Here is a 140,176-nt window from a genome sequence, read left to right as displayed (position 1 = left end):
ACAATAAACCCACATATTCTAGAACATCTCAGGGATATTGCAGAGCACCTTGTCCCTGTAAGTCAGGGATAATCTCACAGTTCCCCACGCAGGGCCTGGCCGTACCGATGGGGTCCCCGCAGGCCTGGCAGGGCTCGGCAAAGAGGCTCTCGAAGCAGCCCCGGCAGCAGGGCCGCCCGCTCCTCATCACGTAGCGCTGTCCCCGCAGGGGCTCGTCGCACTCCAGGCAGCAGAAATGCTCCAGGTGCCAGCGCCGGCCCTCGGCCTCGATGCACTCCTCCATGAAGATCAGCTGCAATGGGGAGGACAGGTGTTGGAATCCTGGAAATTCAGATTTTAGTGGGTAGCAATACATGGGAGTCAAGATGGAGAACTTTGAGCGTTGCCCAAGTCCTTCTTCTTCACCTTCTTCTTCATGGGTTTGGGTGGTTTTCTGTAACTGGGTGAAAAAGGGGCCCTGGGTGGTCATTATTGGGTCAGAAATATAAATAATAGAGGTGTTTCTGGAAATTCGAAATAGTGGGTAGCAATACGTGTGGGTCAAGATGGGTGTTGTCCAAGTCCTACTTCTTCACCTTCTTCTTCATGGGTTTGGGTGGTTCTCTGTAATTGGGTGGAAAAGCGGCCTTGGGTGGTCAATATTGGGTCAGAAATATAAATAACGTAAGTGTTATGACCTCGTTATTGGGTAATTAGCACTTAAATAACCTTGGAAAGAGTCAGAGGTGCTCCATTTCACCTCATTTCTCTACCTTGCTAGTTAGAGCTCATGGCTTGTGACTCTGTAAATAGATAAGAAATAATAAACATCCAAGTCCAAACTCAAAAACTTCAACTCCTTTGAATTAATCCCAATCCTGGCAAGGAAAAAGAAACCAGAACCATCACAAATAACCCCCATCCCCACTGGAAAACCCACAGTGAGGAGTGAGGAGGAGCCCCCAGCCCATGGGGGTCTCTGCAGGGCTCAGGAAGGAACATTCCTCCAGCCCATGGGGGTCTCTGCAAGGCTCAGGAACATTCCTCCAGCCCTTGGGGGTCTCTGCAAGGCTCAGGAACATTCCTCCAGCCCATGGGGGTCTCTGCAGGGCTCAGGAACATTCCTCCAGCCCATGGGGGTCTCTGCAAGGCTCAGGAACATTCCTCCAGCTCATGGGGGTCTCTGCAAGGCTCAGGAACATTCCTCCAGCTCATGGGGGTCTCTGCAAGGCTCAGGAACATTCCTCCAGCTCATGGGGGTCTCTGCAAGGCTCAGGAACATTCCTCCAGCCCATGGGGGTCTCTGCAAGGCTCAGGAACATTCCTCCAGCCCATGGGGGTCTCTGCAAGGCTCAGGAACATTCCTCCAGCCCATGGGGGTCTCTGCAAGGCTCAGGAAGAACATTCCTCCAGCCCATGGGGGTCTCTGCAAGGCTCAGGATTCCTCCAGCCCATGGGGGTCTCTGCAAGGCTCAGGAAGAACATTCCTCCAGCCCATGGGGGTCTCTGCAAGGCTCAGGATTCCTCCAGCCCATGGGGGTCTCTGCAAGGCTCAGGAAGAACATTCCTCCAGCCCATGGGGGTCTCTGCAAGGCTCAGGAAGAACATTCCTCCAGCTCATGGGGGTCTCTGCAGGGCTCAGGAAGGAACATTCCTCCATCCCATGGGTGGCTCTGATGGATTTGGAGCCCCCAGCCGAGCTCAGGACCATTTAACAGCCAAAGGGAGGTCAAAGCCCGGCACCCACCTGGTCACAGGAGGCACAGCGGGGTCGGAAGAGCTCAGCGTGGTGCCGCCCGCAGTAGATCCTCCCATCCTGCTGGAAGTAGATGAGATCCACCAGCTGCTGGTGGCAGAAGTGGCAGGAGAAGCAGGACGGGTGCCAGAACTGGTCCCCAAGGCGAGATGCTGAAACGCCCGGGTCCCCTTTGTTCAGCCTGCGGCCACACTGTGAGACAGAGGGACACAAGGTTTGGGGTCAGGCTGGTTTTTGGGGACAAATCCCTGTCAGGGAATTGGGTGCTGGAGGGACAGCTCACCTTCCTGCAGGGACAGCCATGGCAGGGACCTGGCACAGGACACGCCAGGCCCTGTCCCAGCGCCTCCTGCCGCCGCCGGGCGCTGAAGGCTCGGAGCTGGTGCCGCTCCTCCTCGGCCAGGTCCGGGCAGAACCGCTCCTGTGGGCAGGGGGTCAGTGCCTTAGGGATGCTTTAGGATTTTGGCTTTTCTATTTATCGTACATTTATAATCCTGCAATTCTTTGGTGCATAACTCTAAAAATCGACATGCTTTAGGATTTTGGCTTTTCTATTGTTTGTACATCTAAAATCCTGAAATTCTTTGGTGTATAACTCTAAAAATCTACATGCTTTAGGATTTTGGCTTTTCTGTTGTTCATACATCTAAAAATCCTGCAATTCTTTGGTACATAACTCTAAATATACACAGTGTGAGCTGCTGCTTTCCCATGTAGAGAATTCCTCTCCAGGCCTGGGGGTCAAGGACACCTCACTGCCTCAGGCCCTCAGAGATGTGAACAAAAGTGACTTGGGGGGAACAAACTGGGGGTAAATTACTTCATCACCTAAAGCTGTATATTAATAATTATTATTACTAATAATATAACAATATTTTCAATTTTTAATTGAAAAATTAACCCCCAATATGCAAATGGACCAAACTTTTAAAAGTGTGACAACTCACGACCTGCCATCCATTTTTTGAGATGTAAACAAAAGTGAGCTGAGAGGAAGCAAACTGGAGGTAAATTACTTCATTACCTGAAGCTGTATATTAATAATAATTATTATTATTAATAATAATAATAGAAAAACTAACCTCCAATATGCAAATTGACCAAACTTATAAAAGTGTGAAAACCCATGACCTGCCATTCATTTTTTGAGATGTAAACAAAAGTGAGCTGAGGGGGAGCAAACTGGGGGTAAATTACTTCATTCATTACCTGAAGCTGTATATTAATAATAATTATTATTAATAATATAATAGTAGTAGTAATAATAATAATAGTAATAGAAGAAAAATTAACCTCCAATATGCAAATGGACCAAACTTATAAGAAGTGTGAAAACCCATGATCTGCCACCCATTTTTTGAGCCCTTGGGGGGCTTTGTCTGCCCAAAATGTACCTGGAGACCCTCTAACAAATATAACAACTTTTTATTCTCCTAATTTTGTCTGGCCTCTGTTTTTAGGTAATCCCAAAAAGGCACCAGGGGAGCCTGGGGAGGGGGACAGCACCCAAAAAAGAGGGTTCTTACATCGCAGTCCTGGGGAGGCAGCTGCTGCAGGAGGGCTCGGGCACGGAGACGGGTCCTGTCAGAGGGGGAGCCGGGCTGGGGCACAGAGCACGGCCCGGAGCAGGGCAGGACCTGGGGAGAAACAGAGTTCCAGAGGGGGATTACACTGTGCTCAGCACTTAACTGTGCTTAAAATGTGTGTTTAACCCCGGGGTGCTGTGGTGTGGGGAAGAGCAGGGTGCTGCCCACCTTGGGGGGTGCAGAGCACGGCCCAAAGCATGGCAGGACTTTGGGAGAACCAGAATTTCAGAGGGGGATTAAATTTGGCTTAGCACTTAAATGTGCTTAAAAAGTGTGTTTAAATCCCAGAAACAGGGTGCTCTGGTGTGGGGAACCCCCAGGGCTGGGGGAGAGCAGGGTGCTGCCCACCTCGGGGGGCATGGAGCATGGCCCAAAGCACAGCAGGACCTTGGGAGAAACAGGCAGGATTTCAGAGGGGGATAAAACTCTGTTTAGCATTTAACTGTGCTTAAAATGCATGTTTAACCCCGGGGTGCTGTGGTGTAGGGGAGAGCAGGGTGCTGCCCACCTCGGAGGGCACAGAGCATGGCCCAAAGCATGGCAGGATTTTGGGAGAACCAGAATTTCAGAGGGGGATTAAATTTGGCTTAGCACTTAAATGTGCTTAAAATGTGTGTTTAAATCCCAGAAACGGGGTGCTCTGGTGTGGGGAACCCCCAGGGCTAGGGGAGAGCAGGGTGCTGCCCACCTTGGGAGAAACAGAGTTCCAGAGGGGGATTAAACTGTGCTCAGCACTTAACTGTGCTTAAAATGTGTGTTTAACCCCGGGGTGCTGTGGTGTGGGGAGAGCAGGGTGCAGGTTGCCCACCTCGGGGGCTGCAGGCTCCGTGGAGGGCTCCAGGTACTCCTCCAGGGCACAGCCCGAGTCGCTGTCGGACGAGGCTGGGGGGAGGCTGGTGGTGCCACACGGGGAGGGCTCGTCCTGCTGGGGCCATGCAGGGCTCGGCAGGGACATCACCTGGGGACAGGGAGACACAGGAGGTCAGACACGGGGCAGGGATCCATCCCTGGACACAAATCCTGTACCTTGTCCCAGCGAGGGACCCTGGGCTGGGGTGATGCTCCAAACCACCCCGACCTCGAGACCTCTGGTTGAACCACTGCAGGAGTCCAAGGGGGTTTTTTGGGGGGGGGCTTCTTTCTCTTTGGAGGTTACAGCAAACCCACAGCAACGATACAGGCACTGGACAGGGCTGGGGCTTTGGCTGTTGGGATGGGATGGGAAGGGATGGGGAATGGGAAGGGAAGGGGAAGGCAATGGGAAGACAATGGGATGGAAAGGGAATGGGATGGGATGGGAAGGAGATGGGAAGGGGATGGGGATGGGAATGGGGATGGGAATGGGGATGAGGCCAGGCAGGGTAGACCCCAAATACCAAAGCTCAAGCTGGAACAGGTTTTGGAAAACAGCAACACCCACAGCAGGAGCTTTCCCACCAGCCCTTTGCTGGCACAGCTAATCCCAGGTCTAGTGGGAACAGACCGAGGTTGAGCCCAATTCAGTGGAAAATAATTCCTTGTCCTGGGGCTGCCATTGTTCTGCCCAGGGCTGTTCCTGTCCCAGCCCACAGCACACGCCTGGCTCGGGGTCAGGCACTGGAAACCCATCCGGTGCCGTCCCCTCCTCCCCACACTTTCCACCACGCTTCCTTCCTGCCCTGGCCTCCCAAAACAAAGGCGAGATGCTGATGTGGTGGTGGCTCCTGGGGTTCCCTGGATGCCAGCCCAGAGCTCGAGCTTCCTGCCCTGCCATGGGCAGCCAGGCTGGGATGGGCCCAAACTGCTGCTGCCCCAGGGAGGAAATCACGGGGCTGTGACCAAACACCCACAGGGATTCACCCCTGCAACGCCCACCATGGATGGATCAACTCCTCTGGAAAATATTTTCAGCATCAAACAGTCTCAGGGATGAGGGGTGATATTGCTATAATGCTCAGCCTTCTGATGATAGTTTACATGCCTTCCTACAAAGTCTCTCAAAACAATCTATATTGTTTTCATTCCTCTCGGGATGGACTTTTGAATTGACCACTGGGGTCAGAGAGGTGTTCCTCTCAATGAGCAATCCTCGACCAAATCCCCAATACTATATAAACCCTAAATCATAATAAACTGTCCTTCTTTTCCTTGCTTCTACCTGATGGGTGAGTGCGGTTCTTTTTGTGTCCTAAACTGTGACAGGGTGAGAGCACCCAGACCACAAAATTTTGGTCCTCTTACACCTCTGCCACCACAAGGACTCATTCCCTGCTCCACACTGGGATGTGCTGGTGTGTCCCCCCTGCCAAGGACATCCCAGTGTCCCCATTGCTGCCACCAAACACCTCAACACCTCCAGCTCAGCCCCTGCTCCCCGTGTGCCCCTTCCTGGGCAGCACCTTGGGGTGCTGGCACCCAAAGGAGCAGCTCTGGGAGCAGGCGGGATCAGCCAGGGCAGCTCGGGTTTCCCCCTGCCCTGCTGCCGGGTCAATGATTAACACTGCAGAGAGATAAAATAAAAGGGCTGCTGGCTTTTTCCTGGCCAGGTTTGGGGGTCTGGAAGCCTGGGGCAGCCCAGGGGGGATGCAGGGCTGGTTGTAGGGTGTTGTTCAAAGCTGTGCTTTGGGACAGGGATGAAATAACCCACCTTGCCAGCCCAAAATGAGCCCTGGCCTTGCTGCCTGGTGAAGGACCACAACTGGGCCAGGAAACAGCTTTGGCTCCACAGGAGGAGCAGCTTTGTGTGAGACCCTGGGGATGCTCAGTGGGGCCCCTGGTCCCCAGCCCCAATCCTGCTGCCAGCTTTGGGAGAGGTGTCCCCGTTTCTCCCTCCCCTCGGGCTGTGGGTGGCATTCCCGGCCTGCGCTTGCCTCATTAAACCTCCAAGCTGCATTTGTGTAATCTCTTAGAACTCTGCTGTTAATTAGACCCCTCCACGCTCTGGGATTGGGGACAACCTGGCCCCCACCCTGCAAGGCACAGGGACCCCATCAAGGGCCACCAGCACAGTGAGGTGACACTGGGGGACAGTGGCTTGGGCAGGGGTCCCCGGGCTCTGTGAACACAGGGGTGTTGTAATTCTCTAGGGAAATGGTTTCTCCCTCCTGACCCCCAGGACTCCCTGACCACTTGGAGTGACCCTTCCTTCCTTCTCTGACCCCCCTGGCTGTGCTCCAGCTGTCTCTCCTCTGAGCTGGGAGGATATAAATTTATAAATTGTCTCCCCCTCCTTTGCTCCCTCTCTTTCCCCCCTGGAAATTCGAGGAATAAATGTCTGGGACAAATGTCCTGGGGAAAGGGCCTCTCCTGAGATATCTCACCTCATCCTTGATATAATTCTCTCCAAATCCTCCTAATAACTGAGCTGGCTAAAGCCCCCAGGAGGAGGGCAGGAGAGGGGAAAATCTCACACGGGGATGTGCTGAGCGCCCGGCCCAGCCCGGTTTGATGTGATTACAGCGCCTGGCAGCCGTCTGGGCTGGGAACAATCCCTGTAATTAGCCCCAGACGGTGACACAGGTACGCGCCTCCCATGCTAAAGAGCAGGGCAGCCCCAACAGGTCCGGCTCCTCTGCTCCCTGGGCCTGTCCCCTCTTCCTCCTGCCCTCCCCAGGCGTTCCTGCTGCTGCCCTGCCCTGCTGCCCTGCCCAGGGATACAGGGATGCTCCCCAAGCCGGGGATGGCACTTTGGGGGAGCGTCGTCCTTGCATTTCTTGGTTTCAAGTGTTTGAGTCTTTGCAGCAGCTTCTCACGCTGCTTCATGTAAACAATATCGTATTCTTAGAATTTATCTGTATGTTTTGGATAGTTGTTCTCTGAGAGAGAATTTGACTGATGGTCACAGTGACCAATGGAGTCGGGAGGTTGTGACCTCCTTGGGCCAATCTGGGCCCTCTGTACAAAGTGTCTATAAGTTATTGGAGTCAGATAATAAAAGAGCATTCCATGTTTGACCTGCTGCTGCCTGCTGTCCTCTGGGAGGGTCCACACCACATCACAGCTTGTGACCCCTCTAAGGGCAAAAGTGACAGGGGAGCTGCTCCTCCCTTCCAGCACTCCCCGAGAAGGGACCTGTGCCAGACCAGTCGGGCAGGCTGGGGTGGCCCTCACTGCCTGTCATTTACCTCCCCTGGAAATCCCTCTGGGGAGCTCCTCCCGCAGGATGCCTTTGCTCAAAGCTCCTTTTTTACTCTCCAAAAGGCTCGGAAGCTGTCGCGGCTCCCTGGGTGCACAAGGCTGAAATTCCTGGGAGCCCTAATCTGATTTGGCTCCCCGGCAGCAGCCCCTGCTCCAGCTGGAGCCTGTGTGAGCTCTGCTGCCAAGGTCACACATTAACCTGGAGCTCAGCCACCCCAGCCCGCTCAGAAATTCAGCACAAGCTCCTTGTTCCCAGCACGGAGCTGCCTCAAATCCTCAGGAAAACACCTCCAAAAACAGCCCCTCAAAGCAGCCAGAGCAGCCCTGGCCTCACCCACGGGATAACCTGTTTTTGCTTGAGCTCCCCATCAACACAGCTGTGCTGGAGGAGCGGGGAATAAAGATGCAGAGGAGCAATAAAAGATGCAGAGGAGCAATAAAAGATGCAGAGCAGTAAAAAGATGCATCTTTTGGGGAGAGATAAGCCGAGGTCTGGCAAGGAGAGCCGGAGCAGCAAGTCCTGCCCGACCTGGAGCTGGTTCTCACCCAGGAGACCCCACGGTGCCTGTTGGACCTGGGTGGTGGCACCAGGTGGGGCAGCCCTTGGTGGCACTGCTGGGCACAAAGAGAGTGGCCCTCGCTTTCAAAAAGTCCTTTACAGCCCCCAAAAATGATGGGGAAGGGTCTCAGCAAAGTCCTTTACAGCCCCCAAAAATGATGGGGAAGGGTCTCAGCAAAGTCCTTCACAGCCCCCAAATGATGGGGAAGGGTCTCAGTATCTGCTGTGCCACAGATGTGTCACCGGGGGGGACAGTGGCCTGCTGGCTCTCCAGGGGATGTGCCTGTGCTGCAAAGGCTTTTCCTGCTGTGTTTTCCCTGCATGGCGCGGTGACCCATGGACCCACCCTGGCTCAGCCATTCGGATAGAGACCCCCGGCCCTTCTCTCCCTGCGGCCACCGGGGTGAAGACCCCTCCCTGCACCCCTCCCTGTGGCCACAGGGGTACCAGGGATGCCAGGATGGGATGAAGATTCTCGACCCCTCCTTTCCCTGGAGCCCCCCCCACCCCTCCCTGAGCCCCCCCACCCCTCCCTGAGTCCCCCCACCCCTCCCTGAGCCCCCCCACCCCTCCCTGAGTCCCCCCACTCCTCCCTGAGCCCCCCCACCCCTCCCTGAGCCCCCCCACCCCTCCCTGAGTCCCCCCACCCCTCCCTGAGCCCCCCCACCCCTCCCTGAGTCCCCCCACTCCTCCCTGAGTCCCCCCACCCCTCCCTGAGCCCCCCCACCCCTCCCTGAGCCCCCCACCCCTCCCTGTGCCCCCCATCCCTCCCTGAGCCCCCCCACCCCTCCCTGTGTCCCCCCACTCCTCTCTGTGTCCCCCCCACCCCTCCCTGAGCCCCCCAGCTTTCATCCCCGCAGGTCTGAAGGGGCCCAGCTCCATCCCCGGTCCCGACACATCCCATTCCCAGCCCCATTCCCAGGTGGGTCAGGGATGGTGGGACTGTCCCCCCCCTTTTCCCGGAGCCGCCCAGTCCCGGGCTGGCCGAGCCCGGCACGGCGGAACCGGCGTCACCTCCCGCTCCCAGGGGACATTTTTCCCCAAAACAAAGACCAAAAAAAAAAAAAAACATTATCTCCCCCCGCCAAAAAAAAAAAAAAAAAAAAAAAAAAAAAAAAAATCCAAACAGCCAAATCCCCCTGTTCTGCCTCATTCCCCTCCTCCCTTGTCCCCCACCTCCATCTCCGCAGGGAGCTCCCAGAGCCGCCCCAGCCGCAGTACCTGGCGTTTCCCGGCGCTCCGGGCCCCGCTCTCCGCCGCTCCGGGCGCTCCGGGCTCCGCCGCCCGCTCCAGCCGCCGTCCCGCCCCGCTGCGGGGGAATGGAGCCCGGCCTGGGAGAACTCCGCAAAGCGAAAGGAAAACATCCAACCTCGGGCAGGGAAACGCGCTTTTTTTTTTTTTTTTTTTTTTTTTTTTTTTTAAGTTATTTTCCCTCCCTCTCTCTCTCTTTTTTTTTTTTTTTTTTAAGTTTTTTTTCCTCCCTCTCTCTCTCTTTTTCTTTTTTTTTTTTCCTCTCTCTCTTTCTCTATTTTTTCTTTCCTCTCTCTCTATTATTTTTCCTCTCTCTCTCTATTTTTCTTTCCTCTCTATTTTTTTTCTTTCCTCTCCCTCTCTCTATTTTTTTCTTTTCTTTCCTCTCTCTCTTTCTCTATTTTTTTTTCTTTCCTCTCTCTCTCTCTCTATTTTTTTCTTCTTTTTTTTTTCCCTCTCTCTCTCTCTATTTTTTTCTTCTTTTTTTTTTTTTCCTCTCTTTCTCTATTTTTTTCTTTCTTTTCTCTATTTTTTTTCTTTCCTCTCTCTCTCCGTCTATTTTTTTTTCTTTTCTTTCCTCTCTCTCTCTCTTTCTCTATTTTTTTTTCTTTCCTCTCTCTCTCTGTCTATTTTTTTCTCCCCTGCCTGCCCAGGCACTGGCTGCTCGGCACCCGGGGTCCTAATTAGAGGCTTTTTAGCCTAACCCTGGCGAGGCAGCCAATGGCTGGAATCCCGGGGCAGGCAGGGAGGAGGGGAGGGCGGGGGGGACATTCATTAACCCTACAGGGGAAAGATGCCAATGACATCCCGCCTCTCTCATTTCCCTGCCCTCCCTCCCTCTGCGCCTCGGTTCACCCCAGGTTGCCGTTTGATGCCTTTTTATGATTTATTTCCCCCTGCCGAGATCAGAAAGAGAGTTGAAGCTTCATGAAAGAAGGGGGAAGTGTCATTACACCCCAATTTAGAGGTGGAGAAACTTTGGCTGGGCTCTCACAAAGGAGTTAGCCAGCGGCAAGTCAGGGTGTCCCAGTTTCCACAAGCCCTGCACACCTGACGAGGCTCCTCCAAAGCCATTCCAGACCGGCTCCGGCTGCAGCAATTTCCACTCAGGGGAAAAAATTTACAGCGTCCTGCTTGTGTTTCTGATTTCTCACCGCGCTGTAAGATTTTCCTGCCCGCTGATGGGATTTTTGGGGGATGAGAAGTGACACAGCATCCTAAAAAAAAAAAATAAACCACCACATCTGCAGCTCCCAGGCTGGATCTGTGCCACCTGTGTGGTCCTGGGGGATGAGAAGGGACACAGCATCCCCTAAAAATAAAAAAAAAATCCACCACATCTGCAGCTCCCAGGTTGGATCTGTGCCACCTGTGTGGTCCTGGGGGATGAGATGGGACACAGCATCCCCAAAAAAACCAAAAAAACAAAACAAAAAAACCCCCCACCACATCTGCAGCTCCCAGGTTGGATCTGTGCCACCTGCGTGGTCCTGGGGGATGAGATGGGACACAGCATCTCCCTCCCAAAAAAAAAAAAATCCACCACATCTGCAGCTTCCAGGCTGGATCTGTGCCACCTGTGTGGTCCTGGGGGATGAGAAGGGACACAGCATCCCCAAAAAAAAAACCAAACCCACCACATCTGCAGCTCCCAGGCTGGATCGGTGCCACCTGTGTGGTCCTGGGGCTGGTTTTGGGAGCCCCGAGGGGTGCAGATGGTTCATTGTGGGTTCTGGGGACTGCAGCCAAAATGCACAGGGGTGGGAATTTGGCACAGGGGTGGGAATTTGGCACAGAGGAGGTGACAAGCCCTTGGAACTGCTGGGTGAGGCATTGTTGGGGCACACGTTATTGTTCTGCCTTGTGGAAGTGGTTGCCCCATCCCTGGAAGTGTCCAAGGCCAGGCTGGATGGGGGTTGTGATGCCTCAGGATTTCAGCTTTTCTATTTTTTCATATGCATTTTTATTATACATTTATAATCCTGCAGTTCTTCAGTGTGTAACTCTAAACACACACACCGGGAGCTGCTGCCTTCCCATTTTGCCCAGATACAACAATTCCTCTCCAGGCCTGGGGATCAAGGTCACCTCACTGTCCCAGGCCCTGGGAAATATAAACAAAACTGAGTTCAGGGGGAGAAAACTTGGGGTAAATGACTTCATTACCTGCAGCTGTATTGAAAAATTAATCCTCAATATGCAAATAGACCAAAGTTATAAAACCTATGAGCCTTCATCCATTTTTTTTGGGTGTAGCCCCTGGGGGGGGCTTTGTCTGCCTGAAATGTACCTGGAGACTCTTCAATAAATACAACAGCTTTTTATTCTCTTAATTTTGTGTGGCCTCCGTTTGTAAGGCATCACTTGGAGCAATCTGGGATAGTGGGAGCTCTCCCTGTCCACGGCAGAAATGGGATTTTTAAACTCCCTTCCAACCCAAACCGTTTGAGGATCCCCTGAGCAGGGGGAGAAGCAGGAGGAGGGGTGAGCACCTCCACACTTTGCTGCTCTCCCCCCCTGCACAGGGGTCCCACCGGGGCTGTCCAGGGTCCCTCTGAGCTCCCCAATGTCCCCTCGCTGTCATTCCACTCTCTGGCTTTGCTGAGCTCGCTCCCTGCAGCTTTATCTCGGCCTGGTGGCTGCTCTGGACTTTGTCCCCGCGGGTGGTGACAGGGCCCCCCCTCGTCCCCAGCCCCCCCATCCCTCCCCAGGCAGGAAGGATTCATGGGCAAAGTCCTCCTCGGGGACAGAGGGGTCACCCGGGGCTTTCCCGGGGTGGCATCAGCCACATCTCCATGGCAACGGCGCGGTGGCACCGGTGTCCCCAGGGAGGGCACAGGGCAGGACACAGCTCGGTGTGTCTGGGATGAGGGTTAGGGTTAGGGGTAGGGTTAGGGTCAGGGTTGGGGTTAGGGTTAGGGTTAGGGTTAGGGGTAGGGTTAGGGTCAGGGTTAGGGTTAGGGGTAGGGTTAGGGTCAGGGGTAGGGTTAGGGGTAGGGGTAGGGGTAGGGGTAGGGTTAGGGTTAGGGGTAGGGGTAGGGGTAGGGTTAGGGGTAGGGGTAGGGGTAGGGTTAGGGGTAGGGGTAGGGGTAGGGTTAGGGTTAGGGGTAGGGGTAGGGGTAGGGGTAGGGTTAGGGGTAGGGTTAGGGGTAGGGTTAGGGTTAGGGTTAGGGGTAGGGGTAGGGGTAGGGGTAGGGGTAGGGGTAGGGTTAGGGGTAGGGGTAGGGGTAGGGTTAGGGGTAGGGGTAGGGTTAGGGGTAGGGGTAGGGTTAGGGTTAGGGGTAGGGGTAGGGGTAGGGTTAGGGGTAGGGGTAGGGGTAGGGTTAGGGGTAGGGGTAGGGTTAGGGGTAGGGGTAGGGTTAGGGTTAGGGGTAGGGGTAGGGGTAGGGTTAGGGGTAGGGGTAGGGGTAGGGGTAGGGGTAGGGGTAGGGGTAGGGTTAGGGGTAGGGGTAGGGTTAGGGTTAGGGTTAGGGTTAGGGGCAGGGTTAGGGTCAGGGTTAGGGGTTATGGTTAGGGTTAGGGGTAGGGGTAGGGGTAGGGTTAGGGTCAGGGTTAGGGGTTATGGTTAGGGTTAGGGGTTATGGTTAGGGTTAGGGTTAGGGGTAGGGTTAGGGTTAGGGTTAGGGGTAGGGTTAGGGTCAGGGTTAGGGGTAGGGTTAGGGTCAGGGTTAGGGTCAGGGTCAGGGTTAGGGTCCCCAGCAGGTCCCAGGGCTGGTGTCCAGCAGCTCCAGCCCAGAGCCCCAGGTGGGATTGGGATTGTAAAAGCTGGAATGGAAATTGGAAATTGTAAGATGTGCAGCTCGGATGAACTCTTCTCTCTGTGGGGTTTGTGTGTGTGTGCCCTGGGCCCTGTCCCGGGTCAAACGGGACATTCTGGGCTCAGTCAGGATCCGGCACAGCCTGAGCCATCAGGAGCCCCCCGAGGTGCTGTGGGGGTGCAGTGGGACCCCAGAGCCACCCCAGCATTGTCTGCACTGGTTTAGTGCTCTGGGACTGGGCCGTGCATGGGGACTGTGCTGTGACTGCTGCAGCCCCCCGAGCCCCCTCCACTGACCCCCGAGGGCATCCTTCCATCCCCGACTCTCCAAAATCCCCCTCCACTGACCCTTCCTTCAGCAACCCGCCAGCCCAGATCCCCCAAATCCCCCTGCACCGACCCCCAGCCCCTCTCCTGCCCCAGACCCTTCCCCAAGTCCCTTCTGCTGATCTCCCTCAAGCATCCCCTGAACACAGACTCCCCAAATCTCCCTGCACCGACCCCCCAGCCCCTCTCCTGCCCCAGTCTCCTGCCCAATTCCCCTCCACTGATCCTCCTGGAGCATCCCCCGAACCCAGACCCCCAAATCCCTCTGCGCTGACCCCTCCCAGCGTCCTGTCCTGGCTCAGACCCCCAAACCTGACCCTGAGCCCCCAAAATCCCTCCCGCCCACCCCCTTTACCCGGCCACGCCCGCCTAAGCCACGCCCACCCCAAAGCCACGCCCACAAGGCCCCGCCCCCTCGCCGCGCCGCGCCCCCCTGGCGCCCCCTAGCGGCTCCCGGCGCTGCGGTGTCGCTGCTCGGGCGGGCCCGGCCCGGCCCCGATCGCTCCGGGCCCGACCGGGGACCCCCGGACCCGCCGGGCCGGGCAGGGCCAGGGCCGGGCCGGGGGCCCCGACACGCTCCGGGCCCCGGGAAAGGCCGGGCCGGGGGCCCCGACACGCTCCGGGCTCCGGGGCCGCAGCTCCCGGACGGCGGGGCCGGAGCGCCTCAGGTACCGAACGCGCCCGGAGCGATCGGGGCCGCGGCATCGCCCCCTGCCCTGCCCTCCCCCCGTGCCCTCCCCGGGCCCCCCCGGCCGCCCCTCGCAGCCCAATCCCCGGGATTCGCCCCTTCCCCAGGCCCCTCGTTCCCTGCCCGGCTCTGCAGGCCCGTCCTCCTCCCTCCATCCCCTTCCTCATCCCTTCGTCCCCTTCCTCCTCCCTCCATCCCCTTCCCTGTCCCTGCACCCCGACTTCCCCGTCCCTGCAGCCCCTTCCGCCTTTCTGCATCCTTTTTCCCATCCCTACATCCTTTTTCCCATCTCTACATCCCCTTCCTCATCCCTGCATCCCCTTCCCCATCCTTGCATCTCCTTCCCCTCTCCTGCTTCCCCATCCCTACATCCTCTTCCTCATCCCTGCAGCCCCTTCCTCTCTCCTGCATCCCCTTCCCCATCCCTGCATCCCCTTCCTCCTCTCTCCATCCCCTTCTCCCTCCCTGCCGCCCCCTCCTCAATCCCCCATCCCTTTCCTCTTTCCTCCGGCCCCTTCTCCTCGCCCCTCCTGCCCCCAGCACTGTCCCCCTGCTCCCTCCCTTTCCTGGGAGGGTGTGTTGGGTCAGTCCCTGCGTGTCCTGGAGGGCTGGATGTGGGACCAGGGGCTTTTCCAGTGAGGTGTCCGTGTGTCCCTGTGCAGGGGTGTCGGGGTGCCCTGATCCTTTGGGATTAGGGGATCCCCTTCTCCAGCTCTGGGTTGAAGAGAAGGGCTGGGGAGGAAGGCATGAGGGGCTTCTGCAGGCTGGGGGTTTGGGAGGATGGGAACAACCTGGCTGGGAATTTGGGAGAGCCTTCCATTGGGATCCTCTTCCCATTGGGAACCTCTTCCCATTGGGATCCTCTTTCCATTTGGATCCTCTTCCCATTGGGATCCTCTTCCCATTGGGATCCTCTTCCCATTGGAAACCTCTTCCAGTTGGGAACCTCTTCCCATTGGAAACCTCTTTCCACTGGAAAGCTTTTTCCATTGGGAAATTCTTCCCATTGGAAGCCTCTTCCCATTGGGAGCCTCTCCCTCTGCCATGGCAGACTCTGCCTCCCCTCTCCCCCAGATGAACCCAGGGATGTGGGTTAATTAACCCCCCAAGCAGGGCTGAGGAGGATTTAGGTTGGGATCCTGGGAGTCTGGCTGGGGCTGGGGGCTTTAGGAGAGACTCAGCCCTGATGGGTTTTTGGGGTGTTTTTAGTGACTGGCTGAGCTCTGAACTGCAGGAATGTGAGTTGGAAGTGCAGAGCAGGAGCTGGAGGCTCGGGAATCTCAGTGTCTGTGTGAAAGGGGATGCTGCTGAAATATTCACCAGTGAGGAGCAGTGAGTATTCAGGGAGCTCGTGGTGTTTTTTTAGTTCATTTGCTCAGTTCTCACTCAGTAAAAACTGTCTTTGATAAGCCCCAGCAGCACTTCAGGCTGACCCCTCGCAGATGGGGGTGGAGGGGGAGGAATAAAGAAAGAGGGGACAAAGGCAGAATGTTTTCTCCCAGCTGTTATTCCTGAGGGAATTGCTGAGGTGGGAGTGGGAGAGCACAGCCAGAGAAGACACAGCCCCCAGTGCCCAGATCAGATGGAGCAGGATCTGTGCTAAACCCTTGTCCAAAGCCTTTGAGGGGAATAAACCCATGCTGAGCCTAGGAAAACAAGCAGGCTGGCAGGGGCAGGGCGTGGGGGCACAGGGAAGGTGTGGTGCTGCTCTAGGGCTGGCAGGTGTGTGCAGGAGGGCAGCTGGCACCGCCTTTGTTTGTTCTCAGCTCGCACAGAAGGAAACTTTTCCTCTTCTGGGCACCTGGCAGGGCTGGGGCACGGAGGGGAATTCTCCAGGGGCCAAAGTGAAGGCCCAGAGGTGCAGTGGGAGGTGATTCATGAGCTGCTTTGATGTGAAAATGGAATGGGACCCTTGGGCAGCTCAAATGGGGCTCTTCCCCCTCCCTCCACACTGGAAGGGGGCCCGGGGCAGCTCTGCCACTGCACAGTCCCTGGGTTGATTTGGGGGAGAGGGGAGGCAGAGTCTGCCATGGCAGAGGGAGAGGCTCCCAGTGGGAAGAGGTTTCCAATGGGAAGAAGTTCCCAATGGAAAAAGTTTCCAGTGGAAAGAGGTTTCTAATGGCAAGAGGATCCCAATGGGAAGACGTTTTCAATGGAAAGAGGTTCCCAACTGGAAGAGGCTCCCAATGGAAAAAGGTGTCCAAAGGAAAGAGGTTTCCAATGGGAAAAGGCTTCCAGTGGAAAAAGGTTTCCAGTGGAGAGAGGTTTTCAATGGTAAGGGGTTCCCAACTGGAAGAGATTCCCAATGGGAAGAGGTTCCCAATGGAAAGAGGTTTCCAAAGAAAAGAGGCTCCCAATGGAAAAAGGTTTCCAGTGGGAAGAGGCTCCCAATGGGAAGAGGTTCCCAAATTGCCATTTCCTGCCCTGGTGCCGGGCTGGGGTCCTGGTGGGTCAGGGGAGACACTGATCATCTCTCAGGGCACACCTGGCGTGTTTCCTGCCTGTTACGTGCCCAAGTTTCCATCAGGGACAGCAGGATTTCACATTTCTCACAACAATTTAAATAAAAACAACCAGGAGTATTTCTCACTACGAGTGCAAACCCAGGAGAATTTCTCACTCCTCCTGCGTGCAACTCCTGCCTGCCTGATCCTCACCCTGGCTGGGTCAGATATGAGAATTTTTGTGTTTTCTGGGTCAGCTATCAGAGATTTTGTGTTTTCTGGCCTTTTTTTTTTTTTTTTTTTTTTTTTTGCTTCTCCTACTCCAAAGCAGAGCAACTGACCCTGAAGGACCTTTCCTGCAGTGAAGGCACCTTCACATTCCTCAGCAGCAGCTGCCTCACCACCCCTGGCTGCTCAGTTTTATTTTCTTCACCCTGCTAAACCCCACTCCTCCACGGGATCCCAAAGCCAGGAAATAAAATATCTCTTCTTTAATTTTTTAAAAATTAATTTTAGCTGTGTATTTTTCATTGTCCTGCAGAGTTTTCTGTACTGATATAAATGTAATTAATTAAACACAAAATGCACCCTCTTTCCCTGGGATGTTTGAAGGGAAGTTCAGTCACTCTCCCACCCCCTGCTTTTTAATTTTCCCTGCTTTTATCATTGTTTAATTGTGTTCTCCTTGCCAGGTGGAAGATGGGAGTGCTCCCCTCATGTTTTAGGTGAAACCTGCCTGCCATGAAGTCCTGAGGGAGGTAGAGGGACTGCAGTGGGAATTCCTTCTCACTCCTCCACAACAAACCCAACAACTGCCTGATGGTAAGAAACCTGTTGCTTTTAATTAGTGCTACACTCACAGCTCTCATTAATCAAGGAGCAAAGAATTGGAGCTCCAAAGCCACTGGGATTGGGGAGATGCTGGGAGAGGGTTGGGCTGGGAATCTGATTGTGCCCCAATTTGTGTCCTGTCCCCAGGGATTGCCTCTCTGCCTGGAGTCATGGGGAGCTGCTGCAGCTGTCTGTGCACAGACAGCATCCCAGACAACCACCCCACCAAATTCAAGGTAAATTGTTGCCCTTCCAACCCCACCAGAGGGTTTGGGACAGCTCTGAGTGCACAAGGGGAGAGAAAACTTCTGTTCCTGCACACAGATATCGCTCCAGAGGGTTTGCAAATTCATCACTTCTGGTTTGGGGTTTGTTTTTTTTTTTCCCCTGCCTTTCCTTCAGAAACTCCTGCTGTAAATGTATTTGTTTGCTGCTAAATTGCCTCTGCTTGGGAGATGCAAGGAAATGGGGGACTGGAGAGAAAAAAAAACCCTTTTATTGCTCAGGGCTGTGTTCCAGAGCCTGGGCTCAGCCACAGCAGCTGAGCTGCCAAGCTCGTGGGCTCCAGGGCTGGCAGCTCCTGCCAGCCACGAATCCTTGCACTCAGCTGGGGAAAAAAGGCAGCAGGAAATGGAGGGGAATCCATGGAATTGCAGGGCTTGGTGGGTGGGCTGGGCTGGGGGCTGCTCTGGGACACCTGGGGGATCCTGCCCAGCTCTGGGCCCTCACACGGGAGACATTGAGGGGCTGGAGTGTGTCCAGGGAAGGGAATGGAGCTGGAGCAGCTGGGGAAGGGTCTGGAGAGTCTTGAGGGAGCTGGGGAAGGGTCTGGAGGGTCCTGAGGGAGCTGGGGAAGGGTCTAGAGAGTCCTGAGGGAGCTGGGGAAGGGTCTAGAGAGTCCTGAGGGAGCTGGGGAAGGGTCTGGAGGGTCCTGAGGGAGCTGGGGAAGGGTCTGGAGAGTCCTGAGGGAGCTGGGGAAGGGTCTGGAGAGTCCTGAGGGAGCTGGGGAAGGGTCTGGAGGGTCCTGAGGGAGCTGGGGAAGGGGCTCAGCCTGGAGAAAAGGAGCTCAGGGGGATCTTGTGGCTCTGCACAACTCCCTGACAGGAGGGGACAGCCGGGGTGAGGAATCAGCCTCAAGCTGCACCAGGCCAGGTTTAGGCTGGAAATCAGGAGGAATTTCAGAATCAGAATTATTAGGTTGGAGGAGACCTCCAGGATTATCAAGTCCAACCCTAACACCTCAACTAAACCGTGGCACCAGTGCCACATCCAGGCTTTTCTTAAACACATCCAGGGATGGTGACTCCACCTCCTCCCCAGGCAGACAATTCCAGTATTTTATCACCCTTTCTGTAAAAAACTTTGTCCTGATATCCAGCCTGTATTTCCCTTGGCTCAGCCTGAGGCTGTGTCCTCTCCTTCTGTCAGTGCTGCCTGGAGAAAGAGACCAACCCTGTAGCCCTGGTTCTGTGCCTGAGGTGTTTCGGTTTTCTGAAATTCTTTTCCCAGGGAATTTTCTGTAAACAAGAGAAATGTTTTTGTAGCTGTAATTTTGTTATTCATTCCTTTCCCCAGGAGGGACTTCTCCTTGCTGTCCCTCTGCTCTGACCAATGTGATTGAAGAGGTTTTGCCTTTGTGTCACCAATCACATTGGTCTGTGTGAAATGGGATAAAAGGGAGACACATCCCAGAAATAAAGGAGTCATTTTCAGCCTTCTGAATCTCAGAGTCTGTGTCATTGTGGTGTAAAACAGCATCACAACCCCACCTGAGCACAGCCACCCTTCAGGAATCTGCGGAGAGTGATCAGGTCACCTCTGAGTCTCCTTTTCTCCAGGCTAAACAACCCCAGCTCTCTCAGTCCCTTTTCCATGGTCAGGCCTTGGAACTGCCCCAGGAGTTCCCCACCCCTCGGTGTCCAGGCAACAACCAAAGCTGGAATTTGAACTCACTGATCCTGCAGCTCTTTTCCACCCTCACCCAATCCATGGCACTGATTGTCCTGCCGTGTCCCCTGCAGGTGACCAACGTGGACCACAGTCACCTTTCAGGAATCTGCAGAGAGTGATCAGGTCACCTCTGAGTCTCCTTTTCTCCAGGCTAAACAACCCCAGCTCCCTCAGTCCCTTTTCCGTGATCAGGCCTTGGAACTGGGAGTTCCTCACCTCTCAGTGTCCAGCCGACAACCAAAGCTGGAATTTGAACTCACTGATCCTGCAGCTCTTTTCCACCCTCACCCAATCCATGGCACTGATTGTCCTGCCGTGTCCCCTGCAGGTGACCAACGTGGACGACGAGGGGCACGAGCTGGGCTCGGGGGTGATGGAGCTGACGCAGCGGGAGCTGATCCTGCACACGCACAAGCGCGACGCCGTCAGGTGGCCCTACCTGTGCCTGCGCCGCTACGGCTTCGACTCCAACCTCTTCTCCTTCGAGAGCGGCCGCCGCTGCCACACCGGGCAGGGTCAGTGCCTGGGGGGCTCCCTGGGGGCTCCCTGGGGGCAGAATTGCTGAGGTTTCTCTCCCCAAAGGCAGCTGATGCTCGTGTCTCCTCTGTAAGAACATCTGTGGATGGCAGGGAGAGGGAACTCTGCAGATCTGAGATACTTTTGGGAGAAATTTTGATGGTTTTATTGCAAGGGTTGTGGGTAAAAAGGGCTTTGCCTTCAGCCACCAGCCTGGGCTGGAGGGAGACCCCAAAGAGAGAGAGAGAGAGAGGGTAAGAGGTGAAAGAGAGAAGTGAAGTGGCAGGGGAAGGGAGGTGAGGTAAGAGAAGTGGGCCAGGTAAGAGAAGTAAGATAAGAGCACGATGGACCTTGTTCCAATCCATTATATCTCTTTTTGTGTTGAATATTCTAATTTACAGTGACCAACCAGCGTGAGATACAAAACCTACAAACTTTGCAAACAACCTATGAGAACTACCATATCACCATATCATCCTGTATTCTAAACTCAAAAGACTACTTTTTAAATCTACTTTTTCCCTGATACCTTGGCTGGGCTACTCCCTTAAGTCCTTTTGTTTTCTATCCCTCAACCCATCTCCAGCTCATCACTGTCTTCTCGCCTGCCATGATCACATCTCAAAGCTCAGCTTTCATTTCTATTTCACTCACAGGTTTTATATTTTCAGTATTTCTTGCCAGGCAATCATATTTGTAACCTTTTCCTGTCCCATCTTTCCCAACACTCTCTGAATTCCTGGTGCTTGGCATCTCCATGGCTGCACCCCCTTGTCTTTGTAGGACAGGAAAGAAAGATGAGAGACTCCAAATATTTCAGGAGGCAAAGAGCATAGAAAAAAAGCTTTTATTGTCTAAATTCTTACTGCCTTTTTGTCACTAGAGGACACAAAATGAGGGACACGCACGCAGTCAGTGGTCAGAGCAGAAAAGAGTTTATTTTTTGACCTCCATTTCTATAGATTTTGGACAATGACCAGGGATTGGAGGATGAGGTTGCCACCTCTCCAACCACACTGGTCAAACTAGAAGTGCATCAATTGTTCTTTCTCCAGAGAGGTATGAAAAATAATCACTTTGTTTACATGATAATCTGTGAGAAACTCCACTACAAAAATTCAAACATCAGAAGGCTGAAAAAGATCAGGGCAACACCTTTTATAAGGTGTTCCCATACAGACTTAACATGATTGGTGAATAAGAGTGATCCTCTCTAATTCCCATCGGTTAAATGAGAGAAACAGCAAAACACCACCTGGAGAAAGATTGTTTTGAGAAAGGAGAGTTGTTGGCCAAGATTGTTTTGGGAAGAAGCTTTCTGGAGAATTTTTTTCCTTGGGAAAAAACAGCTGCTAACAGGCTAAAAATCTCTCAGACCCAGAAATATCAGGCCCACACTCCCCCAGGGTGCTGTGGGTTAAAAGTGTTCAGTTGGGCATCAATCTGATGGCCTGGCCTTGCTGGTGCTCGTGGGGACACTGGTGAAGCATTTTTGGGTTGTTACTCCGTGCTTTGGTGCCCCAGCTGGGGCAGGAGGAGTTGCTGGGCCTTCCCCAGGAGCTTAAAAGCATTTGCAAGACTTTGTTAAGCATCTTTTAACTCAGGATAAAGCAGCACCTGCACCTTTTCCCAGGTCTCCTTTAGGATTATTTGTTCCACAGAGCAGTTTTTGTTTGAGTTTTGATTTGAGTTTTGTTTTCCTCTGTGCTTTTTCCCCTGAGTTGGTCAGGGCTGGTTCTACTCAGAGACTCAGAGCTCTGATTTTGGGTCTTTGTGACAGAGGAAAAGGAATCCCACGATGTTGTGAGCAGGGAGAGGGAAGTGACTAACCCAGGAGCTGATGCCAAGTCACCAGCAGCAGTGGGAATAGTCTGGGGATTGAGGAATGACAGTTTTACAATGGTGCCTCTTGGTTCCTTCTCCAGTCTGTCTCTGTTGCTTTTAAAAAGAGCTGAACATTTCCTTGGCATCTGCATCCCCTGGGAGGGAAAAAAAAAAAAAAAAAAAAAAAAAAAAAAAAAAAAAAAAAAAAAAAAAAAAGTTGTTTCCTCATTCTGTTAATGTGTTTGTAAACTCCAAAAGGACTCCTGTGAGTGCTCAGGGTCTGTGTGAATCTGCAGTGGCATCTGCTGCTCTTAATTGCTTATTTCAGTGGGGTTTTTCTATCAGGGAATTTCTCCTTTGCCTTTTGCAGGGTGAGGATCAGTGGGGAAAATTTAATCCAGGGATAAAAATTCTGCCCTCTGCCTGGTTTGGTTCTGCTCAGGTCCAGGCAGAGGGGATGAAGCAGAGCTCTCACATCCTGCAGGATTCTTATCAGGCACTCCTCAAGCAGAAATGAGAGGGATGATCTGTTTGGTTGAGTTCTCTCCCTTTCCTTGTAGGATTTTATCCTGCTTATTCATTTCACCTGGAGCCCTCCTTGCTGATGCTGCTCCCCACCTGATGCAAGGCAGATCCAGCTATTTTTTATTATTTTTTATTTGGGCCAGAAGGTGGAAAATGTAGATGTTTGGGAGCAGCCCTTGTTGCCAGGCTGTTCCTGTTGCCATGGCTTTGGTGTGTGCGTGTGCCAGCCTGGGATTGGCTCCTGGGCTGGGCTGCTCCTTTTTGGGGGGAGAGAGACTCTTCAAAATCCCAGAGATTTTTAATAACGTGACCTTCCCATCCCTCCCTGCCGTGCACAGGGCCCAGCCCAGCTCTGAGCAGTCACTGCCTGGATTTTCCCCTGGAAAAGGATGGAGTGGGGCCAGGGGAGTTCAGACAGGAGAGGTGAGCAGTTCACCTGTGTGGGGTGAGACCCCACAGCCCCGAGGGGATTAAAGCCAGGCTGGATGGAGCTCTGGGCTTGTGGCAGGTTGGGTGTGGAACTGGATGATCTTTAAGGGTCTCTTCCAACCCAAACCATTCCATGATTTCTGCTGTTATTTCCTGAACAATCCACCGGGTTGTTGCTTGTTTTCCCGTGGCTTGAAGAAATCAGAATTCACTTCCAAGTGGCAATAACACAATTTTTTAAAGCAGGATCACTCCTTTGCTGTTCTGACCCCTCCTCTCTATCCCTGGCAGGGATTTTTGCCTTCAAGTGCTCCCGAGCAGAGGAGATCTTCAACCTGCTGCAGGACCTGATGCAGTGCAACAGCATCAACGTGGTGGAGGAGCCCCTGGTGGGCACCAGGAACAGCCACCCCTCGGATCGGGAGCTGGCCCGCAGCCCCCAGGGCCCCACCAGTAAGAGCCCATCAATCACTGTGTGTGTGTGTGGGGACAGCCCAGGGGACACAGGGGGTGACATCTGCACTGCTGCCATCAAACTGCTCCTGGCTCTGTCCCCTGGGTGCTCCTGCTTGGAGGTTTCCGTGGGGAATTTGGTTTCTGAGGAAACAAAAAAGCCACTGGAGCAGCCAGAGCTGTCACCCCTCAGCTGGGCCACCACTGGCCCTCCTGAGCAGCTCTTGTGAGGGTCAGGAAGCCACATCTGGAATGGCTCAATCCCTGTCTCCAGGAGGAATTCTGTAGAGTTCTCATCTTCTTTTCTTCTGTTAGAGCCAGGGTTAAATACTCGAATGATGGTTCGTGTTTGGACTCAGATGTTTATTGGTTCTTGTCTCATGTCACAGTGTCACAGGTTGTGAGTTCTGGCTAACAAAGTAGAAAATGGCTTTGTCTTTATCTCTCTACAAAGCTTTTTAGAAAAAAAACCCATCCAATTATGAAATTACATCTAAATTATTTTTACTTTTAACCCAATAACCAACCACCCGTGACCCGCAATGTGGATTTTTCTATTCAGTTACAAAATCCCACCCAAAGCCATGAAGAAGAGGGTGAAAAAGGACTCACCCTGTGCCCTAAAACCTCCATCTTGCTTTATATATATATATATATATTACTATATTCTAAACTCTTAAACTCTTAAGTTTTCCACCCTGTTATCACACACTTCTATCCAAACCCCACACCCACAATCCCAGTGCTCTCACTGAATTTTGGGAGCCTTTTCCACAACCTCAGGTCAATGCAGTGTTTGCCTGGGGGTCAGTGCCTGTCAGCACAGAAAGTCTAAAATCCTCAGTGCCCAGAATTCCATCAGAATTCTTTTGATTTTTGGCCCTTGTGTGTTTGCTCCAGCACTGGGGTGACCCCTGGACAAGCTGGTTTTATCTTCCAGCGTGTCCAGAAGAGCTCAGCTCACTCTGAAAGTGTAATAATTCCATTTGGTACCAATTTAATGCTCCTCTGCCTTGATTCCCTCACAGGTCTGGGCTACACTGGACTTCCCAATGGATTTCACAGCTTCCCTGGAGAATCCCTGTCCTACTCTGCAGCCCGACACCCCTCAGTGAGCAGCCTGAGACATTCCTCTGTTGGAGAAGACTCTACCCACCCCCTCCTGGGGCCTGAGGAGCAGGTAAAGCCACCCTCAACTCTGCTGGGTGCAGTTCTGGGCTTTTCTCACTCAGAGCTCAGGGGATCCTCACACCTTTGTCACTCTTTTTATTCTCTTGCATTTTGCTCCTCTTTGACACTTCACTAGAACTGATGTTCTGTCAAAAAAAAATCTGCATTCTGTCCTCAACCCACTGATATTTGGGTGGGAGTTGCCTGCCAGCTGTCACACAACCCCTAAATTCAGACCCTTTTTTATTTCTGTTCTTGAGGTTCAGCTCTTTGCTCACAGTTGTAGAATTTTTAGATTTTTTTTTCCTACAAAGCCCAGCTGGTCTGAGCCACCCCCAGGGAGGCCTGGGCAGGTCTGGGGGTTGTGGGATCACCTGTGAGCCACTCGAGGAGACAGTTTGTGAGATGTGCATGGAGCATGACACAGAACCCCAGAACCACTGAGGGTGGAAAAGATCAAATCCAAACTGTGTCTGATCTCCACCCAGAGCACTCAGTGCCACCTCCAGGTGACATTTCCAGGGGTGAGGACTCCAAACCTTCCTGGGCTGCCCCTCCCAAAGCCTGACCACCCTTTCCATGAGGAAATTCCTGCAGATGCCCATCCATGTGGACACACAGTGTGTGTCTGCAGCTGGACTCTCTCTCTCCCAGCCTGGAAAACCCAAACCAATTTTTACACTTTGCCTCCCTAAACCTTCCCAACTTCCAAAATCCTTTTTTTTTTTTTCTCATCAACCACCAACCAATTCCCTTCTCCTGGTGGTTTTCTCAGCTGCTTTGCTCTGCTTTCTCTGCTGTCTCCTCCTTTCACTGTCCCTCTGCTTCTTCTCTCCTTGCAGTCCCACACCTACGTCAACACCGGGGAGCCGGAGCCGAGGGGCCGGCACTGTATGCACTCCTTGCCTGAAGCCCACCCTCCTTTCCCCCCTAGGAACCACAGCTGCTCCCTGGAAGACCGAAACCCCCAGGTCTTCCTGCAGCCAGGGGAGGTGAAATTCGTGCTGGCTCCCACTCCCACCACCTCCGGCTACCGCCGGCTGTGCCGGCAGCCCCGCGAGTGCCGCGCTCACCTCTGTCCCCCCAACAACAACAACAACCAGTGTCAGGAGGGGTGTTCATCCCCTCAATGCGTCTATGAGAACCTCAACGGGCTGGTGGCCCCCAGCTCCTCGTCCCTGTGCCGGGCTGGGCGCTCCAAAGCATCCCGGGAGGATGGAGGGAGCTGCTCCCATCGGCGCTCGGCGCTGCTGCACTACGAGAACCTGCCGGCTCTGCCGCCGGTGTGGGAGCTGCAGCCAGGCCGGCACAGGGATGAGGAGGCCAGCACGGCTCCCACTCCATCCCCAAATGGTTTCTCAGAGGCTGGAGAGGAGGAACCGCTGCAGAATTCCATGGGATCCGAGAGTGCTGTGCCACAGCCCCGCCGAAGTTTCCTACCCAGAGCCCGGCGCAGCCGCCTGCCCAACGTGTTCAGCTTCGACTTCCCCCGGCCCTGCCCGGAGCCTCCACGGCAGCTCAACTACATCCAGGTGGAGCTGGAGCCTGAGCCCTGCAAGGGACAGCAGGAGCAGCAGCGGGTGACAACAGCAGCAGCATCCTCGGGCAGCCCGGCTGGCGGCCGCCGCACCGACTCGTACGCCGTGATTGACCTCAAAAAGACAGCGGCCATGTCCAGCCTGCAGCGGGCCCTGCCCAGGGACGATGGCACCTCGAGGAAAACGCGCCACAACAGCACCGACCTGCCCCTCTGAGGGCCCCAAGTGCCAGCCCCAAGTCGTGGCTTCTTCGGGTCCCCCTGCCCCTCGTTGTGTCCTGTCCCCTTGTGTCGCCCAATTCTCTCTTTGCCCATTCCCTGGGAGCCCAGCGTGGCTCCTGCAGCTGCTGCTGTTCAGGCTCGTCTGTCTGTCTGTCTGTCTGTCTGTCCGTCCTCCCCTCTCTGTGTTGCTCGTTTTTCAAGCCTTGTGAGATGTTTGGTGGTGATTCGGGTTGGATTTCCCGGCGGTGAGGTGGCACAGCCTGGGGTGGGGCAGGGCAGAGCCAGAGCTGGGCAGTGCCCAGGGGAGGGTTCCCAAAACTGAGCTGCTTTAGGAGCTCCGTGCAAATACAGCCTGTTCCCTGTGGATTTCACATCTCTGGGAGAGCTCTGCTACTCCAGAGCTGGGATTTCACGTTTCCAGGATAACTCTGCCACTCCAGAGTGGGATTTCACTTCTCCAGGATAGCCCTGCCACTCCAGAGTGGGATTTCACTTCTCCAGGATAACTCTGCCACTCCAGAGTGGGATTTCACTTCTCCAGGATAGCCCTGCCACTCCAGAGCTGGGATTTCACATCTCCAGGAGAGCTCTGCACTGAGCTGGGATTTCACATCTCCAGGAGAGCCCTGCCACTCCAGAGCTGGGATTTCACATCTCCAGGAGAGCTCTGCACTGAGCTGGGATTTGCCTTGTGGGTCCAGTTTTTCCTGGAGAGAGGAGGGAGCTCACGCCGTGGCCTTTCCCCCCTCAGCTCACTGTTTGTTCCTGAAGCTTTTTTATCCTTCTGTCCCTGTCTCAGATTCAATTTCAATTGGGCAGCTGCAATTACACGAGGAGGACACAGAGCCATGGGCACACACTGTGATCACAGAAACCTGATTGCCTAAATCCTTAAAATTCCCTTCCCTGCTTTAGAAGAGGAGGGAAAGGCCACAACCATGAGGAAGATTGGAAGTTTGGTCTAGAAAAACTTCACTTGTGCCATACCCTGCTTTGATTTTTAATTTTTAATGAGGGTTCTTTTTGGCAGCTGCTGAGAAGTGCTATGGGTTTATTTATTTGTTTACTTATTTATTTATGAACTGCTCCTTTGCATCCCAGTTCTTTGCCAAACTGGTGCCAGTCTGGGGCTCGCAGGTCCCAAAATTGCTCAGTGGCTTTGCTGAGCCACCAACTGGGGAGGGAAAAAAACACTGTGGAAAAGAGCAGCTGGGAATGAAGAATTAATGAACTCGGGGCTGAATGTCACAGGGTGGGTGGGAAATGGAATGGGAGACGTGGGAGTGGGAGCAGAGCCACGGGGCAGCCGAGCCTGGAGTGGCATCAAAGTCGCTGCCTCCACCCCCGTGCCTGGCTGGGCTGGGAGCTGCCTCTGTTCCTCGTCAGGACTAATGTGCAGTTTGTTCCCTTAACTACAGACCTGGAAGGGCTAAAATTCCGGGTAAATTCGTGGCCTTTTGCTGTGGATTTTATTTATTTTGTCTCGACGCCGTCCCCAGGATGTCCCCTGGCCCCTCCCCAGGGCCTCTCCCTGGATTTCTCTGTGCCTGTTGCCATGGAGAGCAGTGCTCTGGGATGCTCTGGGATGCTCTGGGATGCTCCTGGATGCTCTGGGATGCTCTGGGATGCTCTGGAGCCCCATCCCTGCTGCCTGTGCCTCGTGTCCCCCTTGTCTTTTGGTGTTTTCCCGCTGTTGACGTCCATGGAAGAGGAAAAAAAGTCCCCGTCCCCAGCTCCAAGGGCCAGGAGCTTGAGTTTTTGGAAGTTCAGCCTTTTTTTTATTTTTTATGGTTTTTGGTGCTGTCATGTCCTGTTGAGCCGTGACCCTCGTTGGGAGCAAGGCCGCTGTCCCCAAGTCTGAGTGGTGCCATGTTTGTGTCGCAGAACGTGGAGTTCTTGGCTTGCTGTTGCACTATAAATTCCAAGTGTGCCACACGCTTCAAATCCACTGGTTTTTCTTTTGGTTTTGGAAGTCCTTGTGCTTGTCTTCCATTCCTTTGTCCGCCCCGTCCCGTGTGTCACCTGTAACTGAAAGGAAACCCAAGTAATATATTTTTATATGTACAACAAATGACTTTATTTCAAGGAAAAAAAACCCACAAAACAAACAACTCCCACCCCAAGTAATGTATCCCCCCTAAATCCAGCTTTCATTTAGGGAAGTGAGAGAATAAATTGTTTATATCTATCTATATCTATATATATATATATATATAAAAGTTAACTGCGATAAGCTTTAAATAAAGTATTTAAATAAAGAGTTTCTAAGCTGTCAGTGTCACCCTCTGGGGCAGCACAACTCCTGGAGCCTCTGGAGCTGAGAAATAGAATAGAAAATCTCTTTTTCCCTAGAAAGGGAAAAGAGGATGAAATGTTTTCCTTTTCCATGGAGGAGGAGGAGGAGGTGAGGGCTCTTTCCAGGTGGGTTAAATTCCAGGGAAGGTGCTGGGGTGGGCTCTTTGTGCCTTGGGTGGCAGCAGCTCGGGCTGGGGCTGTCCTTGGGTGCTGCCAGGTGTCCCTGAGGGTGGGGTGGAAGGGTCTGTGAGCTCCTGGGAGCAGGAAATTCATCCTGGAGCTCCATAAAAAAATCTCCGATACCATTTCGGTGGCTCCATGTGTTGGGAGATCTGGCTGGGATCTCTCACACTGCTGCTCTGTGTTTGGGAATCTGGCTGGGATCTCTCAAACTCCTGCACTCTGGAAATCTGGCTGGGATCTCTCACTGTGCTGGGAAATCTGGCTGGGATCTCTCACACTGCTGCTCTATGTTTGAGAATCTGGCTGGGATCTCTCACACTGCTTTTTTGTGTTTGGAAATGTCTGGGATCTCTCAAACTGCTGCTTTGTGTTTGGGAAATCGGGCTGGGATCTCTCACACTGCTGTTCTGTGTTTGAGAATCTGGCTGGGATCTCAAACTGCTGCTCTGTGTTTGGAAATCTGGCTGGGATCTCTCAAACTGTTGCTCTGTGTTTGGGAATCTGGCTGGGATCTCTCAAACTGCTGCTCTGTGTTTGGGAATCTGGCTGGGATCTCTCAAACTGCTGCTCTGTGTTTGGGAATCTGGCTGGGATCTCTCACACTCCTGCACTCTGGAAATCTGGCTGGGATCTCTGACACTGTTGTTTTGTGTTTGGAAATCTGGCTGGGATCTCTCAAACTGTGCTGAGAAATCTGGCTGGGATCTCTCACACTCCTGCTCTGTGCTGGGAAATCTGGCTGGGATCTCTCAAACTGTGCTGGGAAATCTGGCTGGGATCTCTCACACTGCTGCTCTGTGTTTGGGAATCTGGCTGGGATCTCTCATACTCCTGCACTCTGGAAATCTGGCTGGGATCTCTCACACTCCTGCTCTGTGTTTGGGAATCTGGCTGGGATCTCTCATACTCCTGCACTCTGGAAATCTGGCTGGGATCTCTCACACTGCTGCTCTGTGTTTGAGAATCTGGCTGGGATCTCTCACACTGCTGCTCTGTGCTGGGAAATCTGGCTGGGATCTCTCACACTGCTGTTTTGTGTTTGGAAATCTGGCTGGGATCTTTCAAACTGCTGCTTTTTCCCTCCTCCAGGTGATCTGGGCTGTCCCACCCTTCCCTCCTCGGGGAGTCTGTGCTCCCCCAGGGCTCTGGAAGCAGCAGTGGCAGGGCTGTGAATGATGCTGGATTCCTTCTCTGGCGTGGGGAAAAAACACTTTTCTCCAGTGTGGGAAATCCAGGCACAGAAAAATCCTCAAAACCTTGTGCGTGCAGGCCCAAACACAAAAATAAATACAGGGTTCCACCTGAGACCTTGGGAAAGGCTTCCAGGTCTAGAGGCCATAAGCAAAAATGAGTTTTTGTAGTTTAAAAAGAGACATATCAAGCCAGGTAGTGGAAAGTTCTAAAAGTTTAAATTTAGAAGTAGTTACAGAAATAGTAAAAAGTTTTAAAGTGTGGCAAGTAGGTTTTTTTTTTGTGTCACTGTAGGATTGGGTAAGAAAACCTGCACTGCTGCAAGAGGTAATAGAGTTTAATAGAGTAATAGAGTTTAATCAGCTGTTGGTGTGAAGTCGTTATAAATCCATATTATATTGATGGCTTTTCATAAGTATTAAGATAAATTCTATATGTATAATGTAAAAATAATTTGGCTGTATAAATACAGTTTTTATTTCTATTATTTCTATTTTTTCTGGGGTTTTTTTTTCTTTCTTTTTTTTTTTTTTTTTTTTTTTTCTATTTTTTTCTGGTATTTTTTCTATTTTTTTTTTCTATTTTTCTATTTTTTTCTATTTATTTCTAATTTTTTTTTCTGATTTTTTCTATTTATTTCTATTAACAAAAATTAAACATAGTAATAATAGTTGATATAATATGCTTAAACTATCTCCTTAACTGAAATAACATCCAGTGAACACATGATGAGGACCCTGTTGCTGACAGCACCAACTCTCAACCACTACCACCATCTGTAAAAAGTACAGACCAAAACCCAAACTGAAGATAATAATAAAAATTAAAATTAAATTAAAATTAAAAATTAATTAAAATTAAAACCACAGCCAAGAAACACTCACGCTCTAAAAAGGCAGACCCAAGGAGTGACCATGCAAAACAGTTCCTGGAATGTGGAAACTGGTTTGTGAAAAAAATTATAAATACGCATAATAGTTTATGAATATGCAACAGGGTGATAGAATGAAAAAAAAAAATTTAAAGAATGTTCACCAAAGCAGGAGGTGGACTTAGGTGAATGCCAAGTCACCTGGTCATACTTTGCTTTTTTATCTCCTAATTATCTTAATTTTTTATTATATCTATTTCTTAAAATTTACCAAAAAAGTGAACCTCGTTTTTCACAGGCTGACTGGGCCTTGTTTGGGGTGACCCGGGTCATGTTTGGGGCTCTGGAACTTCAATTCCACATTTGGGATTCTCCCAGCTCAGTGTCGCAGCTTCCTCTAGTGGCCGTGGGGGAAAAGATGCCAAAGGATCCATGTTTGGATTGGGAAGTGAAGAATGAATTGGAGCCAGTGTTTTCCTCCTTTCCTTTCTGTGATTTGGGATTTTTTCTGGGTTTTTTTTCCCCCCGTGGCTGTTTTATTTGTGTTGGGAACGTTTCCCTGATCTGTTGCATCCTCATGGAACCTGGGAAAGGTGGATTTTATGGATTTTCCTTTGCGTGTGACACTTTTTGCTGGACTTTCCCTGTGGATGCTGCTGCCTTGGATTGAGGTACCCGGTGATCCCTCCAGCCATGGAATATCCCCCCGATATTCCCACAGCACAACCCTCACCCTTGCTGGATTCATCCATCAATCTGCGTTTGTGTTCCAGGGATCCATCCCGGGCTCTGGGCGTCCAGCTGGGCCAGAAAAACCATCCCAAAGCTGCTCTGGGGTTTGTCCTGGAGCTGAGGGGACTCTCTGACCTCTCCTCCCCTCTGCCCCAAGCTCAGAGGGTTCACCTTGGTGTTTTGGGAACTGGAAAACTGAGGAAGGAGCTGCTCCAGAGAAATGTTTGCTGAGATTTTGCCTCTCAGAAAGGGTTTAGGCAGCAAAATGAGGTGGGTTTGGGTGGTGGGAGCTGGCCTGGAGGTTCCAGTGCTTGGCTGGGGACTGACCTGTCCCCCCTGGGCTCCTTCCCCCACTTGGAATTTTAATTTTGGGATTTCTCCTGAGCAGCCCTGGGCTGAGCAGAGGGAACATCCCTGCCCTGACCTTTTGAAGTGGTTCTTGTTTGAGCCTGAGTTAATCCATCAGATTTCTTCCCCTGGTGTTTCCTCCCTGCTGAATGCACAAATAATTCTTCCAATTTCCCTTTCCCAAGAACTCTGTTGATAGGAACAGAGCTTTTCCCAGCTCTCCATTGTCTTATGTGGGATGGGGTGGGTTTTTTTTTCTCTTTTAACCCATTTCAGGTGCCTGCTTTTCCCTCAGGGAGGGAGGTTGGAATCCCTGTGAGCTCTGCCTGCCCTACAGGGAGGGGAAAGGGCAGGTGGGGAAGGTTAAAGGATCAATATTTCTGCAGAGACACTCAAATGTGTTTGTTATTTCTGAGGAATTCTTGGTTTTTTATTCTTATTTTTATTCTCATTATTTATTTCTTGGGGGTTTTTTTGGGGTTTTTGTTTGTTTGTTTTGTGTGTGTTTTTTTGTTTTTGTTTTTGGTTTTGGTTTTTGGGTTTTTTTTGTGTGTGTGGTTTTTTTTTTTTTTTTTAATTGTTATTATTATTCTTGTTTCTTACCTTGGCTGTGCTGTTCACTGGGAGAAATAACCCAAACCAGGGGTGGCACTTGCAGCTCCCTGTTTTCTCCTCCTCTCTCTGTGTGGTGCTGCTCAACCCTCTCAGGAGGATCATTAGTAAACGATTGTTAATGAACCCATTCCCTAATTCCAGCCTCTGGGAGGGCTGCCCTCAGCCTTTCTGGGAATTCTGTCTTTTCCCCAAACTGGGCTGGTCTGGAAATGCTGCTCACAGGCGGCAGAACAGGTTTGGGTTCCTGTTGCTGGAGGTGAATTAATTTAATTCATCAGGGCAGCTTTGAAGTTGGCAATTACAGACCAGGAGATGGAAAAGGCTCACAGTAAAGATGGGATCTAATTTGTTTTCCTTCCCTAAGTGAACGGGATTTTTCCAGCTGAGAGGCCCAGGTGCTTCAGTGTCACCTGGAGCTCCTCCTGTGTCACTCCTGTCCTTGTCACCTCTGCTGGTGCCTCGGACACTGAACATTTCTGGCAAAGGTGCTCTGTGCACTGGTTCCTTTGGGTTATTCCCATGGAAATCCTCTCTGCAGAACAGCTCTGTGGCCTCAGGATTGTTCCCGGCTTGCCTCGAAGTGTGGAGCTGAACAGGACAAATGGAATGAGATGGTTGTCCTGGCTGGGAGATCTACACAAGAAAATTCCTGGTGCTGCTTCCCCTCTGAAGCCATTTCCTTGGTCCTGTCTCTCCATCCCTGCACGACACGAAAGAACCACACTCACGGCAGGTTGAGAGGTGAGCAAAGAAAGAGGGAGTTTATTATGATTTGGGGTTTAAATAGGATTTAGGATTTAATTAAGGATTGAAGGACAAAAAGAACAGCTCTCTGACCCCAGTGGTCAAAACCCAGCAGTCCATCACAGAAAGGAATAAAAACAATCTACTTTTGTTTATGTTACATGTGTGAGAAACTCCAGGAGAAAATACGTAAACAAGAATCAGAAGGCTGAAAATCAAAGCGACACATCCCCTTGTCCAAAATCCCTCTCCATCTCCCTCAGAGCCCCTTTAGGTTTTGATCATCAAAAAGAGTCTGATCCTCACCTGGTCTGGGGATTTAAAAGCCTGACCTGGAGCCCAACCATTTATTTACAGTTTATTTACCCGTTTTTTTGCTCACAGGAAGAAGAGGAATCTTTATTTTGGTGTGATGGAAGCTGTTCCTGTGGACTGTGACCTCTGTTTTGGAAATAAAACACTAAAAGGACTTGAGGGCGTGTGTGGGTTCGTAAACACAGCTGCTCTGGGGGCAGAGAGCTGTGGAATCCAGACTGGTTTGGGTTGAAAAGAACTTAAAAATCATCTTATTCCACCCCTGCCATGGGCAGGGACACCTCCCACTGTCCCAGGCTGCTCCAAGCCTCCTCCAGCCTGGCCTGGGACACTTCCAGGGGTGGGGCAGCCACAGCTTCTCTGGGAATTCCATCCCAGCCCCTCTGCACCCTCACTGGGAAAAATTCCCTCCTAATATCAAACCTAAATTTCCTCTCTTCCAGCCTGAACCCATTTCCCCTTGTCCCTCACTCCAGTTCCTGATGAACAGGTCCAGCTCCTGACCCTCCAGGTCCTGGAAGGGGCGTTGGGATCTCCACAGAACTTTCCCTGCTCCGGGTTCCACGGGCTCTCCTTGAGTGCTGGGCTCACCCACTGCAGAATCCCGGGAAAGGCGGTGGAGAGATGGAATTCCCTGAGCTGGAGCTGGGCCACAAACCAACACAGGAGATAAACTGAAAGCAAAGGAGAGGGAATGGCCAAAGCCTGGTCCGGAGGGAAATCCTGGGTGTGCAATCCCCGCTCTGTGTGGGATCACCAGATCCCTGCTGTGGGGAACTCTAAATCCCTAATTCCTGCAACTCTAAATCCCTAATTCCTGCTGCAGCAATTCCCTCAGTGCTGCCCCACTAAGTGGCAAAAAATGAAATGAGTGATGCAGAGGGCACTTACCCCTGTGCCCCTGTGCCAGGAGCAGGTGCTCTGTTGATGTTCTAATAGAATTCCTGATGCTGGTTTTTTTTTTTACACCACAATGACACAGACTCTGAGATTCAGAAGGCTGAAAATGACTCCTTTATTTCTGGGATGTGTCTCCCTTTTATACTATTTCACACAGACCAATGTGATTGGTGACACAAAGGCAAACCTCTTCACTCCCATTGGTCAGAGCAGAGGGACAGCAAGGAGAAGTCTCTCCTGGAGAAAGGAATGAAAAACAAAGTTACAGTTACAAAAATATTTCTCCTGTTTACAGAAAATTCCTGGGAAAAGAATTTCAGAAAACCAAAACATCTCAAGCATGAAACCAGGGCTACAAATTCCTGCCAGAATCCACTTTTTTATCAAGATTGAATCAGATTGATCAGATAGGTTTATCCAATCTTTATGCCCATGCTGCTGGCAAACGAAAAAGTGGAATAAATTCTGCAGAGGGCACCTCATCCCTGTGCCCCTGTGTGGGGCTAAGCCAGGAGCGGGCGCTCCATTGACATTCCGATAGAATTCCCACCAGAATCTGCTTTTTATCCAATCTCAAGATTGAATCAGATTGATTAGATAGATTGATCCAATCTTTATGCCCATGCTGCTGGCAAACCAAAAAGTGGAATAAATTCTGCAGAGGGCACATTATCTCTGTGCCCCTGTGCAGGGCTGTGCTGGGAGCAGGTACTCCATTGATGTTCCGATAGAATTCCCACCAAAATCCGCTTTTTTATCCAATCTCAAGACTGAATCAGACTGATCAGATAGATTTATCCAATCTTTATGTCCGTGCTGCTGGCCAAACAAAAAATGGAATAAATTCTGCAGAGGACACATTATCCCTGTGCCTCTGTTCCAGGAGTGGGCGCTCTGTTGACCTTCCAATAGAATTCCCAGCAGAATCCACTTTTTTATCCAATCTCAAGACTGAATCAGACTGATCAGACAGATTTATCCAAACTTTCTATCCATTCTGCTGGCAAATATGAAAATTTCTGTGATAGCCAGCCAAGGACACACACACGGTGCTCCCGAGGGAACAGAATCCATGCGGAGCCTGGCAAGGGATGAGCAGCGATAGCGGTGCCGGGTGATGGAAAAGGTGTTTTTCCAAGAGTTGTCTTGCTTGGATTTGGGATGCAAGCAGGCCTGGAGGAGCTCTGGAAAATATCTGGATAACGGCCAGAAAATATTTTGGTTATGACCAAAAAAAGCTTTGGTTTGTTTGCTGGAAAATATTTAGATACTAAAATTAGATATTTAGATATCATATTTAGAGACCGTATTTAGATACCATATTAGATACCAAATTTAGATATTTAGAGACCATATTTAGATACCTTATTAGATACCAAATTTAGCAAATTTAGATATTCAGATATCATATTTAGATACCATATTAGATACAAAATTTAGATAGCAAATTTAAATATTTAGATACCATATTCAGATACCATATTCAGATACCAAATTTAGCTACCAAATATAGATACCAAATTTAGATATTCAGATATCATATTTAGATACCATATTAGATACAAAATTTAGATATTTAGATATCATATTTAGATACTATATTAGATAGCAAATTTAGATACCAAATTTAGATATTCAGATATCCTATTTAGATATCAAATTTAGATATTTAGATATAATATTTAGATATCATATTAGATACCAAATTTAGATATTTAGAGATCATATTTAGATACCATATTAGACACCATATTAGATACCAAGTTTAGATATTTAGATATATTTAGATACCAAATTTAGATATTCAGATATCATATTTAGGTACCTTATTAAATACCAAATTTTAGATATTTAGATATATTTAGATACCATGTAAGATACCAAATTTAGATATTTAGAAAACTTTGGTCCATTTTCTAGAGAATATTTGGGTTGTATCTCAGAATGTTTGGGTTGGTTTGGGTGCTTGTTGGAAATTTGAGAAGTGTGTGTTTGTGGGTTTTGTTTTCACAGGAAAAAAAAGAACAAAAAAGGAATTTTCTGACTTCCTGTGCTGGTGGGAGGATGTGGAGTGTGGGTTGAACCCCCAGGGTGGGTTGTACCTTCCTGGGGGTTACAGCACCTGCCTTTGGGTATGAGATGGGGCAGGAATTGTGTGCTCCACAAAATAAACAAATGAATGGGAAAAATGGGTGATTTCTGCACAAACAGGGAAAGCGGGAGCAGGCAGGACGTGGAAACGATGAGCTCATGCCCTGGAGAGAATACCTGGGGTGCTGAGGAAGAGGAGAAGGCAGGACAGCACTGGGGAACACCTCAGAGCAAACCAGAGAGGGAACATGGGGATCACTCTGGAGGGAGTGAGAGAAGGAATGTGGGGACCACCTTGGACAGAGTGAGAGAAGGAACCTGGGGACCATCCTGGAAAAACTAAGAGAAGGAACCTGGGAACCACCTTGGAGGAAAAGAAAGAAGAAAGTTGGGGACCAACCTGGAGGAAATGAAAGAAGGAAAGTGGGGATCACCCCTGGAGGAAAAGAGAGGGAACCTGGGGACCACCTTGGAAAAGCAAGAGAAGGAATCTGGGAACCACCTTGGAGTAAAAGAGAGAAGGAAACTGGGAACCACCTTGGAAAAAACAAGAGAAGGAAGCTGGGGTGACCCTGGAGGAAATGCAGGAAGGAACCTGAGATGACCCTGGAGGGAAAGAGAGAAGGAACCTGGGGATCATCCTGGAAAAACTGAGAGGGAACTTGGGCATTGCCCTGGAGGAAAATAGAGAAGGAATGTGGGGACCATCCTGGAAAAAACAAGGGAAGGAATTGAGGACCGCCTTGGAAAACTCAAGAGAAGGAACCTGGGGACCACCCTGGAGGAAATCAGAGAACAACCTGGGGACCACCTTGGAGGAAATGAGAGAAGGAACATGGGGACCATCCTCGAAAACCCAAGGGAAGGAACCCGCTGTGCTCCATCCCCTGGCCCCTGGCCCGGCACAGCCTGTCCTCCATCCCCGCTCTGCCCGGGGCGGAAGGAGGGCAGACAAAAGCCTTTCCCTCCCGCGCCAGGAGCCGCAGTCCCTTTGTCCCGGGGCGAGCTTGGCGAGGCTTTTGGCGAGCTCAGCCGCTGCCCAGCGCGGTGACGTCGGGCACCCCGTCCCCGATAAGCGCTGCCCCTTTTATCGCCTCCTTCCCCTTTGATCTCGCCCCCGAGAATGCTGGTGGCCAGCGGCACAAAGCGGCCCTTGAGGCCGGGGCTGCCCCAGGTGCCAATGGAAAGCGGAGGTTGCGAGATAAGAGCCGGCGCTGCTTTTCCCGGGATAAAAGCGGGAGCCCGGGCGGCTCTGCCTCCTCCCCAGGGGTGACCCTGCACTGCTCGGCACCATGAAGTGGCTCCCGGTGGTCCTGGCCTGCCTGCAGCTGGCCCAGGGGGCCGTGAGGTGGGTGACAGGGCGGGGATGCTGAGACTGGGGATGCTGAGACTGGGGATGCTGAGCCCGGGGATGTTGAGCCTGGGATGGAGCCCAGGGATGATGAGCCCGGGATGATGAGCCTGGGGATGATGAGCTCGGGGTGATGAGCCTGGGGATGGAGCCTGGGGATGGAGCCTGGGGATGGAGCCCGGGGATGGAGCCCGGGGATGGAGCCTGGGATGATGAGCCTGGGGATGGAGCCTGGGGATGGAGCCCGGGGATGGAGCCCGGGGATGGAGCCTGGGATGATGAGCCTGGGGATGGAGCCCGGGGATGGAGCCCGGGGATGGAGCCTGGGATGATGAGCCTGGGGATGGAGCCCGGGGATGGAGCCCGGGGATGGAGCCTGGGATGATGAGCCTGGGGATGGAGCCCGGGGATGGAGCCCGGGGATGGAGCCTGGGATGATGAGCCTGGGGATGGAGCCTGGGGATGGAGCCCAGGGATGGAGCCTGGGGATGGAGCCTGGGGATGGAGCCTGGGGATGGAGCCTGGGGATGGAGCCCAAGGATGGAGCCCGGGGATGCTGAAGCCGGGATGATGAGCCCAGGGATGGAACCCGGGGATGGAGCCCAGGGATGGAGCCCGGGGATGATGAGCCTGGGATGATGAGCCCAGGGATGGAACCCGGGGATGCTGAACCCGGGATGATGAGCCCAGGGATGGAACCCGGGGATGGAGCCCAGGGATGGAGCCCGGGGTGATGAGCCCGGAGATGATGAGCCCAGGGATAATGAGCCCAGGGATGATGAGCCCCGGGATGATGAGCCCCGGGATGATGAGCCCGGGGATGGAGCCCGGGGATGGAGCCTGGGATGCTGAGCTCGCTGCCATTGGGGCGCCTGCAGCTCCACCTGGGGTCACGGCCCGGGACAGCTGCTGGGACATGGGGAGGTCCTGGGGCGTGGAGAGCAGCTCCCAGGGGATGGAAAGCAGATCCTGGAGACTTGGAGAGCTCCTGGAGACTTGGAGAGCAGCTCCTGGGGGATGGAAATATCCTGGGGCAATGATACCAGCTGCTGGGACATGGAGAGCAGCTCCTGGGCACATGGAGAGCAGCTCCTCGGGTGTGGAGAGCTCCTGGGGCACACAGGGAGCAGCTCCTGGGCACACAGGGAGCTCCTGGGGACATGGGGAGCAGCTCCTGGGACATGGAGAACTCCTGGGACACGTAGAACAGCTCTTGGGATGTGGAGAGCAGCTCCTGGGGGATGAAAAGATCCTGGGGCAATGAGAGCAGCTCCTGGGCATGGAGAGCAGCTCCTGGGGTGTGGAGAACTCATGGGGCACACAGGGAGCTCCTGGGGACATGGGGAGCAGCTTCTGAGGACATGGAGAACTCCTGGGACATGTAGAGCAGCTCCTGGGATGTGGAGAGCAGCTCCTGGGGGATGGAGAGTAGCAGGTCCTGGGGCATGGAGAGCTCCTGGGGTGTGGAGAGCAGCTCCTGTGACTTGAGGAGCAGATCCTGGGGCATGGAGAGCTCCTGAGGCTGGGAAAGCAGCTCCTGGGACATGTAGGGCAGCTTCTAGGATGTGGAAAGCAGCTCCTGGGCCATGGGGAGCTCCTGGGGACATGGGGAGCAGCTGTTGGGATCTGGAGAGCTCCTGGAGACATGGAGAGTTCCTGGAACCTGGACAGCAGTGGCTGGAGACTTGGAGAGCTCCTGGGGCATGGAGAGCAACTTCTGGGGCACAGAGAGCATCTCCTGGAGCATGGAGAGCTCCTGGGGCACTGAGAGCATCTCCTGGGCACTGAGAGCATCTCCTGGGCACAGAGAGCACCTCCTGGGGACATGGAGAGCTCCTGTTGTCACTCAAATGAGCCCAGAAAACTGAGCCTTTGAAAACGCCCAAATCATCTTATTTTCTGTTGTGTTTCACCTCTCCCTGTGCAGGATCAGCCTGAGGAAAGGCCTGTCCATCCGGGACAAGATGAGGGCAGCTGGAGTGCTGGATGATTTCCTAAAACACATTAAATATGACCCAGTGAAGAAATACCAGCCCAGCCAGGGCTCGGTGGTGAGGGTGCCTGTCACCAACCACCTGGATGTGAGTGCCCCACACTCCTCCTCCTCCCGCCTGTCCTTCTCCTTCCCAGCTGCCACAGCAACCTGGACACCCCTCAGCTTCCAGGAGGGAGAAATTGCTTTTTTTCTCACTCTCAAATTGCCTTTCCCCCAACTCTTAAATTGCTTTTTCCTCACTCTTAAGTTGCCTTTCCCCTCACTCTTGAATTGCTTTATTCTGCATTCCTAATTTGCTTTTCCCCCCCACTCTTAAGTTGCCTTTTCTCCCATTCTTAAACTGCTTTTTTCCCCACTTTTAAATTGCTTTTCTCCTCACTCTTAAGTTCCTTTCCCCCCACTCTTAAACTGCTTTTTCTCCACTCTTAAATTTCTTCTCTCCCCACTCTTAAATAGATTTTTCCCCCCACTCTTGAACTGCTTTTCCCCCCCACTCTTAAATTGCTTTCCCCCCATTCTTAAATTGCCTTTTTCTCCACTTTTAAGTTGCCTTTCCCCCCACTCTTAAATTCCTTTTTTCTGCACTCTTAATTTGCTTTCCCCCCCCACTCTTAAATTGCTTGTTCCCTACTCTTAAGTTGTCTTTTTCCCCACTCTTAAATTACTTTCTTCCACACTCTTAAGTTGCTTTTTCCCCTTTCCCCCCCACTCTCAAATTGCTTTTATCCCCCACTCTTTTAAGTTTCTGTTTCAAACCTCAAGGAAGTTCACCCCCAGCCACAAAGAGCGAGGCTTTTCTACATGAAACAAACCCCCAATAATTATGGAATATTTCATTTTTTGGGGGGCCTGGCTGGGTGTGAGATGAGCAATGCCAGGGGGGATCCTGCTCTGTCCCTGAGCCCGTGGCCAAGGGAAATTCCCTGTTTTTTCCAGTCCTCCTACTTTGGGGAGATCAGCATTGGGGAGCCCCCCCAGAAGTTTTTGGTGCTGTTTGACACCGGCTCCTCCAACCTGTGGGTGCCCTCCTCGGACTGCAAGAGTCCTGCTTGCTGTGAGTACCCCCAGGGTGCTGGGAGTGGGGTTATTAGTGCTCCTAGGAGTAATTAGTACTCGCTAATTAGTACCAAGGATCCCGGCACTGCAGGGCTCCAGGCTCAATGTGTCTCAGAGCATCCCAGGCTGACAATGCCCAGATGGGTTTGGGTGTCAGTGAGTGCCCAAAGACACATCCTGGTGCCTGTCATGTTGGGGTTAGGGTTAGGGTATAGGGTTAGGGTTTAGGTTTGGGTGCCAGTGGGTGCCCAAAGCCATGTCCTGGTCCCTGTTCTTCTATGTCTGTCCCCTGTCATGTTAGAGTTAGGATCTGGGTTAAGGTTAGGGTTTGAGTTAGGGTTAGGGTTTAGGTTTGGGTGCCAATGGGTGCCCAAAGCCATGTCCTGGTCCCTGTCATGCTGGGGTTAGGGTATACGGTATAGAGTATAGAGTTTAGAGTTTAAGTTTAGGTTTAGGTTTAGGTGCCAATGGGTGCCCAAAGACACATCCTGGTCCCTCTCATGTTGGGGTTGGGGTTCGGGTTAGTGTCTATGGTTATGGTATAGGGTTAGGGTTTGGGTTTAGGTTTAGATTGAGGTTTAGGTGCCCCTGGGTGCTGAAAGCCCCATCCTGGTCCCTGTTCTTCTACATCCTTGCCCTGTTATGTTGGGGTTAGGGTTAGGCTTAGGGTTAGGGTCTACAGTTAGAGTTAAGGTTTGGGGTAAGGTTAGAGTTTGAGTTAGGGTTAGGTGCCAGTGGGTGCCCAAAGCTACATCCTGGTCCCTGTTCTTCCATGTCCTTCCCCTGTCATGTTGAGGTTAGGGTTGGAGTGTAGGGTTAGGGTTAGGGTTAGGGTCTGGGTTAGGGTTTGGGTTGGTGTCTAGGGTTGGGGTTTAGATTTAGGTGCCCCTGGGTGCCGAAAGCCCCGTTCTGGTCCCTGTTCTTCCATGTCCTTCCCCTGTCCTGTTTGGGTTAGGGTTAGGCATAAGGTTAGTGTCTACAGTTACAGTTAGGGTTTGGTTTAGGGTTTAGATTTGGGTTAGTGTTAGGATTAGGTTTAGAGTTTGGGTTATGGTCAAGTTTAGTGTCTAGGATTAGGATTAGGGTTTGGGTTAGGGTCAGGTATAGGGTTAGGGTTAGTGTCTATGGTTACCATTAGGGTTAGGATTAGGGTTTAGGTTTTGGTTTAGGTTTAGGGCCCTGAGTTTTCCCAAAGCCGCATCCTGGTCTTTGCCCCTCCTCATCCTTCCCCTGTCATGTTGGGGATATCACCGTGCCAGACCAAAAATGAGCCCGGGGTCATTGCACACCAAAACTCCTGCAGGGCCATAGCTGCTCCTGTATTCCCCCACTCCTGTCACTCCTGCAGGGGCTCCCTGCAGAGCTTTGACTTGTAATGAACCACTTTAGGAGGGGAAATAGGCCTGTAGACAACATGTTTTGAACTGCAAAAGGCCTTTATTTTCAGTAATCTGAAAATACGGAGTTTAATTTTGGAAAGCAAGGGGCATTCATTCTTTTTAAAATCCTCTACTGATCTGGGATAGTTGGTGCTTTCCTTGAGAAACTCAGAGCCCCCTGCCTGCCTATGGGAGATGAGCAAATCCCCATGGCCATGGCAGGAATCCCAAGGGTGCTCCCTGGCCATCTACAGAGGGAAGAGGAAAACCAGGAATTGTGGATTTGCTGTCCCAATCACAGCAGAGCTCATCCCTCATGGCAGGAGAGTGATGAGGATTTCATGGTGAAATTTCACAAAATTTCACTTTGCCCTTGTGCTTGTGACCCCTGTGATGCAAACATGAAGACAGCAGCTCACACCGTGTGTGGAGTTTAGAGTTCTGCACTAAAGAATTGCAGGATTACAAATGAATGAAAAATATAAAAGCAAAACACCCTAAGGCATCACCTGGAGAGAGATCTGGGTAAAACTGGGATGCAAACCCCACAGCTCAAAAGAGAAACATGGGACATGTTATCCCAACAGAGCATCCAGCAGTGAAATCCCACTGCAGCTCAGGACCTGCTCCCTGGGATTATCCCAATGGAGAATCCAGCAGTGAAATCCCACTGCAGCACAGGAGCTGCTCCCTGGGGATTATCCCAACAGAGAATCCAGCAGTGAAATCCCACTGCAGCTCCTTGGGATTATCCCAACAGAAAATCCAGCAGTGAAATCCCACTGCTGCTCCTTGGGATTATCCCAACAGAAAATCCAGCAGTGAAATCCCACTGCTGCTCCTTGGGATTATCCCAACAGAAAATCCAGCAGTGAAATCCCACTGCAGCTCAGAACCTGCTCCCTGGGATAATCCCAATGAAACATCCAGCAGTGAAATCTCACTGCAGCACAGGACCTGCTCCTTGGGGATTATCCCAACAGAGAATCCAGCAGTGAAACCCCACTGCAGCCCATTCCCAGGGCTTTTCCCTCTTCTCTCTCCCCAGTCAACCACGCCAAGTTCCAGGCCAATGACTCGGTCACCTTCACGCCCAGCGGCCGCTCCTACACCGTGTCCTATGGCAGCGGTGCTGTCACCATCGTGCTGGGCTCTGACACGCTCAAGGTCAGTGCTCCCCGTGCCATCCCTGCCCTCCTGCCTGCCTGTCCCCGTGGAGTGAGCCCAGGAGCAGCCTAAGGGCTGATCTCAAGTCCTGTGTTGGACTTGGACAAACCCTGGGTGGATATAAACCATTTATTGCCAACCTCAGTCATCCAGCTGGCCTTTGGCTGGGTTTAACCCAATTCTTGTTTTTTCCCCCAATTTTCCCCTCTGCCTGATGCTGTTGGCACCAGCTGTGACCCTGCAGTGCTTTTGGAGCAGCAGCCACCCCTCAGGTTTGCCTGGCTGAGCTCAGATCCCCCTTCCCCTGCAGATCCAGAGCATCACTGTCACCGACCAGGAGTTCGGGCTCACCCAGGACGAGCCCACCCAGCCTTTCTACTTTGCTGATTTCGACGGGATCCTGGGCATGGCCTACCCCTCACTGGCAGTGGGAGGGATGGCCACAGCTCTGGAGGGGATGCTGGAGCAGAACCAGCTGGCTGAGCCCATCTTCAGCTTTTACTTCTCACGGTAAAAAACCTTCCAGGGCGCTGTGCACGTCCTGGTGTGCCCTGCCTGTCCCCAGGAGGTGCCTTGGGGGTTTATCCCTCTCTAACCCACATTTATCACACTGATTTCCTCATCTCTGTTGCTGTGACTGTCTTTTTTTTTTTGCAGCCAGCCCACCTATGAGTATGGGGGAGAGCTCATCCTCGGGGGCATTGACCCTCAGCTCTTCCAGGGGGACATCACCTGGGCGCCGGTGACACAGGAGCTTTACTGGCAGGTGGCCCTGGAGGAGTGAGTGCTGTTTGTACCTCTGGAGCATCCAGCTGCAGCTTTGCAGGGTTTAAAGCTCTACGCTTTGGGTTTAGGGGCCAGCAGGTGCCCAAAGCCAGGTCCTTGTCCCCGTTGTCCCCCCAGGTTTGCTGTCGGGCAGTCGGTGAGCGGCTGGTGCAGCCAGGGCTGCCAGGCCATCGTGGACACGGGGACATTCCTGCTCACCGTGCCCCAGGAGTACCTGGAGAGCATCCTGGAGGCCCTGGGAGCCCAGGAGACCAGCTATGGGGTGAGTCTGGGGGGGTTTGGGGTCTGGAGCTTGCATGGGGATCAGAGCCCAGGTCCCACAGAACTCGGGTGGCACCTGCAGGACAAAGGGACTGCAGGTGTGTGACAGGAGGATGAGGGGACATCAGGCTGAGAGGGGTGGGGATGTTCAGCCTGGAGAAGAGAACATTGTGTGGAATTGCCCATTCCAGGATCTGAAAGGGGCTACAGGGAAGCCAGAGAGGGACTTGGGACAAGGGCCTGGAGTGCGAGTACGAGGAGGGGATGAGTTCAGATTGAAAGAGGGGAAATTTATGTTTGACACAGGGAAGGAATTCCTCCCTGGGAGGGTGGGGAGCCCAGGGAAGCTGTGACCACCCCTGGCAGTGTCCCAGGCCTGTTTGGGCACCCTGGGACAGTGGGAGGTGTCCCTGCCCACGGTAGGGGTGACACTGGATGAGCTTTATTGTCACTTCCACCCCATCCCATGATGGTGGCACTGCCAGGGGCTGGCAGTTTGTCACCCTGGCTCGGGGTGGCCTCTGTCCCGTCCCTGCCACCCCCTCCTGTTGATAGAGGACACAAAGGGAACCACGCTCACCCTTTAGGATGTGAGATGAGAAAAATGGAGAAAGTTTAGTTTGGTTTGGGGTTTAAATAGGGTTTGGGATTTGATCAGGGATTGGGGGAGGAGAGTAACACTTTTCTGACTCCAGTGGTCAGCTAGAAGTTTATTAACTTGTTTTGTTGTTTTTTTTTTCCTGGAAAGGGATGTAGTATTTACTAAACATCACTCTTTGTTTTTCTTACAATTTGTGAGAAAGCTCATGTAGAAATGTAAACTATCAGAAAAGCTGAAAAACCAGAGCAACCCCCCTGCTGTCCCTGTGTCCCCACAGTACGCCGTGGACTGCAACGACACCCAGAGCATGCCCTCCATCACCTTCAGCATCGGCGGTGCCCAGCTCCTGCTCTCCCCCTCCGCCTACGTCCTCAATGTACGTGTGGGATCCTCACTGGGAATTCCTGGAGCTCCCTGACCCATGTGGGATCCACACTGGGAATTCCTCGAGCTCCCTGACCCGTGTGAGATCCACCCTGGGAATTCCTGGAGTTCCCTGACCTGTGTGGGATCCACCCTGGAATTCCTAGACCTCCTTGACCCATGTGGGATCCACCCTGGGAATTCCTGGAGTTCCCTGACCCATGTGGGATCCACACTGGGAATTCCTGGAGCTCCCTGATGTGTGGAATCCATCCCGGGAATTCCTGGAGCTCCCTGACCCATGTGGGATCTACCCTAGGAATCCCTGGAGCTCCCTGACCCGTGTGGGATCCACACTGGGAATTCCCTGGAGCTCCCTGACCCGTGTGGGATCTACCCTGGGAATTCCTGGAGCTCCCTGACCCGTGTGGGATCCACCCTGGGAATTCCTGGAGTTCCCTGACCCATGTGGGATCTACACTGGGAATTCCTGGAGCTCCCTGACCCATGTGGGACCCACCCTGGAATTTCTGGAGCTCCCTTACCCATGGGAGATCCACCCTGGGAATTCCTGGATTCTCTGACCCATGTGGGATCCACCCTGGGAATTCCCTGGAATTCCTGGAGCTCCCTGACCCATGTGGGATCCACCCTGGGAATTCCTGGAGCTCCCTGACCCATGTGGGATCCTCACTGGGAATTCCCTGGAATTCCTAGACCTCCTTGACCCATGTGGGATCCACCGTGGGAATTCCTGGAGTTCCCTGACCCATGTGGGATCTACCCCTGGAATTCCCTGGAATCCCTAGACCTCCTTGACCCATGTGGGATCCACCCTGGGAATTCCTGGAGTTCCCTGACCGGGAGCTGTGCTCTCCCTGTGCCCATTCCATGGGCTGACCCCTCTGTCCCCCTCCCACAGAGCAATGGTTACTGCACGCTGGGCATGGAGGTGACCTACCTGCCCTCCCAGGACGGGCAGCCCCTCTGGATCCTGGGAAACATTTTCCTCAAGGAATATTACACCATCTTTGACATGGCCAACAGCCGGGTGGGCTTCGCCCTGTCGGCCTAGAGGGGGGAGGCAGCAAATTCCTGCCCCTCTCCTGGTCCCACGGCGTTCCCAGGGATGTTTCTGTTCCTGCTTGCCCCCGTCCATCAGGATTTCTGTGTCCTCCTCCTGTAATGTGAAAAACGGAGTTCGCTTTCTTGGTAAAATGTAAAAAGTTTAATAAAAAATTAGGTGGTAGAAATAAAGCAAATAGTTAAATGGATAAACAGTTATGGCTGGGTGAGTTGGCATTCAGCTAAGAGAACAAACTAATTTGGAAAACACTTCTTTAAATGTGTGTTACATATTCATAGACCTCTTATGTGTTATTTAAACATTCTTTGTAAATGTTGGTTTTAACTTCTGACTTTCCCCCATTCCATCAATATGTTTTATTTCTTCTGGTGGTTCAATCCAGTCTCCCAGTCCCTGATAACAGAGGTTTAATAAATCCCTCCCCTGGAGCTCCTGGTCACTGCCAGCTTCATCTGGATAAGATAATTCAGGAATACCACAGGGTTGTTTCTGATTATCTTTTCTATTTTCTGGTTTAGATGTTATATGAACAAAAGCAGCCTTTATTTTATATAAAATTATAATATTTTTATATATATAATTATAATATATACAATTATATATAATATCATAATACCTAGTATATAATATATTATATAATATATAATATACAATATGGAACATATACTATATAATATATATTATATATTGTATATAATATACTATATTATATACAATAGATAATCTATAGTATATAGTATATAATATATAATCTATAATCTATAATATATTATATATTATATATTATATATTATATATTATATATTATATTCTATATATAGTATATACAATATTATAATGCTATAGCCTAAAAAATACATTTATTCATCACACCACTATTTCTAATTTTCATTAACAGCAGAAATAAAAGAAACTATATTAACACAGCAAAACTTTCCAACATTATACATACAGTATTCATTTTAATATTTGCAAAAAGTTAATAACATAATATGTACTTATAAAATGAAACAAATAAACCCTGACATCCCAAACGGTCTCTGAGCTCCTGGGTTTGTTGGGAGCAGCCTGAGGGGTTGACAACTCCTTTCTCCAGCAAGGAAAGTGCTGGGATGAGCTCCAGCCCCTGGGATAAATCCCCAGGGATGGGCAATTCCCACCTCCAACCCCCGGGAAAGCTCAGGGGGGAAGCCCCTGACTCTCCCTGCAGCTGGAACAGGTTTGCCAAAGCCCTGGGGGTTTGTCCAAGCGGAAATCTGAGGCTGGAGGTGAATCACAGCACCCAAATGTCCCCTAAAGCCCAAAGTGGGGCTGTTCAGGCTGGGAAAACTGCACTGGAGGGTCGGGAATTAGGGTGGAGATGTGGCCAAGGGGATGGGGAACACCCTGGGCAGGGGAAGTTGGGTGACCCTGGTCTCTCCCAGAGTTTCTCAGAAGTTCTTTATCAGCAGAGCTGAATCATGACACCCAAATCTCCCCTAAACCCCAGAGTGAGGCTGTTCCTGGGTCGGGAATTAGGGGGACATGTGGCCAAGGGGATGTGGAGCACCCTGGGCAGGAGAGGTTGGGTGACCCTGCACTCTCCCAGAGTTTTTTATAAGTCCTTTATCACCAGAGCTGAGTCACAACACCCAAATGTCCCCTAAACCCTGAAGTGAGGCTGTTCCTGGGTCAGGAATTGGGGAGATGTAGCCAAGGGGATGGGGAACACCCTGGGCAGGGGAAGTTGGGTGACCCTGCTCTCTCCCAGAGTTTCTCAGAAGTTCTTTTTCACCAGAGCTGAATCACGACACCCAAATGTCCCCTAAACCCCGAAGTGAGGCTGTTCCTGGGTCAGGGATTGTGGTGATATGTGGCCAAGGGTCGTGGAACACCCTGGGCAAGGGAAGTTGGGTGACCCTGCACTCTCCCTGAGTTTCTCAGAAGTTCTTTATCAGCAGAGCTGAGTCACAACACCCGAATGACCCCTGAGCCTTCAACTGGGGCTGCTCAGCCTGGGAAAACCATGCTGGGAATATCAGGAATGGGAAGGTGTGGCCCAAGGGGATGGGGAGCACTCCGGGCAGGGGAGGTTGGGTGATACCACTTTTGCCCAGGATCCAGAGTCGTTTCTTGGAAGTTCTTTATCACCCGAGCTCGTTCTCAGATGTGTTCACAGCTCTGACACTTGCCGGGGGAAGGACACAAAGTGCTCCGAGCTCTGTGTCAAAATATTGACACAGGCTGAGTGCTGAGACCGAGATTAAGAGGGGTCGGACAGCAGGGAAGGGCATTCCTCCTCCTCCTCCTCTTCATCCTCATCTTCCTCCTCCTCCTCCTCTTCTTCCTTCTCCTCGTTCCCCTCCTCGTCCTTCCCCTCCTTCTCCTTCTCCTCCTTCTCCTTCTCCTTCTCCTTCTCCTTCTCCTTCTCCTTCTCCTTCTCCTTCTCCTTCTCCTTCTCCTTCTCCTTCTCCTCCTCCTCCTCCTCCTCATCCTCTTCCTTCTTTTTGCCCCCTCCTCATCCTTCTCCTTCTCTTTCTCCTCCTCCTCCTCCTCCTTCTCCTCTCCTTCTCCTCCACCTCCTCCTTCTCCTTCTCCTCCTCATCCTTATCTTCCTCCTCCTCATCCTCTTCCTTCTCCTCATTCTCTTCCTTGTCATCCTCTTCTTTCTCCTCCTTCTCCTTCTCCTCCTCCTCCTCCCGTTCCCTCTGGAATGGGAATTTCCTGCCGGGAGCAGGGTGCTGGTGGCAGAAGGGGACAATCAAAGGCTGCCCACGTCCCCTTTGCTGTCCCCTCTGCTCCCTGCAGGACCTGCCCAGGCCAAGGCAGATCCATCAGGATGTGATGGAGGAGCAAGGAAAACTTGAGGGTGGTTTCCCGACCTTCTGAACATCCCAAGCATCATTCCATGCCCAAAAAAACCTGGGATGGGAGCAGCCAGCAGGTCTGAGGGCACCTGGAACACCTGGAAACGCTGCTCCTGCCCATTCCCAGCACAGCAGCACCTGGAATTTCCACTTGCTGGAAAGGGGGGTGTGTGGTTTTTTCCTTTGTTTTCCGGAAAGCTGGAGCCGGGGCTGAAGGCGGGAGAAAAAACCCTTTAACTCGATGATAACAACCTCGTTCTGGTCTTTATCTGATGTCCTGTGTTTGGTCTCGGTATCTGAGGAGCTGAGCTGGATCAGGAGGGAGAGTGGGGTGGATGTGGTGACAAAGCTGAGGGTGGGAACAGGGATCCAGGGTGGGAACAGGGATCCAGGGTGGGAACAGGGATCCAGGGTGGGAACAGGGCTTGAGGTTGGGAGCAAGGATCCAGGGCAGGAGGAAGGAACCGGGCACAGACCTGGCCATTCCCAGCCTGTCCCGGCCCCGGGGCCACCGCCGGGGACATGTGGGGACTGGTGTTGGTCCTGCTGTGCCTCCCACTCGGGGAGGGGATGCTCAGGTGGGTCTGGGGGTGAGGATGAGGGGCCAGGGAGCAAGAGAGGGTGAGGATGAGGGGTCTGGGGGCAGGTGGGGACAAGGATGGGGGGTCTGGGGGGAAGGATCGGGTGAGGATGAGGAGTTTGGGGGTGAGGATGAGGGGCCAGGGAGCAGGGGAGGGTGGGGATGAGGGGCCTGGGGATAAGGATGAGGGGTCTGGGGGTGAGATGAAGGGTCTGGGGGCAGGTGGGGATGAGGATGAGGGTCTGGTGGTGAGATGAGGGGTCTGAGGATGAGGGGTCTAGGGGCAGGATTGGGTGAGGATGGGGACGTCTCTGGGGATGATCTCAAAACCCCTGGACACATTTCAAACTCCTCTGAACAGACCTCAAACCACTTTATACAGATCTCAAACCTCCTGGACAGATCCCAAACCTCCCTGTACAGATCTCAAAACCCGTGGACAGATCTCAAACCCTCTGTACAGATCTCAAACCTCGCTGGACAGATCCCAAACCTCCCTGTACAGATCTCAAACTCCCCTGGACAGATCCCAAACCCCCCTGTGCAGATCTCAAACCTCGCTGGACAGATCTCACACCCCCTGTACAGATCTCAAACCCCCTGTACAGATCTCAAACCCCTCTGTACAGATCTCAAACCCCTGTGCAGATCCCAAACTCCTCTGTGCAGATCCCAAACTCTCTTTCTTGGGTCCCAGGCCTCTCTGCCGAGGTCTGTGACTCCCTAGGGTGTCCAAAGGAATGCCTTGGACAAGAATCCATCCTGCACTGCAACCCCAATCCAGCTGGGAAACCTTTCCCAACCCTTCTCGTGCTGTTTTTGCAGGTTCTCCGTGGGGCTGGAGGTGACAGGCTGGTGCAGCCAGGGCTGTCAGGGCATTGTGGACACGGGGACCTTCCTGCTGACCGTGCCAGGGCCCTTCATGCCAGCCCTGCTGCAGGCCCTGGGCGCCCAGGACAGCGACCGGGGGGTAGGATGAGGACATGAGATCCCAGAGTCACCAAAAGAGCAAAATATCCCACCTGGAACAGGCCTGAAATGGGGGGAGAAAGGAAATAATTTGATAAATGGGGGTCTGGCACTGTCAGGGCCAAACCTGCAGTGGGGAAAAAAGGAAATAATTTGATAAATGTGGGTCTGGCATCATCAGGAACTGTCAGGAACTGCCCTTCAGTGTGGGAAATATGAAATAAATTGATAAATGTGGGTCTGGCACCATCAGGAACAACTCTGCAGTGGGGGAGAAAGGAAATAATTTGATAAATGTGGGTCTGGCACTGTCAGGGCCAAACCTGCAGTGGGGAAAAAAGGAAATAAAATGACAAATGAGGGACTGGAACTGTCAGGAACAACCCTGCAGCGGGGAAAAAAGGAAACAATTTGATAAATGTGGGTCTGGCACCATTAGGAACAGCGCTGCAGTGGGGGAAAAATGAAAAAAAAAAAGATAAATGTGGGTCTGGAACTGTCAGGAACAACCCTGCAGTGGGGAAAAAAGGAAATAATTTGATGATTTTTGGGTCTGGCACAGTCAGGAACAACCCTGGAACAGCCCTGCAGTGGGATAAAAATGAAATAAATTAATAAATGTGGGTCTGGTACCATCAGAACAACCCTGCAGTGAGGAAAAAAGGAAATAACTATATAAATGTGGGTCTGGAAGTGTCAGGAACAACCCTGCAGTGGGGGAAAAAGGAAATAATTTGATAAATGTGGGTCTGGCACTGCCAGGGCCAAACCTGCAGTGGGGGAAATATTAAATAATTTGAATTATGTGGGTCTGGCACCATCAGGGCTGTGCTGAGCACTGGACACCAGTGCCAGTCGTGGCTGTCCTGAGCCCTCCTTGCTCTCCTGCAGTTCCTGGTTGACTGCAGCACCGTGCCCACCATGCCCACACTGTACTTTGCCGTGGCTGGAGCCTGGTTACCTCTGCCTCCCTCTGTCTATGTCCTGCAGGTGGGTGAGATTCCTCCATCCCCAATTTTTGTCCCAGAATTCGCATCTCTGCTGGGATTTCCCCCATCCCTACGAGAATTCACAGCTCTGCCCAGTAGAAAAATCAGAATTTCCTTCCAACACCCCATCTGGAGCTTCAGCTGGGGAGGGAATTGTGCTGGAATTTATTGGAATTTTTAAATTTTTTTCTCCTCCCAGAATGATGGGATTTGCACGGTGGGGGTGGAGAGCACCTACGTGTCCTCTGCCAGCGGGGAGCCCCTCTGGATCCTGGGGAACCTCTTCCTCCGGCAGTATTATTCCATCTTTGACCTGGCCAACAACAGGGTGGGCTTTGCCACAGCGTCCTAAAGATGCTGAGCATCATCCTGGGGGGATTTCAGCCCCTGGAATAACTTTATTTTCTTCCTCCCGTGGATGAGGGTGTGAATAAAGGATTGGGAATCCAATTTGAGGTGTCCAGGCACTTCCTGACCTTTTGGATTGTGGCAATGACAAGTTGGTGTGGGTTTTTTATTTGGGGATTTTTGTTGTTGTTTGTTGAAAGGGGGTTGTTTGATTTTTTTTTTTTTTTTGTTGTTGGTTTTTTTTTTGGTTTGGTTTTCTTGGGGTTTTTTTGGGGGGGTTTGGTTTTTATTTTGGTTTTTTTGGTTTTAGTTGGGGTTTTTTTGGTTGGTTTGTTGGTTTTTTGGGTTGTTGGTTGGTCTTTTTTTTGTTAATTTGGGTTTTTTGGGTTTTGTTTTGTTTTGTTTTGTTTGGCTGTTTGGTTGGTTTTGGGGTTTTTTTCCCTTTTCTTTTTTTTTTTTTTTTTTTTTTCCCTTTTTTTTCTTTTTTTTTTTCTTTTTTCCTTTTTTTTTCTTTTTTTTTTTTTTTTTTTTTGTTCTTTTTTTCTTTTTGTCCTCTTTTTCCTTATTTTCTTTTCTTTTCTTCTTTTTTTTCTTCTTTTTCTTTGTTCTTTTTTTATTTTTTTTTTCCTTTTTTTTTCTTTTTTTTTTTTGTTTAATGGGACCCAGATCCCTGCTGGAACTGGCTGGGAGACCAGGATGAGTGGGAGAATTTCAGGCTGAGCCCTGGCTGGAGGCTTTGGGAACCAGTTTGGAGCAGGAGGAGCTGCGTGTGAACAGCTCCAGGTTCCTTGGGGTGCTTTTTTTTTTCTTTCCAAGGGGGACTTACCCACGTGTATTTGCAAACAAATGAGGGATTAAATCAGGGATTAAAGTGTCATGCAAAGACTCTCAGGCTGAGGAAAAACCCCCTGGGTTTGTTCTCCAGGGGGTAAAACTCACGGCTGCAGCCTCCAAGGAGGGCGGGGAGGATTTGAGGTTTGGGGTGTGTGGATGGACCCCAAGAGGAGCTCCTCAGATGGATTTGGGATGGGGCAAGGTGCTGGCCTTGGTGTCCAGTGTGGGTGATGCTCAGGAGGTGCAGGACATTGTCCGTGGCCACCCCAAAAATCTGTTGTTCCCAGACAGATCTGCCAGCAGGACAATCCTGGCCACCAAAACCCCGTCCTGTGGGCACAGGCAGGGAGGTGACAGGGTCACCTGGGGACTCCAGGTGCCGTGGGGAGCCCTGGCAGGGCCCCCTCCTGCTCAGCCCCCTGTTCCCAGCTCAGCCCAAATCTCCTGGCACAGCTTCCCTGGCACACCCCGGAGCCTGAGGGGGCCCTAAAGAGGGAACAAACCCCCAAACCCCGAGGTCAATGCTCCTTCTCCATGGGCACAGACACCTGTAGGATCCTGCTGCAAGGAGTGGTAAAATCCTGGTGCAAGGGGCTGCAGGATCCCAGTGTGACCCCAGGGCAAGGGGATGCAGGATTCCCATGTGATCCCAGTGCAACGGGATGGAGGATCCCAGTGTGATCCCAGTGCAAGGGGCTGCAGGATCCCAGTGTGACCCCAGGGCAAGGGGCTGCAGGATCCCAGTGTGACCCCAGGGCAAGGGGATGCAGGATTCCCATGTGATCCCAGTGCAAGGGGCTGCAGGATCCCAGTGTGACCCCAGTGCAAGGGGATGGAGGATCCCAGTGTGACCCCAGTGCAAGGGGATGGAGGATCCCGGTGTGATCCCAGGGCAAGGGGCTGCAGGATCCCGGTGTGATCCCAGGGCAAGGAGATGCAGGATCCCAGTGTGATCCCAGGGCAAGGGGATGCAGGATCCCAGTGTGATCCCAGGGCAAGGGGATGGAGGATCCCTGTGTGATCCCAGTGCAAGGGGTTCAGGATCCCGGTGTGATCCCAGGGCAAGGGGATGCAGGATCCCAGTGTGATCCCAGGGCAAGGAGATGCAGGATCCCGGTGTGATCCCAGGGCAAGGGGATGGAGGATCCCAGTGTGATCCCAGGGCAAGGGGATGCAGGATTCCCATGTGATCCCAGGGCAAGGGGATGCAGGATCCCAGTGTGATCCCAGGGCAAGGGGATGCAGGATTCCCATGTGATCCCAGGGCAAGGGGATGCAGGATTCCCATGTGATCCCAGGGCAAGGGGATGGAGGATCCCAGTGTGATCCCAGGGCAAGGAGATGCAGGATCCCGGTGTGATCCCAGGGCAAGGGGATGGAGGATCCCAGTGTGATCCCAGGGCAAGGAGATGCAGGATCCCGGTGTGATCCCAGTGCAAGGGGATGGAGGATCCCAGTGTGACCCCAGTCCAAAGGGATGCAGGATCTTGGTACAAAGAGCTCCATGATCCCTGTGTGATCCCAGTGCAAGGGGATGCAGGATCCCTGTGAGATCCCAGTGCAAGGGGTTCAGGATCCCGGTCCAAAGGGATGCAGGATCCTGGTGCAAGGGGATGCAGGATTCCCAGTCCAAAGGGACGCAGGATCCCGCAGCAAGGAGCTCCACTGTGCTCCTGATGAGAAGCGATGCCCGATCCCGGTTCACGGCGCTGCACAGCCCGGACACAGCGCTGCCTCCACCTCCCGCCCCATCCCTCCTCTCCCGACCCGTTTTTGGGGTGGAACCCATCCCTCTTGGGGAGAAAAAAATCATTTTTGGGGAGGAAACCCCGTTTGAGGCAAGGAAAGCACCAGCCCGAGCTCCGGCCGCGGCCCGGGCGGGGACTACAAGTCCCGGCAGGCGCGGCCTGCAGCTCCCGGCGTGCCCGGGGCCGGGGAGCGGAGCGAGGGCAGCGGAACGGGCCGGGCCGCGCCGGGCCGGGCGGGCGCTGCTGCTGCTGCCCTCCCTCGGCACGGGGCCGAGCCGGGCCGAGCCGAGCCCCACCGGGCCGCACCGCGCCGAGCCGAGCCCAGGAGCGCGGCCGAACCGTGCCGAGCCGAACCGGGCCGAGGAGCCGAGCTGAGCCGGGCGGAGCCGAGCCGAACCGGGCCGAGGAGCCGAGCTGAGCCGGGCGGAGCCGAGCCGAACCGAGCCGAACCGGGCCGAGGAGCCGAGCTGAGCCGGGCCGAGCGCAGCCGAACCGGGCCGAGGAGCACAACCCAACCGAGCCGAGTGAGGCCGAACCGAGCCGAACCGAGCCGAGCTGAGGATCCGAGCCGAGCCGAGTGACGCCGAACCGAGCCGAGGAGCCGAGCCGAGCCGAGCCAGGCCGAACCGAGTGAGGCCGAACTGAGCCGAACAGACCCGAGCGCAGCCGAACTGAGCCGAGCCGAGGGGCCGAACCGAACCGAGCCGAGTGAGGCCGAACAGAGCCGAGCCGAGTGAGGCCCGAGCGCAGCCGAACCGAGCCGAGGCGCCGAACCGAGCCGGGCCGAGAGCAGCCGAGCGAGGCCGAGCAGAGCCGAGCGCAGCCGAGCGGGGCCGAACCGCTTCGTGTCCTCGGCGTTCCCCACGGGTGAGTGCGGGGCGGGGGGTCCTGAGGGTCCCAGGGGCCCAGCGGGGCCCCTTGGGCTCGGAGCCCCCCTTGTAGGGGTGATATGGCATTGTCGGGGTGCTCCCCCCTGTCCTGCGCCATCCCGGGGCGCTTTGAACTCGTAGTTGGTTTTTTTTCCTCCTTATTTTGCGGTAAATAACACCCCCCCACACACACCCTGTGCCTCCCCTCAGCCCGGCAGGGCCCCGGGAGGCTCCAGCCCGGCAGGGCGAGGGGGTTTTGGGGTCTCCGGCAGCTCATCCCGGTGTCCCCTCCCAAAATCCAAATGTCCCGGGGGCTGTGAGACCCCCCTGTGAGGCCCGGGTCGCCTTTCCCATCGGGAACCCCCCGGACACGGTGCTCTGCGTGTGGGGAAACTGAGGCACGGATGCTCCAGGACACCCGGGGGGGTCCCGGGCACTCCCCAGTTTGGGGGATACAAAGTGGGACCTCTTTTAGGGTCTCAAAAGATGGGAAAAGTTTGGGGTACACGGTTTTTATGGGGTCACCGAGAGGACAAACAGCGTGTCCCCCCCTCTCCTCCTCCTCCCGGGGAATTTTTTTGGGGGGGTCTAAAGGGGGCTGCCCCCATTCAGCCGCCGATTAATTATAATAGTGAATTAATTGCGAGGCAGGAAAAGATTACGCAGCCCCCAGAGCTTTGGGCTCGGTCAGATGATGGGGGGGGGGGGGGGGGGGAAGAAATTTCCTTAAAAAAAAAAAAATTAGAAACACGAAGAAAATCTGGTGGTTATTGTGCTCTTGTAAGATAAATAAATAAGCCGGTGCGAGTCCGGGGAAAAGCAGGGCCCGTTTCCAGGAATCCCAGCGCTCCTGCGTGTTCCCGGCCCTTGGGGCACGGGGGGGACTCGGTGTTTTTTATATAACACACTCCGGCAGGCAGCGAGGGGAGGGTTTGGGGGGGTTATTTTTTTTTTCTTTTTCCCTTCCCCCTCTTTCCTCTGTACTTCCCTGCCATGTTTGCTTGGCTTCATGCACGGCTGCTCCGGCCCGGGCTGGCAATGGAGCTGGTTTCTCCCAGCCCGTTCTCGCTCACCTGCTGCAAAAGAAGTGGAAAAACCGCTGGGGAACAGCGGGAATTTGGGATTAAGGCTGGCTGGGCTTGGGGAATTCAAGTGGGGATGGCGAGGCCAACGCGTGGAGGGGAGCCCGGTGTTTTCCGAGGGATGCTGTGGGTTTGGTTTTTTTCCCCCCGAGGGATGCCGGCCCTGCGTGTTTTTCCGAGGGATGCCGGGCCCTTATCAGTAGGAAACTGCTCCGGGGTGGAGCTGGGGCTGCAGCGGGGCCATCCAGCATCCGGGTGTTTGGGATGGAGCCGTGATTCCAGCCAGGGGTTTTATTGCTTTTTCCGCGCTGAGTTCACAGTATGTGTGTGCTCCTGGTCCCCCCTGCCCTGCCCTGGGTTCCCTGTTTGCCTGGAAGTGCTGTGGGGGAATGGGATGATGTGAGCAGTGGGGGACTGAGGGTAGGGTGGCCTGAGCAGCACAACAAACAGGGAAATGGGGCTGGAGAGGTACTTGGGTTCCCTGTTTTGCTGGAAGTGCTGAAGGGAATGGGAAGAGCCCCTTGGGATGATGTGAGCAGTGGGGGGACAGTCCCAGGAATGAGGGTGGGGTGGCCTCAAACACAAGCACAACAAACAGGGAAATGGGTTTGGAGAGGTCTCTGGGTTCCCTGTTCTGCTGGAATTGCTGTGGGGAATGGGAAGAGCCCCTTGGGATGGTGTGAGCAGTGGGGAACTGAGGGTGGAGTGGCCTCAAACACAAGCACAACAAACAGGGAATTGAGGCTGCAGAGGTCTCTGGGTTCCCTGATTTGCTGGAGGTGCTTGTGGGGAATGGGAAGAGCCCCTTGGGATGATGTGAGCAGTGGGGGATCAAGGGTGGGGTGGCCCAAGCAGCACAACAAACAGGGAAATGGGGCTGTTTTGTCACGCTGGGGGTGTCCCCCTTCAAAAAAATCCACAGCGCTGAGGGTAAAAACATCCTCTGGCTCCTCCCGTGTGGTGGAGTGTTGGAATGGGGAGCTGGGGGGCTGATGTGACGGGATCTCATCCCTGGGTTGCTGTTTCTCCCTCCTTTCCTGGGGTGCAGGCAGCAGGGATATGGAGCTGCCGCATCCCTGTCCCCTTCTGTGGGGACAAAAAACTCCCATGTGGAGTTTTTGGGGTGGTTTTAGAGGGCCCCTCGGGCTGGGCTGGCTGTTTTGTCAGTGCCCCGTGTGGGGTTATCCCATATCCCGGGCAAAGGGGAAGTGGGCAGGGGGAAGCAGCAGAGTCCTGGGCGTGGGGCAGTGTCACCCACACGTCCCTGTGGTGGCACCGTGACAGCCCTGCTGGTGGTGGCTGTTCCCTGACACCTCCCCAGAGCTCCTGCTCGCTGTGAGGGGTCCCTGGATCCTCCCAAAGGTGTTTGACAACCCCATAATAAAAGAGCAGAGGGTGCTCAGAGGTGCCAGCTGTGCTGTCACCGCCCTGTGGTGGCCTTCCCGTGGTGGCACCACCTCCGTGAGCTTTTCCAAACTGTGTGATGCCGCTGGGATGACTCTGGTGACTCTGTGGTTGGTGTCACCGGCGCTGTGACACTTGGAAGGGTGGCAGGTCTCTCCCTGACCACACTGGGATTATGTGCTCATCCTTTTTTTCCCCTCTCTCTGGCATGTCCAGGAACAGCCCCGATGGCTCTCCCGAAATCCATTCCAAGGATTGGAACTGGAGAGATTCCTCCTGGCACTTGGCTTGTGGTTGGAGCAGGTTTTCCGTGTGGATTTTCCCACACAGGAGTCCCCTGATGATGAACTCCCAGGAATGCAGGAGTCTTGTGCTCCAGGATGAGCTCTGGGTGCTGCTCCTCACCTTCCCAGGAGGTTGAGGAAACCGGGAGTGGGGGATTCTCCATCTCTGGAGCCCCGGGGGCAGTTCTGGGGGGTGTTTTGGGGAGGTTTGTGCTGCAGAGCCGGAGCAGGAGTGCTGGGATGGGCACCGTGGGATGATTTGGGAAGGGCTCAAGGTCCCTCCAGGTTGTGCCACCTTATCTTTAAAGCCTCTTCTAGGAATTGCCCCCGGGGTTTTGTCACCTTTCCTCTTCAGCCCCAAACAAACTCCCCACACCCTGAGCCCTGCCTGGCTCCCCTCCTTTGGTTAAACGGGTGCAAATTCCGGATTAACCTGAAACTCCCGGTGTGGGGACGGCCAGGGCAGTTCTTGGAGCCTCAGGGACGAGCGAGGGCAGCAGTGCTGGCTCCTGCCCAGGCTGTGCCCTCGGGATTTTGGGGGGGAGCCACACCGGGTGGGAATATTTTGGAAGGAATAAATGAGGAGAGGAGAGAGCTGCACCCACCTGGCACACACTGGGGGGAGAACTGCTGCCAGGGGAGGAGGGAGCTGAGTGCCAGGTGAGCATTTTTGGGGGAAAACAGGGCAGATAAAGGAGAAATCCCAAAAAAAAACCCCTCAGTGCTCCTCCTGCACAGGTCCAACAGGCACAACGTGCCTGGGAGAGGAGGCACCGAGCCAGGCCAGGGGCTGGGTTGGCACTGGGGGCTCTCCAGAGACCAGTTTGACCTTCAGGGAGCAGGAAAATGCCAGGCTGAGCCCGGCAGAAAGGAGGGCACGGCACAAAACCCTCTCCTGAGCTGGTAAATCAGCCCCAGGGAGGTGCTGCCAGGGAGGGGATGGAGAGCCCCGGGATGGTTTTGGGAGGGCAAAGGCAGGGGATGTCCCCAATTTGTTTATTGCCGGGGTTGTCAGTCCCGGTTACGTGAGACTCCGGGCTGGGTGCTGGGGGCTGGACACTGTGTTTATAAATATAAATGTGATCTCCTTGCAGCAGCATGGAGCTCGCAGGGAGGGAGGAGGAGGGATGGAGGTGGTGCTGGGAGTGCCTCTGGCACTGGGAGGGGGACACGGGGTGGCCACTGTCACCTGGCACTGGTGGCACCGTGAGCTCGGGGTGCCTGGAGAGCCAGGGCTGGTCCTGTGGAGCATTGCTAACTTCTGGGGTGGTTTATCCCCAATTTCTGGGATGGTTTCCACTTTTTGGGATGGTTTATCCCCACTTTTTGGGATGGTTTATCCCCACTTTTTGGGATGGTTTCCACTTTTTGGGATGGCTTATCTCCACTTTCTGGGGCGGTTTCTCCCCAGTTTTAGGAATAATTTCTTCCCACTTTCTGGGATGGTTTATCCTTCCTTTCTGGGATAGTTTCTCCACAATTTCTGGGATGTTTTATCCCCACTTTTTGGGATGATTTCTCTCCACTTTCTGGGATGGTTTCCACTTTTTGGGATAGTTTCTCCCTGCTTTCTGGGGTAGTTTCTCCCTACTTTTTGGGATGATTTCTCTCCACTTTTTGGGATGGTTTATTCCCACTTTTTGGGATAGTTTCTCCCCACTTTCAGGGATGGTTTATCTTTCCTTTCTGGGATAGTTTCTCCACAGTTTCAGGGATGGTTTCTACTTTTTGGGATGATTTCCACTTTTTGGAATAGTTTCTCCCTGCTTTCTGGGGTAGTTTTCTCCCCACTTTCAGGGATGGTTTCTCCCCACTCTCAGGGATGGTTTCTAGGATTTTGAAGCAGGTGGCAGTGCTGTCCCAGCCCCCTGGAGCTGCTGGATCCCAGCCCTGTCCTGCCAGCTCCCCTGATTGCTCATTTATGCCCTTATTAAAAAAAAAAAAAAAACAAAAAAAAAAACAACACCCAAATCACCCGTGGTGACCCCAGGCTGGGGTTTTCCTTCTGGGCCACTCTCCCGACTCTCTCCTTTCCCGGGGATGTGGAGCAGGACCTGGAGCCTGCTGTCCCCTCCAAGGTCACCGCATGTCCCCTCCTCTGTCCTGATTTAATCACCACTGCCGGGCTGGTGGCTCAGCCCATCCTCCTGCCTGTTCACACTTTTATTTTTAATTGCTGCAGGCAGGGGGGAGGCCATGGAGGGGGCAGGGGCTGTGAATTCCCAGCCCGGTCAGTTGGACAGTGATGTTTCAATCAGGGCTCTGCAGATCCTGATCGACTTTAGAGGGTTTGGCAACCCAAAACCTTCCTTTGCCCTGCTGCTTCTCCCTCTCAGGGCTTGGAGTGCAGGGAAGGAGACTCTGGATGGGGCTGGGATGGTTCCCAGGGATCCCAGGAATTGTCCCACACAGCTCCTGGATTCTGGATGGGGTTGGGATTGTTTCTAGGGATACCAAGAACTCTCCCCCACATAGCTCCTGGGTGGGAAGGAGCCTCTGGATGGTTCCTAAGGGTCCCAGAAACTGCCCCACACAACTCTTGGCTTCTGGATGGGGTTAGGATGGTTTCTAGATGATCCTAAACTCTGCCCCATACAGCTTCTGGATGGGGCTGGGATGGTTCCTAGGGATCCAGAGATCCCAGGAACTCTGCTCCATGCAGATCCTGGGTGGGAAAAAGCCTCTGGATGGGGTTAGGATTGTTTCTAGGGATCCTAATCTCTGCCCCACACAGCTCCTGGGTGGGAAGGAGCCTCTGGATGGTGCCTGGATGGTTCCTGAGGATCCCAGAAACTGCCCCACAAAGCTCCTGGCCTCTGGATGGGGTTAGGATGGTTTCTAGGGGATCCTAAACTCTGCCCCACGCAGCTCCTGGGAGGGAAGGAGCCTCTGGATGGGGCTGGGATGGTCCTGGGGTTTCCCTGCCTCTCTCCCTACACCCCAAACCTGCCCTGGAGTTGCCAACCTCCCCCTGCTGTGCCCAGCTGGGTGGTGATGGGCACAGCATCCTTCAGCTGTGTGAGCTTTTTTTGGGGGTGAAAGAGAGGATTTTTGGGGGTGGGGAGACCCCAGAGCAAGACTGTGTGTGTATAATTAACCCCTTCATGGCTGCCACACCCAGGTGGGCTCTCCTGGCACCACCAAGCAGGGGGTTTTATGGACCTTTTTCATTCTGTGACACCATGACAAAGGACACAAGTGGCATCAGGAGCTGAGAATTCTCCCTGAGCCCTCCAGGGTGGGCCAGCCTCACCTGGGTGTTTATGGATGATTTTTTTCCCCCCCGTGGTGAATCCCTGGGCCTTTTCCAGGCACAGTGTTTAACATGGGGCATGTCACCTTTTCCATTCTGTGAGAAAGGACACGAGTGGCATCAGGGGCTGATAATCCTCCATGAGCCCTCCAGGGTGGGCCAGCCTCACCTGGGTGTTCATGGCCAGCCCTGTGGATGGTTTTTCCCCCCCATGGTGGATCCCTGGACCTTCTCCAGGCACAGTGTTTAACATGGGGCATGTCACCTTTTCCATTCCACGACACCGTGACAAAAGACACGAGTGGCATCTCCCTGAGCCCTCCAGGGTGGGCCAGCCTCACCTGGGTGTTTCTGGATGATCCTTTCCCCCCCGTGGTGGATCCCTGGGCCTTCTCAGGCTCGGTGTTTAAGGCAGGGCAGGGAAAGCATTTGGCCTCTGACCCAGCGCCTGTTAACAACGTCCCGCCGCGCGTCGCTGAGATGCCGGCGCTAAAAACAGTCCTGGTGACTCAACCCCTCGCTGCTGCTGCTGTCAACTGACCCCGGCCTGCCTCTGCCAAGGCCCTCCTCTGCCTGCTCCTGCTCACTCTCAGGGCTGCGTGCTCCCAGTGCAGGGAGGGAGACTCTGGATGGGGCTGGGATGGTTCCTAAAGAGCCCAGGAACTCTGCCCCAAACGTTTCCTGGGTGGGAAGAGTTGCAGGGGTCCAAGGAACTGCCTCACGCAGATCCTGGATGGGAAGGAGCCTGGATGGTTCCCAGGGATCCTAGGAGGCCTGCCCAAAACATTTCCTGGGTGGGAAGAGTTCCAGAGATCCCTGGAACTGTCCCTCACAGATCCTGGGTGGGAAGGAGCTTTTGGATGGAGCTGGGATGGTTCCCAAAGATTCCAGGAACTCTGCCCCAAACGTTTCCTGGGTGGGAAGAGTTCCGGGGATCCCAGGAACTCTGCCCCACACAGCTCCTGGGTGGGAAGGAGCCTCTGGATGGGGTTGGGATGGTTCCCAGGGATCCAGGGATCCCAGGAACTCTGCTCCATGCAGATCCCGGGTAGGAAGGAGCCTCTGGATGGAGCTGGGATGGTTCACAAGGATCCCAGGAACTCTTCCCCTAACATTTCCTGGGTGGGAAGAGATCCAGGGATCCCTGGAACTGTACCACACAGATCCTGGGTAGGAAGGAGCCTGTGGATCAGGTTGGGATGGTTCCCAGGGATCCCAGGAACTGCCCCCCACGGCTCCTGGGTGGCTGATGGGGAAGCTGTTGCTGCTCTCTGGGGTTGGAAATGGGGTTATCCTCCTGTTTTCCCACCCAGCCTCTGGTCTGCTCTCATGGCCAGTGTTGGTGTTGGGTCAGGATTCCCAGGGATGGCCCCACTGCCAGGTTTGTGGGGAGGAATCCTCTCCTGAACCCCACAGCCCTTCCTGGAGCTGCCCACCCAGGGAGAGGAAGGATTCTGGGTGAGCCCTGGGACTAGGGGTGCCCAGCAGGGCACAGCTCAGCCCCATGGTGGCCTTGCCAAGGGTGGGGGAGTGTCCCCAGGGGCAGGGCCAGGGGGGTCCAGCTGAATTCCTGGATCTGCCTCTCCCTGGAGGGAGCCCAGGGATGTGCAGAGCAGCCTTGGGCTGTCCCCTGTGTCACACAGGTGTCCCCTGTGGCATTGCCACCCTGGGAGTGCTGGAGGGAGCCCAGGGATGTGCAGAGCAGCCTTGGGCTGTCCCCTGTGTCACACAGGTGTCCCCTGTGGCATTGCCACCCTGGGAGTGCTGGAGGGAGCCCAGGGATGTGCAGAGCAGCCTTGGGCTGTCCCCTGTGTCACACAGGTGTCCCCTGTGGCATTGCCACCCTGGGAGTGCTGGAGGGAGCCCAGGTGATGCTGAGCTGTGTGATCAGAGTGGTTTAGGACCCTAAAGCTCAGCTCATTCCACGGCCAGGGACACCTTCCCACTGTCCCAGGGTGTTCCAGCCTGGCCTTGGACACTTCCAGGGATCCAAGGGCAGCCACAGCTCCTCTGGGAATTCCATCCCTGGTCCCCCCAGCCCTCCCAGGGGACAACTCCTTCCCAGTATCCCATCCATCCCTGGCAGTTTGCAGCCATTCCCCCTTGGCCTGGCACTCCAGGCTCTTGTCTCTCTCCATCTTTCTCCTCAGCTCCCTGAACTTTGTCTTTTCCAGCCTCTTTTCCACCCATAATCCAGGTTGTTGCTCTGCCCCTACTCTGGGCACTCAGAGGGTGAGGGATCCCTGTGTGCCACATCCCCTGGAGTGACAAGGGACAGCTTTTGGCCCTCTCCATTTACAGAGGTGTCCCTGGGGACACACCCAGCCCTGTCCCCTGTCCCCTGCAGTGGCTGCATCAGTTTTTCCACACTTTCTCTCAGCCCTGCTGCTCCCTCCTGCGCTGCAGTGACAAAAACAAGCAGGTTTGGAGAGGGGTTTTTTGCAACTTCCCCCCCCCCCCCGCACCCCTCGTGGCTGCTGAAAATGAGAAAATGAGGAACACGGGGCTGGCCTGGAGCAAGGGGGAGCTGTGACCTGCTGGGCCTGCCACCTGCAGGGTCCCTCAGCCCCTCTGTGACCTGCAGGGTCCCCAAACCCTTCTGTGATCTGCTGGCCCTGCCACCTGCAGGATCCCCAAAACCCTCTGTGACCTGCTGGCCCTGCCACCTGCAGGGTCCCCCAAGCCCCTCTGGGACTTGCAGGGTCCCCAAGACCCTCTGTCACCTGCAGGGTCCCCAAAACCCTCTGTGACCTGCTGGCCCTGCCACTTTCAGGGTCCCCCAGCCCCTCTGTTCTGCCCTCAGCCTCATTGTCCCCTGTCCCCACCCAGCAGGGTGACAGCAGAGCCCATCTCCAGGCTGGGACACTCATTGGGATGGCTTTGTGAGTGCGTGACGAGGTGACAGCTCGGTGACAACTCAGTGACAGGGCCCCCCTGGGCTCGGGGCTGCCTGGCCCAGCTCTGGGGTCCCTTGTGTTCCCTCCCCAGCCCACGGTGTTTGAAAACGAGAAACGAGGAAGGAAGGAAGGAAGGGCAGGCTGGGCCCGGCCGGTGGCGAGCAGCAGAGCTGTTTTCACTTCTTTCTTCTCCTTTTCCTTTTCTCTGCCCCTCAGCTCAGGGGTTGGGTGGGTGGATGGATGGTCCCTGCCCTGTCCCCTCCTCCTTCCCCCGGGGGTCCCCTCCCCTGCCCAAAGCTGCTGATCGATTTTTCCGCTCGTAAAACGGCCACGATCGACCTGGAAATAAAACACAGCAGAGAGAGGGGGCCTCGTGCAGTGAATTTGGGAGTTCTCAGCTCACCAGGACATCACAGCGGTGGCAGGAGGTGGGTGACACTGGCAGAGGCCACCCGGTGCCACCTCCCTTGGGAGGGTAACTCGATCCACACCCCAAGCTAAATCTGGAAAACGGCAGCTTGGATTTCTCAGCCACACCTGAGCCTGGGGGGACACCGGTGTGGCTCTTGCAGGTGGTGTCGTGTCCCTTCAGGTGGCTCTGGATGTGTCACCAGCCTGGGTCCCCCTGGGGTGTTTTGGGGCAGCGCCTGATGTCCCTCCACTGATGTTCTTGATGTCCCTTCAGCCCGATGTCCCTGATGTCCCTCCACCATGTCCCAGCGGTTGCTGAGCAGCCACCCCGGTGTCACTGTCACCGTGTCACTGTCACCGCGGGGTTAAGGGACAGCTCAGGGCTCCTGTGGAGTCCTGGAGGAGCAGAGGGAGGGTTGGAGCAGCTCTGGGGATCCTCCAGCTGGAGCCACCCCCCGAGTGCCATCCCGGGACGTCGGGTTCTTGCTGAAATAACACCCCCAGAGGGGAGAGCGAGGGAGGGCCAGAAATAACCGTGCTGCTGAGCAGCAGCAGAGCTATTTGGAAGGGAGGAGATGCATTCCCTGGCTCCGGCCCCGCAGAGGGGCTGGGGGGTGTTGATGGAGCACGGCTGGAGCCTGGACAGCCCCGTGTCCTCAGGACAGGAAAAGCAGAGTCGGGATGTGGAGAGGAGCTGAGATCATCTGGATTTTCCCTCCCTTTCAACCCTTCTATCCCTTTCCCAATGCTCCATCTCCCTCTCCAGGCCTCCCACTGCTGTTGTGCCTCCCTGTGCACCGGGCTGAGCCTGGAAAACCTCTCCTGGTTTTTCTATCTCCCCACCCTTGCTCCCTCCCTGTCCCTCTCTGCCGCCTCTCCAGCTTTTTAAAAGACTTCCCAGCTGTCCTCAAGGGGGAAAAAAGCTGGAGAACTGATTCTTGTGGGTGTTGAAGCCTCCAGGGACTGGCTTCTCCCAGTAGGGACCAGTCTGGGACTCCCACTGGTGCTGGGATGGCTCAACTTTGTCTTTTCCAGCCTCTTTTCCACCCATAATCCAGGTTCTTGCTCTGTCCCCACTCTGGGCACTCGGAGGGTGAGGGATCCCTGTGTGCCACATCCCCTGGAGTGACAAGGGACAGCTTTTGGCCCTCTCCATTTACAGAGGTGTCCCTGCAGCCCCTGGGGGACACAGCCAGCCCTGTCCCCTGTCCCCTGCAGTGGCTGCATCAGTTTTTCCATGTTTTCTCTCAGCCCTGCTGCTCCCTCTTGCTCTGCAGTGACAAAAACAAGCACCCACAAAAACAAGTTCCTCGCAGGAATACCAGGGTGGAGCTGCCATTCCATGTGCTCTCCTGGCTGTCCCCGTGGATCAGGGGAGGGTGGGACATGTCCTCAGGGTGGGACGTGAGCCCCAGGTCCCCATCCTGTCCCCATCCTGTCCCCATCCTGTCCCCATCCAGTCCCACTGCCGCCCTCCTGCCGGGGCTGACTCAGAGTGAAAGCAGAAGCTGCTCAGCATTTTTGGGGGGGTGGGGGGGAAGCCAAGCAGAACCAAAGGGGTTATTTTAAACCTGACCTAATTTCCCCCCTCTCTCTCCTCACCAAGCTGAGCCCTGGCCACCCTTCCCCATCCTCATCCTCATCCTCATCCTCATCTTCTGCAGCTCTTCTGGGGGGCTTTTGGCTCTCCCTTTGGTATTTTCTGTCAGGGGGGGTCCTGCAGCCAGGCTGTGTGGGTGCAGGGGCCAGCAGGGCTCAGTGGGTGCTGTGTTGTGGGTGGCTGTGCCTTGGCACCCTTCCTGTGGCACCCACAGGTGCCAGCCCCTTCCTGAGAAAAGCCTCTCGCCCCCTCCTTCACGTTTGGGGTTGTGGGGCATCACCTGGGGTTTCCCCCTTAATTCAAACTTGGTTTGGGGTTGTACATCCCCCCATAAGCATCACCTGGGGGTTTCTCCCTTAATTCAACCTTGGTTTGGGGTTGTACATCCCCTCATGGGCATCACCTGGGGCTTTCCCCCTAAATTCAGCCTTGGTTTGGGGTTGTACATCCCCTCATGGGCATCACCTGGAGGCCTCCCCCTTAATTCAACTTTGGTTTGGGGTTGTACATCCCCCCATAAGCATCACCTGGGGGTTTCTCCCTTAATTCAGCCTTGATTTGGGGTTGTACATACCCCTATAAACATCACCTGGCGGTTTCCCCCTAAATTCAGCCTTGTTCCATCCTCTGAGGACTCTCACTATGGTCCTTTCCATCCCAAACACCCTCTTATTTCTCATCCCAACACCCTCCCACCGCACCCTCCTCCAAGGCTATTCCCACATCCTCCTTTAACACAGCTCCAGCGGATGGATCGCTGTCCCCGGCTCTGGGGCTCCCATCCCCCTCGGGCCAGGCCACCGTGGCTAATTAATTCCCTTCCCCTGGCTGCTCAATAGCTGCTCTCGAGCTGTGTAATCGCGCTGCCGCGTCCGCGCCGCGCTGATTTAATTTCCCCTCCGGGTAGCGCGTGGCGCCGGCTCCGGGTGCCTTGTCACCTTCCTTCTCTGAACTCGGCGTTTAAACAGCAAAACCCTCCAGATTTGGCTGGTTGTTACCCCTGCCCTTTGAGGGGTAACAAGATGTGATGTGGTGTGGACCCTCCCAGAGGACAGCAGGCAGCAGCAGGTCAAACATGGAAGGCTCTTTATTATCTGACTCCAATAACTTATAGACACTTTGTACAGAGGGCCCAGATTGGCCCAAGGAGGTCACAACCTCCTGACTCCATTGGTCACTCTTACTTTCAATCAAGTTCTCTCTCAGAGAAGAACAACTATGCAAAACATACAGATAATTTCTCAGAATACAATATTGTTTATGTGAAGCAGCATGAGAACGGCGCTGCAAAGGTTCAAACACTTGAAAGCAAGAAAATCAGGGGCGACATCTGGTTTTCCTCCTTCCTGCCTGTTCCCCTGGCAGCTTTTCCATCACTTTCCCTGGGATGCTGCACTGCGGACAGCACTTCCCTCATCCCTGCGTGGGAAAGCAGCGCCGTGGAAAGCCTTGAGCTGGTTCCCCGTGCCCCCAGCATCTTCCACCCTCCTCGGGCCGCTGTCCCCTTTGTCCTGGGGGAACAAGGGCCGGTCTGTGCCGGGCGGGGGCCGCTGTGGTCCCCCCCGTCCCCGCGCTCGCGTGCCGGCCCCGCACAGAGCGGCCCTTGTTGGGAGCCGGCCTTTGGCACGGGGGGTTCGACCTGCCCCCAGCTCCTGGCACCCGCTGGCCTTTTCTTCCTGCTCTTCCCTCGCTTTCTCTTTCCTTTTCTCCGCTGCTGGGCTGGCTCCGGGTTGTGGCATTGCTGCGGCGTTTGGGAAGTGGCTCCGGGGTGGGTGAGTGAGTGCTCTGGCTGCTCCATCGGACCCTCATTCCCCTTCCCTCTCCTCGTCAACCCCAGCTCTGGGTGCTCTTCCCCATCCTCATCCTCAGCAGTTCCCCTTCTCTGAACCTTCCTGGGGGTGCTTTTGACTTTATCACTGTTGTTTGCTGTGAGGAGGCAGCTGTGGAGGGGGGTCTCACAGCCAGGCTGGGTGGTGGCACCATGTCCTCTGGCTCTGTGACAGGAGGGCAGAGTCACCCAGCCAGGCCCTTCCTGAGAAAAGCCTCTCGCCCTCCCCTTCATGTTTGGGGTTGTACATCCCCCGTGGGCATCACCTGGGGGTTTTCCCCTTAATTCAACCTTGGTTTGGGGTTGTACATCCCTCATGAGCATCACCTGGAGGTTTGCCCTTAATTCAGCTTGGTTTGGGGTTGCACATCTCCCATGGGCATCACCTGGGGGTATCCTGGATTATCCACGAGCCCGTGCGGGTGCTCCAGGGATATCCGTGCCTCAGTTTCCCCTCTGTGACGTGCCGTGTCCTCCCTGCAGGGTGAGCTGCGTGCCAGGCGGGCCGGTGGTGGCCCCCAGCCCCCAGTGTCACCATGGCGTCCCGCATCGGGCTGCGGATGGAGCTGATGAAGCAGCAGGCGCAGCAGGAAGCGGAGCGGGAGCGGGTGCAGCAGCAGATGATGATGAGCTACATGCAGCAGCAGCGCATGCCCGTGGCCTCCAGCCCCGCCATCAACACCCCCGTCCACTTCCAGTCCCCGCCGCCCGTGCCCGGAGAGGTCCTCAAGGTACCCCTGGTTTTTTCAGCCTTCTGATGTTTTCATGTTTCTACTGGAGCTTTCTCATGAATTATAAGATAAACCAAGAGTGATGTTTGGTAAATACATTTCTTTGTAAATGCATTCCCCCTTCCCACGGGGGGAGGACAAATTAATGAACTGCTGGTTAGATCAGTGGGGTCACAGAGGTGTCAACCTCATCCCCCCCCAGTCCCTGGTCAAAGTCCAAACTCTATTTAAACCCTGAATCCAAAAATAAAACCCTGCTTTTTCTCACTCTCAACCTGACGGGCGAGAACCCTTCTTTTCATGTCCTTTAGTGACACCCAGGTGTGTGACAACCCCACGGGGGTCCCTGATGGCTTTTATCCCCTCAGGTCCAGTCCTACCTGGAGAACCCCACCACCTACCACCTGCAGAAGTCCCGGGACAAGAAGGTGCAGGCGTATCTGTCGGAAACCTACGGGAACAAGTTTGCTGCCCATGTCAGCCCCGCCAGCCACTCTCCCAAGCCGCCCCCGGCCGCGTCCCCCGGCGTCCGGCCCGGCCACGTCCTGTCCTCCTCTGCGGGGAACAGCGCTCCCAACAGCCCCATGGCCATGCTCAACATCGGCTCCAACCCCGAGCGGGAGGTGAGGAGGGCTCACCAGGCTGCTGGGGATGCTCTGGGGTGGTGGGAAGGGCACAGGAGCTCACAGGAGCTGGTCCTTTTTTACCTTTCAGTTCGATGAGGTCATTGATGACATCATGCGCCTGGATGACGTTTTGGGCTACATGAACCCCGAAGTTCACATGCCCAACACGGTGAGTGAGGGGTGACAGGGAGGGGGGTCAAACAGCCCTGTCCTTGCAGGTACAGAGGTGGCACTGAGGGGACTTTCTGCCACATCCCTGCAGAGGTGTCTTGGTGGCACAGCCATCCCAGCACCAGTGGGAGCCCCAGACTGGTCCCTACTGGGAGAAGCCAGCCTTGTCCCTGGAGGCTGCAACACCCACAAGAATCAGTTCTCCAGCTTTTTTCCCCCTTGAGGACAGTTGGGAAGCCTTTTAAAAAGCTGGGAGAGAGGCATGGGATGGGAGCAAGGGTGGGGAGATGGGAGAGCCAGGAGGAGTTTCCCTGCCTGGAGCTTCCCCAGGGCAGCACCATGTCCCAGCTCAGATCCACGTGGCAGCTCGTGCCTCCCAGTGGGATCCATCCTGCCCAGCCCTTCTCAGATGTGATTCATCTCCCCTATTTTAGATGTTGGCCATGGGAGGGGGTCAGCTCTGCCTTTTGAAGTCCTGTTTGCTTTCCTACTCTGGTGAAAGCTGCTTGAAAGACCTGGGAAGACAATTCCACCTGCCCAGGCTGTGCACTCCCATCCCACGGGCTAACCCAGCTGTCCCTTTGCTTTCCAGCTGCCCATGTCCAGCAGCCACATGAATGTCTACAGTGGGGACCCGCAGGTGACGGCGTCACTCGTTGGTGTCACCAGCAGCTCCTGCCCTGCCGACCTCACCCAGAAGAGAGAACTCACAGGTCTGTCCTGGCCCCAGAGGGAGTGACAGAACTGGGGCTGCCCTGACCCCATGGGGGTGCAGAGGCTCCAGTGCCAGCCTGGGGGGCTCGTGGGGTGAGGAGCACCTTGTCCCCTCTGATGACACCGTGGGTCTCTTGCAGATGCCGAGAGCCGAGCCCTGGCCAAGGAGCGCCAGAAGAAAGACAATCACAACCTGAGTGAGTTCAGCTCTGCTCTCCTCTCCTGACCCCACAGCCTTTCCCAATCACTGTTCATCCTCATTCTCACTTTCTCTGAGCTTCCCATCCCAGCTGACCCTCAGGAAAGACCCCCTGAGCCCCTCCTTCCTGGCTGTGCAAAATGGGGTACAGGAGACACCCCACTGTCCTCCTTGAGGGGAGATCAGGACAGGGATGGAGCAGGGTTGGCTCCTGAGGTTCCTCATCCTGAGCTCCCGGATTCCAGAGGCTCTGGCTGGGGAACAACAGAGGGATGTGGGACATGAGGGACATGAGGGACATGAGGGACATGAGGGACATGAGGGACTTGAAGTACATGTGGGACATGAGGGACATAAGAGATGTGGGACAGGAGGTACATGTGGGACATGAGGGACAGGAGGGACATGAGGACATGAGTGGCATGTGGGACAGGTGGGACATGTGGGACATGTGGGAGTGACACAGAACCTTCCCTTCTCTTGCTGCCCCCTCCCTTCCATCCCTCTCCTCTCTCCCGCAGTCGAGAGGCGGCGAAGGTTCAACATCAACGACCGGATCAAGGAGCTGGGAATGCTGATCCCCAAAGCCAACGACCTGTACGTACCCGTGGCCCCTGCAGCACTGGGATCACTGGGGGCTCCTCGGTGCTGGAGGAGGGGTGGGGGCACTGCTGGCACCCAGGTCCATCTCTTTTCCCACCCTGGCTGACAGGGATGTGCGCTGGAACAAAGGGACAATCCTGAAGGCGTCCGTGGACTACATCAAGAGGATGCAGAAGGACCTGCAGAGGTCCCGGGACCTGGAGAATCACTCGCGGCGCCTGGAGATGGCGAACAAGCAGCTGCTGCTCCGCATCCAGGTGAGCTTCCCTGGGCTCTGCCCTGCCTCTGCTGCACCCCAGCCCCTCCAGCCCCTCACTCCTGCCCTGCTGAGGGCACGGCCAGGGCGTCTCCTGCCTTTTTTTGGCACCAGGAGCAAAGTCTTGCAACAAACCTGATGTCTGAGGCTCACTGCAGGATCTTCCATCACCATGGATCTTCCAGGGCTTTCTTCCCTGGGAGCTTCTCAGTCCCTGCCACCTCCATAAACGTCCCTGTGTGGTGTCCCCAAGTGCCACACCCCAGCAAAGCCCCGCTGTGTCCCCTTGGCAGGAGCTGGAGATGCAGGCACGCGTCCACGGGCTGCCCACCTCCTCGCCCTCGGGCGTCAACGTGGCCGAGCTGGCTCAGCAGGTGGTCAAGCAAGAGGCCAGTGGTGACGAGGGGACCCTGGAGCCACTGCTGCCACCCCTGGACCCCGAATCGCAGGCGCAGCCGACGCTGCCCGCGCCGCCCCAGTCTCCCTATCACCAGCTGGACTTCACCCACAGCCTGAGCTTCGATGATGGCTCCCAGGGCTTCCCCGACAGCCTGGAGCCCGGGCACAGCTCTTCCTTCCCATCCCTATCCAAGAAGGAGCTGGACTTGATGCTGATGCAGGACACGATGCTGCCGCTGGCCGCTGACCCCTTGTTCTCGGCCATGTCCCCCGAGGCCTCCAAGGCCAGCAGTCGCCGGAGCAGCTTCAGCATGGAGGACACGGACATGCTGTGACGGGGGAGCTGCTGGGGCAGCGCCAGCTTGGGGTGGGCGAGTCCCAGGACACTCCTGGCAGGAGGAGGAGCCCGTCCCGCCGTGCACTTGAACCTCCCCAGGAGTACCTTTGTCTATGCAACGGGGGCTGGGGCCGGGTGCTCGGCTCGTGTCTTTCGCAGCTTCTTTTTTGCCAGGAGCAGGGATGGACCTTCCTGGCTTTGCCCTGGCGCTGGCCTGACTGCAGATTCCACAGCCTGGGAGGGGGATCTGGGCTGCTTTTGCCTTTCAGCAGAACCCTGCTGGCCTCACACCCTTCCCCGGGGTGGTTCCTCGGAGCCTCGAGGCCCCGGGAGCGCTTTGTGTCCGCTTTGGTGTCTCCTCGCCTTGCTCTGGGATCCTTCACTCCCACCCTCTGGAGCCTTCCCCAGCCCCTGGATGCTTCCCAGTCCATCCAGTTCCTCCTTTCCGGGAGCACCCGCTGCCTGTGGGGTCAGGGGAGGGTGACAAGGTGTTAATTAGTGCATGGTCATCAATACAGGGGTGTTGTCTGCAGGGATCCAGAACATCTGGAATTGAGGGGTTTGATGCTCCCTGTTGTCACTCCCCACCTTTTGGGGCAGCACCCACCACCCCAAAACCTCTGGGCAAGGCTGCCAGGTGACCCTGAGTCTCCTCGAGGTGTCCCCACAGTGTCCCTGCCCCGTGACACCGAGCCCTGGCTCTTTCCTGAGAGGATAAAAGGGTTTTAAACTTCTTTTTTTTCGGGGATACTTCTTGAAAGTCCTGCCCTACATGGGCATGAAGGTTCAGGGCTGTGACCAGGGAATGGTTTGTGCCAGATTTGGACTCCAGGGGGTTGTTTCTTTTCCCAGTGTCACCAGTTTGCTGCCCAGCTCTGTGCTGGGGGAGCTGCTTTGGGCTCTGCCTCATGTCCTGATTGCCCAATCCTCTGGGAAGGGCAGGGGGATGCTGAGCACAGGGAAAATCCTCCAGGGATTTATTAAGGGAGAGGAGGGAAGGTGGAGAGAAGAGGAGAAGAGAGGAGAGGAGAGGAGACCCCTTGGCCATTGTCCCCCCCGGGACAGTCACTCTGTGTCCCCTGGGGTGTCACAGATGTCCTGGGGGGGACAGATGGCCCATGAGGGGCTGGATTTGGGATTGGAGGTGGGGGACAGCCCTGGAGAGGGGCCTGAGGGACGTGAGGGTGAGGGGAAGTGTGGAAGGTGGGGAGGGAGGAGGAGGAGGAGGAGCAGGAAGAGACCTGAGGGGACTCTGGGTGAGCAGGGAGGGGCTCCAGGTGAGCTCACCTGGACAAGAGAAGGATCCAGGAGACCCCAGAGCCCTAAAGGGGCTCCGAGCTGCAGGTCTGGGGGTGTTCACAAGAGGCCTTGGCACCCTTTGTGTGCTGCCATCAGTGCCTGGAAAGAGAATTGTCCCCAGCAGGGTCAGCCCTGGCCCTGCTGGGGACCTGTGGGAGTGGGAGAATTACAGATCTGTGCCCTCCAGAGGGGCTGGGTGGGTGCTCCAGGGCAGGAGCACAAAATCCCACAGGAAATTGGGATTATTGTGGCTTTAGGGTGCCCTTGGGCAAGGCCTGGCCACTGCTCAGCACGAGATGTCTCCCCTGGCTGTGAGTAAACAGTTGTGGATTATAATTACTTTTTTTTTTTTAAATCTTTTTGGGAGTTTTGTTTGTTTTTTCTTTTTTTTTTTTTTTTTTTTTTTTTTTTTTTTTTTTTAATGCACTGTGCTCTGATTAAAAAATTTTACTACTGTTTTATAAATAAATGTATAAAAGAATGAACTGGAATGGAAGAAGAAATCATTAAAAATATATTTATTTACAACATCCCAGAGCGTGGAAGCTGCTTTTTCATCCTGGAGGTTGGATCAGCATCACCTCAGGGTTCTGCAAAACCTTTGTGGGTGCTGAGACTCCTGGTCCAGGCAGGTTTTAGGGACTTTTCTGCTTAGCAAGGGGAAAAAAAATCTACTTTTAAAGTAGCAAAACTTATCCCAAGCCACGTGCCAGCTCCCCAGTCCCCTCGGTGCTGGTGTTAAACACACACAGGAGGGGAAAAAAAAAAGCAGCAAGAAAATCCACCTTAAATTAGACTTCCCAGGCTGGAAAATCACAGGGGCTTATCTGGGAAACTTTATTAAAAGGAGAAGGAAGGGAAAAAAGAGCAAGAAGAGGCTGAAGGTGGTGGTGAGGGAGAAGGAGTGAGTGGTTCCAGACACTTTAGAGAGAAAAAAAAAATTAAAAAAAAAATCCCTGATTTGATTTATCAGGGGAGTGTGAGCACTAAATAGAGAACAACGCCTGAAGTGTGAATTATTTCCTATATTAACACAGAGAAAAACTGATAGCCTTTTCATGTCAGGAGAATAGCACGAGGGGAGGGAGGGGAGCCAATGACATTGTTCCAGCTCGGGCTTTGCTCACTCTTTATCAGCCTCGAGATCAAAATTTATTCCCAGGACGAGGCCTGCGGGCCCGGCTGAGGCCCTGGAGATTTTTAAGGGCCTAATTAAGAAAACAGGATGAAAATGGCGAAATAAGAGGGCAATTTACTTCTCGCAGAATAGGGAGATCAAATCAACTTATGAGCAATTAATGTGCACAAGGAGAGAATAAAGGGATGCCGGGATATGGAAGAGGGGCCTCATTTTAATGACATGCTCTGGTGTTGGCATAGAGGATTTACTCTGAAGGTCAGATGGAGATTGAAACGACCTTGCAGATTCTTAACCCTCCTTCCAATTAACAGAACCAACTCAGAAATGCAAAAGACCCCGGGCTCGGAGCACTGTCATCCCTTTATGTGCTGCAAGGGAGGAGAGGAGGGTGGCGGGGAGAGAAAATAAAATTATAAAGGAGAGAGAGAGGAGGGAGAGAGAGAGGACGAAAGGGGCTTTCCTCGGCTTCCACCGCGGCCGTGGAAATGCAAGAGGAGGCTCTTAATTACAGCCTGTGAGCCACCCACGGAAACATGGGTGGCCAGGCTGCGAGTGGGAGAGAAAAGGGAGGGAGAGATGGTGGGGCTGGGGGGGTGAGCTGGGGCCGGGATCTGGGATGGGATGGGATGGGATGGATTGGGATGGATTGGGATTGGCTGGGATGGACTGGGATGGATTGGAGCAGACTGGAATGGGCTGGGATGGAGTGGGATGGATTGGGGTGGATTGGGATGGACTGGGATGGATTGAGATGGACTGGGATGGACTGGGATGGATTGGGATGGGCTGGGATGGACTGGGATGGACTGGGATGGACTGGGATGGATTGTGATGGATTGAGATAGATTGGGATGGATTGGGATGGATTAGGATGGATTGAGGTGGACTGGGATGGACTGGGATGCATTGGGATGGACTGGGATGGAATGGGATGGACTGGGATGGAATGAGATGGAGTGGGATGGGCTGGGATGGACTGGGATGGACTGGGATGGGCTGGGATGGACTGGAGCAGACTGGGGTGGACTGAGATGGATTGGAGCAGACTGGGATGGATTAGGATGGATTGGGATGGACTGGGATGGACTGGGATGGACTGGGGCAGACTGGGATGGGCTGGGATGGACTGGGACGGACTGGGATGGACTGGGATGGACTGGGATGGGCTGGGATGGACTGGGATGGACTGGGACGGACTGGGATGGGCTGGGATGGGCTGGGATGGACTGGGATGGGCTGGGGCGGACTGGGATGGGCTGGGATGGGCTGGGATGGACTGGAGCAGACTGGGGTGGACTGAGATGGATTGGAGCAGACTGGGATGGACTAGGATGGATTGGGATGGACTAGGATGGACTGGGATGGGCTGGGATGGACTGGGATGGACGGACAGCCCATCGGACAGACCCGACAGCCCCGCAGCCGCCGCAGCGGGAGGGTCACGGCCGCTTTCCCACCGCCCATCCCCACGGGCTTTTTTTCCCGATTTCGGGAAGTTTTGTTGCCGTGGGAAGGAGGAAGGACGGGGAGGGCCGGGCCGGCAGCTCGAGGCTGCAGCGGGGCTCAGCAGCCACAAGAGAGAGCCCGAAGGTTGCGGAGGAGCCGGGGATGCTCTGCCCGAGCTCCCGGCGCTCGGCAGCGGGAAATCGGGCTGTTCCCCTGGGCTCTGGGGTGTTCCGAGTGCTGGACACGCTGATTTGGGCTCTCAGCCCCTCCCAATTCAGCCAGGCACAGCCCCGCTCAGGTGAGACCCCACCTGCCCCCAGCGCTGGGCTCTGACACCTGGAGCTGCTGCAGCAAACCCAGGAGGCACCGGGAGGTTCCCGGGGCTGGAGCCCCTCTAGGGGGGCTCACCTGGACAGGAGAAGGCTCCAGGTGTGTTGGATTATGCAGCAATTTCTATCTGGATGTTTGCACACAGATACTCTGAGCTTTCTGTCAGAAATCTCAACAAATCCGTTTCCCACATCCAGGGACACCTCAGAGCCCCTGCAGGGCCTAAAGGGGCTCCAGGAGAGCTGGAGAGGGACTGGGGGGACAAGGGATGGAGGGACAGGACACAGGGAATGGATCCCACTGCCCCAGGGCAGGGCTGGGTGGGATTTTGGGAAGGAATTCCTCCCTGCAATGGAATTCCCAGATTTGCTGTGGCTGCCCCTGGATCCCTGGCAGTGCCCAAGGCCAGGCTGGAGCACCCTGGGGTGGTGGGAGGTGTCCCTGGAGGAGCTTTAAGGTCACTCCCAACCCAAAGCATTCCGGGGTTCTGTGTGGGGGCTGCAGCACAAACCCAGCTCTCCCTGGTGCTGGAATTCTCTGGGGATTTGTTCGTGTTGCTCTGGGGCAGGAACAGGGGATGGGATGCTCCAGGACACAGACACAGCCCCACATGAAGATCTGGGTTTAGTTCTGGTATTTCATGCTCAGACTGGACTTGTCTGAAAACAAATCCATGGAATGAGAGTTGGGACTCCCCAGCCTTTGGATGTGTCTCCAATCCCACAAAAAGGGCTTGTGGCTGTTCCTCCAGCCCCCCAGACAAATCTTCATTTCCAGTTGTTTCCTCAAATCCCAGAGAATTTTCTGCAGAAACTTTTATTGGGGAGGGAAAAAAAAAACCCACACAAACACACCAAAAACAAAACAAAACCAAAACCAAACCAAACCAAAAAAAACCCCAACCAAAACAAAACAAAAACAAAACAAAACAAAACAAAACAAAAAAAAACCCCAAAAAAAACCAAACCACAAACAAACAAAAAAAACCCACCCAAAAGACAAAAAACCCCAAAAAATCCCAAAAAAACCCCACAAAAAAACCCCACAAAGAACCCCCAAAAAACCCCCAAAAACACCCCAAAAAAACCCCCAAAAACCCCACCAAAAAAAAAAAAAAACCAAAAAAAACCACCCAAAAAACCCCAAACAAACAACAAAAAAACCCACAAAACAAAACAAACTTTAATACATAATAATTAATACATAATAATTATTAATCTAATAACAGAGAGGATGGGCTTGATCCTGGAGGAGGAAGGAAGGAGCAGAGCCAGGGCAGCCCCAGCCCCTCTGGGGATGTGTGGCCAAGCCCTGGATCTCTGAGGAGAGGGAAATTCAAGGCTCTTCACCCCAAATTTTGGACTCTCTGAACCCATCCCTGTGGCACCCCTGGCACAGCCCAGCCCTGAGATCTGGGGCCATTCTCTGCCTCAGTTCTGGACTCTGAGTTTTCCCTCTCCCACCATCTCTCTCCCTTTCCTTTCTGGCTCCCCCTGAGCCCTTTTCAGTGATTTGAGCTGCTCCTGCTGCTCTTCCCCCCCTGAACCCCCAAACCCTGGGCCCTGGGGTTGTTGTGGCAACAGTTGGGATGAGCTCAGGGGGAAGGGATGGTTTTTTCAGCCCCACAGCTGCCTTGGCTCCCACAAACCAGAGCAGCTCCTCGCAAGGAAATCTCTGCAACAAAGACTGGAAAAACCTCTGATGCCTGTCCAGGAATTTAAGGGGCTCTGTGGGTCCCCTGGGGGAGTCTCTGGCTGGGGAGGGTCTCTCCCTGGCTGGGCTGGGCCTGTTGCTTTTCCATCAGCAGATTTTTAAAGCTGCCAAAGAAACCTTTGGGATTTTTTTTTTTTTTTTTTTTTTTTTTTTTAGGGAGCTTTGGCTCCTGGTGTAAGGGTTGGGAGGATTTCTGGAAGGGTTCTGGGGTGAAGGATGGTGGAGCTGGGGAGAGGGTGAGGGATGTGCTGGGAAAAAAGCCCTGGGAGAGGGAATTGAGGCACAGCTGGAAGGGTCCTGCCTCAGTTTCCCCAGCACCTAGGTGAGGACGCCAAGGGTGACACAGGGAAGTGACCTGGCCCTTTCCATGGGATGCAAACTCCCCCCTGAGCAAAACCCCAGCTGGTGGCTGGCTCTGAGTGTGCCACACCCAGCTGGACCCTGCTGAGGTGCTCAGTTCTGCCTCCCCCATGGATCTGCAGGAATTTGCACCCCCAAATCTCCTCTGGAGCCAAATGGGCCCCGCTCCACCAGGCCTGGCAGGGCTGGGATCTCTGCCAGGGCAGCCCTGGCCCCACAGACTCCCAGCCCAGCTGGATTTTCCGTGCTCTGCTGCTGGATTTACAGCCCTGGATGCTGGAGCAGCTCCTGGCTGGGTGTGAGAGAGCAGAGCTCTGGCCCTGAATCAGAATCAGGATCAGGATCAGGATCAGGATCAGGATCAGGATCAGGATCAGGATTAGGATCAGAATCCAAATCAGAATCAGAATCAGAATCAGGATCAGAGTCAGAATCAGGATCAGAATGAATCAGAATCAGAATCAGAATCAATCAGAATCAGAATCAATAAGAATCAGAATCAGAATAAATCAGGATCAGGATCAGGATCAGAATCAGGATCAGAATGAATCAGGATCAGAATCAAGCAGAATCAGAATCGATCAGAATGAGAATCAGGATCAGAATCAATCAGAATCAGGATCAGGATCAGAATCAGAATCAACCAGGATCAGAATCAGGATCAGAATCAGGATCAGAATCAGAATCATGAGGTTGGAAGAGACCCCTGAGATCATTGAGCCCAACCCAACCCCGAGCTGCCCCAGGAGAGGGGCCAGAGGGCAGGTGGCAGTGCCAGGGCAGCAGCCCCAGGGCACAGCGGGGCAGGGGCTCAGGGGGTGCTGGGACCCCGAGGAGAGCCAGGCTGGGGGAGCAGGGCCTTGATCGTCCCACTGTTTGCAAATCCCATCGGGAATTCACTTCTCTGTGCTCACAGTGCTGCAGGGACACCCCAAAGAGGGTTTTATGGACATGCAGAGATCCCTTTTCACAGCAGAATGCACCCCAAAGCCTGGAAATCTGCTCCCTGTGCCTGGGAGAGCCTGAATCCCAGCCCTGGGACTGTCCTTCCAGCTGGGAATGGGGGATTCCTCACCCTGAGTCCCTTCAGGCTGCACCCCAAAGCCTGGAAATCTGCACCCCAGATCCTGGAACTCTCTGCTCCCTCTGTCTGGGAGAGCCTGAATCCAGTCCTGGGATTTTCCTCTCATCTGGGAATGTGGGGTCGCTCATCCTGAGCCCCTTCAGACTGCACTCCAAATCCTGGCCGTCTGCTCCCACTGCCTGGGAGCCTGAATCTCAATCCTGGGATTTTCCTCCCAGCTGGGAATGTGGGGTTCTTCACCCTGAGTCCCTTCAGGCTGCACCCCAAAGCTTTTCAGTCTGCTCCCTCTGTCTGGGAGAGCCTGAATCCCAATCCTGGGATTTTCCTCCCAGCTGGGAATGTGGGATTCCTCACCCTGAGCCCTTCAGGCTGCACCCCAAAGCCTGGAAATCTATTCCCTGTGTCTGACAGAGCCTCAATCCCAATCCTGGGATTTTCCTCCCAGCTGGATCACCCTGGGAATGTGGGACTCCTCACCTTCAGCCCCTTCAGGCTGCACCCCAAAGCCTGGAAATCTGCACCCCAGATCCTGGAACTCTCTGCTCTCTCTGTCTGAGAGAGCCTGAATCCCAATCCTGAGATTTTCCTCCCAGCTGGGAATGTGGGATTCTTCACTCTGAGCCCCTTCAAGCTACACCCCAAAGCTTTGCAGTCTGCTCCCTCTGTCTGGGAGAGCCTGAATCCCAATCCTGGGCTTTTCCTCCCAGCTGGGAACATGGAATTCCTCACCCTGAGCCCTTCAGGGCCCTGCTGTGTCCATCTCCCGTGCCACCGTGGAGTTCTTTCTCCCCTCTTCCCCGCAACGCTCTGGAGCTGGTTTAATCAGCTCAGAGTCTTCATTTCAAGCCTTCCTCTCTCTCCTTTTTTTGAGGGGGCAGTGAAATTTATACAATATTTAAGCAGCACAGTGGAGTCCTGGAAGATATTATTAATGTAAAAGGGACAGGCTGGAAATGCACTTGAACCTGGTTACAATTAGAGGGTGATTTTTCTAAAGGTCAATGAATTCAGATAATATCCACAGGGGGGAAAAGAAATTTAATACCTTTTTAGTGAATTAATTAATTATAATATTATATCAGCTTGGGGTTCTTTTCCAGAATGATTAAGGGAACGATCTGTCTTCGGAGAGGCTGGGGGAAGTCAGCGAGAGGAGGAGAGACTGACAGAGGGAAAAGGGAGAGAGGGGGAGAGACTTTAATGGGAGAATAATGGAGCCTTTTCTTCCCTTTAAAAACTCCCCCTATTTCCAGGCCACACTGATCCCTGCCTGCCAGGGGCAGCCCCTTCCCTTCCAGCCTCCTCCTGGAGGGATTAGTCTGAGTTTTTACCTTCCCAGAGCAGCTCTGGAGGCTTTGGCACCTCCAAGGCTGGATGGCACAAATGAAAGGGACAAGGAGTTCAGGGAGTGCAGAGGATGCCCAGGAGGGGCTGGGAATGTTCCCTGATTTTTTCCCTTCTCTCTCTCCCCTTTCTTGCATGGAGCAGCTCATCCTAAATATCACACCTGGAGCCAAACCTGGCCAAGCCACAGTGACAAAAACAGGGGACAAGGAGTCGAGGAAACACCAGGAGGGGCTGGGAATTTTTTCCCCATTTTCCCTTCTCTCCCTCCCCTGCCTTGCATGGAGCAGCTCATATTAAACAGCCACAACCATCACATCTGGAACCAAATCTGGCCAAGCCAGAGTGACAAAAACAGGGGGACAAGGACTCTGGGGAGCCTCAAGGAGCTGGGAATTTTTTCCCCAATTTTCCCTTCTCTCTCTCCCCTGCTTTGGATGGAGCAGCTAATCCTAAACATCCCAAACCATCACCATGGAGCCAAACCTGGCAAAACCACGACTCAGGAGTCACACAGGAAGGGATGATGAGTCTGAGGAGCACAGAGGACACCCAGGACGGGCTGGATTTTTTTTTTTTTTCCCAATTTTCCCATCTCTCTCTCCCCTGCTTTGGATGGAGGAGCTCATCCTCAAACAGCCCAAACCATCACACCTGGGGCCAAACCTGGAGTCACACAGGAAGGGAGGGGGAGTCCAGGGAGCACAGAGGTGCCAACCTCTGTGGCAGCTCCATCCCTGGTGCCACCAGCCCCGTGCCCAGGGCTGGCAGAGTCCCCAAGAGCCACCAAAACTCGTGGCCTTGGCTTTGCTCCAGCCCGAGGAGCCCCAAGGGCTCAGCCCTCAGTGGTGTTGGTTTATCTGCAGCCCAAGCCCGGGCTGGAATTTACACTCTCTGCTAATCCAGCCGGCCCCAGAAATTAATTACGGCCTTGTACATTAAAAATTAACATAACCTTTCTGGATATATGTTCTTATGGCACAGGAGTGGGCCTGAGTCCCTCGGCTGCCTGTAATTGGAGCTGCTTTGCTTCTAATTCTTTCCCCCCCACCACCCCGCCCTGTTTTTCAGAGATGTGGACATTTGAACTCATTAATCACCAGCCTGGTAGAGCTGGTAAAGTTTAAGGGGTTTGTAATTGCCTCTGCTGCTGGCAGAGTTTGCAGGGGAGGGGGAGATCAGGGGGGTCTCCTCTTGCTTTCCTTGGGGAGGTTTAGAGCTGCACCCAGGGGCTGGGGTGGGCTGGGGTGGGCTGGGATGGGCTGAGCCCCCCAAAATTCACCAGGGAGGTTCTCAAGGCTTGGCTGGAGGAGGGATGGGCTGGAAAAGGCTTTTGCAGAAGTCGCTCTGCTGTTCCAGGAGCTGCTCTTACGCTAAAATAAAAGCAACTCGTTTTTAGTGGGAATTACAGCACATTCCCAGCCTTCTGCAGAGATCCCAGTCCTGCAGCCAGAGCTGGATGGTTTGGGGGTTCCCCAGGTTCTGGGGCTGCCAGTGCTGCTCTCACCCAGGGCTGGGAACATCTGGAGCAGTTTGGGAGATGGGATTGGGACTGTGCTGCTCTCACCCAGGGCTGGGAACATCTGGAGCAGTTTGGGATGGGATTGGGACTGTGCTGCTCTCACCCAGGATTGGGAACATCTGGAGCAGTTTGGGATGGGATTGTGCTGCTCTCACCCAGGGCTGGGAACATCTGGAGCAGTTTGGGATGGGATTGGGACTGTGCTGCTCTCACCCAGGGCTGGGGACATCTGGAGCAGTTTGGGATGGGATTAGGACTGTGCTGCTCTCACCCAGGAGTGGGAGCACCTGGAGCAGTTTGGGGTGGGATTGGGATTGGGATTGCCAGGGATGGTTTGTGTCTCCTAAACCAAAACGTGTCATGAGCACCAAGAGCCTCTTCCTGCAGGATTTGCTCTCTGCTGCTGCAGCATCACCACAGCCCTGGGTTTCTGCCCCTCTGGGATCCAAAATATCCAGCCAGGGCCCAGCCCTGGGTGATGGAACCATCGGGTTGTTTGGGTTTGAAGGGACCTCATCCCTCCATGGGCAGGGACACCTTTCACCATCCCAGTGAGGCCTTGAGCCCTTCCAGGGGTGGAGCAGCTTCCTGGGGAAGGGGATTTGGAAATTTGGAAGAGAAAATTTGTGGTGCTGTGCTGGTGGCTCAAAACTCAGCAGTGCCCCCCGTTCTCCCAGGAAATGTTCATCCCTCCTCCTCCAAGAGGACAGAGAACTTCCCAGGCCTTTGGGCTCATCTCTTCCCTCCTTCCCCATCTCAGCTCAGAACCCCACCATCTTTCATCAAACCAACCCTTTCATTCCTTCCCCACCAACCTCCCTCCTTTTCCCTCCTCCCTCCCACCACCTCCCTGTGCCAGCCGGGAGAGCTGAGCCAGCCCCGCTCCCATTGTGCTATCTTTGGGTCCTAAATTAAAATTTATGACATCTTGAAATGAGCAGTGAGGGTAATTTTGCTTCTGAGCGAAGATGCTAATGAGCCCCCTTAATGGCGTGAATAAGGAGTTGACGGGTCGTGTGTCACTTTGCGCAGCCCGTGCTGGTGGTGTAATGGCCACAGTAAGTGTCTGTAATTATACCCTGTCTCGCTGTATTTTGGCAGCCGTTGTGGGAGAGCAGCGGCTCAGCCGCGGCCAAGGCAGGGGGGAGGGAGAAAAATAATAAAAAAAAAAATTAAAAAAAAGGAAAATGGGGAAAAAAAAAAATATGCTGGTGTCTCATGGGTATCATCTGTGCTCCCCGGGCTTCTCTTCTTGCGGGGCTCCTGAGCGGTGGTTTGGTGAGGTTTGGCTCCAGGTGTGATGGTTTGGGCTGTTTGAGGATGAGCTATTCCGTCTAAGATACGGGAGAAAGAGAAGAGAAGGGAAATTAAAATCCCAGTCCCTCCTGGGCATCCTCTGTGCTCCCTGGGCTTCCCTTCTTGTGTGGCTCCAGAGTGGTGGTTTGGCCAGATTTGGCCCCAGGTGTGATGGTTTGGGCTGTTTAAGGATGAGCTACTTCATCCAAGATAGTGGAGAGAAAGGGAAAATGGGGGAAAAAATCGTGGCCCCTCCTGGGCATCCTCTGTGTTCCCCCAACTTCTTGTCCCCCTGTTTTTGTCAGTCTGGGTTGGCCAGGTTTGGTCCCAGGTGTGATGGTTTGGGCTGTTTAGGATGAGCTCCTCCATCCAAGGCAATGAGGAGGGAGAATGGAAAATTGAGGAAAAAAAATTCCAGTCTGTCCTGGGCACCCTCTGTGCTCCCCAGACCTCTTTTCCCCCTGTTTTTGTGACTCTGGCTTGGCCAGGTTTGGCTCCAGATGTGGTGGTTGTGGCTCTTTAGGATGAGCTGCACATTTCAAGACAGAGGAAAGAGAGAAGGGGAAGGGGAGAACAATTCTCAGCCCATCCTGGGCATCCTCTGTGCTCCCCGGGCTCCTCTTCCCCTCCTGTGTGACTCCAGAGCGGTGGCTTGGCCAGGTTTGGCTCTAGTAGGATGAGTGACAGTTGAGGATGAGCTGCTCCATCCAAGGTAGCGGAGAGAGAGAAGGGAAAGGGGAGAACAATTCCCAGCCCCTCCTGGGCATCCTCTGTGCTCCCTGGACTCCCTGTCCCCCTGTTTTTGTCACTTTGGCTTGGCCAGGTTTGGCTCCAGGTTTGACGCTTTAAGATGAGCTACTCTATGCAAGGCAGTGGAGAAAAAGTAAAAATGGGGGAAAAAATCCCAGCCCTTCCTGGGTGTTCTCTGTCCTCCCCAGACTCCTCATCTCCTCCTGTGTGACTCCAGATTTGTCTCCAGTGGGATTCTTGTGGCTGTTGAGGCTGAGCTGCTCCATCCCTCATCTCCTTTCTCCCCTTTGGAGCCGGGTGATGATCCCCCCCGTGCCTCTCTGCTGCTCAGCACCACATCCTGAGCAAGGAGTGACAAGAAATGATCTGCTCAAGCACGGGCTGGGAAGTTCCTGGCCTCGAGGAGATTTGGGAATGAGCTGGTGGTCCATGGAATGTGGCCCCTGGTCCTTGGGCAGGTAAAAACCTGCAGAAAAGCAGTTTGTGAGCAGGACCTTGCTCTGGGTGAGGCACCGAGTCCTGAATATTCACAAACAGAGCTTGGCTGCAAAATGATCCCAAAAACCAGCAGCTCCTCCTGATGGGATGGGAAAGTCTGTCCCCTTGTCCTTGTCCCCAGGAAACAGCCAAGGGACCAGCCTGGAGCCCCATGGAGCTTCCCTGGGGGATGGAGCTTCCCTGGGGGATGGAGCATCCCTGGGGGATGGAGCATCCCTGGGGGATGGAGCATCCCAAATTTCTTGAGGCCAGAAACCCAGAAACCTCCCAGTTGATGCTGGAGTTGTTAATTTCCTGTGATTTTTTTGCTCGGGAATGGGTGGGATGGTTGCTCCAAGTGCTGAAGATGATGGGAGTCTGTGGGATGATGAGGATTTTGGATGTGCATGGGGAGAGGGCTCCAGCTCTTGGATATTTTCTGGGACTGCATGAGGCAACAACCTGGTCCCAAACCAAGCCAAAAAACCTGAATAAAATTAATTTATACACAAAATACGTTGCAAAGAGTTCCCTGAGTGAGCCAGGCTGGTTTTCCAATCCTGCCTTTGCAAGGAGGTGTGTTCTGGATTTCCACATGGATCATTTCCTGGGGCTTTTCTGGAGGAGAACACAACAGCAGCTCCATGGGATGACTCCCAGGGAGCTCAGGAAGGTTTGTCCCACCCCATGGCACATCCAAACTCGCTCCCTGCACACAGCCCCACCCCTTCCCACTGAAAAATCCCAACCTCTGGCTCTGCTCTGGTGTCTCCGGGCTCACAGGGGATGATTTACAAACTGCTGAGGTTCCCTTGGCGTGTTTGTGGAGCTGGGTTTTGGTTTATGTGTCTCTCGGAGCCTCCAGAGCCCTCCACATATTTCATCCCTTCCTCCTCCTCTTGCCTCAGCTCACAGCGTTCCTGATGTGAGGAATTCCTGGGGGATCCTGAGGAATTCCTGGGGGATCCCAAGGAGCACAGGCAGGGCCAGGAGAGGCTTTTCCCCGCTCTGCTCTGGGGTTGGGGTGGTTGTTATTCCCTTCTCGCCTCCTCCTCGCTCTGCCTGTGCTTCCCAAGGATTTTTGGGATCTTTCCTTGTCTCACCTTCATGCCTGGAGCTTGGAGGGGCAGCAGCAGCCCCATGGAGCCACCCCGAGGTGTCCCTTTGGGGACATTTGGTGTGATCCAGCTGCTCCACTCTTTTCCAGGCTGGGACAACACAGATTTGCTGTTGTCACCTTTGGAAGCGACAGGAATGATTTTAAGGATAAAAGCACTTGGATGTACAAACTCCCCTCGTTGAGGGTGTCACATCTTGGCTTTGGGGATTGAGGGAGCTCCCTGGGGGTGGCCTTGGCTTGTCCAGAGCTGCTGAGGGGTGGAGAAATGTCACCTGATGGACACGAAAGGAGGACACTCACACTGTCCAGTTGTGAGATGAGGAAGAAAAAGAAGGAAGTTTATTTTGGGTTGTCGTGGTTTGAAAGCAAAACAAGTGAGAGGCTCCAAGTCAGAAATACAATTTAATAAGAAGAAAGGAAAAAAAGCAAAATAGAATAAAATAAAAGCAATAATTTAATTATTACTCCTCCTTTTAAAAGAGCACTGCCAGAGTCAGAACACACCCTGAGCAGGGTGGTGGGAGCAGTCCAGGTGAGGGGCTCTTCCTGAAGCAGTGATCCCACAGAAAGGTCTGGGAGCTCTGCTCCTCTGGGAATCCAGTGGCTCAGGGCTGCTTGTCCTGTCCCAAATCCCAGATTCTCTCCAGGTGGGAATGCTTGGCTCCTCCCCCTGGGCATTGGGAGCATCTCCCAATGGGATGAGGAGTCGTGCAGTGGCTCCTTGATGGCCCATTAAACAGAGAGAGCTCCTGGAGGGAGTTCCCTGTGAGTCCTGGGCAAGGCATTGATGGGCCATGAGCAGAAGAGCCCAAAGGAGGGGCCTGGGAAAACACTGCCCCACCTGGTTCCAACAGCTCATGGGGATGGGGATGGGATAAATACTGTGTGCACATCCTACACTGCAACCCAGGACATGGGTTTAGGGTTTAAATAGGGTTTGGACTTTGAATTGGGGGACACCTCTCTGACCCCACTGCTCAAGCCAGAAATCCACCACAGAGAGGAATGTGAAAACAATCCACTTTGTTCATGTTACAACACCTGAGAAACCTCCAGTCCAAGAATGCAAACATCAGAAGGCTGAAAAAATCAGAGCGACACAGAAATCCCTGCCCCAAACCCCAGGATCCCACAGCTAAAGGGACGCTCCACACCCACCTGGCACATCCCAACATCCCCATCCCGAGCTCTGCCGTGTCCCCAGCTGCCTGCAGGATCAATCCAGGTGTTCTGACAGGACACACGTGGCGGGTTTTAAAAGGACAACATCAATAAAGTCGGGATGGCTGTTCCCAGGCTCGGGCGCGGGCGCTCCGGGATCGTGACCGTTGAAATATTGAAGCACTCGCAATATAAACGGCGCTTTCAAGTATTTTTGACAAGGGTACTAATTAAATCTTAATTGACACTGCACTAATTAGCTTCTTAATTACATGGAACCACATAATTAGCAGCACACTCTGTGCTAATTGTTAATTAGGAAAACCAGGCTTTCCCCCTATGCCCCCCTCCGTGCCATCCCTCCCCTCCTGTTGTGGCTTTTTAACTGAAGAGGCTCTGGTGGGAGGAGGAGGAAGATGAGGGGGGTTTGTGCTGCCAGCACGTGGCTCGGGGGGTGGTGGGGGGCTCCAGGTGGGATTTGGGACAGGGGACACCTGTAGGGGAGATAGGGGCGCTCCTTGGGGTTGTTGGTGATGCAAAATCCTCCTCTGGAGTTATTCCCGTTCCAGCTCCTTCAGGGTGAGCCCCAAAATCCCCTCAGGCTTTTATTTGGCCACTTCTTTGCAGGGGTGAGGGTCAATTGTCGCTTTGATTTTTCAGCCTTCTGATGTTTTCATTCTTGGACTGGAGAGTTCTCACGCATTGTAACAAAAACACAGAGTGATATTTTGTAAACATGAATTCCTTTCCAGAGGGAAGGACAAACTGATGGACTCCTGAGTTGACCACTGGGCTCAGAGGGGTGTTCCTCTCATCCCCCAATCCTTGACCAAATCCTAAAAATGATATAAACTGAGATTCCTGAATAAACTCCCCTTTTCCTTTCTCATCTCACATCCTGACGGGTGAGTGGTTCTTTTTGTGTCCTGTCGTGACAATCCCACCCCAAAATGGTCACCCTGGGGTGACTGGGTGCTCTGACCTGCCTGGGCACCCTGGGGTGGATTTCACCTCTCCCTGGGCACCGCAGGATTCCAGGATTGTGGATCAGCGTGGCTCAGTGCTGGCAGTGCCTGGCACCGTGTTTAACCCCAAAACTTGGATTTTGGGGAGAGGAATTACCCAGATCCAGCTGTGCCACTGCCATGAGGGACTGGGGGGATGCTCCATCCCAGTCCCTGCTGCCCCAAACCCACCGGGAATGGGGTTTTGTGGGGTGTTGCTCTCTTTATCCACCTTTATCCCATCCCCAAAATCTGCTCCAGCATCTCCCTCCCCACCCCACCCAACTCATCCTCACAGGGGAACAATCCTGGAATTTTCCATGTCTCTCCCTCTCTGTTTCTTCTTTACGTATTTTTTTTTTTTATATATATAATTTTTTTAAATTGTGCGGTTTTCTAGGGAATTAAAAAAAAAATAAAAGTGGCCCAACACCTGTGTTTCCCAAGAGCCTGGAGAAGCGGGATGTGCAGCTGGGATTGCAGCCCCGTGTTTATGGGGAAAGAGGTGGAGGGGGAAAGAAAATATCTATATTTTCACCAGGGGGAAAAGAGGAGGGAAAAAAAGGGGGGAGAAAAAATAAAAAAAAAAAGAAGAGGTGAGAAAATTGTGCTCATTTGACAAATCTTTCTAATTAGGGGCCAATTATGTCCTCAGATTCCTAATTGGGATTCCGGCAGGTTTTCAGGCTTGTAGGGTAATTACAGGCTCGTAATTCTATTAAGATGGAAATTTGGGAGAAATACCTTATCACAACATTTAGATTTTGCCATCTGTGTTGATGGGGCTGCAGCTCGGGTGGGAAGGGGGTGCTTCACTCCCAGGCTGATCCTGATCCTGATCTTCATCCTGAGCCCGAGCCTCGTCCTGATCCCAATCCTCATCCTCATCTTGATCCCAATCCTCGTCCTGACCCTGATCTTCATCCTCATCCTGATCCCGATCCTGATCTTCATCATAATTGTGATCTTCATCCTCGTCTTCATCCTTATCCTTGTCCTGATCCTGATCCCGATCCTGATCTTCATCCTCATCCTTGTTCTCATCCTGATCCCAATCCTTGCCCTGATCCTCATCTTCATCCTTATCCTCATCCTGAACCCCGTCCTGACCCTGATCTTCATCTTCGTCCTCATCCTCATCCTCATTCTCATCTTCCCCCTTATCCTGATCCTGATCCCGATCAGGATCCTCACTCTGATCCCAATCCTTGTTCTGATCCTCATCTTCATCCTTATCCTGATCCTGAACCCTGTCCTGCCCCTGATCTTCATCCCAATCCCGATCCTGATCCCGATCCTCATTCTCATCCTCATCTTCCTCCTCATTATCCTGATCCTGATCCTCGTCCTGATTCTGGTCCTGATCCCGATCCTGATCCCGATCCTCAGCCGGTGCCGTTGGCATCACACGGGCCGGAGGGGAATACGGGGACGGGGGATCTGAGCCTGCCCCAGGTTTGTGTGGCCTCAGCGCCGGGACACTGGATTGGGGTGGAGATTCCCAGGATTGTGCAAGTCGGACACCCGCAGGTCCATCCCTGCCCCATCCATCGCCATCAATCCCAATCCCAACCCCAATCCCCACCAGGAATATCCATCAGCACCTGGAGGAGGAAACAGCTCCCTCATTTTCCTTGGATTTCTCTGTGCTTGTCCCATCCCTGGAATGTGCTGGGACACTCCAGTCCCTGTTCCCCCCATGAGCAACTCGACAATTTGGGGTTTCCCAAATCCCTGATGCTCATTTTTATTTTAATTCCACACCCCCTCCTCTTGGCTAATGAAACCAGCTGCGGGTAATTATTTTAATCTGCATTCTTGGGTGGGAGTGCAGCTTCTCCTTCTGGATCAGCAAATTTAGAATTAAAAAAAAAATAAAAGGGAAAAAATAAAATTAAGAAAAAGGGAAAAAATAAAATTTTAAAAAGGGAAAAAATAAAATTAAGAAAAAGGGAAAAATAAAATTTTAAAAAGGGAAAAAATAAAATTAAAAAAAGTTTAAAATTTAAAAATAAAATTTAAATAAAATTTTTAAAAAGGGAAAAAATATTTTAAAAAAAAGAAGGAAAAAAATTTAAAAAGGGAAAAATGAAATTAAAAAAAATAAAAATAAATTAAAAAAAATTAAAAAATAAAAAGAAGCAAACCCCTCCTCTCCATGAGAGTCTGGCTGCCTTTGATCTTTTGTGTGAGGCCTCTTATCAGGACGAGAGTAGGTTTACACACTGGGAGATATGGGAATAATACTCCAAGGAGATAAGCTGCAGCCCCGGCTCTCCTTTGTGAGGCAAATTCCACAGGACTGGCAAAATGTTTACTGGGAGAACCTGGGAGAGAAAGAGTCCCCTGCTCAGCTGAGAGGAAAAAAAAAATAATACTAATAATAGTAATAATACTAATAATAGTAATAATACTAATAATAGTATTAATAATAATAATTGCTTTTTAAAGGGTGAAGGGCTCAGCCCTGGGGTGGGGTGGGAGCAAAGGGTTGGTTTGCTGGACATCCCTTGGATTTTTGGGGCTGGAGGTGATGGATGGGATTTGTCACTGCCACGGCCACTGGTGGGGACACAGGAAATTCCATGATGCACATCCAGAGGTGTCAGATATTCAACCACTGGATTGTTTTATTGGGATGAGCGTGGAAATGGCAGCAGTGGGGTTAAAGTAGAGACCCTGGGGTAGTTTTGGGGTCACAAATTTCGCTTAGGGTGGATCAGGAGCCAGAGCATCACTTGGAGGGGAGGGAGGAGATCAGGAAGGGGAAAACTTCTGGGAAACTCCCTGGATTTTTTGGGGCTGGACATGGTAGATGGGACTTGTCATTTCCACAGCCACCAGAACCTTTCATGGGGACACAGGAAATTCCGTGATGCACATCCAGAGGTGTCAGATATTCAACCACTGGATTATTTTATTGGGATGAGCGTGGAAATGGGGTTAAAGGAGTGACCCTGAGGTGCTTTTGGGGTCACAAATTTCACCTCTTGGGGTGTCACAAACTTCAGCTTTTGGGTGGATCCAGAGCATCCCAGACACTCCAGAGCATCATTTGGAGGGAGGAAGGAGATAGGGATGAGGAAAACCATTGGGAAAACCCCGCTGGATTTCTCCTCCTGAAGGACTTCCCAACTCTTACAGGTACCAGGAGGAATTTCCCAACTTTTCCAGCATCCCAAACCCCCTTTGGCAGCTGAGCAAGGACATTTCTCCCTCCCAAGGCCCACCCTTGGGGTCACCCCCGGAGCAGCCCCCACCTCTGTAACCGCTTTCCTATTAATCCAGACTTTTAATTATTATTATTATTATTATTATTATTATTATTATTAAACATCTCTCTTCTCCCAAATCATCTCGTCGAGGCGGCGGCGGCGGTGCCGAGGTCCCCGTTAATAGCTCCATAAATTTCAGCCATAAAAAGTAATGGAGGGAGACAAATGAGATAATTAGGAATAAATCTTTGCCGAGGTCTCTATTCATCAACATCCCCCCAGAACCGGCCAATATTCCAAATCATTAGCAAAGGTTGTAATTAACAAAGAGCCGAGGCTTCCAATGTTAATAAAGCTCGAGATTATCAGCCCTGGTGATATTATGGTCTTTGTTAAGGATTTTCTTGATTTTTTTTTTTTTTTTAAAGGTAAAAATCCCCATGTTGGTTTTTTTTTTTTACTCCAGTCCGTTCCTCTCTTTTGCTAAATTTTAATTAGATTTTTTTTGTGAGTGTAGAGGGTGAGGGAGGGGATAAAGGGACAGGGTTTGGGTTTTTTTTTTTTCTTTTATACTCAGGGATGGTGGCAAAAGAAGAACCTGATAGATTTATTTTATTTTATTTTATTTTATTTTTTATTTTTTATTTTTTGTTTATTTTTATTTTATTTTATTTTATTTTTTATTTTTTGTTTATTTTAATTTTATTTTATTTTATTTTTTGTTTATTTTTTGTTTATTTTTATTTTATTTTATTTTATATTTTATTTTATTTTATTTTATTTTTTGTTTATTTTTTGTTTATTTTTATTTTATTTTATTTTATATTTTATTTTATTTTTATTTAATTTTAATTTTTGTTTATTTTATTTTATTATTTATTTTATTTAATTAAATTTTAATTTAATTTTAAGTTTTTGGTTTATTTTATTTTAATTTCTTTTAATTTATTTTAATTTTAAAAATATTTTATTTTATTTTCCTTTACTTTATTCTAATTTACTTTATTTTCCTTTATTTTACTTTATTTTATTCTATTTTATCCTATTTTAAAATTTTATATTTTATTTTATTTGGTATATTTTATCTTATTTTGCTTTATTTTATTTTATTTTAGTTTAGTTTGTTTTATTTTATCTTATTTTACTTTATTTTATTTTACTTTTTGTTACTTTATTTTATATTTTATTTTCTATTTTCTCCCCCATTTCTCACTATTTTTTATTCACTCCTCCACATTCCATACAGGAACTTCTCGATGCTGTTACCAATTAACAACCAACTTTTATTTATTCTTTCCCTAAAAAACCCCTCAGGATTTCTGGACTATTCAAGGTCCCAGCTCAGCTCTGTGAACCTGCCACCCCCAGCACCTTCTTTGGGCTAAAAACAGAAAAAATCACCTAAAAAAACAAAATCAGGGATTATTTTCCTACCATGGATTAAAAATTTTGGGGAGATTTTGGAGATTTTTAATGAGTTTTTTTGTCCCAGCACCACAAACTCATCCCCCCACATCCTCCCCAGCTGCCACTGAGTGTCCAAACAATTAAATTTTAATTTATTTAATTAAAAATGAACCACTTCAAAATAACTTTTAAATGATTTTAGTCCCGCCAGGCTGCTCAACCCACTTCAAACCCCAGAGAACATCAGTTTGGGGGTCCCATTTCAGCCTCTTTAAACTCTCTTAAAATTATTTATTTGGGGTTTTTTAAAAGAAAAAATCTGATTTAAATCAGGCTGGGTGAAATCTTTGCTTGTGCCAGGAGGAGGTTCAGCCGCTCTCTGGAATGAAAACGTGATTATTTTCCTTGATTTTTTTCCTTGATTATTTTCCTTGATATTTTTTTTCCTTGATTATTTTCCTTGATTTTCTCTTTGGTTTTTATTTGATTTTTCCCTTCATTTTATTTTGAATTTTTCCCCCTTGATTTTTCCTTGATTTTTTTTCCCTTTGATTTTTTCCTTGATTTCCCCCTTGACTTTTTCCTTGATTTTTTCCCTTGATTTCCCTTAATTTTTCCTTTATTTTTCCCTTGATTTTTATTTGATTTTTCCCTTCATTTTCCCTTGAATTTTTTCCCCTTGGATTTTTCTTGATTTTTTTCCCCTTAATTTTTCCTTGATTTCCCCCTTGATTTTTTCCCCTTGATTTTTTCCCCTTGATTTTTCCTTGATTTCCCCCATGACTTGATTTTTTCCTTCATTTTTTTTCTTGAGTTTTCCCCTTGATTTTTTCCTTGATTTCCCCCTTAATTTCCCCTTGATTTCCCTTAATTTTTCCTTTTTTTCCTTGATTTCCCCTTGATTTTTTCCCCTTGACTTTTTCCTTGATTTTTTTTCCCCTTGATTTTTCCCTTGATTTTTCCCCTTGACTTTTTCCTTGTTTTTTCCCCTTGATTTCCCATTATTTCCCCTTGATTTTCCTGTTGTTTGTCTCCTTGATTTTCCCCTTAATTTTTCCTTGATTTCTCTTTGTTTTTCCCTTGATTTCCCCTTGACTTCTCCTTGATTTTTTCCCTTGATTTTTCCTTGATTTTCCCTTTAATTTCCCCTTGATTTCCCCTTGATTTTTTCCTTGATTTTCCCTTTATTTTCCCTTGATTATTTTCCCTTGATTTTTCGCCTTGATTTTTTCAATTTCTTCCCTCCCTTTTTTTTTTTCCCCATTTTGATTTTTCCTTTTCTAATATTATTTCTAATATTATTTCCAATATTATTCCCAGCCCGGGCGGGCTGGTGTTGGCCTCACTAGAGGGCAGCATCCTGCCTGGAATAAACCTCCCTGGAACCCCCAGGAAATTGGGATCAGCCAGGTGGGATCATCCCGAGGACTTCACACCTCCAAGGGAATTCAGAAATCCAGGAATTCCTCTCCTGGGAATGCCAAGGCTGAGATCCCAAATCTGGGATTTGGGAGAGATTTGGGGAACGGCTCCTGCAGGAATTGCTCGTTCCCAAAATCTGGTGGGATTTGGGAGAGGCTCCTCGTCCCCACTGGCACAGGAAGGTTTGGGAACTCCGAGAGGGATAAAATCACTGGGAAAAGCAAAATCGGGGAATCTGTGGGGTTGTACAACCAGCAGGGCAGGAATTCTTGAGAATTCCCTCAAAATCCTCAGCAAAACCCCAAATCAGGGGCGGATCTGGAGTGGGAGCACCAAGGTGGGAAAAAAACACATCCCAAACCCCAGCAGGGACAGGGATTCTCTAAGGACAATTTATGGAATGGCAGGAATTCCTGAGAATTTCCCCAAAATCCTCAGCAAAACCCCAAATCAGGGGCAGATCTGACATGGGAGCACCAAGGTGGGAAAAAGCACATCCCAAACCCCGGCAGGGACAGGGATTCCCTAAGGACAATTTATGGGATGGCAAGAATTCCTGAGAATTTCCTCAGAATCCTCAGCAAAACCCCAAATCAGGGGAGTGCCCTTGGATTGGGAGAATTAAATTGGGAAAAAACTCATCCTAAACCCCAGCAGGGACAGGGATTCCCTATGGACAGTTTATGGGGTGTGGAATTGGGGGGTTATGGGATTTATGAGGCTCTTTAAAGAGTTTGGGATTAAAAATCTTTTCCTTGGATTTCACCAGGAACGGAGTCAGGCACAGAACGGAGAGAATGGGGTGGGAATGGGGTGGGAATGGGGTGGGAATGGGAATGGGGTGGGAATGGGGTGGGAATGGGGTGGGAGTGGGGTGGGAATGAGGTGGGAATAGGAATGGAATGGGAATGGGGTGGGAATGGAGTGGGAATGGGAATGGGAATGGAGTGGGAATGGGGTGGGAATGGGGTGGGAATGGAATAGGAATGGGGTGGGAATGGGGTGGGAATGGGGTGGGAGCTGCCGGGGTCCCTCCAGCAAATCCCAAATGGCAGCTCCGGGATTGCCCAGCCTGGAATGGGGCAGGAGGTTCAATTTCCGTGGAAATTCCATGGAAATTTCCAGCCATTCCAGAGCTGAGGGAAAGCCAAACATCCACAGGGAAGGGGATCCCAGAGAGGATGGAGCCGGTGGGAACAGGGGATGCAGAGGACCAGGGTAGGAAAATAGGGAGTTGTGCAAAATTAAAATTAAAATTAAAATTAAAATTAAAATTAAAATCAAAATAGATTTTTAAAAATTAAAAAAACCCTTTAAAATAAGAATTAAAATATAATATTAATTCCCCAACTAATATAAATATAATTAATATATGGAATAATACATAATAATGTATGTAAGATATAGAGTGTAAAGTATATATAATAGATATAATGCATATGAGATATATATCAGATATAAAATATATTCTATATAATATTTATCACATAAAAATATATGTAATATATTTTATGTATCACATATATCATAGATATGGTGGCACTGAGGTGAGAATATAATATAACATAATATAACATAATATAACATAATATAACCTAATGTAATATAATATAATATAATATAATATAATATAATATAATACAATATAATACAATATAATACAATATAATACAATATAATACAATATAATACAATATAATATAATATATATTTGTGCCAAATGTCATGCAAAGATTAAATTCATCAGATCATTAAGACTGATATTATATTTTTATCAATATAACTATAAATTAACTCTAAATATGTATAATGTATTTATAACTATATAAATATATTTTTATAAAACTGTATATATTAAATATATTTATATAGGTATGTGTATACATAACATATATAAAATTTAAAATATGTAAAATATGTGTATATATATATGTATAATGTGTATATATATATATAAAATACCACTGGGTGAGCATAGAAAAATCAATATTTGTGTAAAAAAATTATATATATGAGTTAATCTATATATAAATGTAAATACATATTTAAATATTTTATATATTATATTATTATGCAGTTCTATAACATATTTTGATATATTTATTTTGATATACTTTCATATAATATATTTTAGAGAATATATTTAATACAATGTTTTATATATTTTACTTTAAATATTTTAATCAAAATATATTAAAATATATTATTAATATAAATTAATAAACTATTAATTAATATACATATATTGCAAAATACATTTAGTCCATTTTATGTTGAAATTTATGGTATTTCAATATCACATTTTAATATAATATTTAAATATTATAGTTTAATATGATATTTTAATATGATATTTTACTATATTTTAAGGTTATATTTTAAGGTTATATTTTAATATAATATTTTAATATTATAGTTTGATATAATATTTTAATATGATATTTTGATATAATATTTTAATATGATATTTTACTATATTTTAAGGTTATATTTTAATATAATATTTTAATAATATAGTTTAATATAATATTTTAATATTATAGTTTAATATAATATTTTAATATGATATTTTACTATGTTTTAATAATATATTTTAAGGTTATATTTTGATATTATATTTTAAGGTTATATTTTGATATTATATTTTAATATTATATTTTGATATTATATTTTAATATTATATATATATTTAAATAAAATTTATAATTTTAAAATACCTTTTTTTCACCCCATAACTCTTCAACCCACATCGAGCTAAAATTGGGGCCAAATTTCCCTCCCCTAAAAAATATTCCCTTTAATTCCTTTCAAATCTTGGCACCTCCAGATATTCCCCAATCCCAACCCCTCTCCGGTTTCCCAAAAAAAAACAACCAGGGCAGGAAATCATTATTTGGCTTTGGGAGGCTCCTCTTCCTGCCTGGAAAAAAGCTCTGGAAAAAAAAAAAAATAAAAAAAAAGCTGGAAAAAGGTAAAATCAAGAGGTGTTCAGGTAGAAAAATTGTTTAATTGCACAAGGAATTGTTAATCAAACAAGAAGTTCTGTAATTAAGTAGGAAATGCCTTAATGAGGCAAGAAATTCCTTAATAAATAAGAAATTCTTTAATAAATAAGAAATTCCTTAATGAAATAATAAATGGCTTAATAGAACAAGAAATTCTTTAATCAAGAAAAATCAAGAAAATCCTTAATAAATAAGAAATTCCTTAATTAAATAAGAAATGACTTAATGAATCAAGAAATTTCTTGAAAAACAAGAGTTTCCTTAATAAAATAATAAATGGTTTAATAGAACAACAAATTCTTTAATCAAGAAAAATCAAGAAAAATCAAGGAAATCCTTAATAAATAAGAGATTCCTTAATTAAATAAGAAATTACTTAATGAATCAAGAAATTCCTTAATAAACAAGAGATTCTATAATAAAATAATAAATGTTTTAATAGAGCAAGAAATGTTTTAATCAAGAAAAATCAAGAAAAATCAAGAAAATCCTTAATAAATAAAAAAAATCCTTAATTAAATAAGAAATGACTTAATGAATCATGAAATTTCTTGAAAAACAAGAGGTTCTATAATAAAATAATAAATGTTTTAATAGAACAAGAAATTCTTTAATCAAAAAAAATCAAGAAATTCTTTAATCAAAAAAAAATCAAGAAAAATCAAGAAAATCCTTAATAAATAAAAAAAATTCCTTAATTAATTAAGAAATGACTTAATGAATCATGAAATTTCTTGAAAAACAAGAGGTTCCTTAATAAAATAATAAATGGTTTAATAGAATAAGAAATTCTTTAATAAATCAAGAAATTCTTTAATTAATCAAAAAAATTCCTTAATTAAATAAGAAATGCCTCAATGAATCAAGAAATTCTGTTAATGAAACAAGAAATTACTTAATAGATGGAGAAATTCCATAATAAATCAAGAAATGCCTTAATAAAAAAGAAATAAGTTTATTTTATCTTTAATAAACAAGAAATTCCTTCATAAAAGCAAAAAATCCTTAATAAATCAAGAAATTCCGTAGTAAATCAAGAAATTCCTTAATTACAGAAGAAATTCCTTTATAAATCAAGAAATTCATTAATAAATCAAGAAATTCCTTAGCAAATCATGGAATTCCGTAAGAAAACAATACATTTCTTAGTAGAACAAGAAAATCCTTAATAAAATAAGAAATTCCTTAATGAAACAAGAAATTCCTTAATAAAGATGGAAATTGAGTTGAAATTCCTTAATGAAACAAGAAATTCCTTAATAAATGTGGAAATTGGATTGAAATTCCTTGATAAAACAAGAAATTCCTTAATAAAATAAGAAATTCCTTAATAGAACAAGAAATTCCTTAATAAAGATAGAAATTGAGTTGAAATTCCTCAATAAAACAAGAAATTCCTTAATAAAGATGGAAATTGAGTTGAAATTCCTTCATGAAACAAAAAAATTCCTTAATAAATGTGGAAATTGAGTTGAAATTCCTTCATGAAACAAGAAATTCCTTAATAAACATGGAAATTGACTTGAAATTCCTTAATAAAACAAGAAATTCCTTAATAAATGTGGAAATTGAGTTGAAATTCCTTCATGAAACAAGAAATTCCTTAATGAAGATGGAAATTGAGTTGATGGATTTTCTCTGTGATGATTCCCAATCCAGGCAGGACTCGGCACCTGAAACTGGGAGCCCAGTGGGTGAAACTGGACCCAGAATTCCCAATCCAGGAATTCCCTGGGCATCCTTTAAACCCTCCACCAATTCCTGGAATTCCCATTTTTCCAACCTCTGGAAAACTCCTCTAAATTCCCCACCTGGCACTGAACTCCAGGATTATTCCTGTTTGTCCATCCAGCTCTTCCACACCTGGATTTCCACCTTCCCTCAGCATCAAATCCAGTGGGATCCCTGGAATTTTGTGTTTGGGAATATCCACACGCCCATTTCTCCACGGATCCAGCTCTTCTGCACATCCCGATTTTCCCATTGGGATTGCAGATCTTTCTCCAAGCTGAGGGTGAGCAGCTCCCTGGGCTTCTCCCAGCAGCCAGGAAAGGGTTAATGGGAACATTCCCAAATTTTATTCCCGAATTTTCCTCCTCCAGCTCAGTAGCAAAGCCCAATGTGGGGATCTGTGCTCTGGTTTGGGTCACGGATTCCGGGCTCGGTGCCTTTTGGCAGCCGAAACTCTGGAATTTGCCAGATTCCAGACAGCTCCTGCACGCCTTCCCCTGGAAACTTGGGAATTTGGGGGATCTGCCCCTTGAAACTCGGGAATTTTGGAGGATCTCTGCCCTTCCCATCGAAACTCGGGAATTTTGGGGATCTCTGTCCCTTGAAACTCAGGAATTTTGGGGGATCTGCCCCTTAAAACTTGAGAAGTTTGAGGAATCTCTGCTTCTCCCATTGCAACTTGGGAATTTTGGGGAATCTCTGCTTCTCCCATTGAAACTCAGGCATTTTGGGGAATGTCTGGCCCTTGAAACTCAGGAATTTTGGGGAATCTATGCCCCTCAAAACTTGGGAATTTGGGAAATCTCTGCCCCTCCCCTTGAAACTCAGGAATTTTGGGGGATCTCTGCTGGTGACACACTCCAGAGGCGTCCCATCCTGCTCCTCTCAGCCAAATCCTGCCAAGGGGCAGCACCCCCGTGTTGGGGACAGGTCCTAAAAATTTACCCCAAAGTGACAGGAAACCCCTTCCCTTCCCTTCCCTTCCCTTCCCTTCCCTTCCCTTCCCTTCCCTTCCCTTCCCTTCCCTTCCCTTCCCTTCCCTTCCCTTCCCTTCCCTTCCCTTCCCTTCCCTTCCCTTCCCTTCCCTTCCCTTCCCTTCCCTTCCCTTCCCTTCCCTTCCCTTCCCTTCCCTTCCCTTCCCTTCCCATTTATCTCAGTTTTTGGGGACAAGCCCCACAATCAGGGAATGGGGTTCACCCCAAAGTGACAACAAACACATCCAACAAACCCTTCCCTTCCCTTTCCCGCCCTCCCTGGCTGTTTGTCCCTTCCTTGTCAGCTCTGTCCCTGGTGCAGGAGGCTGAGAGGTGACACCTTGCCCTGAGCCACCTCACAGAGCCACCTGTGTCACCCCTGTGTCACCATTGTGTCACCCCTGTGTCACCCCTGTGTCACCACAGCTCGGTCCCAGCCCGCAGGACACACCAGACCCAGACTGGATTTCTCATCCAGGGGATGCTCACGCTTCTGGCAGGTTCAGGATTAAAGGAATCGGCTCCAGCCAGAGATTGTGGGGCACCAGGGAGTGGGAAAAAATGATGCTGCCGGGCCTCTGGCCTCAAGCTGGGCTTTGGGGAAGGGTGAAAGCGAGGAGAGGAGCCGGTGGACCTGAAATGTTAATTCCTTCCAGCTGTTGTCAGTCTGGCAGGTTCTCAAAGGAAGTTTAATAGACTGCAGTCGTCTCCCCTCAGCCCCGTCCCCCCAGCCCGCCAGAACCTGGGATTACATGAGCTGCTCTGCCTTCCAAAAACCCGGGTTTATTTTATTATATTTTTTTTAATTTTTTTTTTTTTCCTTTGGCTCTGGGAGTGTTTTTCTTTTATGTGTGAGTGTGTGCTCACGCACGTGCGCGAGGCCTCGCTCCCGTCCTCCAGCTGAAGGATTGCAGGGGATTGGGAGGGAATTTTGGGGTGGCAGGGAGCAGGAGAGGGGGTTGTGTGGGCATGAGGAGGAGGAGGATGAAGAGGAGAAAAAGGAGGGTGAAAAGGAGGAGGAAAAGGCTCCATGGGCCTCTTTGCTGGAGCTCTCCCCAACCCGCCGTGTGAACCGGGAGGAAACAGGATGGAGAAAGTATTTGGAATGGAAAATAAAAAAAATCCTCTCTCGCTTTTATTGATCGTGATTGAGGACAGAAATAGCCCGGGCTGCTGACAGCCCTCCCCACTGAAGGAGCAGCCAAATGTGGGGCTCATCCTGAGCTGCTCCATCCATGGAAAAAACGGGGAGAGCTCAGGGATCAGCCAGGTCCGGATCCCAGGGGTGCCACACCTGCCTGCAGAATTCCCAACCTCCTGTTGTCCCTCTTGCTCTGCTCTGGCTGCACCCAGGACAGGCTCAGCAGCCCCAGGAATCCATCAGCAATTAAACAACGAGCTCCCATCATTAACACCTCCAATATCCCGGGAATAATCAATCCCCAGCAGGGATTGTAGGAAAAGGAAACCCCCATGGGCAGCTGGAATCAGGAACTGCCCACCCCGGGGAGAGCTGGGGGGACCCTGCACCAGAATCCCAGCAATGCTGATTTAGGTGACTGGAGTTTTAATGGATTTTAGCCGATTTCAATGAATTGTTTGACTCAAAACATCAAACTCAGGGCCGGCCAGGCTGGGCAGGGAAGCTCAGGGTGCCCAGGAAAGCCCGGCAAGGTTGACATCGGTGTGGGCATGGTGCTCCAGCTCTGAGAAAACCATAAAAACCGACTGCACGCAGAAGAATAATTAGTTAAAACCAAGCACATCTGTTGTTAATTAATTCCCAGGCAGGAGGGTTTAACCCTTGCCTTGCCCAGCGTTTTGCAGCCTGGATGGCCAGTGCCAACCTGCACCCAGAGGAAGGGTTGAAATTGGCTTTTCCAGCCTTTTCAGGGACTTGAGTTTGCTCTGGTTCTTCATTCCCTGCTCTGGATCACCATTCCCTGCTCTGATCCATCATTCCCACATCCCAGAACCACCCCTGGGGTTTCCAGGAGCTCCTGGAGGGTGAGCAGAGCAGCCAGCACTGCTCAGGGCAGTGAAAGTGGCTCAGGTTTGGGGTCGGGGCTGAAATAAGTCTCAGAATAAACCCCAACATCGAGGCCTGAGGAGGGAACAACTCTCTGAGGGAGACTTTGCAGAGGGTAGAGATCTGGGTAGCCCTGTGCTGATTATTGCTCTTTTATTTGCATTTTTTCCAAGGCAGCTCTCACTGAAGTCCATTCACAGGCTTGAGCATCACACCCACAGAGGAAAACACGCAAAGATCCCACCCCTTCTCCCCACCTGGATGGGGACCTGCTCCCTTGGGAGCAGCATTCAAAGGTCTGGAGGATTGAGGAGGAGCAGGAGAGGGGGTTGAGATGTGTGTGACCCCCAGCCCAGGCCGGACTCACCCAGGCAGAGCCCGCAGGGCCCTCCTGCACTGGGGGGAATCTGTTCCCCATTAAGCCACTGTGGCTGGTGGGAGCAGCTCTGCCAGCTCCGAGCTCCCCAATGAGCAGCAGAGAGCGAGGCCAGGCTGGGGAAGGGCCAGCGCCTCCCGGTCTTCGTGCCAAGGATGCGAAGGGTTTGGAGCAGAGCCTGTGGAAAAGCTCCGAGCGACCCTGTGAGTGCCGGGTCCCGTTAGGGCAGGGATGTGCATCCTCCCCACCCCATCCTAAATGCTTTACTGAGGGGTGAACCCCAAACCCAGCACCCCCAGCCTTCCCTGAGGTGTGTGGGGTGGAGGAAGGCTGCCCACACCATCCTCATCCCCTCTGCACTCGCACCATGCCGGGCTCTTTGCTCAGCACTAAAAATAGGCTCGGCGGCAGCGCCGGAGGGCAGCGAGCCCAGATCCCAGAGCAGCCCTTGTCGCCGTGACCAACTGACCCATTTGGCCTCGCTTTTTAAGTGCTTTTCCCTCCTCGTTCAACTTCAGCCCAGGCAGCAGCTGAGCCGGGCCAGCAGAGCCTTTCCAGGGCCAGTGGGACCCTGGGCTGGGTGGTGGCCCCTGACCTGGTGACCCCTGACCCTGGTGGCCTCTGACCCTGGTGGCCTCTGACCCTGGTGACCCCTGATCCCGGTGGCCCCTGACCCTGGTGGCCCCTGACCCTGGTGGCCCCTGACCCTGGTGGCATGGCCTGGCCTGGCATGGGTGGGGGTCCCAGCCAGGGATGGAGGGCGGCAGGAGTGGCCAAAGCCACCCAAAATCCAAGGGCTGCACCCTCGCCAGCCCACAGCCCTTCTGCTAGGAATTAATTTTCTCCTTTGGTGGAATTTGTGCCCCGGGGCTGGTGGAGCAGGTGACATCCCAGGGATGGTGGGACAATGGAGCCAGGGTTTGTCCCAGAGGGGCTGGGACACTCCAGAACCTCAACCTGTTCCCTGCAGCCAAGGACAGAGAGTCCTCCTGCATTTCCCTTCCCAGCACAAGCAGCACCCTGGGGCTTTCTCTGACCTGTCCCATGTCCCCAAAGGCAGCTGGGAGCAGGACAGGCTGCAGGGACAGGGGACACGGAGCCTCTGCCCCCAGGGAGTGCCCTGCAGAGCACATGCTGGGCCAGCCGCCAGTCAGAAATGAAGAAAGACCTTTATTTACAGTAAAAAGAAACAAAAAAACCCAAAAAATATATAAAATACCGTGACCCTTCCCGTCTCCCCAGCCCATCAGCGAGGTGTCTTCCACCCCCACGCAGCCACCACCCCTGTCCCCAGGATGGAGCTGACAACAGCTGGGGGTCATTTGTCACCCACCGAGCCAGGGACACACGGGGGACATGCGGTGACAGCTCGGGCTGCAGGAGAAGCTCCTCCCCGGGAGGGGACAGGCTGTGGGTATTGCACTTGGCCGCCGGGCTGAGCACCGAGGGCAGGGGGGCTGGCAGGACGTGTCCCCCAGCACGGACCCCACAGCCGGGCTGGAGGCTCCGGCACCTCCCGGGGTCACCCAGCCTTGGGGGTGGCCTTTCTGATGTCCCTGGAGGGGGGATGATCTGTGCCACCCCCTGTAACCCACCCGGAGCGCTGTCCTGGGGTGGTGGCAGCGGGACGAGCTGTCCCCAAGGCCAGGACCCAGAGTGGCTCTGTGGGATGGGCTGTCCCCAAAAGGCCAGGAGCTGGGGTGGCTCTGTCCCCAAGCCGGGACAGAGCTGTGAGCTCTCCCCAAGTCCAGACCCCAGGGTGGCTCTGCAGGACAGGGCTGTCTCCAAGGCCAGGATGGGGGTGGCTCTGTGGGACGGTCTGACCCCAAGGCCAGCAGCCAGAGTGGCTCTGTGGGACAGAGCTGTCCCCAAGGCCGGGCTCCAGGGTGGCTCTGTGGGAGAGGCTGTCCCCAAGGCCAGGACCTGGGGTGGCTCTGTGGGACGGGGCTGTTCCCAAAAGGCCAGCAGCCGGGGTGGCTCTGTTCCCAAGGCCGGAACCTGGGGTGGCTCTGCAGGACAGAACTGTCCCCAAGCCCGGGCTCCGGGGTGGCTCTGCGGGACAGGGCTGTCCCCTCCGGTGTGGCTCTGTGGGATGGGCTGTCCCCAAGGCCGAGCTCCGGGGTGGCTCTGCGGGACAGGCTGTCCCCTCCGGGGTGGCTCTGCAGGACAGGCTGTCCCCAAAGCCGGGCTCCGGGGTGGCTCTGTGGTTCAGGCTGTCCCCAAGGCCAGGCTCCAGGGTGGCTCTGTGGGACAGGCTGTCCCCTCCGGGGTGGCTCTGCAGGACGGACACTCCTGCTCTCGGCTCAGGTGGCAGGAGGCTCCCGCTGTCCCCCGGTGCAGGCAGAGGTAGAGCAGGACAGGACACCGCCAGAGCCCCCACAGCCCTCGGCTTCACCTTCCCCGGGCAAGATCCGGCTCCGAGGACGCGGATTCCAACGGCGCATTCCCTCTCCTCCTCCAGGAGTTTTCCCAAGGGCCTGTCCGGAGCCCGGGGCTGTCCCAGCGCGGCTCCCCCGGCCCTGCAGGACCCTCAGGAGGAGAAGCAGAGCCCGCAGCACTCCATGCAGATCTCCAGGCAGTCGGCGGACTCGCAGCAGGCGTCGATGATGCCGCAGTCCATGTCGCAGGGCAGGTCGCAGTCCGCGCACTCGCCCGAGTTGCAGCAGCAGCAGCAGATGCACGAGTCCTCCGAGGTGCAGGAGCCGCAGGTGGCACAGTCCAGCACGATGTTGCAGAGGGTCAGGAACTCGCAGAAGAGGCAGGAGAGGATGCAGTGCACGCAGCAGTCTGCAGAGACAGAGCCCGGCATGGGGGGGATGCCGGGTGAGCACCAAGAGGGGGGAAATCCTTCCTCAGGGATTTGGGGAAGGGAGAGGAAAAAGGGGTTGGGAGGCAGCGACTGCCCCAGGGGTCTCCCTCAACACCCAGCCCTCAGAGAGAGCGATTTTGGAGGACTGGAGATGGTCCCGCTCAGCACCCACCCCACAGAGGCTGCCTGGAGGGTCCAGGGTCCCACTGGGCTCAGAGGGTCCCACCCAAGAGATCCCAAAGGATGAGGGGCCCTGTTGGAACCCTGGAATTTTGGGCTTTCTGTGCTGACAGGCTCTGACCCTCAAGGAAACACTGCATTGGACCTGAGGCCTTGGAAAAGGCTCCCAAAATTGAGTGACAGCACTGGGATTGTGGGTGTGGAGTTTGGATAGAAATGTGTGATATCACAGGGTGCAAAACTTAGAGTTCAAAGTTTTAGTATATAGTAATATATATAATATATTATATGGTATATAGTATATAGTGTATATATGCATTATATATAGTATATATAATATATACTACAGCATATAGCATATAGTTTATATTATATATATATTATAGATTATATACATTTATATACTATAGTATATAGTATATATATAAAATATATACTATATAATATATTATATATATACATAATATTATTTATATATATATATATGGAAAGATGGAGGATTCAGTGTGTTGGCCAAGTCCTTTTTCACCTTCTTTTTCATGGCTTTGGGTGGTGTTTTGTAATTGAATTAAAAAATCCACATTGTGGGCCACGGGTGTTTGGGTTAAAACTAAAAATACTTCAGGTGTCATCTCATAATTGGACAAAGACTTTGGAAAGAGTTAGACAGAACCGTTTTTCACTTTGTTAGGCAGAACTCACAACTTGTGAGACTCTACTATAGGTAAGAATTAATAATATAGTATATATTATTATAGTATATATAATATACTATAGATAATTAATAAACACCTGAGTCTGAACACAAAACTGCATCTCCCGAGTATCAATCCCGTCTATAACAGAAGAAAAGAAGATAAAAAACCCAGAGGGCTCAGGGGACAGGCAGTACCTTCCTGCGCCTCGATGGGGATGTGGGAAGAAGGCGACTTGGAGCTGCCCTTGCTCTTCTTGCTGCTCTGGCTGTTGATGGAGTGGTGCGGCTGCAGCTTTCGGGGCGCTTTGCGCGCGGCCCGGCAGGTCCCGTTCCCCGCCCCGCCCGGGGCACCGCCCGCCTCCGGACCCGGGCCCCGCCCGGCGCCGTTGGGGAGCAGAGGGGTGCAGGGCCCGGGGGGCTGCGGGGGGCGCACCTGCGGCTGGCCTGGGGGGAGAGAGGAGAGTTATCCCACTCTGTCATGAGCGGAGAGGAGAGTTATCCCATCTGGGCTGGGGGGAGAGAGGAGAGTTATCCCATCTGGGCTGGGGGGAGAGAGGAGAGTTATCCCATCTGGGCTGGGGGGAGAGACGAGAGAGTTATCCCATCTGGGCTGGGGAGGAGAGGAGAGTTATCCCTCCCCGCCCTGGAGGGGAGAGAGGAGAGTTATCCCACCGTGTCCTGGTTAGAGGGGAGAGAAGAGTTATCCCACCTGGTCTGGGGGGAGAGAGGAGTTATCCCACCGGGGCTGGTTAGAGGGGAGAGAGGAGTTATCCCACCCTGGTCTAGGGGGGAGAGAGGAGAGTTATCCCACCCTGGCCTGGAGGGGAGAGCAGAGTTATCCCACCCCAGCCTGGGGGGAGAGGAGAGTTATCCCACCCTGGCATGGTTAGAGGGGAGAGAAGAGTTATCCCACTCTGTCATGAGCGGGAGAGGAGAGTTATCTCACCCCTGCCCTGGAGGGGAGAGAAGAGTTATCCCACCTGGGCTGGTTAGAGGAGAGAACAGAGAGTTATCCCACCTTGCCCTGGCCTGGAGAGAAGACAGTTATCCCACCCTGCTCTGGAGGGGAAAACAGAGTTATCCCACCCCTACCCTGGCCTGGTTAGAGGGGAGAGAAGAGTTATCCCCCCCTGCCCTGCCCTGGAGGGAGAGCAGAGAGGTATCCCACCCCTGCCCTCTCCACCAGGAGAAACACCCAGCCTCCAGAAAAAAACAGGGATCCAGTCCCCAGCTGGACACGGGTGAGCAGGAGGTGGTGATGATGATGGATGGAGATGGAACAGGAGATGTGGAAAAGGAGGGAAGGAGGTAAAGGCTCCAGAAAGGATGAAAAAACCCCAAGAAATGAAGATTTGTCGTGAAGGACACGCTGAAACTCATCAGAGGAGCTGAAGGAGGAGATGTCCCTGCACAGCCAGGGGGGTGAAGCCCCCGAGGGGCCGGACAGAGCTCCTGGATGTCCCCAGTGCCCTCTGTAAAGCCAGAGGGGACGAGGCACCACCGCAGGGCCAGCCTGCTCCTCTCCCCGGCCCTGCAGGAACCACTTCCTTAAGGTCTCCCCAACCTCTGGCTGAACTTCTCTGCAGGAGGAGGAAAATAACTGAGAGCTGTGTCTGTGCCTCCTCCAGCCTCTCCCAGTGCAGCCCCGTGTCCTGCCAGGACACTGCCAGAGCCAGAGGGGGGGCTCAGCCCCTTCTCCTGTGTCCCCATCCCTGCTGCTCTGGAGAGGGCTGGGAACCACAAGGAATGGGATTTCTGTCACCCCTCATCCTCCTCAGCAATGCCACAAATCAAAATCTGCTGGTGCCTCGGCCAAACTTTGCTTTTCCTCTTCCCCAGGGCAGTAAACAAGGGATGATTCAGGAGAGAGGCTCGAGGGCAAAGGCACCTCGTGGCACCAGGGAACAGGAGCTGCTTTCTGTGCAGGGACACACAGGCAGACCCTGTCCTGCATCCACCAAAATAAAACACCATGGAAAGTGAAAATAAATGAAAATAAAACCGATGGAAGGTGAACGACAACAAGTAGATGGTCCCAGTGTTTGGTTTTACCAGGCTGAGCTGGGCTCGGGCTGCACAGGGAGGTTAAACTGGGTTAAACTCGGTCTTTGACACCCGCTGGGAAGAGAACTTAAAACAACCCCGAGCTGAGCGGGAAGAGTGGGCTGAAAGCAGGAGAGATGGGAGACTGGGGAGGCAGAAAACAGGTCTGGGATAAACCAGGAATTGTCTCCCCTCCCTAAAAACCTCCTGGAGTGATAACATCCTGTGTGCCCTCGTCCAGTGGCCTCTCCTGCCTCATCTGAGGTGGCACCGAGGTGACCACAGTGCCCGGGGCTGGGACAGGAAGGGGCTGAGCCTGCAGGGGCTGAGCCAGGAGGGACCCAGCAGCAGCCCCAGACAGCAGCTGGATTCTCTGGGATTGCAGCAGGATGCACTTGGCTCTCCCCATCCCGCTGCATTCCTCTGATTAAACTGTTTGTAAATCAAAATCACGCTCTGGCTCCGGCGAGGGGCGGCCCAAGGCAGCCAGGAATCCCCCCCCCTCAAAGTTAAAGAAAATAGATTCTATTTTTTTAGGATGGCCTTTAGGACACGAGGCCAAAGCTCTTCTGGAAGAGGCACCTCCAGCTCCCCAGAAATGTGGGAGTCTGGGCAGGAGTGGGGGGATCAGGCCTGGAAAAGCAGGATTTTGGGGAAAACTGCCTGTCTACAGCTCTTCAATAACCAAAAACCAGGATTTTGGGGAAAACTGCCTGTCTGCAGCTCTTCAATAACCAAAACCCAGGATTTTGGGGAAAACTGCCTGTCTACAGCTCTTCAATAACCAAACCCCTCCTGGATGTTCACTTTGGGTTTCCCAACGAGGAAAACATCACCAGGGTCCCCCTGCTGGGACCCTCCCTGAGCCACTGCCAGGGTTTGGAATATTGTAGCCACCTGGGTCTGCTGCTTCTGCCTGAAACTCAACCCCCAGAGTCCCCAACCCACAATCCCAATGCTCCAAAATGCTGGAAAAGGGGATTTGAGCACCAGTGCTGAGCCTTGGAGGGGCCAATCCTGGCACTGGTGGGCAGGGAGGTGACTCTGCACCTCAGAGCCCCCTGGCACGGGAATGCCACCACCCCATGGGAGAGCCCAAATGGGGTCCTCAGGTCCTTCAAAAAGGGGAATAACCCCCCAAAATCAATGGTGACACCCCCAAGGGCAGCGCAGTGAGGAGGAATGGGGGACAGCAGAGGTGACGCTGCTCATTTCCCGGCCAGGAGAGGGGACAATCCCTTCACCCAGCACCGGGACGGGGGTGCCCCAGTCCCTCCCAGCCCCGGGGCCCTTGGGGGGCGGCCGGGGGGCTGGGCTGGGGAGGGGAGGGGGCCGTGCAGAGGCTGTGCTGTGACTCAGGCGTGCAGAATGTCTGTGGGCAGCCGGCCCAGCTCCCAGATGCTGAGCGAGGGCTGTGCCGCAGGAAACGTGAGCTCCCCCCCGCCTGCAGCGCCCCAATTCCGCCCTTCCCTCCCTTCCCCTGCCCGCTCTGCCGCTGGAAAACTTCCATTCACCGTGCACCCCTTGGGAAGGGGAGGCTGCGCGCCTGCATCCAGCAAACAGGGAATGGGAGTGAAACCCTGGCGGGGATGGAGGGCTCCGGGAGAGAATCCCACATCTGGCAGCTCTGCTGGCACCGGGGAACTGAGCAAGAGCATCCTGGGGGACCCTGCCCCACCCTGGGGACCCTGCCCCACCCCGGACCTCCACACTGCCCCACCCCGGGGGACCCTGCCCCATCCCAGGGGACCCTGCCCCACCCCAGACCTGCACCCTGCCCCATCCCGGGGGGACCCTGCCCCATCCCGAGGGACCCTGCCCCACCCCGGGGGACCCTGCCCCATCCCAGCCCGTCCCACGGCGGGGTTTGGGAGGCGCTGCCCGGCCCGCAGCACCAGCAGCCCTGTGCACACAGCCCGGCCCAGCCCGGCCCGGCTCAGCCTCACCCTTGCCCCGCACTGGCCTCACCCTTGCCCCGCACTGGCCCAGGCAGGAGGAGCTGCCCCGAGGGACGTGGATCCCTTTGCTCCAGAGAGCGGCTGCGGAGTGCCCGGTCCACGGCTGGGCCAAGGCTGGGACTGTGGAAATATCCCAGAGCTGGGCCAGGGGCTGGGACTGTGGAAATATCCCAGAGCTGAGCCCATGGAAATATCCCTGCCTGTGCCACAGGGACATCCCAGAGATGTGCCCATGAATACAACTCAGGGATGTGCCACAGGGACATCCCGGGACTGTGCCCAAAGAAATGACCCACAGCTGTGCCAGGGGGCTGTGACCATGGAAATACCTCAGGGCTGTGCCACAGAGACATCCCAGAGCTGGGCCCATAGAAATATCTCAGAGCTGTACCCATGGAAATACCCCAGGGCAGTGGCAGGGTGGCATCCCGTGGCTGTGCCCATGGAAATGACCCACGGCTGTGCCACAGGGACATCCCATGGCTGTGCCCATAGAAATATCCCAGAGCTGTGGCCCATGGAAATGATCCACGGCTGTGCCAGGGGGCTGTGACCATGAAAATACCCCAGAGCAGTGCCAGGGTGACATCTCGGGGCTGTGCCCATGGAAATATCCCAGAGCTGTGCCACGGGGACATCTCAGAGCTGTGCCCATGAATATAACCCAGGGATGTGCCACAGGGACATCTCAGGGCTGTGCCCATGGAAATACCCAAGTCATTGCCATGGTGACATCCCAGAGATGTGCCCATGGAAATAGCCCATGGCTGTGCCTACAGAAATACCCCAGGGCAGTGCCAGGGTGGCATCCCGTGGCTGTGCCCATGGAAAAGACCCGCAGCTGTGCCATAGGGACATCCCATGGCTGTGCCCATGAAAACGCTCTTTATGGATCTCCTCTCCCCCATTGGCATTTCAGGGGATGCTCCCTCCAGCTCCTTTCCCGGGCAGCTCATCCTTGTCCCCACCACGGCCCCCACAGGACCCCAACCCATCCCAAATCAGGGATGGGCTGAGGTATCCCCCCAGGGCTGGGGCAGCCCGGACACCGCCCTTCACTTTCCCCTCTCCAGGTGACTCAGGCCCGCCCGAGCTTTGATGTGGGGAGGAACAAAGCGCGGAGGAGCCGCGTTCCCAGCCCTGCCCGGCTTTGGGCTGGCTCTGGAGGGAAACACTCACTTGTCACAGCCTCGGCAGCTCCGCACGGCTCGGCCCGGGGGGGTTTTGTCACCACCGCCGGGCGTTTCTCATCCTCCAGGGGTTTTTCCTTCGGCGGCACCGCGGGGCGGGCGGGGATGGACCTCGGGGCAGGGAGAGAGGGCTCGGACACCTCTGGAAGAGAAATGGGGTAAAGTTGAGACCTCTGGGGTCAACCAGACACTCCAGACACTGCCCAGGGCTCTGATTCCTGAGCCACATCCCTGTCACACCGGGGATTGGGATGGGTACCAGGGTTCGGGATGGGTACCAGGGTTCGGGATGGGCACTGGGATTGGGGATGGGTACCAGGGTTCGGGATGGGCACTGGGGGTTCAGGATGGGTACCGGGATTGGGGATGGGCACCAGGGTTCGGGATGGGTACCAGGATTCGGGATGGACACCAGGGTTCGGGATGGGCACCGGGATTGGGGATGGGCACCGGGATTGGGGATGGGTACCGGGATTCGGGATGGGTACCAGGGTTCGGGATGGGCACCGGGATGGGTACCAGGATTCGGGATGGGCACCAGGGTTCGGGATGGGCACCAGGGTTCGGGATGGGCACCAGGGTTCGGGATGGGCACCGGGATGGGTACCAGGATTCGGGATGGGCACCAGGGTTCGGGATGGGCACCAGGGTTCGGGATGGGCACCGGGATGGGTACCAGGGTTCGGGATGGACACCAGGGTTCGGGATGGGTACCAGGGTTGGGGATGGGTACTGGGGATTGGGATGGGTACCGGGGTTCAGGATGGGCACTGGGGCTGCCCCACTCCTCATCTGCTCACCCCGCCGCAGCTCCATCCCAAAAAAAAACCCCTCCCAAACTCTCACATTCCTTCTCCGAAAAGCCAAGAGATCTGGTTACAACTCAACAGCTCGAGCTGGATTTTTCATCCCCCCTTTCCCATGAAAGAGCCACTGTGTTCCCTGCGGGAGCTGGCGGCCACCTTCCCTCATCCTCCCAGCACCAAAAAACCCCTCAAAACCCCTGGATGGGGCAGGAAAAACCCCAAAGGAGCCGAGTTATCCCCCAGGGGAGAAACCTCGATGCCTTGGGAGGGGCAGGAGGAGGCAGGACCCCCTTCAGCGCTGCTGCTGCATCCCCTGGGGAATTTGGGGTGCCCAGGGGGGGTCAGTGCGATGCCACCCTGCCCCAGCCCCCTCCTCTCTGCTCATCCCCCGGAATAGAAACGTCTTGCACAACAGAGGCTGGAGCGCGCTTTATATAAAACTAAATTACAGGCTGGGCACAGGGAGGGAGGGAGGGAGGGAGAGCCGTAATTGCCCGGGCTGTAACAGGAGCCCTGAGAGCAGCCGGGGAGGGGAGGGGAAGGGGGAGAGATGTTGGGAAAGACGGGACAGGAAGGACTTATGAATATGACTGCATGGTAAGAAACACTGCAGATGTAAAACCTGAGTGAAATAGGAATGAAAGGCAGTTTGGAGATGTGAGCATGGCAGGCAGGAAAACGGGGATGAGCTGAAGACAGGAAAAAACAAAAGATAAGAATGTTGCCTTTCCACCTTGGCAAAGACATCAGGAAACAAGGGCATAAGAAAGGAGTCTGTAGAGTTTAGAATATAAAATGACATGGTGATGTAGCAGTTCTCATGGGCTGCAGGCAAAGTTTGTAGGTTTTGTATTGGTCACTGTAAATTAGAATATTCAACACAAAAAGAGATAGAATGGATTGGAACAAGGTGATCACCCTCTTCTCCTGGCTCTCCTACCTTTTTCCCTTACCTTTCTCTTCTCCTGGCTCTCCTACCCTCTCCTCTGCCCCTCTCACCCTCTTCCCTCACCTCTCTTCTCTTGGCCCATCCCCTCTCCTCTCTCTCACCTCACTTGCTCCTGTTTTCTCCCCACGTTTTTCCCCTGCTCCTGCCCCGTTTTTCCCCCTGAGCTCTCTTCTCTCTCTCTCTCTCCCCATTCTCTCTTTAGGGCTTTGCTCCAGCCCAGGCTGGTGGCTGAAGGCAAAGCCCTTTTTACCCACAACCCTTGTAATAATAAACCCACGTGTCTCTAGAACATCTCAGCTCTGCAGAGTTCCTTGTCCCCACTGTCCACGGAAAATTTCTACAGAAAGAGACCCTGGGACACTTCGTTATCCTCGGTAAAAACGGGGTCCTGCACGCCAGGGATGAGGAGGATAATTAAAAGGAGGATAAAGAGGGAATTTGGGGGGTTTGGGGGGTTCCAGCTGTGCCCTGGGAACTGCAGGAGGCTGGAAATGCTGCAGAGGGGCTGCAGTTGGTCTGGAGTGATGCTGCTCCTCTCCCAGCTCCACAACACCCCCCAAAGTCATCCCTATGCCTCAGTTTCCCCTCTCTGCCCTCCCCAGAGACAGGGGGTTTTGTGGGAAGGAAAACTCCTCCCAGCACGGAGCTCTGCTCACAGCTCCCACAGGTGAGATTTTGGGGCTCAATTCAGCTCCAGCTCAATTTTGCACAACAGCTTTGACTCCAAATCCCTGTGGAGTGGGAGCAGCTGAGCCCCAGATGGGAAAAAAGCCATTCCCATGGCCCTGGAAAGCCCAGGGTGAAATGGAGAGGTGAGGAGAGCAGGTTGTCATCTCCCCATGGGCGTTAGAGGTGTGAACAACATCCTGACACTGCTCCATCCACAGCCCCTGTCATGTCCCAGCCCTGATCCAAAGGCAGACGTGAAATCCTGGGGGATGAGGAGCTCTGAGTGGAGCCAGAGGTGCCCAGGGCAGGGCACAGAGGGTGAAGCTCCCACAGAGTCCCAGGGAAGGAATCAGAGCTCTGGTTTCTACCTTGAGATGCTCAGAGTGTGTTCAGGGCTTTAAAAAACTGCTCAGGGCTTAATCTTGCTCAGAGCTTAAAAAAAAAACCTCCAGGGCTGCCCAGAGCAGCCACATCACCCATCACACCTTCCCTGAGCTCTGGGGATTTTCCCTTAAAAATCTGCTTTGGTTGGTGGGGAAACTGAGGCATGAAAATGGGAATTTTTTTTTTCTCAAATAAATATTCCAAAAAAAAAAAAAAAAAAAAAAAAACACAAAAAACAAAAAAAACCAAAAAAAACCACCAAAAAAACCCACCCCAACTTCTCAGTGCTGCTGCTCATGCTCTCTGCAGTTGTGGCTTCTCCCACCAGCACCAGACTCCCTTCCCTGCAGGAAAAAAGCTGGAAAATCAGGTGGAGCAGCAGGAGAAGGGCTGAGTTCTGGCAGATCCCTGAGCATTCCTCACCCTCTCAGTGCCCGTTCCTGGGGTCAAGGACACTCTGGGGCTCTGTGGGGCAGAGCTGGGTGGATCCACAGGGATGTCCAGGCTGCTGCTCCCCCTGGGATGGAGCCCAGGCTGGTCCCTGTCCATCCACACTTGTAATTACCCTGCACAAGGGCTCACACACTGCGCAGCCACCAGGGAGGAAGGTGGCAATTAAATTAACTCCCCTGGGAACGAGCTGGGCAGGAGAGGGACAGAAATAGGCAGGAATGAAGTTTGGGGGTTGAGCTGATCCTGCCCTGCCTCGCCTCCCTGCAGGGCCGTGGGGAATGTGGGGATGGTGCTGATGGAGCATCTAAACTCCCCCCTGGAATGGGGTGGGAAAGGGGCTCTGTCTGCCCTGGGGGTCACAGCCTGGACCCATAGAGGGTCTGGGAGAAGCTGGAGGTGTGTGGGCTCAGCACAGACCCCACAGCTCCTGCCCCACAGCTCCTGCCCCTCGGGATCCACAGGGGAGGGCAGAGGGAATGTCCAGGACATGCAGAGGGAATATCCCAGGAAATGCAGAGGGAATGGTCAGGGAAATGTGGAGAAAATGCTCAGGGAGATGCACAAGGAATGTCCTGAGAACTGCAGAGGAATGCTCAGGGAAATGCAGAAGGTATTTCTTGGGAAGTGCAGAGGAAATGCTCAGGGAAATACAGAGGGAATGTCCAGGGAAAAGCAGAGGGAATGTCCAGGGAAATGCTCTGGGAAATACAGAGAGAATTCCCTGGGAAATACAGAGGGAATACTCAGGGAAATGTGAGGAATGCACAGGGAAACGTGGAGAAAATGCTCAGGGAAATGCAGAGGAATGCTCAGGAAAAGCAGAGGGAATATCCTGGGAACTGCAGAGGGAATGCTCAGGGAAGTGCAGAGGAAGTGCTCAGGGAAATGCAGAGGGAATGTCCTGGGAGATGTAGAGGGAATGTCCAGGGAAATGCTCAGGGAAATGCAGAGGGAATGTCCAGGAAACGCTGGAGCATCACCTCCCAAAACACCCCCAAGAAGAGGCAGCAGCTCTGCTGGCACAGGGAGGGGTGAACAGACACTTCCATCACTGGCACAGACTGACCCCACAGCTCCCAGCTCCCTCTCCTCCTCTCAATTCCCCCAATCCCTGCTCCAGGGCTGTCCTGTCCAGCTGAGCCCCTCTGGATCCCCTGTCCTGCCTCCAGCAGAGCAGGGACCGGCTCCTTCCCTCTCCTGCTGCCCCAGGGCAGGACCAGCCTTGACCTGAATCCCTCAGCTTTAAAACCAACCACGAGCTCAGGCATATCCCTTGGGGTGGGACCTCTCTCAATTTTCCCCAAAATTCCTGCACCCCCAGACCCTTCCTGGCCAGGGGAAATCCTCCAGAGAGCCTGGGGTGAGTCCAAGCCTCTGTTCCCTGAGGAGCAGCACCAGGGAGATGTGGAGCTCAGATCTCTGGTTTTTGGGAACAGAGGTAACGAGGCGCTCAAAAAAATAATAATTTCTGCTTTGATAAATCCCAGCACTGCCCCGAGGTACCAGAGATCAGGAGAGTGATAAATGTGGAGCTGTTTTTTCCTGCCAAGCCCAGGACATGCACATGGAGCCACTTTTCTGATTATTGTCCCCAATCCCAAAGTCCAAATCCATCCGTCATGGGAGGCATCAGTGAGCTCCAAAGTCCATCAGGGGGGGTGGGAAAATAGGGAAGGAAGAGAGGAAAGTTGCAAAGAAGCTGGAAGGATTTATAGCTGTCCCATAAAATTCCTGCAAAGTCCAAAATTCCTGCAAATTCTGGAGCACCAACATCCCTGTGGGAACACAGGGAGGCCCTGGGGGATGCAGGAGCTCCTGGGGCCACCCCCAGGGCTCTGATCAGGGGGAAAAGGGCTTTGGAATTCCCGATGAGCTGAGCTCAGCATTCCCAAAGAGCTGGACAAACGAAAGGCAGCAGGAGCAGCAGCAGCATCCTGGAGGGAGCTGGGATGAGGCCGAGCTCCTGCAGCAGCACAAACACAGTCAGAGCACAGCCAGAGCTCCCAAAAACCTGTGCATTCCTCTCTCCCAGACCCCTCAGAGGATGTGGGGAGACACAAAGTTGGAGCTGTGGTTTGGGGTCAATCCCCCCAGGGTGCGCCAGGCCCCTGCTCAGCATTCCTGGGCTGTGGCTGATGATCCCCCAACTCCTGGGGTTTCATTTCTCTGTCCCTCTCCCTCCCCAGTGCCTTTGGCTCTGAGGAGAGGAAGCTGGTGGCAGGAGAAGGATGGAAAAACCCACCAACAGCCCAGCAGCTCGGCTCTGTTCATGCTGGGAGCTTTCTATTCTCTTTTTCATGCAGATAAAACGAGCCTGAGATCTCTCCTGGCTTTCCTGACCAACCCAGGTGCCTGCCTGACCCATTCCAGGGGTATCTCAGGGGTTTGGGGTCAATGCCCCCAGGGTATCCCAGGCTCCTGCTCAACATTCCTGGGCTGTGGCTGATGATCCCCCAACTCCTGGGGTTTCATTTCTCTGTCCCTCTCCCTCCCCAGTGCCTTCGGCTCCGAAGAGAGGAATCTGGTGGCAGGAGAGGGATGGAAACACCCATCAACAGCCCAGCAGCTCGGCTCTGTTCATGCTGGGACACCTCTACTCTCTTTTCCATGCAGATAAAACAAGCCTGAGACCTCTCCAGCCTTTCCTGGCCCACCCAGGTGCCTGCCTGACCTATTCCAGGGGTATCCCTGACCCATTCCAGGGGTATCCCAGGGATATTCCAGCTGGAGCTCTGGTTTGGGGTCAATCCCCCCAGGGTGTCCCAGATTCCTGCTCAGCATTCCTGGGCTGTGGCTGATGATCCCCCAACTCCTGGGGTTTCATTTCTCTGTCCCTCCCCCTCCCCAGTCCCTTTGGCTCCGAGGAGAGGAATATGGTGGCAGGAGAGGGATGGAAACATCCATTTTCCCACTTTTCATGCTGGGACCTCTCTAATCTTTTTTTTTCATGCAGATAAAACAAGCCTGAGATCTCTCCTGGTTTCCCAGGTGCCTGCCTGGCCTGTTCCAGGGATATTCCATGGATATTCTAGGGATGTTCCATGGATATTCCAGGGATATTCCAGGGGTATTCCAGGGATATTCCAGGGATATTCCAGGGATGTTCCAGGGATATTCCAGGGATATTCCAGGGGTATTTCAGGTTTCCAGTGCAGAAGAGGCAGCACCAGAGCAAATCCTTCCCCATCCCAGGAGCCAGGAGGGAGCAGAGGGAAGCAAAATCCTGGTTTGGAAGTTTGCTCAGCTTGGGAAAATCTCAATCCCTTATTTACAATCAGTCTGAAATTAATGCACCGAGGCCCTCTCAGAGTCTGGGACAGGAAAAATACCCAAATCATGGCCAGGACAGATCCAGCAGAGCTTTGCTTCCCACCTGGAAAACCTCTCTGCTCACCTGGGCAAAGCTTTGGATAAACAGTTCTGGGATAATGAGGAATCCAGTAGAAAAAACAAAGTGGTTTGGTTTCTGTGAGAAGTGACTTCCTAAATGCACAAAAAGCAAAAAATAAAACAAACCCGCAAAAACCCCAAACAGCTCAGCTCAGCAGGCTGGGAGTTGTTGTTATTTGGTATTTATAGAGTTTGGGTGGGAAGGGAGGGAGGAATTTTGGGGCCAGACAGGCCAGGAGCAGAGTCCATCCAGCCCATCCCTGCTGGGAGTGTGACCTCGGTGACAAAACCCCGACTCCAGGTCGGTGTCCCTACAAATCCCATCCCTCCAACCTCCTCCTGCCAAACCAAATTCATGCAAGAATTGCCCCTACGAGGGGTTTGGGGAAGATAAAATATAAATTCCCTGCAAGGAGCACCTCTGACGTTGAAGCAGTTTGGGAGGAATTATTGCTTAAGCAGCAAGAATCGATTTAAATTAAATATATTTATATTTTGTAGGTGTTGAGGCACCATTCCAGCCTGGAGCTGCAAGGGAAGAAAGGATTTAAAATCCTGGACTGGGAAATAGGGACAACAAAACTCCCAGGACACAAAGCTGGGAAGGACCAGATTCCTTTCCTTATCCCAAAACCAACAATAAAACATCCCAAACACACTCTGGGCACAGGGAGCAAAGGATTTTAAAATCCTGGATTGGAAAACAGGGACAACAAAACTCCCCAGGACATAAAGCTGGGAAGGACCAGGTACTTTTCCTTATCCCAAAACCAACATAAAACATCCTAAACACACTCTGGGCACAGGGAAAAAAGGATTTAAAATCCTGGACTGGGAAACAGGGACAACAAAACTCCCAGGACACAAAGCTGGGAAGGACCAGGTTCCTTTCCTCATCCCAAAACCAACATAAAACATCCTAAACACACTCTGGGCCCAGGGAATGGGGGAAAACAATGGGAAAAAAAGCAGGGAAAACACCCAGACTGGGATTGAATTTGATAACTCCCCAAAAATATGGAAAATCTGGGAATTCAGGGCATGGAGGAAGGACACAGGAGGAAATTCTGGATGTCCTGAGGGAAAAGCAATTATCCCTGAAAACCTGGAAAGCAACAAAGTCCTATCAGATCCTGGGAGATTCTGGGAATTACAGACCAGGGAGAAATTACAGAGGGAGTGATTAAGGCCCCAAAGGCGGGCTGGTAATGGGGTAACCTTGGGGGTTAAACCAGCACAGGTCCTGCCAGGGAAAAATTGTGTCTTTCCCACCTAAGTCCTTAAAAATAATAATAATAAAAAAGTTAATTGAGGAGAGGATCAACAGGAGCTGCTGGGCACTGGGATATTATTAACCAGGATAATAATTTGCATTTTCTCCAGAACAGATTGAAACCAGGGCCCATCACACCTTCCCTGAGCTCCAGGGATTTTTTTTTCCCTAAAAATCCGCTTTGATTAGTGGGGAAACTGAGGCGCAAAAATGGGATTTTCCCAAAGAAATATTCCCAAAAAATCCAACTTTTCAGTGCTGTAAGATGGAGCTTCTCCCATCTCCAGATCCCAAAAACTGGGATTTTGGAAGGGATTTTGGTGCCAGTCCCACAGGAGGGGGGGAAACTCCAGGCATGGAAAATTCTGGGGGAGAAAAAAAAATAAAATAAATTTTAAAAAATCACCAGAAGTGCAGCAAATTCCCCGAGGAGGGTTTGGGTTTCTGCAGCTCCCAGGCAGAGAAAATTTGTGTCTTCCCCACCTAAATCCTTAAAAATAAAAAAATTAATTGAGGAGAGGATCAACGGGAGCTGCTGGGCACCAGGATATTATTAACCAGGATAATAATTTGCATTTTCTGCAGCCCAGATTGAAACCAGGGCCCATCACACCTTCCCCTGAACTCCAAGGATTTTTTCCTTAAAAATTTGCTTTGGTTGGTGGGGAAACTGAGGCAGGAAATTGGGATTTTCCCAAAGAAATATTCCCAAAAAAACCCCCAACAACTTCTCAATGCTGCTCTGTAGCTCCCATGTACAAATCCCAAAAACTGGGACATGGGAAGGGATTTTGGTGCCTGTCCCACAGGAGGGGGGGAAACTCCAGACGTGGAAAATTCTGGGAGAAAAAAAAAAATAAAATAAATTTTAAAAAATCACCAGAAGTGCAGCAAATCCCCCGAGGAGGGTTTGGGTTTCTGCAGGAGCTTTCCAAGGAAATTCAATCAGGAGCTGGAGCAGCAGCAGGGGCGACACAGCCCCGAGGCCTGGCTTTGTTTTGCTCCAACCCAGAAACTTTGAAAAAAGCCAGAAATCAGCTTTTTTTTTTTTTTTTAATTTCTTCTAGAGTTTCTTTTCTTTTTCTAAGTTTTGTTGTTCAAAGGACAAACACCAGCAAAGCGTTTTCAGGAGCTGAAGAGGAAAAAAATCTTGGAAAGACAAACAGAAATGCTGCAAGAAAGTGTTTCTGTGGGGTGAAATAATATAGTTTGGGTTTATTCAGGGCTTTTTTTTTATTATTATTTTTTGGGAGGGGTTTTTTTGCACTTTAAGGATGGCTGCGTGCAGCTCTGCAATGCTGCATTTAAATCAGTGCTGAGACAAGGAAAAAACCCATTTATTTTGATTTTTAAATAGGGGTGTTTTTTTGTCTCAAAGCAGGACAGTCCCAGTAAAAAGTTCCTGATTGGGGTGGTCTTGATTCCTTCTGCAATTCTGCATTTAAATCAGTTCAGAAACAAGCAAAAAACCTTTTATTTTGACTTTTAAATAGAGTTTTTCTTTGTCCCAGGGCAGGAGAGTCCTAGTAAAGGGTTCCTTAGTGGGGTCCTGATTCCTACTGCAGCTCTGCAATCCTGCATTTAAATCAGTGCTGAGACAAGAAAAAAACCTTTTATTTTGATTTTTAAATAGAGTTTTTCTTTGTCCCAGGGCAGGAGAGTCTCAGTAAAGGGTTGCTGAGTGGGGTGACCCTGATTCTTTCTGCAATTCTGCATTTAAATCAGTGCAGAAACAAGGGAAAAACCCACATTTATTTTGATTTTTGGATGAGGTTTATCTCTGTCCCAAAGCAGGGCAGTCCCAGTAAAGGGTTCCTGAATGGGGTGGCCCCAATTCCTTCTGCAATTCTGCATTTAAATCAGTGCTGAGACAAGGAAAAAAAAAAAAGTTTATTTTGATTTTTGGAGGGGGTTTTTAAAAGCTTCCTGATTGGGGTGATCCTGATTCTTGCTGCAACTCTGCAATTCTGCATTTAAATCAGTGCTGAGACAAGAAAAAAACCTGTTTATTTTGATTTTTGGATGAGGTTTATCTCTGTCCCAAAGCAGGGCAGTCCCAGTAAAGGGTTCCTGAACGGGGTGGTCCCAATTCCTTCTTCAGCTCTGCAATTATGCATTTAAATCAGTGCTGAGACAAGGAAAAACCCTTTTATTTTGATTTTTAAATAGGGTTTTTCTTTGTCTCAGAACAAGACAGTCCCAGTAAAGGGTTCCTGGGTGGGGTGGCCTCAATTCCTGCTGCAACTCTGCAATTCTGCATTTAAATCAATTCTGAGACAAGGAAAAAAAAAGTTTATTTTGATTTTTGGAGGGGGTTTTTAAAAGCTTCCTGATTGGGGTGTTCCTGATTCTTGCTGCAACTCTGCAATTAAATCAGTGCTGAGACAAGGAAAGAAAAACGTTTATTTTGATTTTTGGATGGGATTTTTCTCTGTCCCAGGCCAGGATGGTCCAAATAAAAGGTTCCTGAGTGGGGTGGCCCCAATTCCTGCAGAGAATTCCCAGCTTGGGGCACCCCGTGCAGCCCCCGGGGATATTTTGGGTCTGGATGTTTCGTGTTTGGGGCCGAGCACGAAACAGCTTTTTCTGCTTTTTCCGCCTCCTCTTACACCTCGGGGCAAAATCCTCGGGAACAACAGGCAGAAAGAATTAAGGAAAAATGTTGAGTCTCAAACTCTGAGCTGGGATAAAGGCGGGGACTGAGGACAGGGAGAGAGGCAGGAGGGCGGCAAATGTCCCTCTGGGATGGGAAAAGGGAAAAAAGGGAATGAGCCAAAAATTCAAGGGGGTTTCGGTTCTGGAGATGGATTTGTCTTCATCATCTTCACAGGGAGGAGGAGGAGGAGGAGGAGAAGGAGGAGAAGGAGAAAAGAAGGAAAAGAAGGAAAAGAAGGAAAAGAAGGAAAAGAAGGAAAAGAAGGAAAAGAGGGAAAAGAAGGAAAAGAAGGAAAAGAAAAGGAAAAGAAAAGAAGGAAAAAAGGAAAAGAAGGAAAAAAAGGAAAAGAAGGAAAAAAAGGAAAAGAAAAGAAGGAAAAGAAAATAAGGAAAAGAAGGAAAAGAAAGGGAAAAGAAAAGAAGGAAAAGAAAAGAAGGAAAAAAAGGAAAAGAAGGAAAGAAGGAAAAGAAAAGAAGGAAAAGAAAAGAAGGAAAAGAAGAAGAAGGAAAAGAAGAAGAAGGAAGAAGAAGAGGAGGAAAAAGAGGAGGAAGAGGAAGAAGGAGCCTCTTCTGCTTCTCTCTATCCCTATTCCCCCTCAGTGAAGGAAGCAAAAAAATTCTTGTTTTTTCCCTCCTGTTTTCTGCTAATTCCTCTGAAAAATAAAAAATAAAAATCCCCAGGGCAGACAGAGGCCTGTCCTCTCTGCAAACTACCTGTGGCTATTTCAGGGCCTTGGTTTGCCATGTCCCCATCCCTGCTGGGTGGGACGAGCTGTGGTGGCACCCAGAACAAAATTCCAGGGAAAAAAAAAAAGCTCTGAGTCCATCAGGGGAACAGCAGTGAGAGAGGAGTGACAGATTTGTCTTTACAAACAAAACTCTGGAGCTGCTGGTGGATAAAACCAGCGCCGAGAGATAAAAGGAACAATGGGAAGGGTTCCACTGATGGATGGAAGGAAAAGGAGGTATTTACCTTTATGAACAAACTGTGGGTTTGCTGAGAAATGGAGTTGGATATTGAAAGATGAAAGAAAGAATGGGGGAAACCCATAAAGTCCCATAAGAAATAGAAATTAAAAGGGGGGTTGTTCATGAAAGGGGAATTTTAGGTATCAGGCACTCTGGGCAGTCTGTAGCTCTCAAGTATCTCTGACAATGGGGAAAGAAAGAGGGAAATGGGGCTGGAAAATTGGGATAAAAAGGAGGCTGCATCCTCCAAAATTAGAGAGACCCCAGGGGATATACCCCATGACCTCTCTTTTTTATTTAAATAAAGTCCAAAGACTCTTCTGTCTCCTCTTTGGACACAAATCTCTGGCGTTTGTGGATGAATTTTCCCAACAGCAGCAGCAAACCCCACCTGGGCTGTCCAGCCCACCCTGAGCCGGCCCAAACCAGCCTCAGTTTCCCCTGTTCATTCCCCAGCCTTGGGTGGATCCAAAGGAGCCAAATCCCGGCTTTGTCAAACTCGGGGAAGGGAACGGGGAGAGAATTCCCAGGCTCAGCCCTGCGTGACAGAGCCCCTGGCCCCGGCCCAAGCCACCAGGGCTCTGCACCCGAGTGTCACAGCCACAGACACGGCGGGGCCCAAGGCAGGATTGCTGTCCCAAAACCAGCTGGAGAAGGGGGAAGGAGAGGGAGAAGCCAGGATTTGGGATGGAGGAGGGGCAGGGATGGAATTGAGGCTCTGGAGCCGGGGCAGGTGGGGATTAGGGGGAGCCCCTGGTCCTCCCCGCACTGAAAAGGAGGAGGATGGAGGAGGAGAGATTAAGAATTAGGAGAAACTCGAGAAATCTGCTCAGATTTATGCTGTGGGTCCCCCTCTGGAGGAGCTGAGGAAGAGGAGGGAGTGTTTGGGATGGTTTGGGATGGAGATGAGACCCCCTCAATGTGGGAACGTGGAACTGGGCACTGATCAGTGACCCTCAAACACGGGAACACCGAATTGGGCACTCATGGATGACCCTCCAACTTGAGAACATCAAATTGGGCAACGATGGATGCCCCTCTGAGATGGGAACACCAAACTGGGCACTCACAGAGGCCCCTCAAACATGGGAACACCAAATTGGGCACTCATGGATGCCCATCCCGGATGGAAACACCGAATTGAGCACTGATCTGCCCCTTAAACTTGGGAACATCAAATTGGGCATTCATGGATGCCCCTCCAACAGGGAACCGGGACAACAGGGTCCCCAACAGGGACACACAAAATTGGGCACTCACTGATGCCCTTCAAATATGGGAAAACTGAGCTGAGCACTGGTGGATGCCCCTCCAAGATGGAAACACCAAACTGGGAACTCACTGATGCCTCTCAAATGTGGGAACAGGGACAACAGGTCCCCAGCTGGGACACACCAAACTGGGCATTGACAGATGCCCCTTAAATATGGGAACACCAAACTGGGACTCACAGATGCCCCTCTGAGATGAGAAAACCAAACTGGGCACTCACTGATGCTCCTCAAACAGGGGATGGGAACAACAGGGTCCCCAACAGGGACACACCAAACTGGGACTCGCAGATCCACCTCAAACATGGAAACACTGAATTGGGCACTCAGAAATGTCCCTCAAATACGGGAACACCGAACTGGGCACTGATGGGTGTCCTCAAACACCTCAGCCAGTCCCAGCTCGGGCCAGCAGCACATCTGGGAGCTGAACCCCTCTGTCCCCATCCACAGGGCAGGCAGAAAAACCCCAAAACCATTCCCCCAAACCATTTAACAGCTTTTAAAGCTACTTTTTAAAATCCCCTTCAGCTGCTGACACAGGAGCTGTGCTCAGCACTCCTCCCAGTCCCTTTGCATTCCCAGTTCACCATTTCCCACCTGGAAAAGGAAGGAAAGGCAGGAAAAATCAGCCCCCTGCAGCTGCCTGGGCCCCGGGACGCGGCCGCAGGGGCTGAGTTTGGAGCAGAGCTCGGCTGGGGAGCGGAGCCGGCGGCATCCAGCTGGAAGAGCAGGGGGAAGAGAACAAGAGGATGTATTCTGCAAAGCCTGAGCTGGCCGTGCTGCAGGCCAAAGCCAACACGGGGCCGCTCCAGCTATGCCGGATCCCCAGAGCTGCCGTGTGCCCGGAGCTCCCGCCGCTCCGCTCGGCCCCGGTCGATGATTTTGGAGATTTTTGGGAGCTGATCCCGGCCATGGATTTGGCCCCTTTTGTGTCTGGCCTGAGAGAAACAGCGTGGTGTGTCCCTGCAGCCTCCTGCTCCGGTGGGGTTTAGTCTTTCAGTGGGGTTTTTACCCTCTCAGTGGGGTTTTTACCCTCACAGTGGGGTTTTTACCCTCTCAGTGGGGTTTGTAACCTCCCAGTGAGGTTTTTACCCTCTCAATGGGGTTTATAACCTCTCAGTGGGGCTTTTACCTTCTCAGTGGGGTTTGTAACCTCCCAGTGGGGTTTTTGACCTCTCAGTGGGGTTTTTAATGCTGTTTCTGCACAAGAAGCTTGGCGAGGGCCACCGACCCAGAGGGGCTCAGCTCTGCCCTATGGGACAAGTGAGGACTCCCCAAATTTTCCATCCCCTTCTCCACATCCTGATCCCACTCAGAGCAGCCCCCCAAGCCCCTCACCCCCATCCCTCGGGGGGGTTTAACTCACACCCCCCCCAGCTGCTCCCTGGGCTTGGCTCTGGGACAGAAACTGCTGGAGAGTTGGGGATGTGAAATCCCGGCGGGGTCCCGGCAGCTGCTGAGCTCACACACAAACACTGACACGGGAAACACACGGCCAGGGGCACCAGCACGGGCTCAGATGGTCACAGTCCTGCACAAACACACACTCGGATGTTCACAGTCACATTAAAACTCACCCAAACACTGCCAGGGACACAAACACACACTCAGATGTTCACAATCACACACAAATCATACTCAAAGTCACACAAACACTACCAGGGGCACCAACACTTGCTCAGATGTTCACAGACACACGCAAACACACACTCAGACATTCACAAGCACACACAAGCACTGCTGGGGGCACCAACACTCACTCAGATGTTCACAACCCTGCACAAACACACTCAGATATTCATAATCACACACAATCACACTAAAAGTCACACAAACATGGCCAGGGGCACCAGCACACCCTCAGATATTCCCAATCACACACAAACACACAATCAGACATTCACAATCCTGCACAAACAGACTCAAACACTGTCAGGGGCACCAACACTTGCTCAGAGGTTCACAGCCCTGCACAAACACACACTCAGATGTTCACACTCACCCACAAACACCCCCCCAGGTGTTCACAGCCCTGCACAAACACACCCCCAGGTGTTCACACTCACCCATAAACACCCCCCAGGTGCTCCCAGCCCTGCACAAACACACCCCCAGGTGTTCACACTCACCCACAAACACCCCCCAGGTGCTCCCAGCCCTGCACAAACCCTCACACAAACACTCAGCTGTACATTCCCCCCCAAACCTGCCTGCACCCCCTCCCCAGCCCCACTCCCCCCCCAGCCCCAGCCGTGCACTCACACCCCTCTTCCCTTCCCCTGCCCACTCCCCAGCAGTGCATCCCCACAGCCCAAACTGTGAACAATCCCCCAAACCCTGCAGAACCCCCCGGCACAAACATTGATTTATTCATCCCTCAGTCGGTGCCCCGGGAGCCCTGCACACACCCCCACTGGTGCACAGACCCCACCAGAGATCCCACAGCCTCCCCTGGGATCCCAAAACCTTCCCCGGGATCCCAAAACCTTCCCCGGGATCCCAAAACCTTCCCCGGGATCCCAAAACCTTATCGAGGACCCCACAGCCTTCCCTGGGATCCCAAATCTTTCCTGTGATCCCAAAATCTTTCATGGGATCCTAAAACTTTCCCTGGGATCCCAAAACCTTCCCTGGATCCCAAAACCTTCTCCAGGATCCCAAAACCTTCATCGGGATCCCAAAACCTTTCCTGTGATCCCAAAATCTTTCATGGGATCCCAAAACTTTCTCGGTGTCCCAAAACCTTTCCTGTGATCCCAAAACCTTCCCCGAGATCCCCAAACTTTCCCCGGGATCCCACAGCCTTCTCCAGGATCCCAAAATCTTTCATGGGATCCCAAAACCTTCCCCGGGACCCCAAAACGTTCCCCATGAGCACAGAGCCGCCCCCTCCTCGTTTACACACACACTGACCCCCTCCAGCCGCGCCCCCCCCTCCTCTCCGTGTCCCCCACCCCGCGCCCCCCACTGTCCCCTCCGTGTCCCCCCCCCCATCAGCGCCCCCCCATCAGCGCCCCCCGTACCTGGCGGCGGGGGCGGCTCTGCCCGGGGCTGCTCCGGGGGGCTGGGCCGGGGGCTGCCGGCCCGGGACATCGCTGTGGGCTCGGTCTGGACTCGCTGCGGGGCTCGCTGCGGGCTCCGTGCGGGGCTCGATGAGGGCTCGGTCTGGGCTCGGTGTGGGGCTCGGTCCGGGCTTGGTGAGGGTTCAGTGCGGGCTCAGTGCGGGCTCGGTCCGGCCTCGGTGAGGACTCGGTCCAGGCTCGGTGTGGGGCTCGGTGTGAGCTCCGTGCCGGCTCGGCCCGGGCTCGGAGCGGACTCTGTCCGGGCTCGGTCCGGGGCTCGGTGCCGGCTCGATCCGGGCTCTGTGTGGGTCTCGGTCTGGGCCCGGTCCGGTCTCGGTGCGGGCCGGGTGAGGACTCGGTCCAGGCTCGGTGTCGGGTTCGGTCCGGCCTCGGTGTGGGCCCGGTGTGGGGCTCGGTCCGGGCTCAGTGTGAGCTTAATGCCGGCTCGGCCCGGGCTCGGTGCCGCCTCAGTCCGGGCTCGGTCCGGGGCTCGGTCTGGGCTCTGTCCGGTCTCAGTGTGGGTTCAGTCCCGGCTCAGTCCCGGCTCGGTCCGGGCTCAGTGTGGATTCAGTCCCGGCTCTGTCCGGTCCCGGTCTCGGTCCCGGCCCGGTGTCGGTCCCGGCCCGTCCCGCCGCTCACCTGGGCCCCCGCGGGGCTCCGCGCCCGCCCCCGCGCCCGCCCCGCATCCCCCGACCCAGCGCTGGGGGCCGGGGCCGCCTCTGGGCCGGCCTTGGGCTCCTTTCTTGCCCAGTTCCTTCCAAAAATAAAAGAAAAAAAAAAGAGAGAGAGAGAAAAAAAAAATCAAATTAAAAAACCACGACGGGGCTGGGAGCGCAAAGAACGCGGCCAAACCAAACCCGCGGCCGCAGCGCTCCGGGAGCTGCTGCCGGGGCTGGAGCGGCGCCGGGACGGGGAGAGGCGCGGGGAGGGGAGGGGGCTCAGGCCGCCCTTGGATTTGGGGTTTCACGGCTGGGCTGCGCTCCCGCAGCGGGGCTCGGTGCCCTGAGGAAAACTGCGGGGGGAGAGACGGGGCTGAGCCGGCCTGGGGACCCCAGGGGGGTGTGGGAGCCCCGGGTGGGTGTTTGGATCCCCTGGCTGGGTATTTGAGATCCCTGGGTGGGTGTTGGATCCCTCGAGTGGGTGTTGGAGCACCTGGGATGGGTGTTTGAATCCCCTGGCTGGGTGATGGAGCCCCCCGAGTGGGTGTTTGGATGCCTAGGGTGGTGTTGGAGCCCTCGGGTGGGTGTTTGAGCCCCCTGGGTGGGTGTTGGACCCCTCAGATGGGTGTTGGAGCATCTGGGATGGGTGTTTGGATCCCTCTGGTGGGTCTTTGGATTGCCTGACTGGGTGTTTGAGACCCCTGGGTTGATGTTTGGACCCCCTGGGGTGGGTGTTTGAGCCCCTCGGTTGGTGTTCGGACCCCTTGGGTTGGTGTTGGACCCCTTGGGTGGGTGTTTGGATCTCCTGGCTGGGTGTTTGAGACCCCTGGGTTGGTGTTTGGTGCCCCCCGGGTGGGTGTTTGGATCCCCTTGGGTGGGTGATGGAGACCCCAGGGTGGAGTCCGGGTGTTGGACCCCCCTGGCGGGTGTTGGACCCCCCTGGTGGGTGCCCCAGCCCGTCCACTCTCCCCCCGGCAGGAGAGCCAGGAGGGAGTTTCAGTCCCTGACTTCCCCACCCCTCCCTGCCTCAGTTTCCCCGACTGGACAAGGAGGTTCAGCTCCCCGGGGCGATGCCCGGGGCCGCTGGGGTCAGAGGGGACAGTGGTGTCACTGCCTCCAGCCCCGGGAGGGCTGAGAAACCCAGGCTGGAGCTCAAATGTTCACAACCCTGCACAGACACTGTGATGGGCACCAACACACGCTCAAATGTTCACAATCACACCCAAACACTGCCAGGGGCACCAACACTTGCTCAGAGGTTCACAGTCCTGCACAAACACACACTCAGAGGTTCACAAACACACATTTAGATGTTCACAATCACCCACAAACATATCCCCAGGTGCTCACAGCCCTGCACAGACACACACTCACATGTTCACAGTCACCCATAAACACCCCCAGGTGCTCCCAGCCCTGCACAAACCCTCACACAAACACTCAGCTGTACATTCCCCCCCAAACCTGCCTGCACCCCCTCCCCAGCCCCACTCCCCCCCCAGCCCCAGCCGTGCACTCACACTCCTCTTCCCTTCCCCTGCACACTCCCCAGCAGTGCATCCCCACAGCCCAAACTGTGAACAATCCCCCAAACCCTGCAGAACCCCCCGGCACAAACAGCAGCACATCCTGAACGAGCCAACCCCGAGCTCAGGGTTTGTCCCCGCGGGGCCCCCGAGGGTTTGTCCCTGTCCAAGCCTCACCAGGGCCCGGTGGGATGTTTGGGAGGTTGTTTTTTAACCCCCTCCCACTGCCTTTTCCTGTGTTTTCATGTGTTGGAGAGAGCCCAGCACAGGGAGAGGCTGGAGCCAGGGACTGTCACATTGTCACATTATTGTCACTGTGGCACTGTCCCTGCCATCCGGGGGTCACCGCCAGCCCTCCCTGCCCTCGGATCCCCCAGGGAGTCTGGGCAGCCGCCGGGTTTTGCAATCCAAAGTTTTGGCTCCGCGTTCCCGGAGTGGGCCTGGAGCTGGGGCACAGCCCTGGGGGCTCCTGGCGGTCCCCGTGGTGTCACAACCCCGCTGTCACCAACTCTGCTGTCACCAGCGGGGTGAGGAAATGGGCATGAGGAATCCTGGGGCACAAAGAGGGATTGGGGAGATCTGAAAGCTCAGGGGTTTTTCTGGGAGTTCCATCCTGAGGACAGAGTTGTCACTTAGGGTGAAGCATCGGCACCGCCACGTCCTGTCCTTCCCAAGGATTTCCCAAATCTGCCCCACCAGGAGTTCCTGCAGCTCCACTCAGCCCGATCCCAGGAAAAACCCCTCAGAAAATATCTTTTTGGAGATTTTGGGAGCTGATCCCAGAGTGGATTTGGCCCCTTTTGTGTCTGGCCTGAGAGACACAGTGCGGTGTGTCCCTGCAGCCTCCTGCTCCAGTGGGTTTCAGTGGGGTTTTAATCTCTCAGTGGGGTTTTCAGTCTCTCAGTGGGGTTTTCAGTCTCTCAGTGGGGTTTTTAATGCGGTTTTTGCACCTGAAGCTTGGCAGGGACAGCACCAGGAGCCACCAACCCAGATGGGCTCAGCTCTGCCCTGTGGGACAAGTGAGGATTCCCCAAACTTTTCCATCCCCTTCTCCACAGCCTGATCCCTGTAGGGCACCCAGAGCAGCCCCTCCAGCAGGGCTCTGGGGCTCTCCCCAGCGTTCCTTAGGGCTGGGGTTGGGGTTAGGGTTAGAGTCAGTGTTAGGGTTTAGGGTTAGTGCTAGGGGTTGGGGTTTAGGAGGTGGGGTTGGGGTTTAGGATTAGGGGTTAGGGTTTTGGGTTAGGGTTAGGGTTAGGGGTTAGTGTTAGGGTTAGGATTTGGGTTCAGGTTTGGATTAGGATTAGGTTCAGGTTCAGGTTCAGGTTAGGGTTAGGATTCAGATTTAGGGTTAGGGTTCAGGTTTAGGGTTAGGGTTTAGGATTAGGGTTTGGGTTAGGGGTTAGGTTTAGCGTTTGGATTAGGGGTTAGCATTAGGATTCAGGTTTAGGGTTTAGGATTAGGGGGTAGGGTTAGTATTCAGGTTTGGGGTTAGGGTTAGTATTAGGGTTCAGGGTTTGGGTTTAGGGTTAGGGTGGTGCCGGCATCGCTGAGGCAGCTCCTGAGTCACCGGGCCCTGCCGGCCCCAAGCGCTGTCACCGCACATTCCTCCCGCTTTACCTGCCGCCCACCTGCGGGCCCGCCCTGCCGGGGCAGGGGGATGGTCCAGAGGGAACCCTGGAGCTGGGATTGCCTGGGCTGGAGCAGGGGATGGTCCAGAGGGAACCCTGGAGCTGGGATTGCCTGGGCTGGAGCAGGGGATGGTCCAGAGGGAACCCTGGAGCTGGGATTGCCTGGGGCTGGAGCAGGGGATGGTCCAGGGGGAACCCTGGAGCTGGGATTGCCTGGGCTGGAGCAGGGGATGGTCCAGGGGGAGCCCTGGAGCTGGGATTGCCTGGGCTGGAGCAGGGGATGGTCCAGGGGGAACCCTGGAGCTGGGATTGCCTGGGCTGGAGCAGGGGATGGTCCAGGGGGAACCCTGGAGCTGGGATTGCCTGGGCCGGAGCAGGGGATGCTCCTCCAGGGGAAGCCCAGAGCCAGGAGTGTGGGATGGTGGTTCTCGGCTCAGGGGTGGGTGGGGATGGACATCCCCCTTCCCTGAACCGACAGTGAGGCCTAATAACTTAAAAAACAATTAACGAGTAATGGGGTGTCAGATCAAAACCCTTTTTTGATTTAGAGATGGGGTTTTAAAAACTTTTATTCCGTTTTCAGTCTCATGTGAAGGGTGAGACAATACAGGTGTTGTAATTCACGCCGTCACTATCAGAACCCAAACTATTTCCCAATTCCAATCCATCAGCGTTTCTTGGCCTGTCAGCTTTTGCCACACAACACTATTAATGCCTCAAAGCCAATAATCTAAAACTCCCCTTTGTGGGTCCTGCTGTAATGCACCTTTCACAGTTCTATTCCTCCAGTGAATCCAGTCTTATTTGCAAGGCCATCCTTTGGAACTCGTTTCCAGTTCCATTTCTCTCTCAACAATATCTAAGTCAAACTGCTTCTTCATGGGGGAAAATGTGAATAATTGAATCCATATGATTCCAGCAGAAGCCGTTTATTGTTCACATTTCATGGCAGATACAGATTCTATAGGTCTGCTGTCCACGTGGGCATCTCTGGGTTGGCCGAGCTGATTCTCCCTGAGGCAGGGACAATCCTCCAGGACACCCAACTGCTCAGTGTCCATCCTCACCTTGTGCTTCCCCTGTCCAGGGTGGTCACTAGAGGACATGAAAGAACCTGTCAAGCTGAGAAGTGAGGAGAGAAAGTTTATCATGATTTGGGGTTTAAATAGGGTTTGGAATTTGTTCAGGGGTTGGAGGACGAGAGTAACACCCCTCTGACCCCAGTGGTCAACTTAGAAGTCCATCAATTCCATCTGGAAAGGAGTGCATATCTACAAAATATCCGTCTTTGTTTTTGTTACAATGTGTGAAAACTCTCCAGTCCAAGAATGAAAACATCAGAAGGCGGAAAAATCGGGGCATCCTCCAGGACATCCAACTGCTCAGTGTCCATCCTCACCTTGTGCTTCCCCTGTCCAGGGTGGTCACCAGAGGACACAAAAGAACCACACTCACCCGTCAAGTTGAGGAGTGAGGAGAGAAAGAGAAAGTTTATTATGATTGGGGGTGTAAATAGGGTTTGGGATTTGATCAGGGATTGGGGGATGAGAGTAACACCTCTCTGACCCCAGTGGTCAAACCAGAAGTCCATCAATTTGTCCTTCCCCCTGGAAAGGAATTCATATTTACAAAATATCCGTCTTTATTTACAAGCGTGAGAAAACTCCAATAGAAACGTGAAAACTTCAGAAGGCTGAAAAAAATCAGGGCGACACAGGCTTTACATTTTTTTTTTCATACATTTTCTCAAGCTCTCCTCTTATTTTCAACCCTGTCGTTTTCTCAGCAACCTTGATGGATTCCTGAGAGCTCTAACAACAAAACTGCAAAGTAGTTTAATAACATTACTCACGACCAGTTTGGCTGGTGCAGCAAAATCGCCTGTTCCACATTGCCCCAGCTGGGCCTTGGGCAGGGTGGGCTGGGAGGAAATCCAGCCCCATCCTGGCACTGGGAATCTCCAGGGATGGAGGAAAATGCTTTGTCCGGGGGGTCACACTGAAAAGAGTGTGGCCCACAAAAACAAGGGTGTTTTTTTTTTTTTTTTGTTTTGTTTTGTTTTGTTTTGTTTTGTTTTGTTTGTTTGTTTGTTTGTTTTAATTTAATTTTATTTTATTTTATTTTTTTATTATTCGATTTTTTTGTTGTTTTTTTTTAAATTTAATTTTATTTTTTTTATTATTCGATTTTTTTTTGTTGTTGAGGTTTTTTTTTGTTGTTTTTTTTTTGTTTTTTTTTTTTTTTTAATTTTATTTTACTTTTTTGTTTGTTTGTTTTTGTTTGTTTGTTTTTGTTTTTTTTTAATTTTTTTATTTTATTTTACTTTTTTGGGGTTTTTTTTGTTTGTTTGTTTGTTTGTTTGTTTGGTGGGTTTTTTTGTTTTTTTTTTTGGTTTTTTTTCCACCAAAATATGTTTCTCTGTAAAGAAAGGGCGATTATAAAGGAGCAGGCTGAGCAGGGGCTGGGGCGGGTGGGAACCCGCAGTGTCCAAGTGAATCCCAGCCAGGCTCACCCGGCCGAGCTCCGGGGAGGAGGCACCGGGGTCTGGCCGGCTCTGGGCAAACAAGGCGGGCGCTGTAGGTGTGGGACTGCCCTGACCCACATTCCCAATCCCTGGCAGCCGCCGCCGCTCCCGGCCCCGCCAAAGCCAAAGCCAAAGTAAACCCGGCCCGGCTCTCGCTGCTCCCGCTGCTCCTCGGGGGAGAGGGGGGAGCAGGGCTGGGCTCCTTCTCTGCTGGATCTGCACCTCAAAAATGGCAGATCTGCACCCCATCGCCCCCAGATCTGCATCCTAAAGACCCTGGATCTACACTCTAAAACTTCCAGATGTGCACTGCATAACCCCTGGATCTGCACCCCAAAACTCCCAGATATGCACTCCCAAACCCCCAGACTTGCATCCTAAACCCCCCAGATCTACACCCTAAAACTTCCAGATCTGCACTACATAACCCCTGGATCTGTACCCCATAACCCCCAGATCTGCACCCTAAAGCCCCCAGATCTACACCCTAAAACTTCCAGATGTGCACTCCATAATTCCTGGATCTGTACCCCAAAACCCCCAGATCTGCACCCTAAAGCCCCCAGATCTACACCCTAAAACTTCCAGATGTGCACTCCATAATTCCTGGATCTGTACCCCAAAACCCCCAGATCTGCATCGTAAAACCCCCAGATCTGCACCCCAAACCTCCAAGAGCTGCACTGCATAACCCCCGGATCTGCACCCCAAAAATCCCAGATCTGCACTCCATAACCCTGGATTTGCATCCCAGAATCCTCAGATCTACACTCCAAAATTCCCAGATCTGAACCCCAAAAAATCCCAGATCTGAACCCCATGACCCCTGGATCCACACCCCAAAAATACCAGATCCGCATCACCCCCAGATCTGTGCCCCAAAACTCCCAGATCTGCACCCTAAACCCCCTGGATCTGCATCCCAACACTCCCAGATCTGCACCCCTGGATGTGAACTCCATAACTTCCAAATCTATGACCCAAAACTCCTAGACCTGCACCCCAAAAATGCCAGATCCACATCCCATCATAACCCCTGGATCTGCACCCCAAACCATCCAGATCTTCATCCCAAAACTCCCAGATCTGGACCTCATCACCCCTGGATCTGCACCCCATAACCCCCAGATCTGCACCCCAAAATTGCCAGATCTGCATTCCAAAACTCCCAGATCTGGACCTCATCACCCCCAGATCTGCACCCCAGGCCCGCCATATCTACACCCTAAACCCCCTGGATCTACAGCCCATCACCCCCAGATCTGCACCCCCAAAATGCCAGATCCACATCCCATCATCCCCAGACCTGCACCCCAAACCATCCAGACCTGCACCCTAAACCTCTTGGATCTGCATCCCAAACCTCTCAGATCTGCACTGCATAACCCCTGGATCTGCATCCCAGATTTCCTGGATCTACACCCCAAACCATCCAGATCTGCACCCAAATCCTCCAGATCTGCACTCTAAACCCCCAGATCTGCACCCTAAACCCCCTGGATCTGCATCCCAAAACCCCCTGGATTTGCATCCCAAAGCTCCCAGATCTGCATCCCAAAACTCCCAGATCTACACCCTAAACCCCCTGGATCTACACCCCATAACTCCCAGATCTGCACCCCATAACACCCAGGAGTTCCCCCCCAAACCCCCCATATCTCCACCCCCAAACCTGCGGGTTCCCCACAGCTCCCGCCCCCCAGGCCGGAGGCGTTGGAGGTTTAAACCTCCCTGACCTTCCCGTCTCCGGTGAGGATTTAGCACTAAAGCCTCGACTTTCCTCTTCAAAGAGGGTTTTGCAACATTCCCGGCATCCGTCCCTCTGCTGAGGCTTTGAAAAGAAAATAAAATAAATGAGAGAAAAAACTCGTGTGATCCTGGAAAACAAGGAATGAAACAACCCTGGAGCCACAGAGTGTGGTGGGATGGGGCTGGGCTGTGTTTTTTTGGGGTCTGAGCCATCACCCCCTTGATCAGAATTCCCCCGTCCCTGCGCACACAGAAAGTCTCTAAACAAAATAAAAATCTCCTCAAACCCTTCTGGTGTAGGGAGGAGGAGGCTCTGCCTGCCTGCAGTGAATGACCCCACTGTTTTACATGTGCTGCTGAAAGGTTTGGATGAGTCACGGGCTATTTCTGTAAATAATTAAAAAAAAAAAAAGAAAAAAGAAAAAAAAAAAAAGAAAGAAAAAGAAGGAAATGGACATTTAATATTTAAAAAATATTAAAATAAATGGGGTGCTGTGAATGTTCTTCTTTGGAAGACGGAAAAATTAAAGACTTCCCCAAAACTTCCCATTTTTCTGCTCCCACCATTCCTGGGTTTTCCCTTCCCACGATTTTTCTTCTCCCCATTTTTTGAGCCCCCAGAGCAGGGAGCTCACAACAACCCAGGAATGAGTGGGAATGAATATCCCAAATGTTTTGGGGTCCCTTCTCAGCCCCGATCCCAGGGGCTGCAGCCACAGAGACCCCAAAACACCAGAGACTCAGGGGAGGCCCAAATCTCAGGGCAAGAACCCTTTGGCCACTTCCCTTCCTGACCCTGATATTCCAATTTCTTAAGGCTCATTTAAGAAAAAAAAAAAAAAAAAAAAGCCACAAACCCAAACAACCCAAAGCTTTCTCTCAGTTTCTTTTTTTTTTTTTTTTTTTTTTTCCTTTTTTTTTTTTTTTTTTTGGCTCTTTTCACTTATTTGGAAGCTGTGCTGGCTCTGGGTTATCCAAGGAAGTGACTTCCCCCAGTTGTGCTTCTGTGAGTGAAAATCTCATGGGTTTGGGATAAAGCATTGGGGTGTCCAAAAAACCCCATGGGTTTGGGATAAAGCATTGGGGTGTCCAAAAATCCCGTGGATTTGGGGCAAAGAATGGCGTGTGCGAAAATTCCGTGGATTTGGGGCAAAGTATTGGGATGTGCAAAAATTCTGTGGTTTTGGGGCAAAGCATCAGGGTGAGCAAAAATTTCATGGATTTGAGGCAAAGCATTGGAGTGAGAAAAAAATCCCATGGATTTGGGGCAAAGCATCAAGGGTGAACTTTTTTCCCATGGATTTTTTTCCCATAGATTTGGGGCAAAGAATTGGGATATGCAAAAATCCCATGGGTTTGGGATAAAGCATTGGGGTGTGCAAAAATCCCATGGATTTGGAGCAAAGAATGAAGATGAGCAAAAAAATCCCATGGATTTGGGGCAAAGCATCGGCGTGTGCAAAAATCCTGTGGATTTGGGGCAAAGAATCAGAGTGAACTTTTTTCCCATGGATTTTTTTTCCCATGGATTTGGGGCAAATAATTGGGATATGCAAAAATCCCATGGAGCTGGGGCAAATCATCAAGGTGAACAAAAATCCCACGGATCTGGGGCAAAGAGTGTGCAAAAATTCTGTGGATTTGGGACAAAGGATCGGAGTGTGCAAAAATTTCATGGATTTGGGACAAAGCATTGGAGTGAGAAAAAATCCTATGGATTTGGGGCAAAGCATCGGGGTGAGCAAAACCCCCATGGGTTTGGGGCAAAGAATTGGGGTGTGCAAAAATTCTGTGGGTTTGGGGCAAAGCATCAAGGTGAGCAAAAATTTCATGGATTTGGGGCAAAGCATTGGAGTGAGAAAAAAATCCCATGGATTTATAGATTTGGGACAAAGAATTGGGGTGTGCAAAAATCCCATGGATTTGGGGCAAAGAATTTGGGTGTGCAAAAGTTCAGTGGATTTGGGGTAAAGAATTGGGGTATCCAAAAATCCCATGGATTTGGGGCAAAGCATGGGCCCAGCTGGAGAGAAGAGAGGGATCCATGTGGGTCCAGCTCTGGAGGGAAGGGCAGGACAGGCAGGACAGGGGTGGGTTCTCCTGCAGCGTTTTTGGGGTGTGGGAAGTCGCTGTGCACCAGGCAGGGGTGACTCCAGTGTCCCCTCTGACCCACGGACTGGATTTGCAATCAAACTGGGAGAGTTTCCATGTTTGTGCCAAAGAAAATGAAACAACAACAACAACAACAACAAAAAAGGGATAAATAAGTTTCTAGTTTAGAAGTTAAAAACTCCAAGTGTTAAATCCATCAGAGCCGGGGATGATCCCAGGCACGGCCCCAGGGAGCTGCGGGACTGAGGGAGGGTGGGGACACTGGGAGGGGACAGGGACACTGTGAGGCGACGGGAACACTGGGGGGAATGGGGACACTGGGCAAGGATGGGGACACTGGGAGGGGACACTGTGGGGAATGGGGACACCAGGAGGGGAATGGGGACACGGAGGGGAATGGGGACACTGGGAGGGGATGGGGACATTGGGAGGGGACAAGGACACTGAGGGGAATGGGGACACTGGGCAAGGATGGGGACATTGGGAGGGGACACTGGGAGGGGATGGGGACATTGGGAGGGGACACTGGGCAAGGATGGGGACATTGGGAGGGGACACTGGGAGGGGATGGGGACATTGGGAGGGGACACTGGGCAAGGATGGGGACATTGGGAGGGGACACTGGGAGGGGATGGGGACATTGGGAGGGGACACTGGGCAAGGATGGGGACATTGGGAGGGGACACTGGGAGGGGATGGGGACACTGGGAGGGGGAACAGGGACACTGGGGGGTGTGGGGATGGGGACACCAGGTGAGAATGGGGAGACACTGGGGAAGGATGGGGACACTGGGAGAGGACACTGAGAAGGGACGAGGACACTGGGAGGGGACAGGGACACTGGGAGGGGATGGGGATGCTGGGAGGGGACACTGGGAGGGGACAAGGACACAAGGGAAGGGACACTGGGAGGAGATAGGGATACTGGGAGAAGATGCACACACTGGGAGAGGATGGGGACACTGGGAGAGGACACTGAGGTGGAATGGAGTCACTGGGGAAGGATGGGGACACTGATGGGGAATGGGGACACTGGGGGGAATGGAGACACCAGGAGGGGACACTGGGAGGGGACAGGGACACTGAAAAGGGAACAGAGACACCAGGAGGGGACAAGGACACTGGGAGGGGACAGGGACATTGGGAGAAGATGGGGACACCAGGAGGGGATTGGGGACACCGGGTGAGAATGGAGAGACACTGGGGGGGAATGGGGACACTGGGAGGGGACACTGAGAAAGGACAAGGACTCTGAGGATGTTTTCGGGGGGGGGGTGTGTGTTGTTTGTTTGTTTGTTTATTCTGGTTTTTTCAAATTTTTTAAAATTTTTTTTTTTTTTTTTTTTGGGGGGGTTGTATATTTTTTTTGTGTGGTTTTTTTTTTTTTTTTTTTTTTGGTTGTTGTTGTTTTGGTTGTTGTTGTTTTGGTTGTTGTTGTTTTGGTTTGGTTTTTTGGTTTTTTGAGGGTTTTTTTGGGGTTTTGTTGTTTTTTGGAGTTTTTTGGGTTTTGGGGGGGGGGTTTGGTTTGTTTGTTTTTTGTTTTTTTTGTGGTTGTTTTTTGGGTGTTTTTGTTTGTTTGGTTGGTTGGTTTTTTGTTTGTTTGTTTGGGTTTTTTTTGGAGGGGTTGTGGGGTTGGTTTTTTGGGGTTTTTTTTTGTTTCTCCACCCCTCCCCCCCCCCAATAACCTCAATCGAAGCACCACCACCATCACAACAGGTTAATTTCTTTTATTGCATTTTATAATGCCATTGTCCATACAGATTACATGCAGCTAGACCTACTGTACAAGGGTTTACCGTCTGCCCACGCAGACACACGGAGCTCGGAGTACAAATACACAGCCAGGCGAATTTATTTTTAATTCTTTTTTTTTCCTTTATACAGCACGAGGAGGGAGAGGAAGAGGCAGAGAGGGGAGGGAAGGGGTTATTTTTTACACATCCACCCCCTCAAACCTCTCCCCCCATCCCCGGCATCACTTTCCCACCCAGCGCCAAACAGGATGGGAATAAAAGGGAAAAAAAAACCAAAAAAAACCAAAAAAAAACCAAAAAAAAACCAAATTAAAAAATCAGGAAAGGTCGTGGCAGGGCCTGGGGATGTCCCCAATTTTTTTGGCAGCTCCATCCCTGCCCCAGCCCCTGGCTCTGGACTTTTCCCAAAGTTTCCAGGACAAAAACCTAGATCCAGGGAGATGCTGCGGGGCCTGAGCTGGGCCAGGGGTGTAAACAAAGCAAAGAAACCCTTTGGTTTGATGCAGGTTCAGCTGCTGCTCTCCTGTCCCTTCCCTCCCAGTTCTGAGCCCCCTTTTCCCCTTTTCTTTGGGGAAAAGAAAAATCTTTTTCCCCTTTTCTTTGGGGAAAAAAAAAATCTTTTTCCCCTTTTCTTTTGGGGAATAGAAACGGTTGAGGCGTTAAAAAAGAAATAAAATAAAATTAAAAAAAAAATCATGGAGAAGTGAGTAGTTCCTTCAGTGGGAGATACCAGAAAAATGTCTTTAGGTCCAGGGAGGTGCCCACAGGTGCCCCAAGGGTGGAGAGAAAACATGAAATAAAACCACAAAAATACAGAATAAACCCAGCCCAAAATAACGAACGATTTGTGTTGGTAGGTGGAAAGCCAGAATATCTCTATCTCAATATATACAGACACACGAATTCTGCCACGGGTTTGGTCCTTGATCCTCCCTCCCTCCCTCCCTCCCTCCCGCAGCATTTGAGGTAAAACTCGCAGAATTCTGGAAAATTCCAACCAAAAAAAAAGGGGTGAGGCAGCGAGGCA

At 52.2% G+C, this 140,176-nt stretch overlaps 4 protein-coding genes across 12 annotated transcripts; 3 read left to right on the top strand and 1 right to left on the bottom strand.

The window, feature by feature from the left end:
• The first annotated feature begins 17,446 nt into the window (after window positions 1-17,446).
• On the top strand, window positions 17,447-28,140 carry FRS3 (fibroblast growth factor receptor substrate 3). Of its 9 annotated transcripts, none has more exons than XR_014591791.1 (6): window positions 17,447-17,530; window positions 19,573-19,759; window positions 22,830-22,991; window positions 24,020-24,171; window positions 25,004-26,281; window positions 26,443-28,140. XR_014591791.1 is itself a non-coding variant. In XM_083878426.1 (5 exons), exons 1-5 carry the CDS (start codon window positions 17,465-17,467, stop codon window positions 25,913-25,915), a joined length of 1,479 nt encoding a protein of 492 aa, XP_083734552.1. In that variant the 5' UTR covers window positions 17,447-17,464; the 3' UTR covers window positions 25,916-28,140. The 9 variants fall into 9 exon arrangements, 1 of the variants encoding a protein (XP_083734552.1); XR_014591792.1 differs by having other exon boundaries at window positions 26,363-28,140; XR_014591793.1 differs by having other exon boundaries at window positions 25,004-26,361; window positions 26,561-28,140.
• Window positions 28,141-37,497: 9,357 nt separating this feature from the next.
• PGC (progastricsin) lies at window positions 37,498-52,869 on the top strand (the record flags this gene model as incomplete). The annotated part of the gene is made up of 12 exons (XM_083878294.1): window positions 37,498-37,553; window positions 39,484-39,637; window positions 40,489-40,606; window positions 43,036-43,154; window positions 43,465-43,664; window positions 43,812-43,934; window positions 44,058-44,202; window positions 45,080-45,178; window positions 46,088-46,230; window positions 50,504-50,648; window positions 51,539-51,637; window positions 51,818-52,869. 12 exons carry the CDS (start codon window positions 37,498-37,500, stop codon window positions 51,986-51,988), a joined length of 1,572 nt encoding a protein of 523 aa, XP_083734420.1. The 3' UTR covers window positions 51,989-52,869.
• Window positions 52,870-55,369: 2,500 nt separating this feature from the next.
• TFEB (transcription factor EB) lies at window positions 55,370-74,675 on the top strand. Its single transcript, XM_083878656.1, has 9 exons — window positions 55,370-55,433; window positions 68,678-68,925; window positions 69,294-69,548; window positions 69,640-69,720; window positions 70,315-70,435; window positions 70,577-70,633; window positions 71,157-71,232; window positions 71,348-71,495; window positions 71,788-74,675. Exons 2-9 carry the CDS (start codon window positions 68,731-68,733, stop codon window positions 72,226-72,228), a joined length of 1,374 nt encoding a protein of 457 aa, XP_083734782.1. The 5' UTR covers window positions 55,370-55,433; window positions 68,678-68,730; the 3' UTR covers window positions 72,229-74,675.
• A 30,291-nt stretch (window positions 74,676-104,966) lies between these two features.
• MDFI (MyoD family inhibitor) lies at window positions 104,967-127,228 on the bottom strand (the record flags this gene model as incomplete). The annotated part of the gene is made up of 4 exons (XM_083878293.1): window positions 104,967-105,223; window positions 106,318-106,566; window positions 111,303-111,455; window positions 127,159-127,228. 4 exons carry the CDS (start codon window positions 127,226-127,228, stop codon window positions 104,967-104,969), a joined length of 729 nt encoding a protein of 242 aa, XP_083734419.1.
• Window positions 127,229-140,176: the final 12,948 nt, after the last annotated feature.

The sequence above is a fragment of the Zosterops lateralis genome (genome assembly GCF_965231275.1).
Source record: "Zosterops lateralis genome assembly, chromosome: 26".
NCBI lineage: Eukaryota > Metazoa > Chordata > Aves > Passeriformes > Zosteropidae > Zosterops > Zosterops lateralis.
Note: the sequence above shows the minus strand (reverse complement) of the source record. Positions and strands in the feature narration are given on the sequence as shown.

Excerpts from the sequence above, each read along its gene's own strand:
- FRS3 (XM_083878426.1), top strand. The coding sequence starts at position 17,465 with ATGGGGAGCTGCTGCAGCTGTCTGTGCACAGACAGCATCCCAGACAAC. Across the intron at positions 17,531-19,572 it reads ACCACCCCACCAAATTCAAG|GTGACCAACGTGGACGACGA; the intron begins GTAAATTGTTGC and ends TGTCCCCTGCAG. Across the intron at positions 19,760-22,829 it reads CCGCTGCCACACCGGGCAGG|GGATTTTTGCCTTCAAGTGC; the intron begins GTCAGTGCCTGG and ends TATCCCTGGCAG.
- TFEB (XM_083878656.1), top strand. The coding sequence starts at position 68,731 with ATGGCGTCCCGCATCGGGCTGCGGATGGAGCTGATGAAGCAGCAGGCG. Across the intron at positions 69,721-70,314 it reads AAGTTCACATGCCCAACACG|CTGCCCATGTCCAGCAGCCA; the intron begins GTGAGTGAGGGG and ends TTTGCTTTCCAG. Across the intron at positions 71,233-71,347 it reads ATCCCCAAAGCCAACGACCT|GGATGTGCGCTGGAACAAAG; the intron begins GTACGTACCCGT and ends CCTGGCTGACAG.